The sequence below is a fragment of the Mus caroli genome, unplaced genomic scaffold, assembly GCF_978045245.1.
Source record: "Mus caroli unplaced genomic scaffold, Mus_caroli_1 scaffold_1, whole genome shotgun sequence".
NCBI lineage: Eukaryota > Metazoa > Chordata > Mammalia > Rodentia > Muridae > Mus > Mus caroli.
Window position 1 is genome coordinate 86,974,396 of NW_028227256.1, and position 144,179 is coordinate 87,118,574.

Here is a 144,179-nt window from a genome sequence, read left to right on the forward strand (position 1 = left end):
AAGTGTTAGAGTCTGAAGAAACCACCAGTGCTTAGACTTACATGGCCCATTAGATATGGCATCCCTCCTGTAAGCCACTGGGGGATTTCCTGGAAACATCCAGTTCTTGGGAACTCTGGCGAGTTTATTGTGTTTGCAAAGCTGATATAAATGAATGAGTAGCAATCTCAGGCCTCTGCAGAAAATGGATTGGGAACGTTTGTGGTTGTGGGGAGGGCAGATGACGTCCATGATAGCAAAGAAGCCCCTGGAATTTTTCTGTTGATCTTCATCCCGGCGAAGACCCTCGAACAGAATGTGTGCTTTGCACTTTAAAACCGAATTGGTTTGTGTGTCTGGAGAGAGGAAAGGCAGCTTTCAGGGAAGGAATAATTCCCACTGTCTCTCAGGCCTAAGGGACAAAGGAAGGCCATTTGCAATTTGAACAGAAACTCTGAAAGGATGTCTTTTAGACTCTGCGATTTGAGGGGCTCCTACACTCTCAGGCTGCCCCTCCATTTGCATTTTAACTGGCTTTTTTTTGGCAAGGCCATTGTGGACAGGAAAGCCTCTGCCCTTGTACACAGTGCCCGTGCAGCTGGCCTCCTGGTCGCATTGTGGGCAGGTGCTCCTGGGGGGACATCGGTCCTCTCAGGGCTCTCGTTTCAGTTGTTCTTGGTGTGTCCACATCCTCCTCTCCTTTGAAAGAACTGCACATTAGTTAGATCATGAAATAGGAAGCAGAACGCCCCACCATTCCCTGACTTAACTGAAGATTTATGTGGAAGTGAAATCAGGCATATCCATTTTGCAGGCATCTCCCAGAGAGAGCAAACTAAGGCATAAGAAAGCTTTGACCAACCCTGTAGGTCAGGCCCTGCAAACACCACCTAGTGAGGCATCCCTGATCCCAGGAGGGATTCTCCACAACAGTCTCCATGATGCTGAATCAGGGCCTGCCCACACGGTTCCATTTGCACAGAGCTGGAGGAAGAAGGCTCATCAGCATGCAGGCTCTTACCACAGAGGGATCCCACCTCACCGACAGAAGGCATGGTAAGAAACCATCTACACATATGAGGAGACATGATGAGTGTGGGCCACAGTGGAATGCAGCCTTCAGTCCCAGTGCTGGGGGAACAGCCAGGAGCAGAAGGAGACGCATTGACCAGCCTGAGCGAGTCAGCAAGCTCCAGCCCAATGTCTCCAAACCCAAAGTGGAAAGACACTGAAGGTTGACCTCTGGCCTTGATACCCTGCACACACTCAACCTGAACATACACACATACACATATGATCACATATACACATATTCACATGTATCTACATGCATGTACACACATGCATAGGCACATGCACACACATATAATATGCACACAATATACACACAAGTACACATATACATACATAGACACATAGATGCATTTGCACATATACACATAGACACATGTATAATATATAAATGTATGCACAATAGACACATACATATTGACACACATGAACATACATACTCATATACTTGTGTATACACACATACATATATAGACACGTACAAACTTAGATACACATATACATGCATATACATGGATAGACACATTATGTACACACATGCATCAACATATTTGAACACACACATGGACTCATACACAGACATGCACACATACATGTAGATACACACACACACACACAATACACACACACACACACCAGCAACCCCCCACACAGAAGCAATAGCTAGAGCTTAGAAAAGAGGCAGGAAGAGACTGCATGTCCTTTCAGTACCACCCTGAAACTGTCAAACAATCTGACAAGGTCATCTAAGACCCAAGTGAAGTGCTAAGAGAATTTTTTAAACTTGATTTAATAGAAGCAGTGTGGGGTCAGACCATGTAGATGAGTGATAAGTCGCAAAGCATTTCTGTCCGGTAGAAACGCTAATCAAGCACACATGTTACTAATTAACTGATTAGCTTTTGGTCCCAGGCCGTTGCTAACTTTGTTTCTGGCTGTCTGAGCGCGGCATTCTTTCCCCCACTGATCACACACTCCCCTCTTGTTTGAACTGACCTCCATTCTAGCTCCCTGCGAACAGGCTGAGCACATCTTCCAAACACACACACTGTATATTTATGAGTTCTGCTTTATAAAGCCTAGAAAATTCTACTCTGAAAGCCGTCTGGTAACAGTTTTAGAAAATAGTGGTTGTCTGTGGGCAAGATTTACAGCTACAGAGAAAGGTCCCTCGTATATATGCCAAGTGTCCTGTGATGTGGAAAATGGGGGTGGGGGGCATGGTATAACACCAGACCCCAGGATTTTGCAGCATTAGTGGTGATTGGCCGGCTATCCTCTCCTGGTGGAGCCTTCACAGCATGAATTCTCTATACCGTACCCCAAAGCACTTTCAGACAGCATTTCCATTCCTTCAACAGCGCTGAGGTCCTCTCATCCTCTCATCCTTCACGGGGTCACACATCCAGATCCCTGAGTTGTGTTCTTCTAGAAGCAAGACCAGACAATGAGAAGAGAGACAGCTCCCTTAGCGTCCCACTGCAGACACTGTCTGTATATAACAATCGGCTCAGAAAAAAAAGAAAAAAGAAAAATTGGCTTTTCTTCTTCCTGGAAAATGCGACTGGTTTGTAGTGGCAATCCTGAGCAGAGACTTCTGGGAAATACTTGCTCTAAAAAGCAGACTCTCTCTAGGCACTGAGGGCCTCGAGAACATTCCAGGCTCCTAGGTTTGTCAGTCACACAGCGTTACTGATAGGGCCATGGGAAGTCAAGGTGTTCATGGGTCAAGCGGAGCCTCCTAAATGCAAACTTCTTAAGTTCCCGCTGGAGATATCTGGAATGTTCTCTGTACAAAGTATTAGCTACTTCCCAGCTCATGGGTCTCATGCTAATGAAGGCTATCTTTCCCTCTTCACTACTTTAGAAGGAAGGGACGGGGCAGGACCCACCACCTCCCTGGAGATGGATGGTGACTCCAGCCAGCCTAGGTGTCGAGAGAGCCATTGCATAGTGAACTGCCTCTTTGACTGGCCAGTCTTTCCCAAACATGTCAACCCCACGTGCCAGGAAGTACCTAACTATCAAGAAACATCTTCCGATGAGGGAATTATGAATTTGGAAATTCTAGCTTAAATAGAGCATGCTTTCAGAGACTTGATGACTGATCAGTGCTACTTTATGGATTTATTATTAGATATGGAAGCTAAGGTGGGGAGAAGAGTCAGGGTGAGGGCAGAGAACCAGAGACCACTCTGGGGTGTAAGGCTGCACAAGGACACAGTGTGCTTGCTTTGTCAGGAGTGGGGGAGAGGAGAGGCAGCCTTGGGTGGGACGATGAAGGCAGAAAGGAAAGATACAAGAATTATCATTTATATAAAGAATTATTGTTTTTTTAAACAAACATCTCATGTACGTTTAGTTTCACATGAAGTTTTGCTATTTCTAGTTTTGTATGCTTACATGTCTATCACACTCATATTCACATACATGAATGCATGAATGCTCATATCTATACATACATCCAAGTTGCTTCTGCAATATTTGATGGCTTTCCCCTCTCTCTCTCTCTCTCTCTCTCTCTCTCTCAGACACACACACACACACACACACACACACACACTGACCCACACAAATGCACACAGAGCCTGCATAGCTTTGCAATGGTCCTTATGAAAGAGGCACTGAAGTCAATGCTCTTCAGACCACCCCATCCTTCAAAGATATCCAAAGATATCATGCACTTTAACTCCTGTCTTGGACATTCAGCCCACGGAAGGTACTGAAATGAAGATAAATTCACAAGTTGAATCCCAAAGCCTAAGCCTCCATCCAGGAGACTGGCCACAGCTTAGAACAGTGAATCAAGGAACACTTTCTTGGGTAGACCTAGAAACATGGAATCCATTAAGTCAGATGCAGCAAAGGTGTCTCTAAAGCCAAGTCAAATAGAATTTCCTCTCTCAGCATGAGAGCATCTTTATCTTTCTCCCTTTAAGGATCTCAGGGATGTTAAACAAAACACCACCCAGATGGCATCGACCTTATTTATAACTGCATAAAGAGCATTTTATAAGACTATGAATCTTAAGTGTACCTAGTCAGACCTTCTGCAAATTTGGCCTTTAAGAACTTTATGAAGAGGTTGGAGAGATGGCTTGCTGGTTAAGAGCACAAGACCTGAGTTCAGTTTCCTGCACTCATGTGGCTGACAAGTGTCTCCGACTCCAGCTTCAGGGGAACCTGGCGCCAAGGCACCTAGTGGCCTCATTGGGCACTGCAGTCAGGTGCACAGACACACATCATTTATTACAATTAGAAAGGAAATCTTTTAAAATCTTTTTGTTTTTAAAGCAGTGAAGAAAAGCAGCATAGAAACCTCATAGAAACTTCTGGAGTGTCTTTCCTCAGGTGTATCAGATTTGAGGTTGAGGAACAAGAAGATGCTGACCAAATATTTTTCTCAGAAGCACTAGAAATGGACTCCTTCCTGGCTCCAGGCTAGCAGCTGAGGAGCCTGGCTCTGCTCCTTCCTGTGTTTCCTATCTCCTTTTCCAGAGAATCCCACACCCCTGGATTACACCCCTGGCCAGGTCTCCATGGCTATTCTTTCGCGCACACTTTCCTTGACAGCAGGTAAATTTTCCAGAATATGAGCAGGAGTGTTGCTCTCTCCTTGGTCCTGCCAGTGGCCATAGGGGCAGGATGGACTGTTAGCCACCTTCAGAGCAACTGGCATTGTCCTCTTTGCCAGGGAGCTTGGAAGGAAGGTTGAAGAGACTTTAAGTTCTGGGAAAGGGATGTCCTGGCCAGTTTTGATGCCAACTTGACTAGGATTGAATCATGTGAGCAGAGAAAACCACAACTAAGAAACTGCCTGTATAAGATGAGCTGTAGGCAATCTTGTAGGGCCTTCTTTTAATTAGTGATCGATATGGGAGGGCACAGACCATTGTGGGTGGAATTACCCATGGGCTGGCGGTTCTGGGTGCTGCAGGAAAGCAAGTTGAGCAAACAATAAGGAGCAAGCTACTAAACCCACTTCTGTGGTCTCTGCTTCAGCTCATGCCTGCAGGTTCCCACAAACTTTGAATTCCTGCCTTGGCTTCCCTCAGTGTGATTGGGAAGCCTTTCCTTCCCAGGGTGCTTTTGGCCATGGCATTTTGCCACAGCGATAGTGATCTTATCTAAGACAAGAAGATAACCATGAAAGGTGTGATAGGTGGGAGGGTTGGTTCTTCCCAGGAGTCTACTCATTAGACTGCGTTGCAGGAAACCACATAGGAACAGGAAAAGGTTAAAGGTTTCTAGGGCCTCAGTGTCTGCCTGCTTAGGTAAGCCAGCACAGCAGAGGAGTAACAGGCAGTGGGTCGGAGCTTGAGACAATAGTAAAAGTTTGATAGAGTTGCCTTGGCCCTTTCAGGATATGGGAAGGAACAGGCAAAGGCCACACAGAAGAATGTGTAGGTGACTCTGGAGCACCAGCCAGGCCTGGAAACCTCCCAGTGCTATTTAGAAGGAGGAGCAACCATTGTGTTAGCTGGGAAGAGGCAACAGGAAGAGAAAGACAGGAGTGTTTAAGGATCACAGCTAGAATATGAGTCTTCTGATTACCTAAGATCCCGGCAGAAGAATGATGGCCAGAGAGAGAGGGAACATGAAAGTTGGGAAAAGACAGATGACCTGATCTCTTATAGCTTCTGCCATGTCTCAGAAACATGGAAAGAGAGTGAGAGGCAGAGAGAGCTGGAGTGAAAGTGGCTGTGGTCACATCCTAAGGACAAGATCAAGATACAGCCCTGACATAGAATGCTCAAAGAAAGAAGGTAGGCAGATATGTTGCTGAGTTGAGAATCCTGATACCTGCAGTCATCAGACCAAACCCAGCAGACAACGAGGTTGTCCCGAATAAAGATGGATGTTGGAGTCAGGGAAGAGACAACCATCCTGAAAGGACAGTTTCTGTAATCGTGGATGTTGGTTCCCTGGCTCAACAACTGCACCAGTTACTTGTCTAATTACTGTGACCAAATAGTCAGCCAGAAGTGAGGGAGCGAGGGTGTGAGGAGGGACTAACTGTGGCTTAAGGTTCAAAGGATACAGTCAGGCATGGCGGTTTAGCCGCAGGAGTGGCTCGCCACGTTGTATACACAGTCGGGGAGTGAGTACAGGTGAGTGCTGATTCATTTTTAGCCAAATTTATTTCTCTTTTATCTTCAGCTTGGGATTCCCAGCCATGGGATGGTGCCTGCCACACTTGAGGTGGGATTTCCCACCTCTTAACTCCATCTAAAAATTCTCTCACTACAGAAGTGTCTGGAAATTTGTCCCCTGGGTGATTCCAGGTCCTAATAAGTGGACAATGAATATTAACTACCACAGTGACTGGAAACAGGATGCGCAGAACCCAGGAACCAACAGGCCAAAATCCTCATCCTTCAGTGTTCATGGGGTCACCTCTGAAATCCAGGGGAGAAATGGCTCAGCAGTGAGCAAAGGCAGAGGGGACTTTGGAGCAGCAGCTGCCCTGTGAGTTCCTGGATCACTAACATGTGAAGAGAAGGGTAAGGGGTGGAGCTTGCAGCCATGACGCCAGTAGTCCTGCAGCATGTGAAGTGGGGCTTTCACCCCTGTGAGACTCATGGAGCCATGAGTAATGGAAAGTGTGTCTCAGCTGTCAAAATAAATGAATAAAATGTATTTTATGGGGTGTTATTTTTAGTTTTATATGGCCAGATGTTTCAGCCGTACACTGCCTTGTGTGCCTATATTTCCTAGACGAGTCACTGGCTCTATTTTTCTTACTGTAGGGAAATATGAAGTCTGTCATCCCTCTGTTATCCAGACACTGTCTTCCTACCTGGTAGGACCCTGGTAGGGAAAAGAGAGGAAAGGTGAGACATTGAACAATACAGATATCCCAAAGCCCCTGGTCTTTACCCACGGGGTCTTGCTCAGAATCTGCGTTTCAGTTAGGCAGAGCTTTAATGAAGTTCTGTTGTTTGGTTTGCTAATCCAGAACAGCACAGTCATGTCTGCTGCTAAACTCTGTAGGGCAGACAGGGAACCATTAATCAGGAGGATCAAGTCACAAAGGGCCAAGGAAAGAAACTCGAGAGGCTGCCATGTTACAGGCTCACCAGAAACAGCTGAGAAAGACACAGGATTGCTGGGAAATGAGGCAGCCAGGAATCTGCAGCCATTATTCCATTACAGCCTTGTAGAACACTAGAGCTCCGCTACAGTAAAACAGTCCATTTCCTCGGAATTGAGGGCCTCTGAGATGTGGTCCCCTAAGCCGTCACTCCCTCCCACCCCCCATCCTCAGGCAATCAGCTTTCTCCATACTCTTGGGTCCCTCCTACTATGTGCAGAGTTGGAGCATTCCTTTATAGCTGCCACCTTGCAATCTTCCCTCCCAGGTCAACTGTAAACCCCAAGAATCTTTTCTTGGGGGTGGGGAGAGAGAGAGAGAGAGAGAGAGAGAGAGAGAGAGAGAGAGAGAGAGAGACTAAGAATTGATATACGAAGAGATTTCAAGTCCAAGTAGCTCTCCAAGTAGCCATTTTCTGGTCAATAAATATTTGTTCGGTGAATTAATGATCTGGTTAGAAATGGGCTACCAAACCAGCCCAGCTCCTAGCCCCTCTCTGGACCAACTGTCCACTGGCAGCCACTGTGTTTAATATCTATCAGATACCTGAGGACATCTGGGGTGGGGGAATGGATTCCTAGTCTAGGCATAAGTAGACTCTTGGGATGAGGTTAGAGGCAACCCTGCCGTGCGCATGCAGACAGATCTGGGTGGCCCTCTCATCTCCTCATCCTTTGGTCTTTCCGTTGGGATCCTTTCCTTGCCTCCACTTACTAAGACTCTTTCTGGTGGAGATCAATGGCTCTCTGAACAGCTGCTGAACTGGGTCGATCACACACAGAGAGAATGCCCTGGTGAGTCCCCTGCGTGGTCCTCTTCAGTTGTTTTTCAGGTTCTGGCTTTAGAGGAGACACACAAAATCAGCCAGGTTTGGAGGCACATGTCCGAAATAGAGGCAAGAGGATCAGAAGTTCAAGGCCATCCTCAGCTACATAGCAAGTCAAGACCAGGTCAGGCTTGTCAAAACCCAAGCAAACACACACGTATGGAAGTTACTAAGTAAGTGCTTGCATGGTCTTTGACTGTGGCCCCTACCTAGCAGATCTGAGAGGAATGGACAGATTATCCTGTGGTTCATGAGTACTCTCTTCTCAGCCTCATTTTGGATGGCCATCTTTCCTCCTCAGTCAGAGCCATACATGTAACTGGTGGGACAGATGGGTCTATGGGGTGTGATGCTGTGTGGAAGTAGCTTACAGTCTTGGTGGAAGAGATGGGGAGGAGGCATCTGAGATTGCAATGAGTGATGGAAAGACTCTCATTCGTCTTCCAATCATTCCCTGGCGGCACAAATCTTAGCTTGGTATCTGCCACTTGCAAACTTCATGCTGAACAAAAAGACACCGAGGTTGACATTCTAGCCTGGGGTCTAGGGAGTCCCACAGTCTAAACATGCAGAAGGACAGGCATGTGCATGGGCAGTGAACCTGCAGTCTTTTTTTTCCCTGCATGGGTCACCCCATGAACAGTGGTTGCTTTTCTGAGTCAGGGGGACCAGAGAGAAGGAAGGTGAGGACAAGATGGCAGGATTGTGTAAGTTAGACATGCTGTAAGTGGTGACTCTCTGAACCATTCTGATCCTCTTGCCTCTCAGAATGACACAGATAGTCCCTGACTGCTAAGGGTTCATCATGGTGAGTAGAGTCATCTGCATACACACAGCTTTGTGGCTGAGGGTGACTTGATCTAGCCAGTCATCACAGAGCCACCTCCACCTGAGGAATACCGAGCAGGCTATGAGGGCCGTGAGAGAAGACCTAATAAATCATCTGGGAAATGTTCTGCAGGCTGGCTAGGACTGAAGAGAAAGCCTCTTTGACTTGAGCTCTTGTGGGGTATGAGGAAGGCTGTTTCTATTGATACATGTTTGGAAGCAGTAGCCCAAGTGTACAATGCCCAACAGGGCAGCCAGGAGCCACAGACTCCATGACTATTGAGAGTTCACTAAAGTCATAAACTGAAGGATATTCTCAGTCATTACTATACCACATAACCCCCAATTCTAGTGTGTTTGCTCCTGTATTGTAAAGCATAGAGATTGGCAATCAGTGAGGAAATACCAGCCCACCTCTGCCCTTAAGTAGACAGCCCTAAGGATGGGGGCTTTGTCACTCCCTAGGACTCTGCTTGTCTGAAGCTTTCTGGCTTCTCTAAGTCCTGACTATCCAGTGATTGAACTCAGGGGAGTAGGGGAGGTATCCAGGCTGGACATGGCTCCTCCTCTCCATGGCTTTTGTGGAAATGATCCTTGGAAGGTTCAAGCCAAGGTGTAGTTTGCCTTTGCTGCCCCTCTAAAGCTGCATGAGACAGAAGCAAGGCTTCACTGGAAGCCACTGGAACAGCTCCACCAACAGCTATCAAAACAGGTTGTGGTTGTATCCACCCAAGGATGGCATTATCACCCAGCACTGGTGGCTTGTCCTCTTTCTGGGATGGGTTCTTTTATTGCTGGTTGGAACTGTTCCTAGCAGGACCCTCCTTGCATCCTTCTGATGGTTGGTGCACGTATAATCTGAATCGCCATCCTTAAACAAATTCCAATCAAAAGTATCAGTTTTCAACATTTAATGCAATGTATTTTGGAGCTGAGATTGAACATTTAAAGATCTGGGCTACCTACCTGGCTAGGCGGCTTTGTACCAGGGTTGCAATTGCTGTTTCTAAGGCAGCTTTATAGACAGCAAAACACAGCAAGGGGTGCTTCCGTTCAAAGGCCAAATGGTCTCCCGTAATTGTGCTTTCGTTGTCAAATCTGTCATTTAGCCGTGCTCCATTTCGTTCGGATCATTCCCCAACCAATTCCCTTTTAAGTTGTGCGCTTCAGTTTCACCCATCATCCCATATGTGTTTCCTATCATGCCAATTACACAGGGCAACACAGCAGGTGTTTGTGCTGCCAGGGAATGATTGGAAGACGAATGAGAGTCTTTCCATCACTCATTGCAATCTCAGATGCCTCCTCTCCATCTCTTCCACCAAGACTGTAAGCTACTTCCACACAGCATCACACCCCATAGACCCATCTGTCCCACCAGTTACATGTATGGCTCTGACTGAGGAGGAAAGATGGCCATCCAAAATGAGGCTGAGAAGAGAGTACTCACGGACCACAGGATATTCTGTCCATTCCCCCCAGATTTGCCAGGTAGGGGCCACAGTCAAAGACCATGCAAACACTTACTGAGATGCATGTAGTGTGTTCAACTGTGTTCTTGGTGTACTGGTATGTGTGGCAGATAGATACTTGATAAGCCCAATCCTTCTTGTACATGTCTTGCTTCAGCCTTGGCGTCAGACAATTCTCAGGTGAAGTTTTGATTTCCCTTTATCATAAAATGACATTAGAACCAGGCTCCTGCTCCTGGAAGCGCTTGTAACCACCACAATGCTATTCCACAGAGGGAGTTCAGAACTACACATGCACATGGCTGTTGTGTAGACACATGTCAGTTCTCATTCCTAGTTGTATGTGTCTGTCTCCATAGCTTACATCTGAGTTCATAGTGCCATTTCCAGCTCTGACCCTGTATCGGTGGGTCATCTACACATCTTGCTCATTTCTATGTTTCCCCTCCAACAGTGGGTTTGAGGCCCCCATCATTTACCATTCACCAGCTTGATTACTGAATATTCGTATCTGTGTGTTGTAGCTTGAAAGTTCCCCTCAGTGTTGCAAACATGGTCACATGTAGTGGTATTTGGACAAAATCAGGAACAGAAGAGATCTTGACAATGGGCACGGTGATGGTACTAGTGGCTTTGTAAGAAGGGAGACCTGCTGGTCCCCGTCCCCTGGCTATGTCTCACCTGTGATGTTCGTGGTAAAGCACAGTGTGCAGTCCCTGCAGAGGATGAGCACTGAGCTCCCATGAGCTCTTGGAACTTCACAGCTTCCAGCATCATGAGCTAAACAAACCGCTGCTCTTTAAAATCATTACATCAGTGGCCTTCACTGGGACATCAGATGGAAATTCAGGTCACCTGAGGCAATGTCACCAGCCAGATCATAGTGCACATCACTTCTGACTTCTGTCCTTCAGACATGGTGTTCATAGTTTCGGTGTGGCTATGTGTGTCGGTTGAAGCCTGCATTGTGTACTAGGTTGCCCTGGTCAGTCTTGTTGAAGGCTGATTTGGGAGATTTTTGTTTTGGGGAGTTTTTTGTTTGTGTGTTTTCTCCTTCTTCTCCTCCTCCTCCTCTTCTTCCTCCTCCTCCCCTCCCTCACCCCTCCCCCTTCCCCTACCTACCCCATCTCCTTCTTCATCCTCATCCCCCTCCCCCTAATTTTCATCCTCCTCCTTCTTCTTCGAAGGCTGAATACAGGAATATGAGAACATGAAAACTTCAGACAAGGAGCAGGCTTTTAAGGTAACCGTGAAAATGAAAATATCTCAAAGTTGCATTTGCCTCGTAGAGCTAGCAGCACCCTTTACCCACTACCCATCCCCCATTCTACTGCATAGGAATCTTTTAGCATAACATCACCATGTCCTAACCAGCCATGCTTATAGACAAATGTGCCTCATTATTCATGTGGATGACATACTTCCATGTGGGTGAATCATGGCGTCTAATCATCATAGGCGCCGATAATAAACAGTCTGCTGGGCTATTTCAAACAGTCACATTGTCCCTGGCCGAAGCCATCTGCTCAGCACCAGGAACAGCTGAACTGAGTACAGCCACGGGGGCAATGTGTGATTCTTGCTCTTTTGTAGATTTGTTTGGGAAGAACTTTCCAGTGATTAATTAGCCACTTCCTCACGGATTTACCACATGCGGAATGGTTAGCACGTGGTCTATGGGAGGCTTGGCAAATCTCCCTCAACCCATCCCAGAAGGCCACCAGTAATGCAGACAGGAGGGGCTGGGGCAAGGCCAGGTGGACAGCTCTGAAGAATGCCTTGCTGTGCTGTTAAAGGAACATGCCCAGAATATGGTGAGCCCACCCAAGTTTGGGCAGGATTCACTCCCCACGCTGCTCTTTCAGATGGTGCTTACAGCACACATGCCCTCTTCCTCCCACTTGTGAGGGAAGGTATAGTGGTTTATATAGAATAGCTCCCATAGGTCCAAATGTTTGAATGTTTAGTGTCCAGTTAGGGGAACTATTTGGGAGGGATTAAGAGGCATGGCCTTGTTGGAAGAGGTGTGGCCTTCTTGGAGGAGGTGTGGCCTTGTTAGAGGAAGTGTGGCCTTGCTGGAGGAGATGTAACTTTGTTGGAGGAGTTGTGTCACTGAGAGTGGGCTTTGAGGTTTCAAAAGACCATGCCAAGGCCAGTCTTTTTCTTTGACTATGGATCAGAATGTAAGACTCTCAGCTACTGTTCCAGTGCCATTCCTGTCTGCTTCACACCATAATGATCATGGACTAAGACTCAAAAATGATATAACCAAGCCTCCAACTAAACGCTTTCTCTTATAAGAATTGCCTTGGTCATGGTGTCTTTTCATAGCAATAGAATAGTAACTGAGACAGAAATTGGTGCCAGGAGTGGGGTATTGCTGTGAAAGGCTTGGCCATTCTGTTTCTTAGAAGAATATGGAAGGCTTTAGGACTTTGTATTAGAAACCACTTGAATTTTGTAAGCAGGGTTTAGTGGGCCACACTAACAGAAGCATGGAAGATGGTAGTGCTGAGTATGATTTATACTGTAGAGTCCTGTGGCTCTTAAGAGATTCAAAAGGGAAAATATTAGCAGCTGGCATAGAGAACATTCTCATGATATTTTGGCAAAGAATGTGGCTGCTTGTCTAAAGACTCCCCGAGGCTAAATTGAAGAGCTTTGGACTGACATCATTGACGGGATTTTTAAGACACTAATATTGACGGTGTCAATAGGGAAATACAAAATGTACATCTTGAGGAGAAAGAGAGCACCAGGAAATGTAATACTGGGACTAATATGCTCAAGGAGATTAAAAAAGTTTAGAGACAAACCTGATTTAAAATGAAATACAGAATGGCGGTGCCCTCAGGGAAAGACCCCACCCAGCTAAGCTTCCAACCTGTGAAAAGGAATTAAAGAAAATCATTTTAAGCAGCAAAGAAAACTATCAACAGGAGAAGCTTATGCAAATGTAATTCAAGGAGAGGCCCAGGTTCCAGTCCGAACAAGCAGAAGAATTTGGCAGCTTCAGCTATGTGGTTCTGAATTTAGTTACAAAGGATACAGGAAAGAGGTTTTGGAATCTTTCTTCACTGTTAAGAAAAGCTGTTGAGGCCAGGCTTATGTTAGGGGCATCCCTGCCTGGAGGCCCAGAAAAGCCATTGCTTGCGGCTGTGAAGGTGTAGTCAGAATTGCATTGAGACCCATGATGCTAAAGATGTCCTTGGCATGGGATACCTGCCAGAGAGAGCTGCAAACAGCATGTGGAACTGGCCCCAAGAGAGAAAAGTGTGTCAACAAAGCTGGAGGGAGTGGGAGATTTAAAGAACGCATTGGCATCAGATACAGGGGTGCAGATCTTGAAGCTTGCCCTGCTAGTTTTCACTCTTGCTTTCATCTAGTATTTCCTCACTGTGCCTGTGGATCGGGATGTAAAACTCCCAGCCACTGTTCTGGTGCCATACCTGTCTGCTTCATACCATGATGATCATGGACTGACTCTCTAAAAGTGTAAGCAAGCCCCGCAACTGTATGTTTTCTTTTTTGAAGAGTTGCCTTGGTCATGGTGTCTCTTCACAGCAATCAAACAGTGACTAAGTCTGAAAGCTTGTGTGATTGTTTGAACAGGCTTATATATTTGAGTGTGTGCTCCTTAGGAAATGGCACTACTTGAGAGGCATTATGAGGTGTGGCCTTATTGGATGAAATATGTCACCTGGGGTGGGCTTTGAGGTTTCAGAAGCCCAGGGCAGGCCCAGTGGCTTTCTCTCCTCCTGCTGCCCCTAGATCCAGATGTAAAACTCTCAGATCCTGTGTCTGCCTGTGTGCCACCATGCTCCCTGCCATAAAGATATTGTACTAAACTTCCAAAACTATAAGCAAGCCCCCAGTAAAGTGTTTTCTTTTGACTTGGTTGACTTGGTTCATGAGGATCATAGCTTGTGATGACTATCAAAGTTCTCCCAGACATGAGGGTGACCCAGTTAGCTGAGTCACATACAAAACCCTGCTCTCCCTGTAGATCCCTAGCTTGGGTGAGGGTTAGCTCAATTTATCCCTTCCTTTAGAAAGGGAGAGGAGGGTTGCCAAGGTTACAGAGACCTGAGGAGGCTGGGATTGCTATATTTAACTTATGCTTAGTTCAATTAGCACTTCTATTGGGCTTCCACCCTACCCACACCCACACCCCCTCCCCCACCTCCACCCTACCCATGCCCCACCCCCTCAATGCCTAGGGCTACCCACCTCAACATCCTTTAAATCTCATGTCTGGTGCCACCTTCTCCAGGAGAGCAAAGTTGGCTGCACAGGGAGGACAGTTATATGTTCTAGTTTCATTTCTGTTGCTATGGTAAGATACTGCAACACAAAGCAACTTAGCAGAGAAATGGCATTGATTTCAGCCTATAATTCCAGGTTGAAGTCCTCCACTGTGGGGAAGTCAGGCAGCAGGAATTTATATGGCTAATCATATCCGCAGTTGAGAGCAGAGAGAAGTGAATCCAGCAGACTGGTCCTTAGCTAGCTTCCTCTGCTCTTGCCTTTTTCTCCATGCTTTTCAGCATAAAGCCGTGAAGTAGCATGCTTACTATCAGGCTGGGTCTTCCCAGAGCAGTTGAGTAATCAAGACAGTCCTCCACAGACATGCATACAGGCCAACCTGATCTAAACAATCCCTCATAGGTGATTGTAGGTTTTGTCAAATTGACAGTTAAACTAGGCTTCACGGGTGTCCGTCATTCTGCTCCCATGATGCACTCTGATTACCCAAAGCTGGTGTTAGTACACCATCTCAGGGAACTGGAAGCCTGTGGCTTGCCCTTGTGTAGTATTAATGGAATATGGGTGCAATGGGAACAGGAAGTGTGTGTGTGTGTGTGTGTGTGTGTGTGTGTGTTGTATAAGAAGGTAGATGCCTGTATACATGTGTACATGTATAGATGATACAAAATGTATACATATACATCAAGAATAACTTGTTTCACAACATTTTTTGTTTCAGTAACATTAAACTTCTTCTATTTTTGAAGCAATAGTTATTCTTTATGTATATGAATTGATGGTAGAGAATGAGTGTCTGGGATTGTATCATGGACATTTCCCATTGAAGGAGCCCAGCCAATGTCTGGCCTTTTAGCTATTTGGGTTGATGTTCAAATGTCTATCTAACTGGTCTGGGTTGAGTGTGTTCCATTCATATTATAACATACATTTAGAGATAGAAGATGATGGATACCCCAATAAAAAATTAGGATCCTATTGACCGGATGAGAGGGACCAGATACCGGGAACATGCAAGCACAGTCGTGCCCAACCAAATACAGCCAGGAAACCAAATACACACCCAGAGATCAAGGGCGTCTATAAATGCAATCACAGTCCTGTCTGTTGGGTGTCACAAACTTTGATTGACCACAAAATTTCCCTGGAGTCAGCTCTCATGGCAGGACGGAACAAGGCTGATGGATTTTGTTTATAGAAACCGACCCTTTGGTAATCTGGCAGCCACACGCCAGCTATTGTCTCACAGGATGTGAGATAAGACTCACACGCATCAGGAAAGGTGTGTCGGAACCAGCACGGTGTTCCAGCAAGGAACTAGATACAGGAAGCGTGAGGTTACTAACTCAAACTCCAAGTTCAGCAACTCCCTACCAAGCACAGCACTCTAACGCTCAGGGCAAGCCTTGAGCTGGACCCTCAAACAAGGCAAGAACTAGTGAGGACTTGCACATCAGCCTTGGGACAGTACTACCAGGATTTGTCTCCCTGTAGAGATCAGCTGATCTCTTTAGGCCTTGTTCATCCATCTTTGGCATGAGGCTAGTGGTTAGAGTAAAAATACTCCCTTCTCTAAAGCTGTACCCAAAAGTCCAGGGCAAGACAGTAAACAGGACATAACAGTGTGTGTGTGTGTGTGTGTGTGTGTGTGTGTGTGTGTGTGTGTGTGTGTTGATGGTGATGATGATGGTGGTGCTGTGATCTTTTTCCCTGTCAGAAATTCTTTCTTACCATGCCTCTATCCCATGTACTCAGTCCAGTGACTGAGTGGTAATGAGCACTCACTACATATCTTTTTTTTTTTTTTAAATGGACAGAGTTAACTCAGAGACTAAACCCTACTATCTCACGGGGTGTTGTGATGGTAAAGCTTGTGGTAGGATCTATGTCCATCTTCCCAGAGAATGGAAACACCCAGCCCAGGGGGCTGTGGGTCAGCTCTAGTACCAACCACTGAAAACTTCATGCCAGAGCCTTTGGGGGACATTCTCATTCAAACCAGTGCACACTCGAAGATCAAAAGAGGTAGAAAATTAACAAGACAAAGGTAGATCGGCTCAGTCATGTCAAAATATGGAATTTCCAAAAAAATGAACACCTCCCAAAGATAGCCCATTTGTTTGGAACAGTCTGTTGAATTGATCTCATTTCTACCTTTTATGTAAATAGTTTAGGATAAGAAAGTGTCTTTAAAGAAAACAATGATAAAACAGATTTTTCTCTCTGTATTTAATTAAAATGGGTACAATATAGTGGTTGCCTTTCCATTAACATAGTGTAGTTCATCAGTAAGTAGATGGTGCACCCGCCTGCCTGTCAACGGCTTCATTCATGACACTCAGTGCTGACCAGTTGTAGGGACAGTGACAAAGCAAAATTCCAGTTTTCATGAGGCTTTCAGCTATTCTATCATCAGGCTAGGAGACAGCTCCCGTGGGTCAGAGCATTTTGTGCACAGCGTGGGGAACTGAGTCTGGAGCCCCAACATCATCTGTGTAAGAGCCAGATGGAGTCCAGGGGCTCTCTGGCCAACCAGCATAGCTGCAAACAGTGAAAGAATGAGGAAGTGGGTGATAGATCAGGATAGATCAGAATAGATTAGGATAGACAGCCTCCTGTGGCCTCTGTCTGTGCAACGGGCACAATGTGCACACTTGCTTGCACTCACACAACACACACACTACCCAGTGTTTTATCACAATTCTGTATATTAAACCCAGAGCACTCTAAATGTCTAATAACATTTAGACAGTTTAATAAATTGATACGTCCATATACTAGAATATAAGGGAGGACATCTAAAACTATATTCTGATGGATTTAAGTGATACCATTAATTTAAAACACATGTTAAACTGTGCCACGTGCCTTGAAAATCTGTTTAAAGCAAACGTTCATAAGTATTTATAAAATATAGTATCAGACAGCATACACACAGGCAAAAGCCCTTCTTGTAAGCACATAAATAAAGATAATGATTACATTTAATTGCCCCCCCCAAAAAAAACAACCCCCCCAAAATATATAGTATCAGTACCATACCACACCAACAGGCTGCTGAGTTGGCTATCCTGGAGAAGAAAATCATGTGACTTACAGGGGCCTACTGGGTTCACTCTAGTTTAAACGCTAATGGGGAAACAAGGAAGAAGGCAGCAAGTTCTTAAGATGAACACTGAGAGCACTCAGTGATAAAGCAAAAACTAAGATTAATATTTAGCTATCACAAGAAGAATAAAGACAACAGGGAGGCGGTGGCCCTGCTGTCTGGCATGCCTCCAAGAGTGTTAAGGGACAAGGAAGCTGAGCCACCTGACTTGAGCTTTTTTACTGTCTGAACTTGAAGCTTTATGAGGTCACCCACAGTAGGCCCTTTTCTTTCTTCCAGAACCCTCCAAGACTGCTTTTATAAAAACCAAACTGGGTCCCCTCTATTGTCTTAGCGCCCTCATGGGGTCTCAGGGTGGAGATATGGAACGTGAGAACTTCCTGGCCCTCTGTAATTCCCTCTCCAGATACTTAGTGTCTCAATGACATGAGACAGACTTCAAGGTGATGTATTTTATAAAGCCAAGTATATGTTTTGTAGACCATGGTACATACAGTGGGAGGGGGTACCTCAGCAAGCCCATGCTGAGGCTTCCCCTGCCCCACGGAGATACCAGCCATATGCGGTTGAGGTTCTAATATAGAGTAGAGTTTATTAGGGGGCATGGGAAGGGGACTTGAGAAAGGAGGAGAGGCAGAGAAAGAGAAGAGAAGAGAGGAGGGTGGCTAGAAGAGAGAGAGAGAGAGAAGGGGAGGGGGAAGGGGTTCAGAGAAGGAAAAGGGGTTCAGAGATAGAAAAGGGGCAAAGACGAGAGAGAGAGAGAGAGAGAGAGAGACCCAACAGTCCCTTTTATAGCAAGCCAAGCCTACCTGGCTGTTGCCAGGTGACTGTTGGGTAGAGCATAGAATGCCAACACAGAGTTCATAATCTTAGAACAGGGGTGGCAAGCAGGACAGAAAGGTAGGGACACCTTTTCCTGACAGGAGCACACTGTCTGCATTGCTCCAGCCAGTGACTGTGTACTGTTCCCATCCCACAGAGAAAGCTGCATTTAAACATAGCTAGAATGTGCAGGCCCAGCTGGGAAGCTCAAAATGGGCAGTGACACCTGGTCTCAAGAGAGGCAGAGACCTTGAGAGGGAACTGGGCTGTCCCTGTCCACTTCAGACTCTTCCCCATTCTTCCTGCTCCTGTTCTGTCAAGGGCAGACTGGAGCCACATGAGGCTGGCAAAGGAAAGATGCTGTTTGCATTGGGACTCGGGCCTTCCCAGCTTGGCCTGCCTCTGATCCTCTTCCCTCCTAGTGACCTCTTTGAAAAACCCTGGCCCTTTTCAAGGTCTGGGAAAAATAGGCAAGGAGTGCGCACAGGGCCACCTCCTTTTGGGAGGCTTTTCCTCCCTTTCATGTGGTAAAGGATTCAGCTTGGGGGCCCCCATTGTGTAAACGCTTTAATTGCCTCTCTAATACAAACCAGAGCAGAAGCATCCATCCAAGAATGCTTGTTTGGATTCGTTACCAGTTTCAAAGGGGGACCAGGATCCCTCTCTTATCTGCTTTTGGATCAGCTGAAGGCTGCACTTGTTTAAAGAGGGTTTAGCAAAAGACACAGCGAATTAGCACTGTTCCCACCCTGGGCCTTGGAAGGCCATTTGCTCTAAAGATCACTGCTGCTGACTCTTAATGGGTGAGGAAATACAGACTTCTGGGAATGGCTCCTGGTCTGCAGCTGGTGGCCTGGAGGAGGTTGAGAAGAAGGGTCTTCCCACACTCCCTCTACCACCCAAAGTGGGAGAGAAAAAATGGAGCAAGGGAAACAGGCCATCTGCTCCACCCAAGATGGACCCGGTGCAGATAAAGTGTTGTGGGACTGGTAATCTTTATGCTGGAACCATGGACGAAGCTAAGCTTGAACAGGTACCACCACCATCTGAACACACACCACAGAAAGCCCATCTCTTGCACTGTGTGTGACAAGCCGAGTTTGAAGTTTCCCCCTTTAAACCAAGAAGTGTGTGTCTAATCCATAGTTTCCAAGTGTGCCTGAGACTACTTATCTTGAGGAAGAATCACAAGTGCCTGGAAGCAGCCAAGACTCCTTGGATCGTCTCACTCCAAACAAGACTACTCAAAGAACACACTCAGCTGTCGAGGTAGCTGTGGACTGAGCCTTGAGGCTACTATGGGTGAATGGTATCCCTGGCCAGGATCCTAGCCCTGCTTTTCTGTAACCCCACTGAGCCACTGATTTGGGGGCATCTTCAGTGTTTGCTTCCCTGAAGATGTAGTGGGAATGCTGTTGGTATCAGGATCTCCGAAACCCATGACATCACATAGGCGACAGCTTGACCTGCATACCTGTTGCCAAGGCAACAGTCACCATATTCCCAGAAACCACTTGACTCACCTCCCACCTTTACCTGTGGCTATGTCACCATCCATATATAAAGGAAGGCCCCTCTGATCTCTCTCTCCTCCTCCTCCTCTTCCTCCTCCTCCTCCTCCTCCTCCTCCTCCTTCTCTTTCTGCTGCCACCTTTCCCTCTTCTCTCTCAATAAGCCTCACGTGGAACTGTTTGGCCTGGTGTGGTCTTTCTGGAGCCGTGCAATGATCACAACAAACACCACAAACAGAAAGCCCTTGCCCTTGAGAGCTTTCTGCCCTCCCCATCCTTTTCTACCAGTTGGATGGGCGCTGCTCTTAAAGCAGGGAAAGCTAATTTGGAGGGCTAGAAAACAAAAGGCTTTCTTGGAATCTGGACCAACCGAGATATCCTTTCCACCATAGGAATTCCTGGAGACAATTATCCCAGTTAGAGGAATACCCACTGCTTTATTGGATGAGATGTTCCAGGGACATCTCCTTAAGAGAAAGTATGTCTAAAAATTCTCTCTCCTGTTCAGAGGGTTTGGTGTCTGTAACAAGATGTGCTAAGCACACATTTTGGCATGGAAATGGATCCAGAGTTCTCATACTCCAGAAAACCAAGACTAAGCCAGAAACCCTACAGTGGGTTCCCGGTTTTATCTTAAAACAACCTAAGAGTGTCTCTCCAGGACCAGGAATCAGAACTCCCAGTGTGCTCTGCCCTTGCTCTGTCCTCTGTTCGGAGGACTCAGAGCGGTGAAACCTTGGCTGATGGCAACTCAGCTCCATTCCCATCTCTGCGTGAGAGCTACAGTTATCTGCTGGCTCAGTCTCTCAGTCGGATGGTCCATAAAAATTCCAAGCTTGCCATTTCCTCCAAGATGAATGCCAATCGCCTCTTTGTTTGTCTACTGATGTAAACCATAAGATAGCTCTTAACTGAGGATTTCCGTAACTTAAAAATGTTTGCCGGAGATTTTAGCTTTAAAATGGATGTTCAGTGCATTAGAACATTAAAATGAGGTTTCTCCAACCCTAACCCTAACTGTAGATCTATCCCTGACAGCAAGCCAAGCCCACACTTATTTCCCTTGAACTTGGACTCTGGGCAGGGAACGCAGAACCTATCTATGCACGGTCCACTGACAATTTTACAAAGCATCATGGACTGTCTGTAGTCTGGCATGTCACCCTATGAAAATATGTCTCTAAATGAAAAACTAATGGTTTTGTTTTATTTTTATAGTGAATGGGTTGTAGAAAGCCAGGAGGAAATTCTGCCTTCCAGACTGCTTATTTTACTTGGGAAGGGAAAATGCCTCGCTAATGGTGTCCTTGAAGGCGACCTGAGCCAAGGAGAAGGAGCATTGCCAAGTTTAATGGGGTAAAAATTCCTAAGAGCAATACCAGCAAATTATTTTTGGGAGTAATGCCCACTACCACCGTAATTATTTATTAAGACTGGGAAGTCACCATCTTCAAGTCACAATGACAGAGAAAACAGAATCAAATGATCAGCACATGGTAAGCTGGGCAGCAAAGCACCCCTCCCGGACAGCAACAGTCACCAGTGCTTAGCGGCAGATTGCTTGACCTCAAAAGATGGAGATGTCAAAACCAACAGCATCTAAGTTCAGGGGCTGTAGCAGTGCATCGGTGCATTATCTATGAAGAATGATTTTCAAAAACTGCGGAAAGTAAATTAAAAGGTCCACATTCTCGAGGCAGTCACTTTGAGGGGAGAAAATATGTATAGCTGTGCAGAGGGATTAGCCAAAAGGGTTTTTATGAACTTGGCAAAAAACAATAATTTTGAAAAGTATCCAGAACAATTGGCTTGAACTTCTAAAAGACAATCTGAGACACAAGTATACCACAGACGACCGTTGTGGTCTTGTCTCACAGTTATTAAAGTGTGTTTTAAGAGTGACATTCATGGGTTTGTTAGATTGTTGGATAGGCGTCTGAGCGACACGTTGAACATAGGGCAGAGTGTGGAAGAGAAGGAGATTGCACACAGCACAGACAGCCCCATGTGCGACGTGACATGCCCAGAGCCACATTTAATAACAGGAAATATAATTAGACAAAATGGGTTTAATCACATGGTTGATTTAATGCCATATAACAAGGCAAACTGTCATCTGAATGTCATCATTTCAGTGTATGATTGACCAAAAAAAAAAAAATGTCACTGATGAGAGTTTTGGGTTTTGTATTCTGAGTTTTGTTTGTGGTGTATGGAAGGTTTTGACATCTGTACTATCTTCTTTCAGGTGTTCAGTGATAACAGTGACTAGGGGAAATTATGACTTCTGTGGTAGTCTGAATGAAAAAGGACCCCATAGGTTTATAGGGAGTGGCACTACTAGAAGGTGTGGCCTTGTTGGAGGAAGTATGTCACTGTGGGTGGGCTTTGAGGCCTCAGAAGCTCAAGCTAGACCCCAGTGTCACTCTCTCTTCCTGCTGTCTGCAGATCCAGATATAGAACTCTCAGATACCTCTCCAGCACCATGTCGGCCTGTGTGCCACTGTGCTTCCTGCCACAATGACAGTGGACTAATGGAGTAAACCTCTGAACTGTAAGCCAGCCCCCAATTAAATGCAGTGATGACAGCGTCTCTTTATAGCAACTAAAATCCTAAGAGAACCTTATAGTATACATCACAGGCTGGTGGATTTTGTGTGTTTTTACATCATTAAGAAGAAAAGTGTGCAAGGAGATTAGGTGAATGGTATGATGTCCCCATAGTCATTTGAAGATTCTAGAAGCCAATCACAATGAATCAAAATCACATTGTAAGCCATTAGATGCACTAAGGTCTAGACAAAGTAGATTATAAGTTAAACCCAAGTCAGAAAAGCCAACTGTCAAGAAGACTGGGTGACCCTGAGCAACCGGAGGCCTGAGATGTCAGATGTTATGAGCTGGGCTGCCTGTGTACTGTGCAAGTCCTAGGAAGGTGGTTTGACATCCATGGCCCAGGGCTCCAAAAACATAGACTGTCTCAAGAGTGATTCAGACAGCTGCCTGCATCAGGCAGCCCTGGTGGGGTGAGGCAGCATACAGAAGTTTCCAGGCAATGATCCATTTTGGAAGTCCAGAAGGGTGTTGACCAATGTTGGAGAATTTGTCCAAAGTGACCAGAGCCCTGCCAAGGAAACTCCACCCAGAACTGGAGCCATGCCCTGGGGAGGAGGCCACAGGGAGTCAGGCTGTCCTAAGAGCTACCAAGGTCTTGGGGGAGGTGCCAATCCTGGAAGAAGGGATGTTCTCAGGACCTCAGACACTCAGTCCAGACAGAGAACAAGGTGAAGGTGGATGCCTGAGGGAAACAGAAACTGAAACAGAGAATTGCCACAGCCTGCCCCTTGTGCCACCAGATTGCCTCAGGGAAGTCCTAACTCACTCTGCCTCTAGTTAGACTGGGGACACGGTTTAGAGGAGTAATGGAGGTTAAATTAGGCCATTGTGGTAAGCTCAACTGGAATTGTAAGACTCTGGGGAGCCTTAGCTTACTGGAGACTCCCTGAGTGAACCACATGAAGACAGGATCGATGCAAAAAACAAGAGGAATTTATTGTTCCAGTGCACTGGGGTCATCCCAGACCCGAAGGAAAGGCGGCAACCCTAAGCACCAGTTCAGTTTTATATGGGTTCTAGGGGCAGAACAGAGAACAACTAGGCACAATATGATTGGCGGAACAGTGCACCCTTTAAACTGATTGGTCTTCAGGGAATGAGGTGACAAGGACTTCCCTTGTCTGAAGGTGAGCAATGGTCAGTCCTGTGGAATGTATCCCCACCCACAGGTCAGGTCAGTCCCAGCCCTGTGGTCTGAGAAATGCTAATTAGCCTTTCCCTTCTGGAGGGGTGAGTTTTTCATAACCTTCCCAAAGTTCCTGAGCTGACCTTTTCAGAAGCAGAAATTGGGACACAAGTTCACATCATAATATGATATGAAGACACAAGCATGGCAGCCACCGACATGCCCAGGAGACAGGAGAATCAGCACCTGATCTCTGTCATCCAACCTCTGAACCCTGAAGGATATGCAGGATTAGTGTTTAAACTGCCTCATCTGTGGTGCTCTGTTGTGGCTACCCTAACACACCCTAACACTGGAGCAGAAACAGATTACCACGCCTTGGGGATCACCCCCAAGAATGCAGGAAGACTCAGCAGGAGCATAGCACCATGACACAAAGCCCTGTGAACTTCTTGGGCAAGAGTATCCTCATTTGAAGATCAAGAATCAGTGCTAATCCTTGCCTCGAAAGCCTGCAGCCAGTACCATACAGGGACAATGTGGAGTATGCCAGATCAAAGCTAGGGTGCTCAGCTGAATTCAAATTTTAAATAAGCAATCATTTTTAAGTACAGTTCCCAAATATTGCAGTGAACATACTTCTTTTGAAGAATTATGAAGGGGCCTGTGTTAAAATAAGCAGACATTCCGATAGTAAGAAAAGCATCTGCATTATCAGCTTTAACTAAAAGTTATGGATCAACTTTTCTCCTTGGTAGGAGGGCTTCCGGGCCAGCAAGACACATAGGTAGCATGAGTTTGATCACCTGAATTTAGTCCCTGGAACCCACATGATAGAAGTATGGAACTGTCTCCTATGGAATGTCCTTTGCCCCCTAGATGTACACTGTGGCTCATGTATACCTGCCCTTGAGCATGTGTGTGCTTGCACACACACACACACACATACACACACACACACACTAACAACAGCAATAATAATAACAATAACCACAACAAAACAAAGTCAATTATAACAGGGATTAAAGAAAACTTTCAAAATACCTAAAAGAGGAAGAGAGTATGGTTCAACCCGTACTGCTTGTGGTGCTTTGAGTGAGGATGTACCCACTATGGTCCTGTATTTGAACACCCGATCCTTAGCTGGCAGTGCTGTCTGGGGAGGTTTAGGAAGTAGGTCTTTGTTGAAGAAAGTATGTCACCAGAGGTGGATTTGAGAACTAAACAACTCTGGACACTTCCAATTCACTGCTTCTTGCTTAAGGCTCATGATGTGAGCTCCTAGCTTCCTGCTTCTGCTGCCATCTTTGCCTCTTGCTGCTACGCTCCCCACCATGTTGGACTCAGCCCCATGGAAGTGTAAGCCCAAATAAACTCCTTTCCTGTAAGTTTCTTTGGCCGTGGGGTTTCAGCTTAGCAACAAGAAATGACTAATGCATAGCTCTTCCTGGTCGGCCATCAGGTCACTAAGGTGTTCTTAGCTGTTGACCCAGTAAAATAACTGCTGGTTATTTTCATACAGAGCAATGATTTAACACATAAAGGTGGTAGAGGTAGAGGATAACAATAAACAGCTCACTATTCGGTCATGGCAATACACGAGAATGATTGGATCTGGACAGTGAGAGAGGATAGTGAAAGATACAAAGGTTTGATTCATACAATTTTGTTTAATCTACCTGTGTTGTTAGCTAATTATTCCTTTTACCATGACCAAGTGACAAGCTGTTCCATCTGTGTCCACAAGACAAAGATTGCAGACTACACAGTGCCCTGGAGGAATTCTGCCTGGCTTATTACATGGAGGGCAAGGGAGGAATGGAATCTAGGGACTTCAAACCTGTCCGTGGGATACATCCAGGAAACTCCTTTTCCGCACATGGCCTGAGTTCACAGGTCTGTAGCATTCATTCCTGGATGCCCAGGTACAGCAAAGCTCCAAATGCTTCTTTCCCCTCAAAGCTTCAGTGTACTTCTGGGGGAAATACTCCTGCTCAGTTAGATAGGCTTTGACATCCTCCTGGTGTGGCTCTCCAAAGTATCATGATCTAGAGCAGCGCTTCTCAACTTTCCTCATGCCTTGATCCTTTAATATCATTCCTCACGTTATGGTAACCCCCAGCTATAAAATTATTTTCATTACTACTTCACAGCTGTCATTTTGTTACTGTTATGAATTTTAATGTGAATATCTACTAGCCAAGATATCTGATATGTGGCCCCTGTGAAAGGATCATTTGACCTGCCAATTTGGGGATCATAACCCCCAGGTTGAAAACCCGTGGTCTAGATGGGTTTCAATGTGACAGAGTTAAGGTATCTTTGAGAGGAGAACCTGAGTCCTTGGAGACCCCACCCTCAAAGGGGTTAATGATGGTCTCCAAGGGCAAGTGGTGTCCCTCATTCAGGAAGGCTGAAAACTGCCAAGGAATACTCCAAGAGATCTTGTCTCCGTGGTACCATTTATAGTCCAAGCTGGACCTTCCTCTGGGGAAGAAAACCTCAGCACAGAACACCCCTGTGTGGGCCCAGCTGAGATGTCTCCATCTTGAAGCCTTGAAGATGTCATTTCTTTTTGTGGGTGCCCCTGGGGATGCTGGGATAGGATTTTCTTTGGAGACTTTTGCTTCAGTCAGGCCTACAACCTTGACACCTTTTCCCACCTGAAGAAGGGGCTGCACTGTAAGAACCATCACAGTCATTCTCACCCTGTGGGTGCAGTCTCATCAGGAGTCAAGCCACCCTTTCAAAGAAGTCACCTAAGACCATTGGAACTGTCATAACAACCCATGACAGTAGCAAAACTAGTTATGAAGATAGCGATGGAAATAATTTTATGGTTGTGGATCACCACCACATGAGGAATTGTATTAAAGGGTCACAGCATTAGGAAGGTTGAGAACCACTGGTCTAGGACTGCCTGGTTTTGTGTGTCAATTTGATACAAGCTGAAGTTATCACAGAGAAAAGAGCCTTCCTTGAGGAAATGCCTCCATGAGATTCAGCTCTAAGGCATTTTCTCAATTAGTGATCAAGGGTTGGAGTGTCTATTGTGGGTGATGCCATCCCTGGGGCTAGTAGTCTTGGGTTCTATAAGAAAGCAAGATGAGCAAGCCAGGGGAAGCAAGCAAGCCAGTAAGTAACATCCCTCCATAGCCTCTGCATCAGTTCCTGCTTTCTGACCTGCTTGAGTTCCAGTCCTGACTTCCTTTGGTGATGAACAGCAATGAGGAAGTGGAAGCTGAATAAACCCTTTCTTCCACAACTTGCTTCTTGGTCATATTGTGCAGCAATAGAAACCCTGACTAAGACAGCCATGTTCTATCTTCCTGTGTTATCACATGCACCTCCTCCATTCCCACCAGCATCTGTAGCTTGGGTGGGGTCCATTCTAGCGCACCCCTCACTCTGATGGCCCTTGCCACTTACACAGTCTTTGCCTTCTCATGTCCTCTGTGCCCTGGACTGCAGCCCACTCCCCATTGCTTCCTTAGCTCCTTGCCTCCTCCCACATGTGCCCTAGGCTTCGGTGGCACCATTCTTTCCACTTTTAGCCTTTATCATCTCTCAACCACATCACAGTCGGATTGGGAAGCAGGATGTCAGGGGAAGAAATCTGTGGGTCCTCTCTGGAACCAACAGAATAATATGTGAATCTGGACAGCAGTGTGAAAGGATGCCAGGGTGGGCGGGAGGCACACTCCACTTGGGGCATATTCATGTGTCTGCCTTGAGAGCCTAATGTGGTTCAAGCAGCTCATGTTCTGGGGGTTAAGTGGATGACTTAGCTGGGTGGCTGCCTCCCTAGGAGGAGACCCAGCCAAAGTGACTGGTGTTTACTCTCCAACAGGGTCAACAGATGTTATGCAACATCTACAGCTGGGAGAAGAGATTCCACACCCTGGAAAGTCGTGTGGCCCTATCAACATCAGGGGACAGGGTGAGGCACTTTCCCTCTGCGGTATGTACATGTGACACCGGGCCTTAGGAAGATGGAGATGTGGTCACTGGGTGCTTGAGATCATTTCATTATCAGCCACCCTGTGAGTGTCCTTTCCGGGAGGATGGTGACAGGCCTGCTCCTCCTCTCTGCTCCTGCTAAACACTTTTCCTAAAGGCTCTCACCATCTAGAGCCTTGACTCCTGATTCTGTATCACCACTCTCCCACTCCCTGGCTCTGCAGAAGGGGCCTGTCCTGAATTGGATTCAAAGTTAGTCCAAGGGCAAAGTCCTGAGGACGGGGAGTCAGCCAACTGGCTAAGGGTCTACCTTGTTCAAGTACAAGGAACAGAGGAACAGATCACCCTTCTGAGGCCAAGGCCCAGCCCTCAGGGATGAGTCACCTCCCTGTGTCTCCTACTGTGCCTGCCATTTATCTGGCCTGGGCCACACTGGGGTTATGAGGAAACTCTGGGGATAGAACTTGCTGGGCATACCAACTAAAAGGACATTCCAGCCACAGCCCCAAGTCAAAGAATGCCAGCACTCTACTTGCTCACCACGGACAGTGGGCATAGGTCTGTAAAATAAATGAGAATCTCACCTATTTAGGCATCAGCAGGCTCCTAAAGTCAGGCTGGGCTCCTCAAAGAAGGGTGTCCAGATTCAGGGAGCGTACCTGGAAGCCTGGGTCTTGACGTGCTCCAGCAAACCATGGGATTCCAGCCATTTAAATTGCTTCCATAATCAGATGGTGAGCTGCCACAGCTGGATCACCAGGGGTGTGCAGGCTCAGAGTTCTGGGTGTTACCTCTTTGTTCCCTTAAGTGGACAAGATGGCGAGCCAATGGCTGGGGTGGGGCAGATGCAGGGAGTCTGATTAAGAGCATACTACCCAGGACATATCTGCCTGACACACAAGTCAGACTTAGGGGACACACTCTCAGTGGGCTGGCAGCATGTGGAGAAAAATCATGAGCCATCTCAAATTACATAATAAGTACAGGGACCTTCTGAAAGTACATTATCACCCTAGCTGGGGGAGGGGGAGGGTAGGACAGGGCTGTGTATGAGCTCAAGGTCAGCCTGAGCTCCATAGTGAATCCAACAGCATCCCAAGCTTCGTAGTTAGATCTTGTCTCAAGATATAAGGGTTGGGAATGTGGCTCAAAGGGTAGAATAATTTCCTACATTGAACAAGGCCTTGGAGTAAATCCCCAGTACAGAAAAAGGGGGGGGAGGGGCAGGAGAAGGAGGAAATGGGGAAGAAGAGAGAAAGAAGAAGGTGGGAAGGAGGGAGGAAAGAACTGGGAAAACGCAACTTTTGTAAGATACTGGTAAAATTCCACCCAAGTTAGTGGAAGGAAAGAGTCACACTTTTTCCACACTTCCTGCATGGAAAGACAGGTCTAGGGAGCCCATTCCAAAAGCATGATAGAGGCATCTGTCTGAGGAGCCAATTAAGCATCCCTTGGTGCTTGGCTGTCTGCATCAGACTCAGAGCTCAGTTTTGCACAGACAACTGCTCCATCATCTAGTTGCCAGTGTTAAAAGTTGTAAAGTGCACCAGGTCCTGGAGCTGATCATCAGGAAGGAGACTGGAGTCCTGCTGATTAAGTCTGATGCCCTGCTGGCTCACCTCAGAGTCTGTTCCTGATGATTAGGAAGACAGAGTCCTACTCTCTGGGGGTGAGTATGGCTGCCATTGACAGCTAGTGGACAGATACCATGTGAGACAAATCCCCATATCTGGCAGACGAGACTCAGACCCAAGTGATAACGGAGGTTTCAGTTGGCAGACGCTCCGCATTTGCAGCGGCTTCCCACATCCGTCAGGATGCTGCTGCTGCTGCTTTGCTGGGCGATCTGAGTAAGGAGTGAGAAGGGTCAACTTGATACAAAGTCATGCAGCTATGATGTGCCCTGAAAGTGTCTTGTAAAATAAACATGTGGATAAGCCCATTTAAACAGACCTTTTATCATGTGTGAGACTATTGAAAGAGTCTGGAGTGGCCAGAGAGCCCGGACAGGAGGCCTGGCTGCAAGGCAGAGCTGCCCTGTGGGAGAATGCACCTTCCCTGTCTGGTCTCTGCCCCATGAGACTGTTAACCCTAAAATCATGATTACAGCTATGCCTGTGTGCTGGCTGATTCTCCCTTCCCGAGTGTTGTCTCATGTGTTATTTTCCTGAAATGTGTTTTGTTGTTGTTGTTGTTTTTAGGACACAGTGTGGGGAGAGGAGAAGCCAGAAGAGGATTACCAGATAGGAAAGAATTTGTGTGCATTTCAATATGAAAGCCTTTGATTGTGCTTTTGATGCAAAACTCCTTTCCATCCCTGCCAGCGCACTAACCAGCCTGGGAAGAGCTCAAGGAAGGTTGACAAAAGCCAGACCTGAGCAGCAAACATCTGCCTCCTGCCCTTTCTCTTCCCCAGATCCATGTTGTGATTCTCCATGAGGACAGGGGACTATGAAGACCCAGAGTCACAAGCAGAGCCAGAAACCTGATCACACCCTTGTCTCCTTTCTCAGTGTGGAGGTTCCTACTGAGCTGGTCTTGGCACTGCCATGGTCATGTTCACCATTGCCCACAAAGGACAAGGCATTTGACAAAGAAGGGGTGCTTCAGGCTGGGTGGCCCTGTTGTGGTTTGAAAGGAAAATGTCTTTCACAGGCTTATGTGTTTGAACACCTGGTCTCCAGCTAGTGGTACTATTTTGGAAGGTTCTAGAATCTTTAGGAAGTGGAGCCTTGCAGAGGATGTGAGCAAAACACTTCCTGTCTGCTCTGTCCTGACTTCTAACACAGCGTGACCACCTACCCCAAGCTCCTGATGTTATACTTTCCCTTCCATGATGGTATGTATACTGACTGGTTTTGTGTGTCAACTTGACATAAGCTAGAGTCATCAGAGAGGAAGGAGCCTCGGTTGAGGAAATGTCTCCAAGAGATCCAGCTGTAAGGCATTTTCTCAATTAGTGATCAGTAGGGGAGAGCCCAGCCCACTGTGGGTGGTGCTATCCCTTGGCTGGTGGTCCTGGGTTCTATAAGAAAGCAGGCAGAGCAAGCCAGTAAACAGCACCCCACCAGGACTTCTGCATTGGCTCTGGCATCCAGGATCCTGCCCTGTTTGAGTTCCCATCCTGTCCTTCAATAATGAACAACAATGTGGAAGTGTAAGTCAAATAAACACTTCTTTCTCAACTTGCTTTTTTGGTCCCGGTGTTTTTGTTGCAGCAAGAGAAACCTTAACTAAGACAATATGTCAATCCCTTAGAACTGTGAGCCCAATAAACCCTGCTCCCCCTCAGGGGGTGCTTGCCAGGTATTTGGTTATAGCAATAGGAGAAATAGCTAATAGAGACTCCATCTCTTCTCAACATTTCCCTTCATAAGGCTTTTCCTTATCCCTACCTTCCGCACTCCCTCAGCAGCAGTGGAGGTAGGTACAGGCCATTTCACTGCAGAACTGTAGGCCTTTTAGCACAAACTCTCTGGATATTATATTGCTGTCTTTCAGGCCAAGGTGGCTTTTCAAGCTCCCGAAACCCCTTCTGGTTTGATTTCACCACCATCTATCATGGAAAACTAAGCTTTTCTTTACATTCCAGGACCACTGGGGAGGCAGCTGCCTCTACCCGGCCTCTGCTCAGCTCCGCCTGCTAGAACATTCATCTCATACCCATCATGACTCCAAGCAGAGCATCCCTGGACTCTGCCCACAAAAGCCAGGCCCCTCCCTAGTGCTGACCTCTGGGCAGCTCCTCCAACCACATCTGTTCTCCATGTTTCCCCACTGTCTGCCTCGTGCCACTCCACCCCATATTAATCACTGCCTCCTCCAGCAAATAAAGCGTTCGGCTGAAATCGCCAACGTCCTCCCCATCATTCCATCTTAGTCACCAGCTTCACAGATGTCATGGACCTTCCATTTCTCTCCTTTGTGAGCTCAGGCACATGTGAGTACCCAAGTACACCATCTGACAGCATGACCGTTGTTCACTGACACCTGCTTGTCCCTGTACACTCTGAAGGTTTCCAAGGCGATGGGTGATTACGACCCTCTGGGCCCACTTCAGCAGCCTGCCTTATGTTATTTTAACAGGACTGTTCTTTATGGTATGGATGTGAATGGAAGAACCTGAAAGTTCTGAGGCTGCAGCCTTCCCCCTAGTCAGCAGTTTGAGGATGGTAAAGAGAAACTGTCCTTTTTAAACGTATGTGATTGAGAGATTTACTGTTGTGTGAATACAAACATCCACATACACGTGTATATTTTTATGTGCTCCTATGGTAGAAGTTCATATCTGTGTAGGAATATGTGTTAGTGTATGTGTATGTGTTGTTGTAGTTTGTGTGTGTGTGTGTGTGTGTGTGTGTTCTAGATGATGAGGCTATGCAAGGCAGCACAGACTAAACTATGCTGTGGCAACAAGTTAACCAAGAGATTACCACACCAGGGCTCATTTCTCATTCACATTGTGTCCCTATGTGGAGCTGTATGGTGTCTGTTTCACAGTTGCTCAGGGTTACAGACTGGTAGAGCTTTTGACATCTTATAATGACATTGTCTGGGAATAATGAGAGATCCCTGAAAATAAAGAATTAACCCAATTCCACAGCTCTGCTCAGAATAAAACTGATGCAGAATCTATCCCTCTTGGTATCATGAATACCTCTGCAGCTAAGTCTTGCCTTGGTTGGCGCTTCTCCAAAAAGAGAAAAAACAGCCCCGACCTCAGAACTAGTCAAACCCCTAGAAAGCTCCAGAGGCCTCATTACAACTAAGCCATAGTATTCGTTAACTAAACAATGAGAATGTGCCACTAGAGAGCTGTGAACCCTGAGATGGAGACAATGTGGAGTTTACCTTTCTTCTTTGGGTTGCTCAGTTTTGATGGGCAAGCCTAGGGCCTCACACTACTATGTACCCCTGGCTCCTGCCTCCACTGGACTCTCCAGGCAAAGGAGGCCGGTGTGACAGACCCCTCCTTCTCTTCAAGTACAACTCAGAGAGAACCCCAGCTGTTTCCGTCCAATCAAATACCACTCCCTACTCCTCGAAAAGCCAAAGCTGGGGGCTATAGTCCAGATTCTACTAAATATGCAGGGGCCTGAAGAAGATCAGGTCCCAGAGACCTAGCATCTCCAAATGTCAAATCTCAAAATTGCTTTGGGTAATGAACCATCTGCATAACACCCAAGTTCACATTCCACATCTGTGTTTCTCCCTGCCATTTCCCTCTGTTCCTCTCTCCCATCCTCCCCAATCTCTTGATCCCAGAATACCTCCTTGCATCTGATTCAGAAGGAAACTGTACTGGCTGGTTTTGTATGTCAACTTGACACAAGCTGGGGTTATCACAGAGAAGGGACCCTCAGTTGAGGAAATGCCTCCATGAGATCCAGCTGTAAGGCATTTTCTCAATTAGTGATGGATGAGGGAGGGCCCATTGTGGGTAGTGCCATCCCTGGGCTGGTAGTCCTGGGTTCTATAAGAAAGCAGGCTGAGCAAGCCAGGGGAAGCAAGCCAGTAACATCCCTCCATGGCCTCTGCATCAGCTCCTTCCTCCAAGTTCCTGCCCTGTGTGAGTTCCAGTCCTGACTTCCTTTGGTGATGAGCAGCAATGTGGGAAGTGTAAGCTGAACAAACCCTTTCCTCCCCAACTTGCTTCTTGGTCATGATGTTTTGTGCAGGAATAGAAACCCTGTCTAAGACAACAACCTTTCTGTATTGTGTCCTCTCCTGACTCACTAAGGGAACGCTGCTCTCTGGCCTCCGCCCTCTCAGTATTCACACAGAGATGAAGTCACTCAGAGCTGCCCACTCTGCACCCCTACCTATGTGTGAGGTGAAGGTGACTTCAGATTCACAGTGGTCTATCTTAACCTTGATCGAGGACTCAACATAGGAAGACTCTTGTCTTCCTTGGGACCACCATTTCTTATTCACTTCATCTCTCTGGGTTTCTCCACCCACTGATCACAACAAACTTTTGCAATCCAAAAAGCACTGGGAAGTCAGGTTCTCAGGGTGGGGGATGGGGTCGGGGAGGGGGAACGGTCAGAGTCCCACATCTGTGTCTTGGCCTATGTTGCTTCCTAAGGGCATCCTCCCTTGCTTGGTGCTTTGGGGAGAGGCATGAGGTATTGGAGAGTTATCTGAGGAATCCTGGGATGATCCTGGGCCCATCTCTTCTTTTCCCTCTGCCTCCTCTTCTCTGAGAAAACAGAAATGTGAAGAATATCAGCACTTCCAGGCTGCTAATCCTGATTAGCCAGGCAACAGACACTGGGGGAGGATGTGTTTAGAGAGTGTCTGGGTTGGAAAGGAGGTCTTCTGAGTTCCATGAGCTGCTTTGTCCCTCTCCAGCTTGCTGATCTTGGTCAGGTCCCCTCGTATCTCTAGACTTCTGTAATCATTTGGCCAACAAAGATGTTGAATGATTTAATCACTTCCAGAGTATCTGCATTGCATAACAACTGTTTCTCAGCAAGCTGTTCCTATTAGAAACTGGGGACTTTTTCATGACCATTTGGAGTCTTACTGGGGTTCCAGAAACTTCCCCTTCTGACTCTGGAGGCAGATTCCACTGTGGTCAGGCCATCCCTCTGCCTTTTGGCCATTGGACAAAATGCTGCAGCATTTGGGTTTTACTGCATCGTGGTTGCTCTGGGCTCATGTACACAAACAAGCTTATTGTTTTAGTCTTGGCTTTGGAGTTAGTCAAGAGTTTTAGAAAGGGCTAGATGAGAAGGACCACTGTTCAACACAGCCATATGTGTCCAGGTGTGTCTACCTTCACATCTGCACAGATAACTATGGACCACAACCAATGCCTCTTCTGCACAACTTCAGGAGGTTGTGTATCTTACATCTGAGTGGAAGTGGTTTCCAGGGCACCAGTTCCAGGATCTTTGCTCTAAACAAGTCTTAAAGAAGCACCCAGAGCCCGACAGAGGTGGTATACACCTTTAATCCCAGCACTTGGGAGGCAGAGGCAGGTAGATTTCTGAGTTTGAGGCCAGCCTGGTCTACAGAGTGAGTTCCAGGACAGCCAGGACTACACAGAGAAACCCTGTCTTGGGGAGGACAAAAAAAAAAAAAAAAAAAGCACTCAGAGGTTTTGGGATAGTCTCTTTTCAATAACACAGGAACTTTGAAAGAGATAAGCTTCCCAATAGGAGGTGTGAAGTGAGCTCTTAGAAGCAGGAAACTTGACATCCAGAGCCCCAGGAAGAAAGGGGAAAGTTTAGGTCCAGTTTTTTTTATGTGGAAGCATGTTGAAGAGATTTCTCCATTGGCAAACTGTCCCAGCTCCTGCTCTGGGGAGAGGCTGGTTACCTCTTTCCTCTCTTAGGGTTTTACTGCTGTGAACAGACACCATGACCAAGACAATTCTTACAAAAGACAACATTTAATTAGGGCTGGCTTATAGGTTCAGAGATTCAGTCTATTATCATCAAGACACAAACATGGCAGCATCCAGGCAGGCATGGTACAGGAAGATCTGAGAGTTCTACATCTTCATCTGAAGGCTGCTAGCAGAATACTGGCTTCCAGGTAGCTAGGATGAGGGTCTTAAAGCCCACACCCACAGTGCCACACCTACTCCAACAGGACCACACCTTCTAATAATGCCACTCCCTAGGTTGTGAATATACAAACCATAACACTTTCAACAGTAGATGGTTCTGGAGCCCAGAGATCAGATCTAGAGAAACCCACTCTGCAGATTTCATCACAATGCTGAGAAGTCCTCGGGTAATATCACTGGACTGTTTGTTCTTCTTGTATATAAAATTACTAAATAACATCACTTACAGGGGAACTTCCCTGGTAGAGATGTAGAACAGAGGAAGCATCCAAGACAACAGCGCTACCAACTGAGGGGTCGCATGTCCTTCTACAGTGTCCCCTGTTAATTTCACCGGCACGGAAAGTCTCCACTCAAATCTGTACAGGAACCATGCTGACAGAACCCAGAGGACACAGAGAAGTTGATTCCCTGTGATGTCCAAGGCTGCGCCTGAAACTCACCAGCTGGTCTTTGCCATTTCGGAGACCATCATTCCTGATGCAACTACACCACACAGAAGCCTGAGCAAGCAGTGAGCAAGCAGACCTCTGTGTAGAACCCAGGCCTCTAGCTCAGCCCAGGCCCGTGCTGCCCAGAGCCAGCGATGAGCATCGTCCACCAACAGGGAACAGAAGCACAGCCCCACAGGGTCAAGATCCACAAGGCAGTGACTGTGCAAATTCACTCATTTCATGCTGGCTGCCACTCAGCCAAAGATAAACCAAGCTTTGCAGAATAAATTTTAGAATTAAAGACTTTTAACCTTCCCACAAGATGAGTGTCTTTTACTACCTACATTCTTCCAAATGTTAATACTATCATGAAATTCCTAAACCAAATATTCTGGAAACATCAAAGGACACATGAATTTATTCTATTCTACATTTAAACTATCTTAATGTATGCTTAGTTCCCACTCTCATGGAGATCAAACTCTAGCTGTGTACACGCACAAACACACACACACAGAAACACACCACTGAATATTTACAAACTACATGATAGAGTAGAGGCTAGCCTCGTAGGTCCAATTTCTCTTTGATTCTGAAATTCTGGGCCAGAGGTTTAGTAAATATGGGCAGAGACCAAGGAAAAGCCTTGTAGAGTTCACTAGTTTCAAAGCACAAAAAAAAAAATTGACATAATTTTTCTAGTACAAGTTATTTTTTTTAAGATTTTATTTTTAATTATGTGTACATGTTTGTGTATAGGGGTATGCATTTGAGTTCCAGGAGAAGGTGTTCGAGCCCTTGGAGCTGGAGTTACAGGTAGTTGACAGCCACCCAAACTGGGTGGTGGGAACTGAACTCATGTCTTCTGCAAGAGAAGGGCACACACTCAATTGCCCTGTCATCTTTCCAGCCCCTTTCTGCTGTAACTTCTTCCTTGTGTGGTTGAGGAAACCCTGGCCACCTGCTATGTGCTGTTGGAGACCACAGCATCCCTTCTGACTCTTTTGTTCTAAGGTTATCAAATAGGTGTTCCATCTATTACAAACACGGTAACTGTGGTGGTTTGAATAGGAATGGCTACCATAGACTCATGTGTTTGAATGCTGGGCCATAAGGAGTGGCACTATGAGGAGGTGTGACCTTGTTGGAGGCAGGTGTCACTGTGAGGTGGGCTTTGAGGTCTCTAATGTTCAAGCTATGCCCAGTGTGGTACACAGTCTCCTTCTGCTGCCTGTGGATCAAGTTGTAGAACTCTCAGTTCCTATTCCAGCACATGTCTGCCTAGATGCTGCCATGTTTCCCACCATAATGATGGTAACTATAATTTCTTTCAAATATTATTTTTAATGGTGGTTCTTCAACATTTTCGCCTCCCTTGTAGCCCACCACCCAGCAAAGGTAGTAGAAAAGAAAGGATACAGGGGGAGGGAGAAGTGAACCAGTGGTTTAGAAAGGTTCTTTGGAGCAACTCCTGTTTGTGTTGTCCAGAAATAGGCAGTTCAGTTCACAGGTTAACAGGCAGCTGCAGCTCCATCCACTCAAAAACATTTCACAAATACACCAGCAGTCCAGTTCAGTAGAGTCAGGTTAATAACAGCAGTGACATGACCTAGCAAAGACAGCCAGGCCTCAGCCTACGCAGAAGGGACCAGCAGGAACACTAGAAGTTCTTGGCTGTGGCTCTCTCAGTGAAGACCTGAGACCGGCAAATGTTGCCCTAGTAAGCAAGCTCTATCTTTGTCATTCTGTGGAGTCCTATTTATAATCTCCAAACATCATGTATCCTCCACAGGTCTTGTCTCAACACATGCAAATCCCATCAGCCCGAGTCCGAGGAGTCCCGACAAATGGAGCTCAACTATGCAATGTAAGGTGGACGAATACATGTGTGTTGTTAGCAAAGAATCCTTCATCACGTGTCCTTTCATGTGTTTGCTCTAGCAGAGCATCCTCTCTCCTGTGTCTGCTTCAGTGAAATGCTCCCTCACCAGTCTGCCTTAGTCTTTCACCTGTGTCCACTTAAGGAACACTCCTTCATGTGTTTGTCCCAGCAAAACACCATCCAACACAGCTGACTCTTCAAAGAACCCTAAGGTTTCCACTTCGATGATAACAGACTAAACCTCTGCAACTGTAAGCCAGCCCCAGTTAAATATTTTCTTTTATAATAGTTGCCATGCTCCTGGTGTCTGTTCATAGCAATAAAACCCATGCTAAAATCGTAACCTTTCCAGAATAGAAGAAAGGAAAGCAAGGGGCAAGAAACAAAAGGAGGGGCTGGAGAAATGGCTCAGAGGTTAAGAGCACTAGCTGTTCTTCCAGAGGACCAGGTTTCAATTCTCAGCATCATATGGCAGGTCACAGCCGTCTGAAACTTCAGGACTAGGGGGTCTGATACTCTCTCTTGGTCTCTGTTGGTGCCAGCCACACAAACAGTGTGCAGACAGAATTACGCAGTTCAATTCACAGATTAGCAGGCACACACACATACACACACACACACACACACACACACACACACACACACACACGAGAGAGAGAGAGAGAGAGAGAGAGAGAGAGAGAGAGAGAGAGAGAGAGAGAGCAAAGGAAATACTAGCTGTAGTACTCTTATAGAGTGCCTTATAAATCTTCTTAGCCAGCTTTATACTGTGATCTTACTGTGGGCTACAAAGGATCCCACACACATTCCAATGAGGTTTCTGTGGGTAAGAGAGAGTCTTACAAAGGTGTTTGAGCAAGAAAGAGGGGTGTGTGTTTTGAGTCCATTTAACTTCCTTCACTGTAGTCATTGTTAGTTGGCTAAAAATACCTGTAAATAAAAAACATATATATATATACATATGGTGTCAGAGGGAGTAGAAGCACCTTCCTCCTCTTACACAAGTAAAGAGGGCAGAGAGGATGCACATCCATAGTTGCACAAAGCCTCACCACGTGCACACTCACCCTAGGCCTGCACACATACACGGCACTACATACATAGACATACCATTTGTGTCTGCCCCCCAAACTCGCATATACATAAAGTTGCTATTTAATGCTGGACATGGGTATTTGCTGCTGGCTCTCTGCATTAGTTCACTCAGTCTCCAACTCAGTTAAATGTGACTTCTTCTCTATTGAGGGCAGAGAGCCAAAAGTCATGCTACTTTCCCAGATCTTCTTACAGCTCAGATCCTGGCTATGATTTAATATGTGCCAATCAGAAGCTCCATTCAAGACTCTCATTCAGTGCCGAGTTCAGTGGAGAGATGGCAGGAGGAGGCTCTGCAGGCAGCAGAGAGTCTGACCGCTTCCCGGTGACATCAATGGTGACAACAATGGTGGCAGAGATGTGTCTGGGGGTTCACCAACAGTCCTTCCCTTTAGTTCCCCTAGAGGGTCTGTCATCTGTTGTAGTGATGCAAGGATCTCCTTTTCTGGACCTGACACAATGGCTCTGCTTACTGTCACCTGGCTTAACCGGTCACCTCCATCCATCACAGCCTCTCCTGGTTGCTGTATGCTTGATCTTGAACTAGAACGTGAGATCTCCAAGGTTTGACTTCTCAAACAATGTGAGAGCCTGACACGTCCCAGAGAGAGATCTTCTTGCCTCCACCCTCAACAAACTAGAGTTAGGGGCATGTGTTTGGGCATATGAGGCTCCATGTGTGGAGCAGGGGATTTGAAATCAAGTTTTCATTCTTGCATGGTAAGCACCCACTGGACCAGCTCCCCAGACTGGCCCCAAGTCTAGCCGTTAAGCCAGCTTCCCCTCTCACAGTACATACAGACAACAGTAGCCTGCCTCATTCTTCCGGTTTCTGTACTGGGAGTGAGCATCAGGCAGGAGAGATGAAATGAAGTGTCCATGTGGTTGCTGCTATTGAGATACAGCAGCTTACTTGTTGAAACACTTTTGGGGTCTGGAGATTCAGGTGTTCAAGGCTGCCTACTGTAAATACCTATACATTATTGTGGGGGGTACCAAGGGGGGCTGTCTAGAAGGTGAGTTGCGAATGGAGTTTGGAAGGAAATGGCTGCATTTCCAGAAAGGACCAGGAGACCCTCCAGCCTAGGCAGCTGAGGTCCTCCTCATACTGGGTATCAAGTCTACACAGAGTCACACACATGACTCTGTTGTTCACAGTATGGCTCACTTATCTAGCCAAAATGGAGACGAAAATGCTACAGGAATGTCTTTGTGCTACCTGGGCTTCCTCCCAGCTGAAGGCCAGACCCTTAGCAGGAGTAAGGAGACACCATCAATGTGTGGGAGTTCAGACCATTTGTACTGCACTTGCTAGGACCTGAGAACTGGAGCCACAGACAGAGTCCAGAGATGGGAGAACAGAGAACCATCGAGAACAGGATAGGCAGGAGCATCCATCACAAGGCATGAGAGTGACCAGAGGCACAAGGCAACATAAATTGGATGGATTGTGTTACTTTTTATTGATGGGTGCAAAGCACACAGAAATATATTTTTAAAAGTATACACATAGAAATATACAATAATAGTCATAGAGTGTTTGATGAGCGTCAATAGACTGAGCAAGCTCAAATATCAGTGTTGAAACCCAAGAAACAAGGTTCACAGAGCCCTGCTTTAGTCTGTCCCAGCATTTGCCTCCACAGTCCAGAACATCTTATAACACTGACAAGAATTTCAGAATTTTTTTTAAAAAACTTTTTTTTAAGTTATTTATTTTTAAATTGAGTGAATGGCTTTCACTATTTCTTTTGTTCAATACCACATCTGTGGTGTAGCTTATGTACGGCTAGGTACTATAACCAGCTGTTATGTTTGCTTTCTCTGTGTTAAGATCTGGGGTCAGTGAGATGGCTCAGCAGGTAAAGGTGCTTGCTGCCAAATGTGACAATCTGAGTTCAATCCCCAGGACCTACCCACATGATAGAAGGAGAGAACCAATCCTTGAATGTTGCCCTCTGGCCTCTTCATGTATGCCATGCTGCAGAGAGGAGAGAAAGAAGGAGAGTGAGAGAGAATAGAAAGTCAATAAAATATGGAAAGATGGAAAAGTTTCACTCAATGGTAGTATACTTGCCTAGGTAATACAAGGCCTGGATTGTACCCCTCCCCCCCCACACACACCCCTGAAATCAAATCAGGAATTCTGCTACATCTGTTTGACTCAGCAAGATGTTTGAGAGGACTGCCCTTCCCACACTGTTGGGCAGTGTGCCAGTCTTCACAAGTGGGAAAGCATGTGCCCAGGTGGGCTCTGGACTGGCCTGCCCACAGCAGGCAAGCCTTTTTCCTTAGTGTGGATTCTTAATGGGCCATGATAGATAGTCGTGCACGAGGTCCAGCCCGCTTCCTCTGCACTGAGGTAGCCATGGTTTCCTTGACCTTTGGGATTTCAGCTGTCAGAAGCAGCTTGTCAAACACTGCAAACATACCGTCAGGTTTCGATGGAGGTTCCTTTGATTCTGTAGATTTCTCTGAGCAGGACTGCCATCCTGGCAGGATTGGGTTTTCTATCAAAAACACCATCATGTCATCTCTCATCTTAGGTATAACTGAAATCTTAAAACAAAGATCTGATTTCTTGTAGCACATAGACATGCCTGCCCAAGTCCATTTATCATAGTGAAAAAATTTGTAGCGTCCATTATTTTGGGTATATTTCATTCAGACAAGGAGATGTGTGCTCCAGAACTCCCACTGGATATTAGCTGTGGTTGCCATGGCTGCCGCTGACATCATCACCATTGCCATGGACGTCACATCATCGTTATGGCTTCTGCCCTGTTGCTGTTTGGATTTTCTTCATCCAGATGATGGGGTTTGTGATCTCTTCCTAAGACTAGGGTGAGGGAAGTTTGTGAGCAACCTTCATCAACTAGGACGCCATCAAGGAAGTTCAGCGTCACTCTCATCTCTCACATCCCAGACTCCTTTCGGGAAAACAAGAAAGAATGATTTGGATAGAGATGTATAGATAGAGATATGGAAAGGTGCTCATCTCCAGGATAACACCCCTCCTAAGCCCCCATCGCTTCACTGTCCCCGGGACACACAACTCTGCCAATTAACCTCATGTGCGGATGAAGAAAACTCAGTGAGTTCAGAGAGCTAGTAAATCACAGAGCCTGGGGTTGTGAATCCCAGCTCCAAGTAGACGCATCTCTCTGGCACTTGGGAATGCTGTAAATCTTCACATTCAAACTGCCACTTTTCACGTTGTGGAAACCATCCCAGCAGCCCTGGGCCGGTGGGGAAAGGCTCTGGTCACAGAGGTAACAGTCCGGCAGGGCTTCCTCTGGCTCGCAGTTTGCTCTGCTTCCACCTGGCTCCGTGCTGTAAGCCAATCAGCTAGCTGCTAATCAGTTAGCTGCTAATCAGTTAGCCAATCAGCTAGCCGCTAAACTCAGCTCCCAGGGTGCTCTTCAGACACACAAATTCCAGCAGTTAATAGCAAAACTGTTAGACCAGATTAAATTTGCCAAAGTGACTTGGGCCTAGCTGAGAAAAATGGACCCCCCTTGAAATGATGCTTTGTCAGCCAAGAGTAACAAAAGCCTGGCTAGAAACCCTTTTGGTTAATTATTCAACAAGCAGAACACATGCTAGGGGGACTTGGCTGAGGCCTTGCGCCCACAGAGGGTGGAGGAGATGTGAACCCCGTTTAATTTATTTTTCATTCCTGTCCTCTGCCTTTCTTAGCTAACAAAATGGTCCTGTGGGGGGAATTCCCTGGTTTTGACATTGGGAATCTGCAGGACCTGTCTGGAAGGTGACTAATGACAGAAGAGGCCGTGAGCTGAAGAGTGTGGTCAAAGAGAGGAAAGGGAGTGGGACAGAAGTGAGATAAAGGAGGAATTATGGGAATGGGGATGAAGGGGAGGGGGCCGCAGACATGGGAGGCAACCTCATCTTTGCTTCCACTGCATTTTTCTTGCCAGAGGAAAAGGCAAGTGTGTGCTGTAAAAGATTTCATGTTTTTGGGAAGAATTGATTCTTTGAAAAACAAAACCGCCTGTGCTACAGTGGCTGAGGGTGACACACCCACCTCTGTTTTTCTAGAAGGTTCTATGGCATCCCAGGAGGAATGCAAACACACCCACACCCTCTTCTATTTTACCCTTTGTATCTATCTTTGCTTTTGAAGAAGCCAGATAAGTATGGCCCTTTATTCGGGAGAAAAGTGTCGGGTGGGAGATTTCCTTATGGCTTTCTACAAACACCTGGGCCACACCCCTAGGCCTCCTCTGTCAGCATCTGCTGGTTTAGCACTGCTCTGGGCTTTGTGTTTAGAGTGGTTCAGGCTTGGCCTTTGTGTAATCTCCACCACCACCCCCAGCCCTCAGGCAGAAAGCCCATCTCACACTGGGGGTGGGGGGAAGGGGTGGGGGGTGGGGGGTGGGGGTGGGGGTGGGGGTGGGAGTGGGAGTTCCAGGCAGGCAACTGCTTGCTCTGCACACACCTTTATGTTCTCTCTCTCTCTCTCTCTCTCTCCCCCTCTCCCTCTCCCCTCCTCACCTCCCTCCCTCCCTCTTCTTTCTCTCTTTATCTCTTTCCAAGACTACTTCTTCCAAGTCTTTCTTATGAAGAAATGCTTCTTCAGTCTGAATTTAAGGCATTTTACGACACAGTGGACCTTTCTCCTAAATGTCACATCATTGACTTGTCAGGGGCAGAGATACCCATACACCCCTTGCTCTCTGTTAATCCTCACCCTTATGGCATTAATTTAGCACTTTCACGAATCCCCATTCTACCTCCTTCCACCAGCACTGCTTAACAATATCCCAGCTACCCCTCCATTCACTTACCACATCTATCCACTGGTGTCTGTCCAGGCTCTTGAATACAAAGACTGCCAATAGTGAGGGAGTAGGAGTCCTGGGTTCTGAATGCTGTAGGCCTGTCCTGGTATGGTGTAAACTTCATCTCCTGGGGAGGGGAGTGAGAGGCTGAACTGGCTTTCTCTGTGCACAGGCTACCTGACCACTAGGATGAGAGAAGCCACAGGAACAGCTGCAAAGAGCACTCCTCCATCTTAGAGACAAGACAACCAAAGCTAGACAACACACCCTCGCTATTTATTTCCATCATGGTCCCTACAGAAAGCAGGAGTGGAGGCTGATGAGAGGAAAGATGACTTTCTGTAGTTCGAGGAAGGTGAGAAGTGGGAATTCCCCACCTCCACCCCAGTAAGCTTGCCACTCCCGTGGGAACGTTTTGCTGGGTTTCTGATCCTGTGCTAGTGGGGGAAGCAGAGTCCTGCTGTAACTGCCTCTCTCTGGAATGAAGTTTAAGAATACCTCAGTAGGCTGGGCGGGAGACCCCATGCACAAGTGGCAGTGCCGGGTCAGGACAGAGCAGGGGCTAGCCACAGTGATGGATCCCAAGAAGACTGACAAGTAAGAAGTGCTCTCATCTCCATACTGCCGAGGCTGCAGAGCTGAGAGGCTAGGTCACTCAATGGACCCCGAGTGGCCAGCAGCCTGGCATTCTCCTGCTGTCTCCGCCTCAGACACAGAAATGATACACTTCTCCAAACGCCTGTGTCAAAAAGCATCTCATCCTAAAGGGTCCCAAGGATCCTGGGAATACAGAAGCAGACTCTGGGCTGTAAGGAGGCCAAACCTGCTTTGGTGCTCAATTGCTCTGGGCCTTGAGTGGCCCCAAGGCTTGACCCGTCCAGCAGGTCCAGTTATTCGAGGGTCACGAGGGGACCTCCTCCTAAGAACCAAATGGGGTGGGGGGGGTAGAGAGAGCCTTGTACGAATAACAACACGGAAACCGTTCTGGAATGTATCAAAGCCCCCGATTCAATTGAAAAAGGTCCAAGGCTTAAATGCACAAGCAAAAGGGGAAGTACAGTTACTTATCAGTGGGAGGGGTAGGGCAATACAAGCAAAAGGAGAAGTACTTATGGGAGGGGGGCAATAGAAATTCTTTCTTTTGGCAGGTACACCGGGAAACAGGAACTTGGTATCAGGGTGTGGTCAGGACATCGGCAATGGCTTAGGGCTGGAACATTCTTGGAATTGGTGTTGGTGGCCCACTTTTGACCCCCTTTTCTTCTCGGGGGGAGAGGCCCAATTCAGAGATCAAGAGTTGTCTTAATAGCTCCCAACAAAGGCTCTTCCACAGGAGAAGCCTGAGTTCCCCAGCCAGAAACTGGTGCTCTATGACCCTGGGCAGTAGCTGGATGCTTAAAGCTTCATCACATGTAATAACTCACAGGAGGAGCTGGGGTGATGGCTCAGCTGGGATAGTGCTTCCAGGATAATTGTGAGGACCTGCTTTCCTCTGAACCATCCATGGGAAAAGCTGGGCGAGGAGGCAGTTTCTTATAATCCCAGCATGAGGGAGGCACAGGTAGGAGGCTCCCTAGGACTCTGTGGCCAGCCAGCTTAGCTTCATTGTTGAAGTGAGCAGGGGTCCTAGTGAGAAGCTCCAGTTCAAAATCCAAGGTAGAGTGTGGCTGACAGATGGTGCCGTGGTTAAAAGTGCTGGTTGGGCAAGTTTGAGGACCTGAGCTTGAAAAAAAAATGTTGATTGTGGTTGCATGTGCTCTTGGAGATAGAGACAGGGGAATTTCTGGGGTTTGTTGACCTCTGGCCTATAGACACACACATACATACACACACACTCACACAGGCACACACACACCCCAACAAACCAACAAAACCAATATATCCGGCTCCCAAGAAACAACACTCAAGGATGAATTCTGGCTTCCACATACATACTCACATACATATGTGTGCACATATCCTTCCCACCCAAACATATATACACAAACATACATATAAATAAATGAATGAAGAAATATAGGAGCCAACCCTTCTGCAAGGAAATGTGTCTTTGGTGTCCACCTGCCAAGTAAATTCTAAACCACTGGGCTGCCTACAGGCTCAAGGGTATGAGTCAGATGCCCCATAACACGACAACCTCCATTTTACTCTCTGAGATGCCTTATAACTGAACTTTTGTAAACCCCCATGCTAGAGGTAACAGTGGTGAGTGTTCAAGCTGGATTGCCAAACCCTGCCTGTGTCTCTTACTCATGGGATTGTGGTCAGGGTGTCAATAGCCATCCGAAGGGGTAAGGGTCTTTATAATCCACCATAAGGTTCAATACTTCCATCTGCAGAAAAGCCAGGCTCAGGCCTCACCCAAGGAAGGCTTAGAAAGGGCACTTGGGCATTTTATTAAGCAGGTGTGTTTAAACTGGTTCTCCTTAAAAATATGCTGGGGCTTTTCTTTTAATAGAGAAATGTCACCCAGCTTAAATCAGTGAAGACACACCCGACACCATTCTTCTCTGTTTTGAAAGGACTTTTCATACAATCAGGTGGTTTGTTACACAACCGAACTGCCCGAACTGCCCGTCACCTCCCTCTGGGTTTCCATGGGTGTATGTTTCTTTTTAATTCTAGAGATGAGACATCTGTTCTCCGCTCTTGCTCTGGGACAGTAGCTCTTCTCCATGACCCAAACTATCCCCAGCTGTGTGTCCTTTGGAACGGAGAGCATGACCCTCTCTCTGCATGGACCACTCCGCACCCAGGAGGCATCATTCCGAACTCCGTCCAGGATGGAGCCTTCCAGCCCTTCATCATCTGAAAACTATGTGCAGGGCAGCAAGACTGTACTCATGACCCAGGGTGACCACGTACTCTCTCCTCCTCAGAACCTGATTTTTGGAGAAGCAGCCAGGGTGCACAGAGGAAGGCGATCACCATGGTGCCCCCAAAGCTCCAGCAGCCATGTGCTAATAATGCAAGAAGCCGAAGGAGATTGAGGGGGAGACTTGGCTCAGAGACTGGAAACAGAAATGATAAGCGAAGTGATGCTTAATTAAAAGCACATTTGTAAAAAGATCAGGCCTGGCCAAAAAAAAAAAAAAATGACAACGATAGCTAAACTTTTAAAATCAAGTCACTCTCTCCTGAGATTTCTTCCAGAGCCAGGCTGGATTCAGGACTCTGGGTTTTGTCTTCCAGGAGAGTCTGCAGATCTGGGGAGGCATGGGGGGCAGGCAGTGAGGGGGAGGTAAACTAAGTGACAAAGTGCTAGCTCCTGGGGCGTCTGCAAAGGGCAGGGCTTCTCCAAGCATGACCCTAGATATGAAAGGCCATGGCAGGAATGAGGCAAAGCTCAAACATGCCTCACCTACGTGCCAGCCACAATCCCAGGGCAGACACCGCAAACACACAGGAATGGCTTCCCAAGGATGGAGTTCCCGAAACAAAAACCTGAACTCCAAATCATGAATGTCCTGGGAAAATGGATCACTCTGTAAAGTGCCTGCCTTGCAAGCACAAGGACATGAGTGTAGACCCCAGAACTCACAAACTCACATACAAAAAAAAAAAAGCCCTAGCCTGTGCTTATATCGATACTGGGATGCAGAAACAGATGGATCCCTTAGACCCACCAAGCAGCTTAGCCTACTCCTAGCTCAACGAGAGACCCTGTCTCAAAAAAAGAGCCGGGCGTGGTGGTGCACGCCTTTAATCCCAGCACTCGGGAGGCAGAGGCAGGCGGATTTCTGAGTTCGAGGCCAGCCTGGTCTACAAAGTGAGCTCCAGGACAGCCAGAGCTATAAAAGAGAAACCCTGTCTCGAAAAACCAAAAAAAAAAAAAAAAAAAAGAAAGGTGAATGATATCCAAGGAATGACACCAGAGGTACTCCTATGAATAACACACACAGGAGTCTACACACACATGCACAGGCATATACTCACACACACATATTCACACACACAGAGACATACATGCACACATGCACACATACACTTGCTCATGCACACACACGTATGCAGAGAAAAGCAGATTCCCAGGAGTAGTCTGAGATGCATCTTCATCTTTGGAAAATATTATTTTAAATCTCAGAAAACAGACCTGCAACTCACAGGGGAAATTACAGGAAGGTGCATTTTTCAACTACAAAACCTTCCAAGAACAAGGCTGTAGGACAGGAGATGGAGACGGCCTCTCTACCCTACTCCCTGGACTCCCAGCCCCTCTCCTGGAATGATTTACACAGGGAGACTCAATGGTCACAGGCAGAGCTACCACATTCACATCTGCCTGTGAATGAAGACTGCTTGCAGATGTGTCCACATTGCTGTTCAGGAAATGTTTATTGGTCAGAGGCTCAGAGGACACTTGTCCCTGTGTATATTGCCACTTAGTTGTCCCCTCTGTGACAGGAGAGTCCTCTACACGAAGCAGAAGCATCTCAAGTCTTCACCACTCTTTGAGAGCCCTACACTTCCCAGTGAATCACTGCTATCCAAGTATGCGGACAGCGTGCTTGCTGCTGGCGCCAAGAGGCACAGTGTATCTTCAATAAAAGTGGTATTTGCCGTTGGTAAAACCTAGATTATTTTTGCTCTTAGAGAAATTGATTTCCTAGAACATGATTAATTATGTCTGCAAAACAGAAAATCCATCAAAGACAAAGTGGTTTTCCTTTCAGAAAACACTAAAAAAAAATCTCTACCATGTCATTGCATAAATATGATGTGCTATTAATAGGCATCTTGTCTCCTTATACTGGGTTCATGTTCCGGGGAAGTGGGGACTTGCTTCGAGACTAGGGAAATGTTTTGTTCTCTTCTCTGGTTCCTGAGAATCTAAGCAAAAGTTCTGCCTGTACTTACTCTAATGAGGGTCATTGTGTGGGGGAAACAAGGAACGAGACCCCAACTTCCAGTGTGAAAGGGACTTTTTCAGTGAGTCTGTGCTACCTTCAAGGGAGGTCTAGAATCCCACTACCTCCCAACTAACCCACTTCCTATACCCTCACCCAGCAGGCCCAGGATGCCACCTTGCTCCAGCCATGACTGTGCACACTGGCCCCCTCTAGGACTGTGTAAGAAAGCCTTTCCAGAGGCAGCCCTGGGAGTGTTACCTTCTGGCTGGGATTTCTCAATCCATCTCCCTTCCTTTCTAGAAGGTCACTCTAATCAGACAGCCAGAGTGATCCTGTAAAAACCAGTGAGATCACAGGCTGTGTGGCTCAATCCTTGCAAAAGCCTCCCATCTCAACCATAGTTAAAAACAGAGTTCTTAGCCCCATCCTAGGCAGGAACTCCTTTTCTCTCTCTGGCTGCCCCAGCCAGACTGTACTGGCTTTCTGTTTTCAGAACAACCACTGGACCATCATATTGTTGCTGGCTTCTCAAATGGGGACTTTCTCCCGTGAGGGTATCTTCATACAGGCTCTTCTGTGTTGCAGGATTTTCCCTGTCCAATTACATTAGTGCAGAGGAGGCCTGTGATTGGACAGGGAAAAGGGAGGTGGAGCTAAGAGTTGCAGGGACAGAAAGGTTATCAGAGGAGAGGGAGAGAAGAATGGCGGCTGACATGATGATTGTGTGAGGTTTGAATAATTGGGATAAAGATTTTATCATTATCAATTGGCTCTGAAATTATTATATGGGCATCTTGTAAATTGTGATATTATTGATACATAAATCTGGTTGGTTAATTAAGCTTTAAGTCTTAATTCTACTAGGTAATTTGGTGTTAAGAAGGCTGACTGTGGTATGACAGCAAGAGGAACTGGGTGGGGGGGGCTGCCAGAGAGTTGGCCCTGTAGGAGCCCTGTGGTCTGGCGTGGCTGGAGAGTTGGAGGGTTAGCAGGAGCACAGGAGCATGGTCCAGCCCCATGGAGAGTTGGCATGTTCATTTTTTAATACTTCCTACAACACTTCTGTGCTTTTATAAATCTTCAAGGCAAATGTTACTTTCCTGCAGAACTTTCCCAAATGCTGATGTTGGAGTTCTCGCAGCTTCTTCACACTTCCTGCACCTGTGTCGGCTTCCGGCTTCCATAACACTCATTACTCCCAACACACCACATAGCTTCCCTTACAGCAAGCCACGTTTCTTACAGTGGAGGCACATCTGTTTAACCCTCTATATAAGCCCTACTTTTTATTCTGAGCCTGACACAGAGTAATCTTCAAAGTGCATTTGAATGACTAAATGAATGGTTGTTTGCTTGAGTGGTCTAAAAGCAAAGATAGGGAGGTAAAATAGATATAGATTGGTAAACAGACGACTGAGAAGGTTTTTGAGTAGGTGGTGGATGGAAGAATGGATGAATGGGTGGATAGGTTGGTAGGGGAATACATGAATAGACGGATGACTGGATGGATAAATGGATAGATAGATCACTGGGTAGATGTGCGGATGAATGGATGTGTGGATGGATGAATGGATGGATGGATGGATGGATGGATGATTGGATGATGAAAGCCTAGATTAATGAGTGAATGGGTATATGAATGTGTGAGAGAGTAGATAGATGGGTGGATGGGTAAATTAATAAATAATGGTTGGGTAGGGGGCTGGAGAGATGGCTCAGGTCTTCCAAAGGTCCTGTGTTCAATTCCCAGCAGCCACATGGTGGCTCACAACCATCTGTAATAGGATCTGATGCTCATCTGGTGTGTCTAAAAGCAGCTACAGTGTACTCATATACTATAATAAACAATTTTTTTAAAAAAAATAATGGTTGGGTAGATTTAGTAGACTAAGGGATGGAAGGGTGGGTGGGTGATAGGTAGCTCAATCCCCTCCTCCTACATATAGAAAGCATGGTTGGCTTCAGGAGTGCCTAACTCAAGAGCATTGGGACCACCAAAGGAGACTGCGATTCAGTCGGTTTGGATTGGAGCCCAGGAATCTCAGTGTAATAAGCTCCCCGGGGTTTATTTTGTACAGGGAAGATTGAGTCAAGGGATGTCAGAAAGGTCTGTAACAGGCTTTCTATCAGCCTGAGCACCTGGAAGAACGCTCCACCTCCTGCAAAGTAAACACTCAGGAGAACATTCTCTAGGAACAAGGATTGAGAAAGATGGCCGCCAGAAACACACCAGAAGGTCCTTTGGGCTTCTTCCCAGTGTCCCTACCATGGTCTGAATCCTCCCTGTAGAAGAGATCAACAGAGCATGCACCTTCCCTTGTCCTCCTTCCACAGTGGAGCTCACTGGCTTTCTTGCCTCCAGGTTGGGGACAGAGGAGAGGCTAGAGCAGCCCAGACTCTGCCCAGGTGATCAAACTTCCTGTCCGTCACAGGTTAGAATCATCAGGCATCACACTTGACCTTTACCTGGTTGCTTTCGAGGGCTTGCATGATTTTGCAGCACCCCTTCAGGAGCCAGCTGTGTTCTGCCTGTTTCTTTAAATGATGCTGGCTCTCCTTCACAGCCTGTGGTGAGTAACTGTCCCCTAGCACAGCCACACAGCTTTGTGACGATCATCGTACACACAAATATCTAGCTGTTTTCAACACTGGGTCCTTTAATGAATGGGGATTCATGCAGGTTCTGCATGCAAAAAAGACTGAGGGCTGGGGGTGGGGAAAGTATAGAAAAGAAAAAGGGATGAAGGAAGCTCCTTAAATCAACACAACCAAGATAGATAGAGTTGAATACAAAGTCCTGGGCTTGTATGTCTGAGAGGTCACATGCCATTTAGGAAAATACTACTGTTGTTTTTTGAATTAAAAAGTTGTCAAAACACTTTCTCAGTATTTATATTTTTACCCATAGATTAGCGCTGTTCTCAACCTTGGTCAGGGATGCATCTTTTTGCAGTGGGCAAGACTTTTTTTTTTTTTTGCAGAGACTCATATTTGGTCCAAGTGGTAAGAATGAGTTGTCTTGAGTGTTTCATCTCTAAGCGGGACATGTATCACCCCCTCCAGGGCTGGGGAATACAGAGAAAGAGGGGCAGAGAGCAGCTAAGAGCCAGAAGAGGGGGAGGAGGGGGGAGGGGGAGGAGAAGGGGGAGGAGGGAAGGGGAGGAGGGAAGGGGAGGAGGGGGAGAGCTATGTGAGCTATTTCCTCTGGACACAACATGGCCACTGCACTCATGAACTCACAGCTGTGGCTACTTGCAAGCCCAACAGCACCCAAGATGCCAGAATGACTTACCACAAGTCCGGATCCCTGCCTGAGGAGCTATTGGTGACAGGTGGCCACTGAAGGACACAGAATAATTTTTCTTCAGTGGTGTAGCACACTGGGAAGATGCCCACCCTGGAAAAAGCCATGGGAAAATGAAATGTGAGCTAGGGTGAGACTCCACTGTCAGTGTGCTTGGATGGCGCACACGAGGCCTTGAACTCCATTTCCCTCACCCAGTCACATTTACGGGCTCTGGGTCTTGTATTCGTGCAGAAGGTCCTGAAGTTCAAGGGTCATGCTCAGTTGTGTAATGAGTTCAAAGCCAGTCTGGGCTGCATTAAAACAAAACAAAATAATCCAAAAACAAAATGGGTTGCATTGAAAGGATATGGGATCACGTGGTGGGGATTTTATCCGATGTTTCCTGTGTGAAAGTTATAAGCACAAATGGGTGTAGATCATAAAACGCTGATGTCTTTGTTTGAAAGGACTGGTGTAAGTCCTTGGTTCTTTCCATTCATAGGTAAATTCTTGAACCACCTCACCTACCCAAGAGTCAAGGCAGTGTGACCTTCCCAGCAACGTCTCCTGTCCTCCAGGAAACGCTTATCCAGCAGACTTTCAGAGGATTGGAGCTGAACAGGATGGTTGCATTCCTTCTTTCTGGCTGGCTTCTTTGTCCTGCAGGGACGTGCTTCCTCCAGCAAACTCCTTTGCCAAGACCATGCCCACATTTTAAATACTTTGGAAGGAGATACAAGTTCATGCTTGCTTTTATACAGCCCGAGGTTTCGTCGTTTAACAGAAGTACTTAACATTTATGTTATTGTATTAGCTGATATTAGGGGGTCTTCATTTCGGCTCAGTTGTGATTTCTGTTTACATTTCCCTTGTGTTCCTGGCTTAGTCCCCTTCCTTGGCTGGGAGCCTCGCTTGCTGTCTTTTCAGTGGTGTGGCTTAAGTGCCCACACGCCCACGGCAACATTCCTAAGAGCAGCCCCTTACTCTCCCCCAACCCCCTCCCCCACGACCACTCCTCCATCCCCCCACTCCCCACCCTGCAGACAAATGTGCACTGGAGCACACAGAATGGAAAACAACCACAGAGCTTGTTGGCGCATTTTCTTTAGCTCCACCCCCTTTCCAAAATCTCCTTGAAGTGGGAGGTGGGGTGGGCTAGGGGGTGTGGTGGGGGTGGAGAGGGGTGGGGGATGGGAGGGATTTGCAGCGCAGGTGCTTGACATTTTCTCTTCAGCATCTTCTTATTCATGCATTGAATTTTCAGTTTGCTGCCTCCCACATCTCTTTTTTTAATTAGATATTTTCTTTATATACATTTCAAATGCTATCCCGAAAGTTCCCTATACCCTCCCCGCACCCTGCTCCCCGACTCACCCACTCCCACTTCTTGGCCCTGGCATTCCCCTGTACTGGGGCATATAAAGTTTGCAAGACCAAGGGCCTCTCTTCCCAGTGATGGCCAACTAGGCCATCTTCTGATACATATGCAGCTAGAGACACGAGCTCTGGGGGTACTGGTTAGTTCATAATGTTGTTCCACCTATAGGGTTGCAGACCCCTTCAGCTCCTTGGGTACTTTCTCTAGCTCCTCCATTGGGGGCCCTGTGATCCATCTTATAGATGACTGTGAGCATCCACTTCTGTGTTTGCCAGGCACACGTCTTAATCTTTACTCAGTTCACCAGAGATCATCACTGCTTGTAGGGAAAAGGGGCCTTCTAGTCCTGAGACCATCCCTTGTCCCTAGGAAGGATGTGACTTGGAAGATGTTGAAGACCAGGATGGCCTGTTTCCTGTCACTGGACGGCCAAGACTGGTGCTTCTTGCAGCAAAGGCCTGTTTTGTTGGTTTGTGCTTGCTGGCTTCTTGTGTCACTGGACTTCTGACACTTTCACAACGGTGTCTTGCTATGTGTTTCTCCATGTGATGTCCAACATGGAGTCATTCCCGTCTGGCCTTTTGATTATAAGACTGAATTAACACTCAGAAGAGAATCTCATGTTAACTGCTCCCCTCTCAAAAATGGGGAAGCAGCCGGGCATGGTGGCGCACGCCTTTAATCCCAGCACTCGGGAGGCAGAGGCAGGCGGATTTCTGAGTTCGAGGCCAGCCTGGTCTACAAAGTGAGTTCCAGGACAGCCAGAGATATACAGAGAAACCCTGTCTCAAAAAAAATGGGGGAGCATTGAGATAGCCCAGGAGCAAGGTTCACATGCACATGGACCAGAGTTCAGTCTCCAGAATCCAAGTAAAAAGTCCAGGTGTGGTTGTGGTGATTTGAATACGCTTGGCCCAGGGAGTGGCACTATTTGGAGGTGTGGCCTTGGAATAAGAGTGGCCTTTTTGGAGGATGCATGTCACTGTGGGTGTGGGCTTTAAGACCCTTGTCCTACCTGCCTGGAAGCCAGTGCTATGTTTTCCTTCTGAACAAGATATTGAGCTCTCAGCTCCTCCTGCACGATGCTTGCCTGGATGCTGCCATGCTCCTGGCTTGATGATAATGGACTGAACCTCTGAACCTGTAAGCCAGCCCCAATTAAAGGGTCTTATAAGGGTTGCCTTGGTGCCTGTTCACAGCAATAAAACCCTAACATAGACAGTGGTGGTCCATGCCCATAGTTTCAATGCTGGGAAGGTGAGACAGGCAGATCCCTGGGGCTCAATGACAACCCAGTCTCACCTACTTGGTGAGCTCCAGGACAGTAAGGGCACAATCTCAAAAGACAAAGTGGACACACATACATACACTGACACATACACATTCTCTCTCTCTCTCTCTCTCTCTCTCTCTCTCTCTCTCTCTCTCTCTCACACACACACACACACACACACACACACACACACACACACACTAGCACATACACAGACACATGCAAATAAATAAAAGCTAGAAAGCATGGTTTTTGGCTTACATAGTTTCTTTGTTCAATGGGAGCCCTTGCCCTCAGATCTCACTGAGACTGGAAGTGTGATTTTAGACTACAGTACAGCTGGGAGGGTGTATGTTCACACAGAATCCATCTTGAACCCACAGGCCAAGCTGATGTTTCATGAAGTCCTGTTTTCTGACTGTCTAAGGGAAGACTGTCAGTTCCCACACTCTTTACAAACTCTTTAGTGGGGAACCATAGAGACAGGGGGGTTATGAAATATATGCCTTCTCAGCATCCAGCAGGTGCTCAGGCGCAAGTGTACAGGAGCTGCAGGAACAAGCTGCTGGACCCTTGCTGGCAGCATGGCCAGCTTTGTACCCCACCTCAGAGGGAATAGGCCCTAATAAGGACCCTTGACTACTTGCTAATTGTGTCCCCAGATAGGAGCATGTCTTAAGGGGTTCACAATTCCTAGCACCTTGCTTCCTCATGCTGGAACCTTTCTGTCTGTGCTTCTCAGAGCAGGTACAGATGGTCCTGTCTGGGAAAGGGTGGCCTTCAAATTTATCAGTGTACACTGTTGTAGAAAATATTTAAATCCCGGCCCAGGGTTTCTACCCCACCTTTGGTTATTGATTTTCCAGATGAAAGACACACTCACAGTTTTTATATTTGCAATAAGCTTTAAGCAGCACAAAAACTGGGCAGATATCTACCCTCCATGCTATTAGAATCTGCTTTCCTACTGATAACCCGAGTTATTACTTACTATGTTTCATCCCAGCTGCTCTTAGCTCCAATTGGGCAGCACTCAGGGCCACACTCTCCTGACTCTTAACCCATGGCTGCTTCTCCTTCCTCCTCTCTTGCACCTTTTCTCCCTTGTGGTCCTCCTCTGCCCCCAATCCCACCCCCACCCCCCAAACCCAGGAAACCTCAACCCCACCTTTGTCTCTTCTGCTCAGCTATTGGCATTTTTTGTTCACCAACCAGAATTAACTTGTGGGCAGAGTCACAGAGACTGTGCAGACTCCAGGTCTGGGGGACCTGTACTTAGAAGTACAATAGACAGTAAAAGACAAAACTTCAACAGTGCCCAAATGCTGCTTTGGGTATTGGGAATCTTGCTGTGATCCGCCCCCCTCCTCCACCTCCACCAAATGCCACAGAGACCTCCTAAGGGCACAATCAATACCCTAAGGTTCATGACCCTTGTTTTCACTGTGTCTGTTCCCTAACCTGTGTTGGGAATGTGCCCTGTACTAGTCTGCCAGGAAACACTCACATTAGCCCAAAGCAGAGCAAGGACCTCTGATCTAGAAGGGTAATCCTCGGATGTTTCCTTAGACACAGCAATTCATGCTCTTTGTAGTTTTAATCACAGACAGTATCCCATAACATCAGCTAATTTTAAATTAGGAGCATTTTGTGCCTTGAACACCCTTAAGGGTGGAAACAAACATCTGTACTTCTTATTCCCTGTGAATCTTCCTCAGTCACGGAAACTGAAGCATAGCACCGGTTTGTCCAGGGGAACTATCTGAAGTTAAGAGTATATGTCGTGTTTTCAAGACAGATATTTGAATGTAATATTTTATGTTTCATTTAGAGAGCTTTGAAAGGTCTTGACTCACATCCATGGAATGACTTCTCTGGACAGCTTTCTGGTGTCTCTGAGGAAGGAAGGATTTGGCAGAGGGGCGAGCAAGGCACAGGCTCAGCAGAGGAAGTTGGGGTGTCCATAACACCCCATCTGCAAATCCTTGCCTTTTCCACTGCACACGCGTGCAAAGCCACCCCACAAGCTAAGGAAGAGCAAGGGAACCACTCGGCACCTTATGCAGAAATGTGTTTTTGTTTTCGGTCAATTTCCCAAGTAAATTATGATCATGTCTTAGGCCTGTATTGGTGGAATGCCTGCTCATTATTGAGTACATTTGAAAGCTGTACGAAAACCCAAATGTTGAGAATTAAAATGACGAGGAAAAAATGTTAGTCAAGCCAGAACTTGTTTGTGCTGTTTCGATGAGTCCACTTGGATTTTGATCCTCCTGAGATCCCAGTCTATGGTGCCTGCTTTGAGAGGTGGCACCAAGTCACAACTTCTGGAGGCAGGATGGGTCTCATCCACACAGTGCATTGGCTATCCCCGATAAGTTGTGATCAAAGTCTCTCTCAGCCAGGAATTCCATCTCGCACGGGTGTGTCCCCATCTCACCACTCAGGACACAGGAGCCAAGAACACACGTGGTTCTGAAACCTTACTGTTGCTATTTGGATTCTTTTTAAAACATCTTCAGAGAGGTCACTAAACAGACACTGAGCAGTGAGAGCGCCTTTAGACCTTATTATTGCTTATCGTACCCAGATGTTGAGAATTTCAAACATCCCAGGGGACTCATACTGATGTCAGATACCAGAACCTTATTCTTCCTTGCAGATATTATGTCTGAATTATTCTCATTAAAAATAAGACATTTGCATGAGCAACTGGTACATGTATCGCAGCTCGTAAGGCAGCCTTGCTCAGCAAGGGCTTGGGATAGAATTGGAATCCAGGGCAAGGCCTTGGCTACTGTAAGAATTTCCACTCATAAAATAACAGCAAGCGCTTGCTGTGTGCTTCACAATGTTATACTCTCTCCTATTTGGAAAGGAAAGCAGTGACATGTGCCTCTGGGAAGAAATACCTCACACTAGCAAACACGCAGGGACCTGATTTTAAAGAAATGGTTGCTTTTAATGAAAAGGAAAGCAAGACTAAGGGAACATGGAGTGTGAGCACATTACTAAACTTCCAGTCAGGGCCAGGAGGCTGTTGTCACAGCAGAGGAGGCTTTGGTTGTTGGCCACTGGAGACACATGTCGGCAAAACATATGGAGGAGGAGGAAGGGGGATGGTGAGCTACAGTTTGCTGGGAAAATTAGCTCTGTTAGTACCACTGGATGTAAAATGAATTAAAAATTCTAGCTAGACTGTATAAAATATACACAGTCCAGGCACTTTTATTTATAATCTGTCAGCCTAGATTCTGCAGGTTTTGAGCTATTCTAACTTCCATCCCAGTCATCTGTCCCTTGTTACTTGATGCCTCTCCTGGCCACATGCTCATGGTCCATCTCCTCTCATGGCACCTCCTCCCTTGGTCTCTCTTCTTCTTCTTCTTCTTCTTCTTCTTCTTCTTCTTCTTCTTCTTCTTCTTCTTCTTCTTCTTCTTCTTCTTCTTCTTCTTCTTCTTCTTCTTCTTCTTCTTCTTTCTTGTCTCTATCTGTGACCCCTAGCCATGTAACCAAAATCCCGCCTACTTCTATCCACTGCCCAATCACAGGATTTAGCCTTTCATTGACCAGTTAACATGGGGAAGCGAGGTTACATAGCATCACTTGGTGTACATGAGGATTTCCTTTTCTTTCCACCTGATATTGGAGGCCAGTATTTAGCATTTGAATACACAGCGGCATCAGACCAACCCTACAACTAGATATTAAACTAAATTATAAAGCAAATGGTGGACATGACCTGTGACAGATTTGAAAGGACAGTGGATTCAGCAACACAGCAGAGTAGGAGTTCAGCATGTCAAACGTCAGCTCTCCTTTGGGGGACACAGAAGGTTAAGGAAGGGTGTTAAATGATACGTAAAAACCACAGAGAAAATATACATAGAAATAAACTCAGGGATGGTGAAGTGTCTCACCAGGTAAAAGTGCCTGCTACAAGGCCTGAAGACCTGAGTTCCACACCAGGATCCCCATCATAGAAGGAGAGAACCAATTCCTGCATGTTTTCCACAGCTTGCACAGACAGACAGACAAACATGCAGAGACTTACACACACAGAGACAGATACACACATACAAATACATAGTCACATACACAAATATACACAGAGACATATACAAACATACACAGAAACACGGACATACAGATAATCACAAGATACAGACACACACACATACACATACACACAGAGACACCAAAAAAAGTACAGAGACACACAGACATACAGACATAAACACACACACACATACACACAACACACAAGCAAATTCTAGCTACAAAAGAATACACAGGAACCTGCTATTGAAAGGAAGAAAATGGGGTTGAATGTGCAGGTCCGCACACTGACATTCTAGGGAAGTCACCTTTCTGTCCTTTGGTGTCTCCTGTGCTGGAAGCTTGGTACCAAGGGCGCCTTAAAGACTGATGGTGCCAGGCTCCTTACTCTACTCCTCCTTAGAGACAGCAGGCATATTTTATATTCATGATTTTTGCCTTTTTTTCTACAGTCCATAAAACCTGCACTCTTCCCTTTGTGGGTGTCTTTTTAAATTCTACAAAGAGAAGAAAATACAACCTTAGCTTTTCCAGAAAAGAACAGTGTTCTCTACGCAGCAATAAAAAGTCTAGAAGATTGCAGAGAAAGAAAGACAAGTGCATAGACGACATAGGGCAGAGTGGACCCAGCAAAATGTGTTATTAACACATCTCTACAAAAGGAGAAGAAAGGTTGGCCGTAAATAAGGCCAGTATAGGCTGGTTGAAATTTGAGGAAACCATAACTCACAGCCACACTCTCTAAAATAACCCCTAAACAAAGAAGCTGCCTAATCTATAAATGATTTGTAGAGAAAATTGGAACAAGACAGCCTGCCTTTGAAGAAATGATAAATAATATAATTGTTTTTCCAAAACGTAAGGAGACAAAACAAATGGATAGTCTGTGTCAATGTTTTCTTTTACCTCTCAATTAAAGTGAGATGACTTAGACTTTAATGTAGAGATAACAGGCAAGGCAAAATATTTACATGAATGTGGCCACAGCAGTGACTGTCCCTGATGATGCCCTTTGACAGTGCTCACACATATCTGAAAGGACTCCAGGAGTCAAGGCTGAGAACAAAAACATACAAATAAGACCGGACTCAAAGGAACATGAAATATGATAAAAGTAACACAAACAGAATGTGGAATAAGATCAGACCCAAAGAACTAACCCCAAAGCATATGCGAATATTCTCAGCTTAAATGAGACAAATCATTTAAATAGCAACATCTGTTATTACTGGAGTTAGGGGGAAATGACTAACAGGCAGGAATGAGTGTATGAAGGGGACAAGGCTGTGTGTGCAGTGTGTGGGATACAGAGCTATGTGTGCACAGTGCAGGGGACAGAGCTGTGTTTGTGGTGTGTGGGGACAGAACTGTGTGTCAGGGTGCAGGGGACAGAGCTGTGTGTGTGGTGTGTGGGTGAGAGGTGTATGAAGTGCCCAGGTGACACCAATGTGTGTGCTATGTGAAAGTAACACAGATGTGTGTGCAGTTCTCAGGTGACAAAGCTGTGAGCAGTGTTCAGGTGCAGGCACTCCTTTAATCCCAGCGGGAGGCAGAGGCAGGCGGATTTCTGAGTTCAAGGCCAGCCTGGTCTACAAAGTGAGTTCCAGGACAGCCAGGGCTATACAGAGAAACCCTGTCTCGAAAAACCAACCAACCAAACAAACAAAAATAAAAAGGACTGTCTCCTCATACAGACCTTCCAAATATTGCTGTGCTATAACAACCACATGTCTGACTCTCGTTTCCCTACTCCTAGAAGTTGATCTACAAAGAAAATGGTTCAAGAATAATTAAATGGCATGGGGGATGTAGCTCAGTGATGGTGTCAGCCTGAGACAGACATGAGGCCCTGCCTCAATCTCCTGCACTTGAAAAGTATGATAAAGAATCAAAGACATAAGCCACATCACAAAGGAAAAATGAGAACAGAAGTGGGTGAGTAAGCCTTGCTCCAGTGGGATGGAGACACACGATCCTTAAATAGAACAGCTGAACACCATGCACAACTGCTCAGCAGGCGTGTGTGTGGATGAGATGAACCAAATGCCAGGTAACACCACTGTCATCATACAGAGACAAGTTAAATCCTCATCCCTTGGCCATGTGGTACGTGTGTGTGTGTGTGTGTGTGTTTGCACATGTGCATGCATGAGCACATGAGGGAACAGTGATCACGACTGATAAGATTGCCAGATCTCATTTAAGTAAACGAACAGTAAAGTGTCCACTGAAGTGGAAGTTTCTGGTTTCTCTAAAACCTCAGTTGTGTCGTGTGATGTTTTTCTTGAGGCTGTCTTGTGAGAGAGCACATGATGTTTTTCAGGAAGCTATCTTGAGAGAGAACATGTAATGTATTGCAGGAAAACAGACACTTGAGAGGGTAGGTGATGTTAGAAAGAAGACAAATTGAACCCTACAGATGGTGAGAGGATGCTTTTGCATGGGGCGGGCTGGCTGGGCTCCGCTGGGTTCCACTGGTCCCCACTGGGCTCCACTGGACTCCACTGGGCTACGTTGTGTTCCCCTGGGCCCCACTGGACTCCACTGGGCTCCACTGGGCTCCACTGGGCTCTACTGGGCTCCACTGGACTCTACTGGGCTTGTCTAGACTGCACCAGGCTTCTCTAACTTTGCTGGTCCTCACTTTGTAGAGATAAATGTGCCAAAGAACTTCTCATGGTATTCCGGCTAATTCTGGTTACTTGTGCTGAATTGTACTGATCGGGCCAAGCCTTACAGTTTCTCCTGGATATTGCCACCTCTACTGATTCATGTCTGGGGTTTGCTATTGGACTGGACTAATTGTATCTTTACAGTGAAAAGCAGAATTGCTCCAAGGAGCTACTTCTCAACTGGCCCATGACCCCTTTTTCTTATCAACCTTCTTAGTCCCCTACCTCAGAGAACTAGAAGGAAGGTTGAAACTCAAGAATCCTAAATAAAGTGGGTTTCAAAAGATCAAAGTCTCTAGTCCACATTTTACTTTGAAGATCTCTACTGCCAGTGAGGGTCTGCTGGACCCTGCCTCTTAAATGTTGAAAGCAGAGTGCAGACACCCATTCCTACCCAGAGACCCTGAGTCTCAGCAGCCAGTCCAAAAATGTAAACTTCAAGGAGCTCCCCGGGAACTTCACATGAAAACCGGAATCTTACATCGGCTTAAGAGTTTTCTTTGCGCTCACTTTAGTCAAGACCTACACCAAGCAGACTCATTTTCCACTTGCAGGGAAAAAGTTCCTGTGTCTTTAGTCTTCCAAACATAAGCCCTTGGAGCCAAGATCCACTGGAGACATGTATTTGTATAACATCGTTAAGAGTAAGATGTGGGCAGACCGCACAGTCCTTAGTGGTCCCCTGCCTTGATGAGGCTGCCTCCTTTACAGATGAGTCTTCAGGATCACATCCTTTACGCCCCAAATAAGAGCTTTCAGCACAGGGGCATTTTAATATATGAAGACACCATTCATTAATATCAACAGCCAGGGCCATGAGTACATGTGTAAGGAAATAGTATTTGGTCTTGTTTTCTAATAAAGTTTCCTCCTCCTCCTCCTCTTCCTCCTCCTCCTGCTCCTTTTCCTCTCCCTCCTCCCCCTCCTCCTCCTCCTCCTCTTCCTCCTCTTCCTCCTCTTTCTCCTAAGCCAAGGCCATGAGTACATGTTTAAGGAAATATATTTGAGCTTGAGTTTTCTATTTAAGTTTCTTTTTCTTTTCCTTCCCCTTCCCCTCCTTTCCCCTTCCCCTTTCTTCCCCTTCTTTCCCTTCCCCTTCCCCTCCTCCTCCTCTTCTTCCTCCCCCTCATTCTTCCCAAGTACAGTTTTTGACATGATATGATGATATGACTTCCTCTTTCAATGCCCACTTAAGAGGATTCCATTACATAACTGAATAATCTCATGCAGGATCATACGAAAGTCTAAGATTCCCTAAACTATGCCCTTAGAATGTGCCCACATGTGGTGTACTAAACACCATGGAATTTTGCATCTATCTGTTTTGTTCTTTTGGTGTTGTTATGTGGAGCATATGTGGATTTTGGAAACTGACCAATAAGAAAGAATGCTTCGCAGGGGGAGGGGGGATGTCAAAGGTTCGATCTGAACACCCTGGCAATGAAGAAGCTTCCATAACAGTTCTAAAGACCGTGACCAAGGAGGAAAGACACCACGGGGCAGAATACATTGTTATGTGACGGTGATCACCTACCGGATGCTTCTCCATGCATGGGAAACTCATGATGAATTACTGCAGAAGAGACTCGGTCCAGGGCCCTAGAGGATGAATGACGCAAGCTGAAGGTTAAGTGCGTTTTAAGGAGGGATGAGGACAATAAACAACAGGCCATTTCTGGTTTTGCTGCAGCTTGCTTTATCTAAAGAGGTGGGAGATGCTTGTGCATTGTGTCATACAGCGAGCTAAATTCTCCTTACCTCCACTATGGTCTCTTCAAGAGATTTATTTTATTTTAGAACTAAGTGTTAAAATTACGTTGTCGGGGCTACAATTAGTGAAGATTCAGGGCGGAGTGAAAGATGAAAGATTCCAAGGAAAAGAGGAGATAAAAATTAACATTTAACCCTTGATTTGAAAAGATAGAGTAAGGCACTGGAAGGGGCTCAGTGGTTAAGAGCATTTGTGACTCTTACAGTATGAACTAAGTTTCTAACATTCACCTAGGGTGGCTCACAACTGTTTGTAACTCCAGCTCCAGGGGATCTAACCACCTCTTCTGGACTCTGTGGGAACCCACACAAGTATGCACATATCCATATACAAAGACACATACATACAGTCTTAGTTAATTTTCTAATGACCAAGGTAATTATAAAATAAATCATTTAATTTGGGGCTCATTGTTTGCCTTAGTTAGGGTTTGATTACTGTGAGGAGACACTATGACCATGGCAAGCCTTGTGAAGAAAACCTTTAATTGGGGCTGGCTTACAGTTTCAGAAGTTTATCACATCGTCATCATGGTGGAAAACATGCCAGCGTGTAGGCAGACATGCTGTAGCCAAGAGTTCTACATCTTGATCTACAGGCAGCAGAAGTTCACATTGGGTGTAACTTGAACATATATAACCTCAAAGCCCACCCTTAGTCACATACTTCCTCCAATTAAGGCCACACTTACTCAAACAAGGCCACACCTCCTAATAGTGCCACTCTCTATGGGCCAAGCATTCACACACATAAGTCTATAGGGGCTATATCTACTCAAACCACCACATTTTACTCCCTAGCCCAGGTAGGCTTGTAGCCATAACATAATTCAAAGTGCGTTTACTCCAACTTTAAAATTCCCCATAGTCTATCACAGTCTCAACAATGTTTAAAAGTCTCAAAGTCCCAAGACTTTTCTGAGATTCGGGGAAATGTCTTTACTGTAATTCCCTATAAAATCATCAGGTCACATACTTCCACTGTATAATGGCATAGGATATGCATTACCATTTCAAAGTGTAGGGAAGGAAGCATAGTGAGGAAACACTGAATCAGGACCAAAAACCATCTGGGCAAACTCAAGCTCTGCATCTCCATTTCTGATGTCAAAATGCTCTCCAGATCTCCAACTCCTTTAGTTTCCTTCTCCTGTGCTGGTTCCACTCCCTGTTAGCAGCTTTCCTTGGCATGTGTCCCACAGCTCTGGCATCTCTAACACTTTGAGTCCCCAAGGCTTCACCTTCGCAGCTTCATGTAATGGCTTCTCTAGACTTTCATGCAGGGACACCCCTGACACAGCCCTGGCCTCAAAAGCTTTCTTTCCTAAGCCATGGAGGGAAATGCCACAGCCCCTTTCTTCTGTCCTTGATTCTAAAGTCAGAACCATGTAGCTGAAATGGTCAAGTACTGTTGCTTGCAGGGGCTGGAACATGGTCCCCTCATTCAATTGCATCATTACCAGCTTTCTATTTTCCATGGCTTCTTTCACCACCTAAGCTTGGTTGCCCTGAAACTTACTTTGTAGACTGCCCTTGAACTCAGATCTGCATGCCTCTGTCTCCTCAGGGCATGTATTAAAGGTATGTGCCACCATGCCTGGACCTTTAATTCCTTCTCACAAGATGGAAACTTAGTTGGGTGGGATCTTGCCCCAAGGCTACCACTCCCTTAATTTTATTTAATATCCCTAATTTGTTTATCTCTTTGAACACAGGATTTGGCCCCATTCTACTTCCTAGTATCCCTTTGAATCCTTGAACTTTATATTTGAATCCTGGAATTTCATATTATTCCTTACACAGCTGCTCCATTCCATCCAAATGTTCTTCTAAGAGTAAACCACAGGCTCTTCAGGCCGGACCAGCACCAGGGTAGCTAGAACACATGGTCGGCTGACACCCGCCAGCTACCCACAACCCCCGCCACAGGATTTTGAGACTGCTGGTGAGTGGAACACAGCTTCTGCTCCAGTCCAATCATGCAGGACCTGAGACTGCTTTGGTTGGGAAGGCAGAAATCCGGCCTGAATAGGGCCACAAGCCTCTCCGGTCAGAAAAGCGCCGGGGTAGCTAGGGCGCAGGGTCAGCTGACACTCGCCAGCTACCCACAACACCCGCCACAGGATCTTAAGACTTCTGGTGAGTGGAACACAGCTTCTGCTCCAATCCAATTGCGCGCGGGACCTGAGACTGCATTAGTTAGGGAAGCAGAAAACCGGCCTGAGTAGGACCACAGGCCTCTTCCGGCCAGACCAGCACCGGGGTAGCTAGAGCTCAGGGTCGGCTGACACCCGCCAGCTACCCACGACCCCCGCCACACGATTTTGAGACTGCTGGTGAGTGGAACACAGCTTCTGCTCCAATCTTTAAACAGTGACAACGACAACAACTAACCCCAGAGATTACCAGATGGCGAAAGGTAAACGTAATAATCTTACTAACAGAAACCAAGACTACTTACCATCATCAGAATCCAACACTCCCACTTCGCCCAGTCCAGGGCACCCCAACACACCGGAAAAGCTAGACACGGATCTAAAAGCATATCTCATGATGATGGTAGAGGACTTCAAGAAGGACTTTAATAACACACTTAAAGAAATACAAAGGAACACTGGTAAACAGGTAGAAGACGGTAAAGAGGAAGCACAAAAATCCCCTAAAGAATTGCAGGAGAACACTGCTAAAGAGTTACAAATCCTTAAAGAAAAACAGGATAACATAATCAAACAGGTAGAAGTCCTTACAGAAAAACAGGAAAACACATCCAAACAGATGATGGAAATGAACAAAACCATACTAGACCTAAAAAGGGAAGTAGACACAATAAAGAAAACCCAAAATGAGGCAACACTGGAGATAGAAACCTTAGGAAAGAAATCTGAACCATAGATACGAGCATCAGCAACAGAATACAAGAGATGGAAGAGAGAATCTCAGGTGCAGAAGATTCCATAGAGAACATCGGCACAACAATCAAGGAAAATGTAAAATGCAAAAAGATCCTAACTCAAAACATCCAAGAAATACAGGACACAATGAGAAGACCAAACCTACGGATAATAGGAGTGGATGAGAATGAAGATTTTCAGCTCAAAGGACCAGCAAACATCTTCAACAAAATTATAGAAGAAAACTTCCCAAATCTAAAGAAAGAGATGCCCATGAACATACAAGAAGCCTACAGAACTCCAAATAGACTGGGCCAGAAAAGAAATACCTCCCGACACATAATAATCAGAACAACAAATGCTCTAAATAAAGATAGAATACTAAAAGCAGTAAGAGAAAAAGGCCAAGTAACATATGAAGGCAAGCCTATCAGAATTACACCAGATTTCTCACCAGAGACTATGAAAGCCAGAAGATCCTGGACGGATGTTATACAGACACTAAAAGAACACAAACTCCAGCCCAGGCTACTATACCCAGCCAAACTCTCAATTAACATAGATGGAGAAACCAAAGTATTCCATGACAAAACCAAATTCACACATTATCTCTCCACGAATCCAGCCCTTCAAAGGATAATAACAGAAAAAAACCAATGCAAGGACAGGAACCACGCCCTAGAAACAACAAGAAGGTAATCCCTCAACAAACCTAAAAGAAGACAGCCACAAGAACAGAATGCCAACTTTAACAACAAAAATAACAGGAAACAACAATTACTTTTCCTTAATATCTCTTAATATCAATGGACTCAACTCCCCAATAAAAAGACATAGACTAAAAAACTGGCTACACAAACAAGACCCAACATTTTGCTGCTTACAGGAAACTCATCTCAGAGAAAAAGATAGACACTACCTCAGAATGAAAGGCTGGAAAACAATTTTTGAAGCAAATGGTATGAAGAAACAAGCTGGAGTAGCCATTCTAATATCTGATAAGATTGACTTCCAACCCAAAGTCATTAAAAAAGACAGAGGGACACTTCATACTCATCAAAGGTAAAATCTTCCAAGAAGAACTATCAATCCTGAATATCTATGCTCCAAATACAAAGGCAGCCACATTCATTAAAGAAACTTTAGTAAATCTCAAAGCACACATTGCACCTCATACAATAATAGTGGGAGACTTCAACACACCACTTTCACCAATGGACAAATCATGGAAACAGAAACTAAACAGGGACACAGTGAAACTAACAGAAATTATGAATTAAATGGATCTGGCAGATATCTACAGAACATTCTATCCTAAAACAAAAGGATATACCTTCTTTTCAGCACCTCATGGTACCTTCTCCAAAATTGACCACATAATTGGTCACAAACAGGCCTCAACAGATACAAAAATATTGAAATTGTCCCATGCATCCTATCAGATAACCATGGACTAAGGCTGATCTTCAATAACAAAATAAATAATAGAAAGCCAACCTTCACGTGGAAACTGAACAACACTCTTCTCAATGATACCTTGGTCAAGGAAGGAATAAAGAAAGAAATTAAGGACTTTTTAGAGTTCAATGAAAATGAAGCCACAACATACCCAAACTTATGGGACGCAATGAAAGCATTTCTAAGAGGAAAACTCATAGCTCTGAGTGCCTCCAAAAGGAAACTAGAGAGAGCACACATTAGCAGCTTGACAACATACCTAAAAGCACTAGAACAAAAGGAAGCAAATTCACCCAAGAGGAGTAGACGGCAAGAAATAATCAAACTCAGGGGCGAAATCAACCAAGTGGAAACAAGAAGAACTATTCAAAGAATCAACCAATCAAGGAGCTGGTTCTTTGAGAAAATCAACAAGATAGATAAACCCTTAGCCAGACTCACTAGAGGGCAAAGGGAAAGCATCCTAATTAACAAAATCAGAAATGAAAAAGGAGACATAACAACAGATCCTGAAGACATCCAAAACACCATCAGATCCTTCCACCAAAGGCTGTACTCAACAAAACTGGAGAACCTGGATGAAATGGAGAAGTTCCTAGACAGATACCAGGTACCAAAGTTGAATCAAGATCAGGTTAATGATCTAAACAGCCCTATATCCCCCAAAGAAATAGAAGCAGTCATTAATAGTCTCCCAACTAAAAAAAGCCCAGGACCAGATGGGTTTAGTGCAGAGTTCTATCAGACCTTCAAAGAAGATCTAATCCCAGTTCTTCACAAACTATTCCACAAAATAGAAACAGAAGGTACTCTACCCAACTCATTCTATGAAGCCACAATTACTCTGATACCTAAACCACAAAAAGACCCAACAAAGATAGAAAACTTCAGACCAATATCCCTTATGAATATTGATGCAAAAATCCTCAATAAAGTTCTTGCTAACCGAATCCAAGAACACATCAAAACAATCATCCATCCTGACCAAGTAGGTTTCATCCCAGGGATGCAGGGATGGTTCAATATATGGAAATCCATCAACGTAATCCAGTATATAAACAAACTCAAAGACAAAAACCACATGGTCATCTCGTTAGATGCGGAAAAAGCATTTGACAAGATCCAACACCCATTCATGATAAAAGTCTTGGAAAGATCAGGAATTCAAGGCCCATACCTAAACATGATAAAAGCAATCTACAGCAAACCAGTAGCCAACATCAAAGTAAATGGTGAGAAGCTTGAAGCAATCCCTCTAAAATCAGGGACTAGACAAGGCTGTCCACTTTCTCCATACCTATTCAACATTGTACTTGAAGTCCTAGCCAGAGCAATTCGACAACAAAAGGAGATCAAAGGGATACAAATTGGAAAAGATGAAGTCAAAATATCACTTTTTGAAGATGATATGATAGTATATCTAAGTGACCCTAAAAATTCCACCAGAGAACTCCTAAGCCTGATAAATAGCTTCGGTGAAGTAGCTGGATATAAAATTAACTCAAACAAATCAATGGCTTTTCTCTACACAAAGAATAAACAGGCTGAGAAAGAAATTAGGGAAACAACACCCTTCTCAATAGTCACAAATAATATAAAATATCTTGGCGTGACTCTAACTAAGGAAGTGAAAGATCTGTATAATAAAAACTTCAAGTCTCTGAAGAAAGAAATTATAGAAGATCTCAGAAGATGGAAAGATCTCCCATGCTCATGGATTGGCAGGATCAACATTGTAAAAATGGCTATCTTGTCAAAAGCAATCTACAGATTCAATGCAATCCCCATCAAAATTCCAAATCAATTCTTCAACGAATTAGAAAGTGCAATCTGCAAATTCATCTGGAATAACAAAAAACCTAGGATAGCAAAAACTCTTCTCAAGGATAAAAGAACCTCTGGTGGAATCACCATGCCGGACCTAAAGCTTTACTACAGAGCAATTGTGATAAAAACTGCATGGTACTGGTATAGTGACAGACAAATAGACCAATGGAATAGAATTGAAGACCCAGAAATGAACCCACACACCTCCGGTCACTTGATCTTCGACAAGGGAGCTAAAAACATCCAGTGGAAGAAAGACAGCATTTTCAACAAATGGTGCTGGCACAACTGGTTGTTAACATGTAGAAGAATGCGAATCGATCCATTCCTATCTCCTTGTACTAAGGTCAAGTCTAAGTGGATCAAGGAACTTCACATAAAACCAGAGACACTGAAACTTATAGAGGAGAAAGTGGGGAAAAGCCTTGAAGATATGGGCACAGGGGAAAAATTCCTGAATAGAACAGTAATGGCTTGTGCTGTAAGATCGAGAATTGACAAGTGGGACCTCATGAAACTGCAAAGCTTCTGCAAGGCTAAAGACACCATCAATAAGACAAAAAAACCACCAACAGATTGGGAAAGGATCTTCACCTATCCTAAATCAGATAAGGGACTAATATCCAATATATATAAAGAACTCAAGAAGGTGGACTCCAGAAAGTCAAATAACCCCATTAAAAAATGGGGCTCAGAACTGAACAAAGAATTCTCACCTGAGGAATACCGAATGGCAGAGAAACACCTGAAAAAATGTTCAACATCCTTAATCATCAGGGAAATGCAAATCAAAACAACCCTGAGATTCCACCTCACACCAGTCAGAATGGCTAAGATCAAAAATTCAGGTGACAGCAGATGCTGGCGAGGATGTGGAGAAAGAGAACACTCCTCCATTGTTGGTGGGATTGCAAGCTTGTACAACCACTCTGAAAATCAGTTTGGCGGTTCCTCAGAAAATTGGACATAGTACTACTGGAGGATCCAGCAATACCTCTCCTGGGCATATATCCAGAAGATGTCCCAACCGGTAAAAAGGACACATGCTCCACTATGTTCATAGCAGCCCTATTTATAATAGCCAGAAGCTGGAAAGAACCCAGATGTCCCTCAACAGAGGAATGGATACAGAAATTATGGTACATTTACACAATGGAGTACTACTCAGCTATTAAAAAGAATGAATTTATGAAATTCCTAGCCAAATGGATGGACCTGGAGGGCATCATCTTGAGTGAAGTAACACAATCACAAAAGAACTCACACAATATGTATTCACTGATAAGTGGATATTAGCCAAAACTTAGGATACCCAAGATATGAGATACAATTTGCTAAACGCATGAAACTCAAGAAGAATGAAGACCAAAGTGTGGACACTGTGCCCCTTCTTAGAATTGGGAACAAAACACCCAGGGAAGGAGTTACAGAGACAAAGTTCGTAGCTGTGATGAAAGGATGGACCATTTAGAGACTGCCGTATCCAGGGATCCATCCCATAAGCAGCTTCTAAACGCTGACACCATTGCATACACTAGCAAGATTTTGCTGAAAGGACCCAAATATAGCTGTCTCTTGTGAGACGATGCCGGGGCCTAGCAAACACAGGAGTGGATGTTCACAGTCAGCTATTGGATGTATCACAGGGCTCCCAATGGAGAAGCTAGAGAAAGTACCCAAGGAGCTAAAGGGATCTGCAACCCTATTGTTGGAACAACATGATGTACTAACCAGAACCCTGGAGCTCTTGTCTCTAGCTGCATATGTATCGAAAGATGGCCTAGTCGGCCATCACTGGAAAGAGAGGCCCATTGGACTTGCAAACTTTATATGCCCCAATATAGGGGAATGCCAGGGCCAAAAGAATGGGAATGGGTGGGTAGGGAAGTGGGGGGCGCTATGGGGGACTTTTGGGATAGCATTGGAAATGTAACTGAGGAAAATATATAATAAAAATATTAAAAATTAAAAAAATATTTTAAAAAATATTAAAAAAAAAAGTAAAGTGTTCCTTGAACTCAGAGACTGTGGCAGCATACACACGCACAGGTTAAAACCAGAGGGGGGTCCTGGGACAGAGAGAAGGCTCCTACCCTAACCAAGACACTATCTGCAATTGATAGCTACTGGCAAAGGAAAAAAAAATCAGTTTTCTCCAATGGAGTCTCTCTGGTTATAGCAACCACACCTTGAGGTTGGCCCAATGCCCAAGAGTAGTTGGTCAACACAAAACCAACTCAATGTTATTTTTGAAAACTTCTTGTCTTAATTTACTTTGCTTGGGCATTAAAAAAAAAAAAAACTGGTCTTGTTTATTTTAGTTTTGTTTGGTTATGTTTGTTTTTGTTTGTTTGTTTATTTTTAACTATAAAGTTGGGTGAGTGGAAAGGAAGAATCTACGAGGAATTGGGGGAAAATGTGGTCAAAATCCATTGTTTGAAAAAGACTTTTTCAATTAAAAAATGCTTTAAAAAGTAAAAAAAAAAAAAAAAAAAAAAAAAAAAAAAAAAAGAGTAAACCACAGGACAGAATATAAGTTGTTTTGAGATTTCCTTTGCCAATGCAATTAATCCAAATCTCTTCACTTTTGACTCAGTTAGGCTATTTGGACAAAGGGCATAAAGCAGCCACATGGGTAACATATTAAAACCTGTCTCCTCTGAAATCTCTTGAGCCAGTGCTCCTCACATCCCCCCAGTCTAAATGACCCTCAGCACCACTGTCTTCCATGTTCTTACTAGGATGGCCTATTAAGCCCCACTTAAAGCATTCAACTGCTTTTGTAACCCAAAGTTTCAGAATCCACATTCCTCCAAACAAAAGCTTTGTCAAGTCTATCACAGCAATACCCCACTCCTGGTACTAACTTCTGTCTTAGTAAGGGTTTTACTGCTGTGAAGGGACACCATTACTAAGACAACACTTACAAAGAAAAACATTTAATTGGAGCAGACTTACAGTTTCAGAGGTTCAGTCCATTGTCATCATAGCAGGAAGCATGGCAGTGCACAGGTAGACATGGTGCTGGAGGAGTCGAGTTCTAGATCTTTATCTGCAAGCAGCAGATAGAGACTGTGTTTCACACTGGGCATAGCTTGAGCATATATAACCACAAAGCCACCCCCAGTAACACACTTCCTCTAACAAGACAACATCTCCTAATAGTGCCACTCCCTATGGGCCAAGCACTCACACACATGAGTTTATGGGGGCCAAACCTATTCAAACCATCACACAGTTGCAGATGGAGTAGAGTATAAGGACCATGATGGTGGGGAACATGAAGGCAGGTATGCATGGAGCTGGAACAGTAGCTGAGAGTTCATATCACAAGCCATGAATAGGAAGCAAAATGATATAACTGAGAATGATGTGGGCTTTTGAACCCTCAAAACCCATCCACAGTGAAATACTTAATTCAACAGGGCTACATCTTCTAATCCTTCCCAAAGGGTTCCACCAACTGGAGACCAAATACTCAAATATATGACTTATATGGAGGCTATTCTCCTTCAAATTACCACATATACACATCATTAAAAATAAGATAAATCTCTTAAAGAGGAGGTGAGGATAAGGGAGAGGGATTTAGCCTGCAGTGGGACACAATGGGCAAGTGGCTTCCATCTCAAGCCTTGATGGCCACATATAACTTTGTAGTAACCCCACTCTGGCTGTCCACTCACTCAGCTTGGTTGGGGTATGCCACCCAGAAAGCAAGGATTAGAGTGTGTTTATAAGACTAGGCTCTGCTCGCATGTGACCTCTATGTGCTCACTAGGATAACCATGTTCACATTCTATGGAAAGTCATGACTAGAGTCAGTGGGCCCAGTCATCCTGGCTGAAGAACTTGTATATGGGCTCCAGGCAACATCCAAAGGGCTGTCTACAGGATGACTCTTCTAGATCAAGCAGAGGCAAACATCAACCTTGCCTTCTAATAGTTCTAAAATCTGTTTTCATGGTGATGACCCCATTATAGATGAGCCACCATATGGTTGCTGGGAGTTGAACTCAGGACCTCTGGAACAGCAGTCAGTGCTCTCAACCTGTGAGCCATCTCTCCAGCCCCATCTTCTTCTTAATCTTAGAGGGTTGATTACTTAGGGTTTCCCCTGCTGCATGGACAGGTACATACAATATGTATGCATGCACACAAGGTCAAGGACATGGGCATAGCAGTATATGCATATGTACAGACGATATGAGTATATTATGGCAGAGTATTGGAAGAATTTAATGGCACTACTGTGGATTCTGAAAAGTCCCTCAACAGGTACCTGCCTCCTGGAAAGACGGGAATCAGGCTCAGCTCATGGCTGAAGGCCCCAGGAACAGAGAGATAATTAGACAAGTAGCACTCATTATGAAACTGGGACCTGGGAACCAGTTAGTCCCATGAAAGGCATTATAGGAAGAGCTGCACGTGCTGGAATCTGAGGTCAGGAGAAGCTGGGTTTCTAATGATCAAGATTCTAATGTGTCCCCATTCCCATGTTTCTCCATTCTATCCAGACCCCATGGGACAGAACTCTCCTTAGAGGTCGAGGGTAGAGTTTCCCATGTTCACTTGCTGATTAAAATGCCAATTGCTCACAAACACTCCCAGAATTCTTTGCCAGCTCCCTCAACATAGCCATCTAGGTTTGGAACTGACCATGATAGAGTAGTCCCTTGCCAAAAGCTCTCTTCCCTTCAGCCACATCTCCTACTGTGCCCCCATCTATCCCTGTTCATTTGTGGCTCTTGCCTCCTGGCCATTATGCTCCAGTAGCATGAAGACTTTGTATTTTCTGTTGCACTCTCTCAAGATTGGGGAAGTGATGTGACCAGCTGCTCCAAGCTCCTGCTGCCTCAATTGCCCACTGTGACAGGCTGTACTTTGAACCGTGAGCTAAAATAAATTCTTTCCTCCTTAATTGCGTTTTTCTGAGGCTTTTATTACAGTCTTGAGGAGGGCGGAGATTGAAAAAGATCCTATCATCTAGAATTTGGCTCAATAGCGCCTACTATATAAGTGGTTTGGTGTGATTTCTGTCTCAGGTGAGAGGAAAAAGTGTCAGAAAGGTCCCACCACTCCCTTGATACTATGTTACAAACTCTAAGACTCAGTGTGAACTTGATACTTACTGATCCCAAGCTCCTCTCATGGCATAACCCAGTAGATAGGATGATGGCAGCACCCAGACCTCCACCCTTCCTGCAACCTGAGGCTCACCCAGCTCCAACACAGCTGTCAGCCCAGGCAGGAGACACGGTGGGGCAGTCAAGGCCCTCTCATTCTGCATTCTACTGGCTACTATGTAAAGGCAGCTGTGTCCACAACTGCTCTTCTGACAGAGACAGTGGGAGAATGGGCTCATTTCCTTTGTCTCCTCAAACCCCTCTAGCCTTTCATTTCATCTTCTAAAGGAGAGTTTCTACCTCAGAGGAGACCATTAAAGACCCCGTTGCTCCCAGGGTCAGCAGCTGGCGAAAGGCCTGTCTTTGTGGGTCCCGTACTCAGACTCCTGTTAGAAGCAGAGTCCATCCTTGCTCCCGAGGCACCGAGGCTGTGATTAATGGGCTGCCACCCTGATAGATGGTAAACATAATGGAGCTTGAAGGAAATTAATGGTATTTTGAATCTTTAATAATGGTACATAAGTACCTAAAAGAGACATCTCCATCACAATGTGACTCTTCTAAAAGCCGGTGGCGCTTTGCTGACAATGGAGGGAATGCTTTGGGTGGGTGTGTGTGGGTTAAGGGTTGGAAGGAAACGTGGCAAATAAAAATGATTACGTTTGTCGGGATGGGGAGACTGTGGGCATAGCTTTTTAGTTGCGTTTCCTTAAATAATGTCAGGGCAGTTTGTGTGCAAGGAATTCTTCTTCTTCTTCTTTTTCTTTTTTTAATGGAATACAAAATTGAATTTCGTTCTCTTTAAAATGTCCGCATGTTTTTCACAGGAATGTAAAGATTGGGTTAATTTATGCCCTTTCCCCTACCTCCAGCAACAAAGGATCCCCTATTCCACCCCGCAAGTGTAAGCTACATGCAGGGCCATTGTGATGGAGGTGCTGTCCGTTAAGAGTTTGGGAAAATGCACACTCACCCCAGGAGGAAGGGTCAGAGGGTAGGAGGAGAGCGAGTTCAGGGACAATGTCTCATTGTGGTACCCAGAGTTGAGCGAAATCTTGTACAACTTCAGAAAAATTCTAAGCGGCATTTGTAGGGCAGACGCTGAGTTAGAGGCTGCAGCAGACAGGCCTGGTGACAAGCTCAGAGTGACAACTCTCTGAGGCTCCTCTGAGGCTTTCCCACGTGGCAGCATTTGCAGTCTAGAAAGGCATCCTGACCTGCGGCAAATGTCCACTGAGTTCCCCCCCCCTTCCCCACATCCTCAAGTGTTCTGCCACCAATTACATAGGACTCTTACATGAAATTATCAGCAGACGTCCTGTGACACATGGCAACTGGCCTCACGAGGGGTCTCTAATTTCCATGCTTCTTCCCGGTGCCTCAAGTTGGATGCTTGAGCACTGAAATCTCAGAAGCTTCTATGGAGGAATTTCAGAATCAAACCCAGAGACTTCCCGGTACTGAGTTCCCAAGTTGTTCCCATGTCAGAAGCTAATGATGTCACTATCTGATATACTAATAGCTTCTTGAGAGGAATTGAGAGCACACGTCACGGTAAGAGGCTTGCCTCTGAAACTGACCGCAAGTCAAGGCTTTGGGGGCCTGTTTGTTCCCTTCTGACCTCTATTCATTTGAGAAAGGTGGGATTTTATTTTATTTTATTTTATTTCATTTTAAGATAGGATCAGGCTGCCCTTGAACTCACAATGTAGCAGGGGATATCTTTGAACTTCTGAACTTCCTGTTGCAGTTACAGGCTTATGCTACTGTGTCTTGGTTAATACAGACCTGGGAATGAAGCTCAGGATATTCTATGTGCTAAACAAACATCCTCCCAACGGAGCCCTCACCTAAGAAATTTTTATGTGACCCAGGCAGATGCCTATACAAAGCAAACATTTGCTGGTAATTCGTTATACATAAATTTAAAGTAATTATTTGGTACACATACAAATGTGCATACTGTTGAAATGGGTGTGCTTACTTGCTGTCACATACAGAACTAAATGCCGACTGAATCTGAGGGACTGCGGAACACAGAGAATCATCAACATTTTTCAGAGTTGGCCATAGGTTTGATTTTATAATTGTGAATGCTAAAAGCATAACTACATAGCACAGTATGACAGAAGTATGTCTGAGCCGTGTCAGAAGTTGCTAGAAATTCTGGCTTAATCTCATGTCAAAACTCATTGGTCAATTCCTCATGAACCTCAAAGCAGCAACGCAAACAGTAGTGCTCAAAATTAAATATTCTAATCAATGGTTCTCAACCTTCCTAATGCTGCAACCCTTTAACATAGTTCCTCAGGTTGTGGTGACCCCCAACCATAAACCCATTCTTCTTGCTACTTCATGAGTGTAATTTTGCTACTGTTATGAATCATAATGTAAATATCTGACATGCTGCATGTCTGATATGCGGCCCCAAAGGGATTGCCATTCCCAGGTTGAAAACCACTGTAAATCTAACACAACACAACCCAGAGTTACACTGATCTGATACATGCTGAGGAAAGGCAGAGGGAGATAATGACTCTCTCTTTTCCATAATGAAACCATTATGTCTCTACAAAAGCAGAAAAGTTCGCACAGTGACGGTGCTGTGGTTCATGGTATACAGTAGTCTCTGGAGCAACAGGAAAGCACACTCAGCAAGTAGTTGAGGGGGATGTGGGTTCAGAACCAAGCTTCCTGGGAAGCTGCGCGATGCAACCCACGCATGCGCAGTGGAAAACACCTCGGGCTCCTTCCACACTTGATTTTGAACTAATCTTGGTTCAGAAACTTCCTAAGCGTCACCAGACATTTTCCATCATTGAAAAGGAACTCTGGGGCCCAGGAGAATCTGCAAGATTGTGATACATAAAGAGGGGAGTGCATATTAACTAGAGACTATACTAAGTTGTGGGCGAGGAGAAGAGAGAGTAGGAGTCTGAGGAGAACATCAGAGAATCCATTGTTGCCAAACTTGGAGGCCTTTGTCATTGCTAATCCAGTGGATTCCTCTACCTCACCTCCTTAAGCTCTGTTCATTCTGTGCAGCCTTTGTCCAGAACGCTGGGACACACTGATGCAGGGAATGCCAGATGCGGCTGCGTCATTTGCCATACTGAGCTGCGGCGCTTGTCACCTTCCTCAATGTTGTTCAGCAAGTGTCTGAAAGAGCAACTTGGAAGAAGGAAAGATGTGTATTGTCCACCATTTCAGAGGGATCAGCCTTTGTGGTGTTGGAGTAAATATTTAAACTCAATCAGGGGTTTCTACCCGACCTTTGTTCAGTTCCCAGATAGAAGACACACAACTTTTATATTTATGATAAGCCTTATGCAGTAGAGCTGGGCAGATTTCTACCTTCTAAGCTATTAGGCTCTACTTCCCTAACCATAAACCCGAGTTATAACTTGCCTTGTTCCATCTGGGTCCCTCTCCAATTGGCTAGCCCTCATGGCCACGTTTTCACGATTCCTACCCCATGGCATCTTCTCCTCTTTTCACCTTCTTTTTCCCTCTCTTGTGGTCCTCCCTCCAATCCCAAGCCTGGGAACTGAAACTATGCCTATCTTACTTCTGTCCAGCTGTAGGCTGTGGGCATCTTTATTGACCAGCTAGGGACAACTTGGAGGGCAAGGATACATAGGATCTCTTCATCCCTGAGGTAACCTGGGGCAGCATTTAGCTTTGCAACACATAGCAACAGACCAAACCTCAATAGTCTTAAATTAAAGAGCAAGGTTTTGTATAACAAAGGCTGGTAAACGTGAGGATTCAGTTGTAGGCAACAGACCAAACCTCAATACCTGGCATGGCTAAAGCTCAGAGTATGGAGGCCAGGACTCGCAGCAGAGAAAGAAGTAGCAGAAACATCTCCCAAGAACACTGATTTCTGAAGCAGGTAGGCAACTTCCAGGTGTCCTTTCAGCTAGTGTCGATGGGGGCTTTTCCTTGACTCTTCTGACAGCCACAAAGGAAATTACAAGACATAATTATTCTCAAAGAGGTCAGGCTACGCCTTGCAGCTTGCTGCAGAACTTGCAATGTAATCACCCATGTGATAGTGATTTTGAAAGCACGTGGGGTGGCCCTCCCGGGTTTGTCCCCTATTCAACAGAACCCATAAATACAGGGGAAGTTTAAGTCAAGAGATGACAGGTGCTTTGAGGGAGCTACAGCTACTGAGTGGGACTCTGCCATGTTCAGCAGCATGGAGTTTTCGAGCTGTTCTCGACGTCTTAAATGGGTGGATCTGGCTGGGGCAGCTGGGAAATCGCTGGCCTGCTTGAGGAGTCTCCACAGAAAGTCAAGCTCCCAGTTCCACACGAAGCCCCTCTCCACCCCGCTCCCCCTTTACCAACATGGGGAACAAGAAGATTTTTCACACAGGTCTTCGTTTACTGTAGAAATTGATGCCATTCCCAGAAGAAAAGGTGCAGGCCGAAGGGCAAAGGAGAAAATATTTAACCCGGAGCTTGCCCAGAGGGAGGCCCTGCCTGAGAACCCAGGGGCATAAGAAGGCTTTCCCCGACCCAGGGGCATAAGGCTGGAAATCTTGTCTCCGTCGCCATGGAGATTTATATTCCTTCACGAATAGCATTACTCCACAGATGTTAGAAAGAAAGTAATGCTCAGTTGGTTGAAGGGCCAGATAACACTACACTGACATCTAGGTCTCTGCCCTTCACTGATAGATGGGAAGGGACTTTGTAAGTATACTCATTGCTCCACCCCTCATCAGAGAAGTTTCTCTTCGCAGTAGATCACAATTCACACAGAGACCTATAACTGGTCAGGTGTAGAGAATGAGCAGAGTCTACAGAAAGCTCATCCCTGAATAGGAGGGTGTCTATATCATATTTCTCCTTCTCTCGAGGCTCCAGGATCATCGTGGAAGAGATGGGGGAGAATACAAGAGGCAGAAGCTGTGGATGGCAATGTCAAACTGTGCTTTCTGGACACACGGGGGCAGCTGTTCACAGTTTGACAACACACAGAAGACCTGTGTGAGCCCACGACACACTGACTCTCAGCAAGGAGAGAGGAGCTGGGCACGAAGCCCCACCCCTAGCTGAAGAGCCACTGGCACTGACAGTTATAAGAAGAGTCCGGTTACTTTAAGGCCCGCCCCCAGTGGAAGATCACGTACTAAGTGTATACAGTCAGCAACAATTGGACCTGACGGGTTCCAAAAAAAAAGAAAAACGACACAGAGTTGATGATGTCGGGAAGGGAGAGTCTGGGAAGGTTTGTGGGACAGGGATGGATCTGATCATGTATGAAATCCTCAAAGAATTATCAAGAATGAGAGAAGAAAGTAAAGCCCCATTCTCTCATGCACAGCTTTTAACTGATCCCACCAGGATGCTGGAGCCAGGAAAGGATTCAGTGGAGGGACCATCAGTCATTTCCCCAGGGCAAGTGGACCTCTTACTCTGTGGCTGACCATCAGACAGCTAAGACTCCACACTGGGCATTGGCAGCACTTGCTTAACTAAGAGCTACCCAGCCTCTCAATCTCCAGCCACAAACAGCCAGTGAGCTGAGAAAGTGCTGCCGTATCCTTTACCAGCAGCCCAGCCACTGAGAACCCCGGGGCTTTATGTGTTCATCTTTTGTTCTGAATTTAGCTCATTGGTCTCTGGTATCCCCTTACTAATGTGCTGACCACTGCACACAGACCTTGTTCAGTTGCCCATGGCTGATTCGTATCGGTCCGTCAGACTCCATTTGGGCCACATCCTTCCCCGCCAGTTCAGAACCGGCCAAGCCTAAGGAGCATCATGCAACAAATCCAAAGGAAGGCCCATCAGCAGAGTTGAGCTTTCGCCATGTGGAGCCAGGTGCCCAATGCAGCTAAGCCGGTCCTCAGCTGTGTCTCAGCTGATCCCAGCTCCAGCCCCCAGTGCCTGCTGAGCAAGAGCTCAAGTAACCAGAAGAATGCCAGAATGGGAGACTCAGACATGAGAGGGGAAAGGAATATTGTGGCTACATGAAGATGGTTTAAAAGAAGGGTGTGAATCCAGCGGGGGGCTTATAAGTAAGGAAAAGAAAGGGGTCAATTATAATATACAATTAGGTAATAAATTACTTGCCTAAAATATACAACAGCAGGGACAACCTCATCACTATTGAGCTCTGATTGAGCTAGATGCTGAGTCTGGAAGGATGGCTTTAAGACAGCATTTGAGCCAGGTCTTAAATATGGACAGGAAGTCTAAAAAGCTGTGGTGTGCTGCTGTCCTCTGCCCAAGCCAGTGACAGACATCACCAGTTGATCACCTAGCATCCCACATCACTCACTATTATTAACTGCTCCAGGTACTCTGTGAGGCCGTGGACACAGACCTAAGACTAGGAATTCTCTGTAGCTTGCTCTTGGGACTCAAGCAGACCTAACTGTGATTTCAATGCTGTTAGACTCTCCTGTTCTGTCCTGGTTCGCAGCCGTACACTTGCATTTTGCCAAAAGTCCTCTTTTGAAGCCTAACATATTCTTATTTGTCAAAGTTTTTCTATTACCCAAGCGACAGGAGGTTCTCAAAGGGGTGACACAAGAGAGTGTACCACACATGGGATAAATAACACACTTCTAAGGACGGCCTGAACTTCATAGGCATCTGTGTCGCTGTAGGCAGCAGTCGTGAGATTGCTGTCCCCTTGTGTGATGTCCTGTTATAAGCTTCAGGGTGGAGGAGGTCTGCTCGTTCATGGTGGGTTTGCTCCCCCACAATGCCCTGCAGTGGCCTCCTCGGCTTGTGCCTGTGCCCTTGTGCCCAACTAGTTCTGAGAGTTTCAAAGCTGCAAAACTTAGCAATCTTTTCCACTGGGCCAGCAGTGTGCAGGATGGAGCTTCAGGTTCCCTTGGACATCTGGATTTTCTAACTAAAGGCTCTTGTAAGAAAATGACAAGCACCAGGTAATCTGCACTGTGCGCTTTGCCTGCGTCACCTCAGTTAAGCATCGTAGAAACCCATTTGCACATATTTTAATTTAGTTTGCATAGTGATTTTCTTATTTGATATGTATGGATATTTGACTGTGTGTACTCCGTGTGCTGCTGGTGCCTGTGGCGGCTAGGAGAGGGCGTTAGATCCCCTGGAACTGGAGTTAGAGATGTTTGTGAACCATCATACAGAGGCTGAGATTCGAACCTGAGTCCCCTGAAAGAACAGCCTGTGTTCTTAATCACAGAGCCATCTCTCCAGTCCCCATAAGAGCACATTGTAAGATGCAAAGACTGGGGCCAGGAGAGGTTCACCTCACTGGCCTGGAGCAATAGTTATTAAAGTGGAAAGTGGGTGTGACCATAGCTGACGCCATTTTTTTTCTAAGTGACCCTCCTTCCTTATGTTGATGACATACACAACAATGGATTGGTCTGAAATAATTATGCCTGCGCATGTTTTTAAACTCAGAGGTTGCCTTATACATCAGCAACTGCTCCTTTCTGTGAAATGAGGGGTAACGATCTTTCCATTTGGCAGGGTGCAAAGTCAGTCAGACAGAATCACATCATCTCCCTCAAGCCTGGCCCAGAAAGGCAACCTCATGAGAGAGAGGGAGGGAGGGGGGGGGGGAGGGAGGGAAGGAGGGAGGAGCGAGAGAGCAAGAGACAGAGACAGAGACAGAGACAGAGACAGAGACAGAGACAGAATGCAAGCCCCCTCCTTGCCACCTTCCTCCCCAGTACCGCTATCTCTTTCCTGATGTTTTTTCATTGCCTGGCCCAGTTGGGACTTTCTCCAGATGTTCTTAATTTTGGTGATTTTTCCATTGCCTGTGAGCCCTTCAGTACTGTAAATATTTGACTTCAATCTTCTCCATGCTCACAGGACTTTATGTGGTCACTTCAAACACGGGTGCAGAATTGTCTCTGTTCCTTGGGGTTGCTCTGCGAACTAAGAGCCTGGTAGTTGATATCTTGCTGGCTCCAAGTGCCTGTTCCCCACCACCACCCCTGAGACTTTGAACTCTAAAGGATCACAGAATTATTCATGCCGTGCATGTATACAGAGTGTCCTTAGCCCAGATAGAGGTGCCTCTTGGGTGTAAATTTTTCTCTGCTATCAATAACTGTTCCTCCATTTGGAGATATCCAGTTGCCATTTTTAATCAGTGTGTTTGGTGTGTGGATGTGCATGTGTGTGCATGCGTGGTGTGTGCATATCCATCTTTAAAAGCTCTATGCCCACTGTCTTCAGGGGCACTGCACCAACACTGAGAGTATTTGGCACACAATTCTTGCACACATGAAACACCATAGACTACGGTAGACTCTCCCGGTTCTGCAACTGCTTCTGCCCTGCCCTTCCTGTGGCCTCTGCGGCCAGGCCTCCCCTGGACATCCCTCTTCTCACTCAGCTCTGCCTCCCTTTGGGTCATTTTAAATTAATGTGTACTAATACTCTTGTTACTGTTGCTATGTCATGTTAATCAGCAATAAATCAATTTTGTGTCATCTCAGAACAAATCCATAGAGTGACTCTGACATTTAAAAAAACAATTCATTCATTTGAAGTCTCACAGTCCTACATTTTATGACTTGGGAGCTATACAAAATAACTAAATTCTTTTAAAATTAGATGCATTTATTTTATCTGTATGATTACTTTACCTGCATATATGTATGTATACCACATGCTGCATGCCTGGTGCCCACAGAGGTCAGAAAGAGGGCATAAACTGACTCCCCTGTAACTGGAATTATAGATGTTTCTGGGCTGCCATGTAGGTGCTGGTAACCAAACCAAGTCCTCTGCAAGAGCGGCAAGTGCTCCTGCCCTCTGAGCCATCTCTCACGAAATACTAAAGCCTGTCCTTGCTCCTTCTAAGAAAGCAAATGTTTGATTTTGCTGTGACATTTTATAATGCAAAGACCCATTGTTCTCTATTGCATTCAAAGGTAGAAAGAATCCTGGAACTTAATCATCAGCAGATGTGGAACATCATATGGGCATCTGGTCCACCGTACCAGTGGGGGAATTTTGTTGATAATGCTGTCTAACTTTTTTTTTAATGGCTAGATGTTGATAAATAACACATTAAAATGGCTCACATAATGGATTTTTAACAACTTCCTTGGGAAATATTTCTGTGTCGCCATAAGATTTTTCTGCTCTGAAGCCCTTCCTGCCACCCACTCTATATTTCCCCTTGACATATTTGATGGCTCAATAAAGTGCCGGTTTCCTGAAGTACCATATATCTTCAGCAAGAGATCCAGATAAAGGGCTGTAACATTTTGAAACCAGAAAGGATCCAATGAGTCGAAGTCTGGACTGAATACAGACCAGTATCCTTTCAAATAAAGTTATATTTGTTTATTGAATGTAAAGTATTCTTAACCCATTTTTAGTAGAAAGGATTCCTTTTGTAAAAAAAAATGTCAAGTATAAACTTTTTTAAAAGATCTTTTTTAAAAATTGCTTATGTGTACATGTGTTGGGGGGGGATAGAGTTTGTGTGTGAAAGGTGTCCCTGGAGACCATAAAGGGCATTACATGTGCAGCTGGGCTCTCACCAGCCATTGTGAGCTCCCACGTGGATGCTGGCAACTGAACGCAGTGAGAACTCCGAACCACCAAACCATCTATATGGCCCAAGCATGAACTTTTCTTATATTTAGCTGTGTGGTGTTTTTGTTAGAAATAGTCTTGTCTGTGGCTTATCCAAGTCCTCTGGGTACTGGCCACCCGTGAGCATCCATGTTGAGGTTGAGGGGAGAGCTGCCCCTAGGTGTCCCTGAATTCAGGACAGCCCTGGGTTCAGTCTTCCCGTCCTGTCTCTGCCATCCCTCTGCTGCTCATGGTGCTTCTGCCCCAAGCCTCGTCTGCTGCCACACCAGGAGCTCTGCTGGCTGCTGCCTACCCCTGCTTCTTGCCTCCCTCTTCCTCTCTTCACCTCTTCCCTCTCCTCCCCTCCCCTCCATCAGGGCTTACATTGTCTGCTTCTGTGCTGCTGCTCAGTTTCTATCCAGAAGAAGAGGTTGGGAGCTGGGGGAAGGGGTGGGGGTCCCAGAAGAGCAATTCTCTAGTTCAACCTTCGCAGGGCACACAGTTGTTCCTGGGTCAGAGAAGATTCGAGGCCATCTCCAGGCAAGCCCTGCCTTACATTCACTCAGTCACAGTGATTCTTCTCTCACAGGCCACTCTGTCCCTCCTCTAGGCCTGGATTTCACTCCCCTCAGCCTACTCTGTTCCTAGGTCAGGTTCACGTCCACAACTCTGGGTTCTGCCATGTGCTCCTGAGCCCCATCCAATAAAGAATATGGTTGTGATGGCTCTGGTGCCCCCAGATATAGCACAAGTACCTGGATGAGTGTGTCTGCCTCAAACTAGTCACGCACACATATTCACATGCTCACACACACACACACACTCACACAGCACACACACATGTATACACACACACTCACACACACTACACACACATGCTCACACATTCACACACACCACATACATGTTCACACACTACATACACACACACACACCACACGCACACACACACACACCACACACACGCGCGCGCACACACACATTGGGAACTAGAGAGCATAACCCCAGTGTGAGTGGTATTGGTTTTGTTTTTTTACATTTCAAAGCTCTCTTAATTTTCCCACCACCACACACTAACCTCCTCCGAGATGTCAGTTATTATGCATGAGATGAAGTGGCATTGAAAGAGCTTGGCCATAAAAAGTGGAGAAGAAAAAACTCTGAGCATAATCAGAGAGTAGACTTGGTACCCGCCAGAGTGATGAAGGCTCACCAAGGTAACTGGTGAGAGACACAATACAAACACTGGAAACACAGATGTGCCAGGCTCACCTCTGTGGAATCCTCAACATCCACGCCCCCCTGCACAGTTGTGTCTTCTTTGGAGGCCTGGATTCCATATCATTTCTTGATCCACCCACCCACCATGAGCGATCCCCGTCTACCAGCTCAGTTCTGAGCCACACAGCAGGTGTCATTCCCCCAGTCACCATGGTCACGAAAGAAGATCCCACTAGAATAAAATTCTAGAACATTTTTTCTTGGTGTTTGCAGGAAGATCACCCCCCTACAGCATGCATTTAAGGAATTACATAGACAAATTGCAATGACAACCATCCTGCATTGGGAAGCAGCCAGCCTTGGTAAAACAAAGAGACAGACAGAAACAAATCGGAGATAGTTTGTAACCTGAAGCCATTGGTTGACTAAGCCACCTACCACCTAAGGCGCAGACTAACGTGTCTGAGTCAGCTCAGAGCTGAGAAAGGAAAGGTTGGAGACAAGAAGCAGGCTGTGAGGGTGACGATTCCTGTGAAATGTGACTGGCCAAGCCCAGTCATAGTTACCAAGATCAGCTTGAACTGAGGATGGGGTATGTGCTTGGAAGATGGACCTTGGCATTGTCAAGATGTAACAAACTATCTCACAAACTCAAAAAAAACGTACAGGTTGGCCCATGAGCTGCAAGTCATTGGAGGTGGTTCCGATCATCTCCGCTTTGCTTGACTGCCCTCAGGATATGGACCACAAGTTTGTTCAAATAAGGAAGACACATCAGGCATTTTCCCATCCTTGTGACAGCAGAGGTGGCAGAAGGCAACCCCACCCCTGTCACACATTACAGCTTGATGTGTATAATGTTGTGTAATGTTCTGATGTTAGACTCTAAGTCCACATGCAAATTCACATGCAGCAGCTGGGACTCTGCCTCTCATTCAAAGTTATTTTGCAAAGGGTGTGGGGGGGAGGGGCGTGAAAAATGAATCTTCCATAGGATGTCATTCTGATTTACCCTCTGGGAGCTCTTAGCGTAGCTCCAAAATATGAGTAGGGAGACAGAGGATGTCAGTGGTTCTAGAGCAGGTGGACTTGTGAGGGGATAGAAAAAGAACTCAAGAGGCTCCGCAGTTAAGAGCATCCCCTGCTTGCGGAGAGTCCCAGACTCTGGTCTTAGCTTCCAAAACATAACTAACAATCCCCTGAAATTTCAGTTCCAGGAAGTGTGGTGCCCTCTACTGGACTCCTTGGGTACTGCATGCACATGGTACATAGACATTTGTGCAGGCAAACATTCATGCACATAAAATGAAGTAAATAAGTCTTTTTTTTTTTTTTTTGTAAGATTCCATGTCCTTGAGCACCAGTTACAGGCCAGGACTCCCACTAGGGCAAGCAGGAGAACTGAAGAAAAAAAATATAACAAACCTGCTCTTTGAAGCTTCCGGAATGGTGAGAAAAAATAGAGATGAACAAATAGTGGAATACTGAGAATTTTAATTAACAAGCCGTCCTGTAAGAAGATAAAGGAGAGGAGAGGCGTGGGCACGCAGGGAGTTGGGTTGACATTTCAGGGTCAGGGGCTCCAGAAAGCCTGTGTGAATTAAGACACACACACACACACACACACACACACACACATATGCACACGCACCGGAAGTCAGGGAGAAAGACAAGCAAATGCCTAAGGGAACAGTGCTCCATGCAGAGGGAAAACCATGCACAGAGGGTGCATTGGTATGTTTGAAATGCAGTGAACAGGAGACATTGGCCCCATCAGAGTGAAGAAGTTGGGGGCAGCTGTAAGAAGAGACAACATTACAACCTTGCCTGTCATAATGAGGCCAGGGTGTCTCAACTCCATGTGACATTGAAGGGTCAGAAGACTGGCAGGGTCTGAGGAAACACAATCAGTTGGCTCCCTCAGGAGACGGTGGCAGTCCTGGGGGAAGGGGCCATGGAACAAGGTCAGGCCTCACGAAGAAGCTGCTCTAAGGAGTCAGGCGCACTGGAGGAGGCTTGTCATGGGGGACTGGCAATGTGGGCGGCAAGGACACGACCTGATTCCAGAGCCAGTGTGATTTACTAATCAGTTTCATATGAGGCATAAGAAGTGGAGGGGGATGAACAACACCCCACCTCCACACTTCCCAACTCCCCGCCGCACTTGGCTTGAGGAGAAGGTTCCCTGTAACTGGAGGAAGAACAGGCTTGGTGGAACCACAGGGACTGGGCTAGACATGGTGACATCTCTGAAGAGGCACCAGGATAAACAGATGCATGGTGCTGAGATCCAGGAGAAGGCCTGGCCAGATAGACACTCCCCAGGGTCAGGATGTGGATTCCGTTTAAAGCCAGGAGACAGCTGTGGCCCCTTGCAGTGGGTGAGGATGGAGAAGAGACAAGTCTCAGGACCTCCAAGATTTAAAGGTCAGAAAGATGAAGAGGAGCCTCCAATGTATAAAGAGAGTAGCCACATGGTAGAGTCCAGCCAGTACTGATGGACCCAAAAATTGTCTCTACGGGACAAAAAAAAAGTTTGTTTCCCCCAAACTTGTACAATAATGCAAAAGTCACATTTCTCCAACAGGAACCAGACCTTAGGCTGAGTTTGCCTCTTCCCAGGTACACACCATGAAGTCTGAGTCCCTTTAGAGATCCTACTCATTGTGGCCAGAACAGCACCCAGAGGACCTTGGATCACCATGTCTATCTAGACTACTCGGTAGGTCAGGAATATCAATGCACTTTTGACCCATGGTCCTTCCGGTCTGTGGAAGAGTTTATCAGGACAAGACTCCATTGTAAGCTAGGAGCCTCTGCAGAAGGAGGGTAGAAGGCACATCAGAGAAGAGGGAGGGTACCAAGCTGGGCCAAACATTGACTAAATGTTCAAGTGGGGTTAGGACAGATGTTCTCCTTTGAGTGTAGTGAGGAGGAAGCCCCACGACCTTGAACTTAGTAGTTAGAAAATCTGTTACCTTCCAATGGTATCAGAGTGTGCCAGAGTCAAAGGTGGAAGAGGTCATACAAGAAATGGATGGAGCAGTGGACTTAGAGACCTTGGGGATATTTGGCAGGGAACTCACAGCTGTCATCTGCTCTAACACATTATGTATTTCAAATGAGGGGGGAGGACCACAAAGGCAATCGGCAGTGTCCAACACCAAACAAAGCCAGAAAAGTGTATGTGGGGGAAGGGAAAGGCGGGGAGTTTAGGGGCTAGTAATAGGCTGATGGGAAGGAAGCTGGGATGAGAGATCCAGTATCCTACCACCATTAGATGAAACCCAGACACTGGGCAGAAGAGCTCATTTGGCTGAAGGAAAGCATCACTTTCTATGCCCACAGGAAGATGGGAGAGTAGATAGTAGAGAGCCCTGCTATTTACTAGGATGTACTGTAGGAGAGGGCATCCAGGAGCAAGGTGGGAAAAAAATCAGTGAGCCATGTGTAGGAATCTCGAGCCCCATTAGCAGTGGAGACTGAGGAAAGGGCACACTCCCTGATCATGTGGGGAAGAGTCAAGCAACAAGAACTTGAGGGCACAACTTTTAAGATGCAGTTTCTAATCAAAGGACTGACAGTACTGTAGCCCTAGAGTGGGAACATGCTCTGCTCTGAGCCCACATTCAGTCCTGTCCCCAGGCTGGCCCCAGGGTGTCAGAAAAGAGAGACTGCTGGAAGAGTTGACTGCACCCAACCGTGTGACTTCAGGACTTGTCTTCACTTACAAGGAAAAATGGCGCCTCCCTGGGCAGGTATGCACCTTGGAGAGGAAGGCTACTTAATAGGCAGAGGCCAGCATTGGAGAAAGCATCTGAGTCCACCTCGTGGCTAGGGGGTGGCATAAAGGAAGACCATAAAGCATGCTACAGAGGAGTCGTCAGCATCAGCTCTGGGAATGTCTGTAGTGAAAACCACAGTGCACCCTGGCTGATCTCTACAGACCTCTCTGTACTGGCTGGTTTTGTGTCAACTTGACACAAGCTGGAGTTATCACAGAGAAAGGAGCTTCAGTTGAGGAAAGGCCTCCATGAGATCCAGCTGTAAGGCATTTTCTCAATTAGTGATTAAGGGGGAAAGGCCCCTGGTGGGTGGGACCATCTCTGGGCTGGTAGACTTGGGTTCTATAAGAGAGCAGGCTGAGCAAGCCAGGGGAAGCAAGCCAGTAATGAACATCCCTCCATGGCCTCTGCATCAGCTCCTGCTTCCTGACCTGCTTGAGTTTCAGTCCTGACTTCCTTAAGTGATGAACAGCAATGTGGAAATATAAGCTGAATAAACCCTTTCCTCCCCAACTTGTTTCTTGGTCATGATGTTTGTGCAGGGATAGAAACCCTGACTAAGACACTCTCTCTACCTTACATATCCCTGTCTGACCTTACTGTGATCACAGAAGGCCCTTTATGGAGGGAAAGTTGAAGACCCACAGAGGTGCACTAGTCATGCCCAAAGCCACATCACTGCTTGCAGAAGATCCAGGAAGGACAGACAGGTCTCTACCTGGACCAACAGGAGTTAGATGAGCCCCAGCCTAGAGAGCATTAGGGTCGCTTTTTATGGCACATGAAATCTCTAGGTGGGTTCCCTTGCCATTCTCAATGTTTCTTTCCCATATGGCCCTTCCAGAAAGGGTTGTTGATGCTCCTCACATCATTTGGAGGTTTCTCACCTCTACATGTCTTCCAACTCCCCCATTATCAAAGGAAGGTTTTCCCCCAAAGATTGCCAGAAAGGATGCTTTGCAAACAGATTTGAGCTTCCTCGCTGCCCTGGGAATGTGCTCAGCCCGGGATGTGGAGGTCCCTGCAGCGTGGGCTCTTTGGTTTTCTGAGATGGTTGCTACCTTCATTACTGTCTGCACAGGGCATTTTGACAAGGTTAGACTCCAGCACACAGCTTTGTGGATCTTTTCTACTCAGGTTCTTTCAGAGACTTATTACATGTCAGCTCAGGGCCATGAAGCTGGGACTGTTGGACAAAGAGGCACGTGGGTAGTTTAACTTTTCTGTATTCAAACAAGAACACAAAAGTCCCCAGGGAAGCAGCTGGGGCTGAACCCGTGCCAGACACTAATTGTCTCCCTGGCAGTGGCAAGCAGCCCCATGCAGATAAAACCAGGCCCAGAGCCTTCAGGGACACAGACCCCCTTAAAAACATCGATATGGAATCTCCCTCCAGGAAAACACACATATATGGGAACTTTGAAATGTAATTTCTGAATACTAAGAACTCCCTGTACTTTGCATAACAAGCCCCAACTTAGAGTTCTATTGCTGTGAAGAGACACTGTGACCAGGCCAACTCTTATAAGGACAACATTTAACTGGGGCTGGCTTACATTTTCAGAGGTCCAGACCATTATCATCATGGCAGGAAGCATGGCAACATCCAGGCAGGCATGGAGTTGAAAGAACCAAGAGTTCTACATCTCAGTCAGAAGGAGACTTTGTCACAATGGCCAGACTTGAGCATGTATAAAAGACCTTACAGTCCCACCTCCTCAGTGACACACTTCCTCTAACAAGGCTTCTCCAATAAGGCCACACCTCCTAATAGTGCCACTTCCCATGGGTCAAGCATATTCAAACCACCACAAGCCCTTAAAGGCTATTGCTTGTAAACAAATTCAAGAGCGTGGAAGGAAAGTAGGGCTTTGGGGTTTGGCTCAGTTGGTAAGTGCTTGGCTGTGAAAGCCAGAGGATATATGCTTGGATCCTGAGAATCCACAGAAAAAGCCGAGCATCAGAGCTATGCTAGCTAAATTCATGTCAACTGGACACAAGCTAGAGTCAAGAGAAACTCAATTAATAAAATTCTTTATACCCTCAGTGAGGTGTAGTTACCAGGCCTCATCAAAAAGCCCTCTCTTCACAGCAAATGCAGACCATCACAGAAAACCACACTTGGACAGTGCAGGGATCATGGATTGTTAGAAGCTCAGCCCCAGTGGATCCATCTATTTCACAGCTCCTGCATCTATGGCTCAGGAATACCAGGAAAGGGAGTGGAGCTGATATACTAGAAAGCAGGAAAGGGAGACTGGAGCTGATATACTAGAAAACAATCTGCTGTGAAAGTCTTCCTAGGAATGGCTGCATTAGCAAGAGCAGAACAAACACAATATCAATGGACATGTTAGTGCAGAAGCAGGAAATTTTCACAAATTCCCACCTCTAGACAAAGAACTATAGGCAGCCAATGGTGACAGAGAAGACAAACAGCCTCTCCCAGAGATGAGATCCCTTAGGTTGTCCAATGCAGAGTGTTCATGATTGAAACCATATACATGCCACTAGCAAAAACAAACTCAGCAGGACATGTGTGTGCATGTATTTGCACACACATATATACATGTGTGCACATCTATAACATATAATAAAAGAAAAGAGGCTATCAACTTAAGAGTGGGGGCCTGGGAGGAGATCAAAGGAGAATAGCAGGGAGGAGCTAGAGGAAAAAAGGGAAGAGGTAATTGATGTTATGCTATCTCAACTAAAATATGTTTTTAAAAGTCAAAGTTGGAAGAAGGTGAGTAAGTAGGGGTGTATCTTGGAGGATGAGGAGTAGGGGGTGAGTATGACCCAAGTACAATGTATACGTGTATAAAATTCCTAACGAGTTAATTAAAATATTATACCAAAAACAAATTAAAGAAAGAGAAATCTGAAGAGAAGAGAAATAGAAAATGTCTCCTCCAGACTGGCCCATGGGCAAGCCTATAGGCATTTCCTGTATTGATGATTGGTGTGGGAGGGCATAGACCACTGTGCTTGGCACCACCCCTGGGCAGGTGTTCCTGAGGTACATATGAAAGCCGACTGAGCAAGCCAAGGAAGAGCAAACCAATAAGCACCATTCCCTCAAGGTATTGACCAGTCCCTGCATTGAGTTCCCTCAGTGATGGACAGGGTTGGGATGGGTGAGCCAAATAAACCCTTTCCTCTTCAAATTGATTTTGGTTATAATGTTTATCCCAGCAACAGAAAAGTAACCAAAGCAACAGTATAGCCTCTAATCCTGGAACTGTTGAAGCAGAGACAAGAGGATTCCTTGAAGCTTAGTAGCAAACTCAGTTTCATTGCATTGATGAGCTACAGAGGTCAGTGAGAGACCCGTCTCCCAAAAAAAAAAAAAAGTGTAGAGTGATTGAGTAAGACACCTGGTGTTGATCTCCAACTTACACATGCACACACGTACACACGCACACACGCACACACGCACACACACACACAGACAGACAGAGACACAGACACACAGACACACGGACACGGACATGGACACAGACACAGACACACAGACACACGGACACGGACATGGACATGGACACAGACACAGACACAGTGAGAAACAGAGAAACAGGGAGACAGATACAGTGAGAGAGGGTTAAAACTCTCCCCTTGCAACTGACCCAGCATCAACTGCCTGCTCTTGGAGCCCATTCCTGCCTCCTGCAAAGATTTTGACAGCAGCCTGAACCTCAGCATCTCCCACCCCACCTACCCTCTCTTCCTCCCTAAAGGAAAGCTCCCCTAGCCTCATCATGCCTGGCTCCAATACTCAGCCTGAACATCTGAACTCCAGATGATGGCCCTTTGCTGCAGGAGCATCCTTCTGTTCTTTGCATTTATAGATATCACAGGCGTGATGTATCTATTATACCTCAACAGAGCTATTTTCAATGTATTTATCATATTGGCAGAGCTGGGGCTGTTGGAGAATAGGAGAGTGGGATGTAGGATAGAGTGGGAAGAAGGAAGTAGCTTTAGATAACCCTGGAACCTTGCTACCACCTCAGTGCCTTTGCATGAGATGCTTGCTCTTCTTGACCCACTCCTCCCTTGTAGAGACTGTGGCTGACTCTTTCACTCCCTGCATTGTCCTTGGTGCAGCCTCTCAGAATCGCTCCCTGCAGCCGACTGTGCTGAAATGGCCCTCTCTTCCCTTGGCCACATTTTCACCATTCCTCATGGCACATGCTAGATAGGATCTTTTTGCTTACTGTCTGTTTCCTCTATACTAGATCCACTAGAAAACTCAGACTCTGGGATGCAGGGGCTTATGTGTAGCATGGATGTATGTAACAATGTGTCCCAAATACTTGGTAAATGAATGAAAGAATAAGTCAGCCATACAGTCCTTCCTCTTCCCACATCTAGGGAGTTCTCCTCCGATGACTCCAAGGGACAGGCTTTTTCTTCCCAGTGATGCCTGCAATAAATAACTACTCTTGTGGAAGTCAGATAGAAGCATTTGCTGGCCACACCTCCCTCTGTATAACTATAGCCCCTAAACCAAGGTAAAATTATCAGATCTAAATCCCTTGTGTGAGCTTCTCTCCAAAACACCTCCACTCAGCTATGACTCAACATCCTGACTTCAGCTCCAATTAAAGCCCAAAGCAAGCAAAGGTAAGTCCAGTTCTCAGTACCCTGCTACAGGCTGAAAACGTAGCTGTGGCCAGTTTCCTGTCTGGCTCACATACTATGTAATTACCATTTTAAATGGCAACTTTAACTATATTGAGGCATAGCGACAGCTGAAAACTCAAGGGCAGTGTTTGCTTCTTTTAACATATTGTTATGATGGAGGGGAGATATGCAACAGCAGCAGCAGAATTCTACTTTGGATGGAGCCAAATAGGCTGTGATATTCCCTACCAGGAGCAATGGTTGTTGATCTGTGAGTGGCAGGACCTGTGGGACATTCAGAGCTCTGTTCTTTTAAGATGCCTCATAAGCACTGTGAGCTCCAAGTACAATCTACATTCTAAGGACCCATGCTTGCCTTCCATTTAAGTACATCCCTGTTCTGACTTCATGTCTATTACGGTGAACACATATCTTGGGGAAAAAAGCAATTTAGAGAAGTGGTTTATTTGCGTTTCAGTTCCAGTTTATACTTTATTATTGAGTAGAAGGCAAGGCAAGGATTCAAGTAGCTAAGCACATCACAGCTCAGTCAGGAGCAGAGAAAAAATAAGTGCATGCTTGCCTGCGGCTTGTTGGTTTGCTGTCACGTAGCTTTCACTACTCTTATGTAGTTTGGGAATCCCTGTTTAGGGAATAATGCCACCCACAGTGGAGTGGGCCTTCCTACATCAATTATCAAGACAATTCTCACAGATATGCCCCAGGCCAACCTGATAGAGACAACCCTTCATTGAAATGCTAAGTGATTCTAGGCTGTGGCAAGTTGACAGTTAAAACAACCATCATAGTCCTCCTGAGTATCTGGGCTCAAGTGATAACTACATAGGATGTGTTTTTCTGTGTTAGGTAAAGGGCTTCTGCATAGGAGTTTTTGGTTTAATCAATTAAATGTAGACTAACAGTTCCCTCATCTTTAGTCTTTGGGGAACACATATGTTTCAGGTGAGACATTTCTCATCAGTGGCTTACAAAGACTCCTAGCCCACCATGCAGCGGGACCTTACTGTGGAGATTACCTCCCACACAGTCCCATCTGTTGGCCTTTTGCCTGGATAGGAAGGTGTCCTGGGACTCTGAAGCCCAGGAACCACACAGCTCTGAAGTGGAGTAGTGTCCCAAGGGAAGGGTATCCTGAGACAAAGGAGCCCAGGGACCACATACATAGCTCTAAGAGGAAGCCTCCCCAGCAGAGAGAGGTGTTGCAGCTCCAGGGAAAGAGTATCCCCTGCTGAGCTGAGGAACTCAGGAGCCACAGCTCAGCTCCTTCTCTTTGCTTCCGACTTCCTGTCTTCTCTCAATGAGTCATACCACACAGCAAATCTCATGAAATAGATTTATTGAAGGGTTCAGGGTGTGGAGGGAGGAATCCAGGAGTTGCTGCCTATACTCCCAGGAGGGAGCAGACAGCAAGGAATTGGACAAAGGGCAGTGCTTGTATAGGGGTTCTTGCAGGGGTTGGGGGAGTTGGGGTGGTGGTGGAGCTTTCTAGGGTGAAGTTTTCCGGGGTGAGGACTGGTGGGATTTTAAGTCGTGAACTTGGGGAAACTCGGAGATTGGTGGGATTTCCTGCCCCAACATTGGTGGGCTTTCATGCTCAGAGAATGGTAAGTTTCTGCGGAAAATTCAGGGCGTGGTGGCTTTTGTTCAGATTTTTTTACTTAAAATTAGCATAATCTGGGGAGGGTCCTGATGAGGGGCTGGAGATGACCTTTGTGACAGTTACAGAGGCTGGAAACCACCAGTTATGACAGAGAGGTATGGAGGAGGGGCCTGGGGCTGGTACTCCTCAGGCTGGGGGCGGCCACTTTCCTGCCCTGAGAGTTTACAAAGTTTACAAAGTATACAAAAGTTTACAAAGTTTACAAAAGGAGTCCTCCAGGGCAGGGGAAGCCTTTCCTGCCACTTGAGTGGGGCGAATATCCAACATCATTTATCTCCCAGTTAAACCCCACCATGAGCTGAACCAAACATTGTGGAGCAAGTCTCTAATCTCAGCAATTGGCAGGCTGAGGCAGGGAAACTGAATTCAAGGTCCAGACTAGACTACACAGAGACTTTGTTTCAAACAGACAAACAAACAAACAAAAAGCTTCCTGCCTGAATTTTGGAAGGCAAAGGCATTCATTCAACCCACAATGAGAGGTTTCATGGTTTAATAGAGATGGGTCAGGTAGCATGGAGAGTATCACAAGAACTTAAAACTTGGTCCTAAGCAGCCTGAATTCCACTCACTAATGATGATTCCCTAAGGAGGTCAAGAAGAGCCAGCTGGCTCTATTGCTTGGAAAGAAACCCGAGGAAGGTACCTGGCCACCCAGAGGAACAGGGAACTGGGTGCTTTCTCTCTGGCTTTGTTGTTGTTGCTGCTTTGGGGTTTTGCTCCTTTTAATTACTAAGCCAAGTGAATAAAAAGAGAAGAACCTGGAATTCTGACATTGCTGAGATTCTGGGACCCTGCACAGCTCAGCTCCAGGGGTGGCCTCTAAGCACACTGTCATTGTCTCCATCTCTTCCACTGCTCTGGTGCCTTCTACAAAACACAGGGGACTCTGCCCAGGAGAGGAGCCAAGCCTGCAGGAGCAGGTCTTGTTCCAGGGTTCCCTAATTTGGGTCTTTTCCAGGAGGAATCCAGTGCTTTGTGCAATTGAGCCTTTAATAATTATTCAAAGTTGATGGCGATTTTTGTGCATTCGCCAAGGTCATTGAACCCTTGGGATCCCTCGGCTTTAAGCGATCACTCATTTACAGCTAGGCGTAGTCGGAGCATGAAGATGCTGTTTTCTCTCTGCCTGTTCTGGTTTGCTGAAGTATTTCTGTTAATAATTTTTAAGTAATGTATTCTTAAGGAACTGGATTTATGGGGGGATCAAAACAGAGTCATTCGTGTCAGCACTAAGGAAAAATAAACACAGAGGCAGATCCTGGATCTTCCGCATGGCTGCCTGGGAGTAACAACTGCACAGACTCTGCCAGGAGCCCAGTCCTGTTCATTGATCAGCACAGCCTCACACACAGGCCCCTCCACTGGGGCCTTTGCGTAACAACTGTCTGAGGCCCCTCAGGCTGACGTCACCTTGTTATTAAGGCTTGCAGCCAAGGACTGTGGTCTCAGGACAGCTTACATGAGCCTCCTTGGTTCAGCCTCCGAGTGTCTATTTGCCCATAGTGGAGCTGCCATGTGCCTTGCCATTGCAGAACTGAAGTGTCTCATCACAGATCTTCTCCTGACAGAAAGTCAGCATCACAGCACGTTAGGCCAGTGGTTCTCAACCGGTGAGTTGCAGCCCCTTGGGTTGAATGACCCTTTCATGGGGGTTGCCTAAGACCATCAGAAAACAGATATTTACATTATGATGCATAACAGTGGCAAAATTACACTGATGAAGTAGCAATGAAAACAATTGTATGGTTGGAGGTCACCACAGCACGAGGAACTGTATTAAAGGGTATTAAGCAGCACTAAGAAGGATGAGGACCTATGTTTTAGAACACCACTGTGCGTCTCTCTTTGGCAGATTCTGATGTCCTGATTTTAAGATGTGCACACAAGGTTTCATACGTGTGCTTTGTCCCCCATGCAAGCTCAGGATGACACACACCCAAAGCTGTACCCTGACTGAGCCATGCTCTGAGGAAGAGGCAGTCTGCCGATCTGTGGAAACTTTACTGAGTCAATTTACTGAGTCTTTACTTCACGGGGCCCACACCACCAAATCCCAGCAGCTGCTTGCCAGAGTGGGAGGCTGTGTTGACTGACTGTGTCTGGTAGACACCCCATCCCCTAAGAGTTTAGTAGCCCTATTTCCATTCTGCAGATGGGAAAATCAAGGGTTAGAGTGCTTAAATAAGGCATTCAGAACTGCTTGACTGGTTTAAAAATATAAAAAAGCCAGGATGAAGGTTCCTCCTAGTCTGAATACAAAGCCAAGCACTGAATACCACACATTTCCAAGATTCCCTTCAGATCCCAACCCCTGTGCTGTTCAGATACCTCACAGAGAGTGGCCTGGTATGTGTATGGAACCTAGGTATATCTTCTTATTTTGAAATCTTCCCAAGATTGTCCCTAATGCCCAGTGCAATGTGAATGCTGTGTGCAGCTCTTTAGACTTTTTTGCTATCTTGGCCTGGAGTTGGTTGGCTTTACAAACGCAGGGAACACAGCTATGGAGGGCTGATCACATGGACCTAGTTTGCTCTTTCAGCTACTTGGAACCGGCCGAGCAGACCATTAGGGACAGAGCAGAGCCTCTGTATTGAGCTCACACTTTTCACTGGATCATCAGAGGGCTCTCAAGGCTGCAAAGCTGATTCTCACAGTCCCCTGGACACTGACTGGGGTACTCACTGGAGTACAGCGACCCCTCCACTCAGTGGGGCATTGGCCTCTCCTTTGAAGGTCCTTATGAAACCTGAGAAAGAAATTAGAGAACCCCCCATCCCCCAACATTGAACCTAGGGCTGCCTGACCACCTGTCTCGTGACTTTCCTGGAGAGACATAAACATGGCTATACATCTCCCATAGAACACGGGACACAGACCGGAACAATGATTCCAACAAGTCTATCTGGTGAAGCAATGGATGGCTGGGATTCCTTACAAGCGCATGAGTGACTTTGGAAGCTGCACCACTGAAAAGTCTGTTCTCGCCCACCCAGGGTGAGTGATGACTCACAAAACTGTGTCTTTGGAGTTCCATGTGCAGGTTGCAGGCAGCTCCACCAAGGAGTCTTTTCTCACCCAGCGGTTGCTTACTGCCTATAGAATGCTGGGAAGGGTCTTCATGGGTCTGTAGCCTTCATGTGAATTCCATGTACCTCTCCTTTCCCCTCCAGTGATTTGGCAGGAAGTGGCTACACAACACCCTCACAATTCTAATTTTTGAATGCGTTCTGAGCTCTTGGGCCTCCTTGGTAATTTACCATGGAAAAAGACAAAGCAAAACAAAATGGCTGACCTGCAGGAATGATATCCTTCCTCCATGGCTTGTTCTGTGGCCCGAGGGTGGGGCTGAGGAGATATTTCCACCCCCACTCTCATCACACCTTTGGGAGTCTCTCTTTCAGTCCTCAGCAATCACCAAACACCATGTAAGGGACTCCAGGTACATACCTTCCCTGGCATCAAAGAACCGAGCATAGATGCCCTCTATCCAGGGCTCAGACTCTGGTGTGATTCCGATTCAGCAGGGCTGTGACACAGGCTAGGCAATTGTTGATTGACAGCTTAGCTGAGCTTTAAAGCCAGCGTGTTTGACCAGGTGAAAAGTTACTCACTCTAGGCTCCCAAGGCACTTCCTTAAGTCTACCCAAGGGAAGCCCTGCGCTAGGACACCTACCGCCGCCATCTGTATGGTTGTGGTTCTACGTGCTTCTCCCTCTATTTTGGTGAGAGAGGAAGAATCAAAGAACAGGTTTTGGAGCACTCAGATGGAGAACAATAGTGTGTCAAAGGGAGCAGTGTTATGTGGAAGTGTTGTAGGCGTGTCTCTTTGGGGGAGGTTATGTTTAGGGAACTTTATGAAAATGATGAGCCTTTTTTCATTAATGGATAAGAAACTCCTCAGATAGGTAATCTTCACCTTAGCTTAGACATGATGTGAAACACACACAATCAGAACTTGGTGTGATGTCTCATTGTGTACCAATTTATGCACCCGAGAGCCAAATTAATTTCAAAATACATTTAAAAATAAAATGAGAAACTGATACATGGTCATCATAGCTTAAGAGGTTTTGACAGAATGGAGAAAGAACAGAGACTTTCTGAGGCTGCTGTGTCGGTATTAGAGCTTTGTTTCTTTGTTATCGACAGTCTCATACAGTGTGATCACACACACACCCTTCCCCGCCCACTTCCTCTCCCTCTTTCGCTTCCCAGCCAGGCCTCGCGGTACCTACAGGAAGTTGGAGGACCCAATCTTAGGCAGATATCCATTGCCTCTTCGTGCTCATGGTTGGAATGTTCGTGTCATATCCAGATGGCAGAATTTCATGGCATTCCCCCCTCTCTTGCTCTTGTATTCCTTCTGCTCCTCTTCCTGACATTGCCTAGGCCTTGAGGGAGAGTGACATAGAAATCCAGTTAGGACTGGGCACTTAGAATCACTATTCTCAACCAGATGAGTCTGCATTTGCCAACATCTTCTATGAAAAGCCGCCTCTGAACCAGCCCGAGAACTGCACTTATCTATGAGTAAAGACATATATATTTAGATGGTATTTTCCATCTAGGGAAACCATGGTAGCAGGTCCCTTCTTGAGCCCATGACCTCTCCAGCCTAGGCCTTCTGACCCAGTTTACTAAACTGTGGTGGTTTGAATGAGGACAGCCCTCATAGGCTAATTTACTTGATAGAACTGTTTGGGAAGGATTAGGAGGTGTGGCCTTGCTGGAGGAGGTGTGTCGGTGTGTCTGAGGTTTCAAGGTCCTATTCCTAGTTAGTTCTCCCCACCTCACCTCATGCTTGGGGTTCAAACCTCAACTCTTAGTTACTACTCCAGTACTATGCCTGCTTGCCTACTACCATAATGGTCATGGACTCACCCTTGGAAAGGGTGCACAAGACTCCAACTAAGCACTTTCTTTTACAGGTTGCTTGGGTTATGGTACCCCTCCACAGCCATAGAAAGGTAACTGGGACAAGAACTAATGGCAAGTTTGCACAGAGCATGCAGCCCTGGTGACGCTTCATGTTTGTGGAGCAGATAGCCGTGATCAACCCAGCACTCCTACCTCAGATCCCTGAGGTTGCCCTTCCTTCCTGGCCAGACTTTCCACCTGGGACCTCAGGAGAAAGTGCTCCAACTAGAACCTTATCCATACAAAGTTCTCTTCGTTCCCCACCCACGTCTGCTTTAGAACCCTTGTTCTTATGGACGTGGGAAGTATCTTATCCAGACACAGCCACAAAGGTCAATAGTCACCGTAGTTCTTCCCAGGTACTGAGGGAGGCCCCCTTTGGCTCTGGTCCTGCAGGCCCATCCCTGCTGCTGTGGGTCTGGTCTGGAGCACCCAGATTAGAAGATGGGGTCTCAGTGGGGCCCAGTGGAGCCACTCGGAAAACTCCAGCATTTCTCAGGCAGGAAGAACAGCCAGAGTATGGATAAAGTCTTGCCACATAACACTTTTATACCCAACACCAGACCCTAACTTCCTGATAGGAATCACTTAGATTAGTGACTACCTGTCGTGTGCTGCTCTCTGAAGATGACCTGACCATCTTGTTACATCCTAAGAGAGGTTTAAAGCTTCATCTTATTTTGGACTTATTAAATTAAACACTTATAGAAAGCCCCTCTGGGGTCATTTGAATAAGAATAGCCCCATAGGCCCATAGGGAGTGGCACAGTTAGGCGTTGTGGCCTTGTGGGACTGGGTGTGTTACAGAAGGTGGCCTTTGGAACTCAAGCCAGGCCCAGTGTCACTCCCTCTTCCTGCTGCCTGCTGATCCAGATGTAGGACTCTCAGCTCCTCTCTTGCACCAGTCTGCCTGCACACCATGCTTTCTACCATGATGATAATGAACTAAACCTCTGAATTGTGAGCCAGCACCAATTAAAGACTTTCTTTTATAAGGGTTGCCTTGGTCATGGTGTCTATTCACGGCAATGAAATTCTTAGACACCATCTTTTTAAAAAATAACATTAAATACTGTGGTTAAGAGTTACAAGTCTGTTGTTGTTGCGATGGACACCTACTTCCTTTGAAATCACAGAACCTCATGAAAAATGTTATTTTTCAGCTTTGGAACACCATGAGGGCTCTGCCCTTTCAACTTACTTGACTTTTTTTTTTCTTTAAAGAAGATAATCCTCTAAATTCCTACATCTGGCTAATTCTTTCATCTCAATGTTACTTAGATACAAACTTGCACAAAGCTAGCTCTAAACCCCACTTCTTCATGAACGCTGTGCATTTATGATGGTAATACAAATTTTCTTTCTGACCTTAAAATGGATGCAATTCAGGCCAGTATCTGTTGGATATGACAGATGGCATTATTTTCCCAAAACGAAATTGCTAGTTCTGACTTTAGAGAGCATGTTGGCGGCTGTTCGTTTCTTGACATTGACCCAAATACATTTCCTCGTGAACTTGATGGACTGTTGTCTGCGTTGCTGTTTTTACCAGTGTCATTATTTGCCCCTTTTTTGTTGCTGTTTTTTTACGAATTTCCCAAGTTATTTTTAACTGCCAATCCATTATGATGACAGGCGAACCATATTTAAAATGTGTTCCAAATGCAATAACGAAAAATAAAAGTATGCCATTTAGCGAGAATGTATCTTGGACCTATCTCCTGCTACATTTACTGCTAACCGACTCCTGCAATTGGTTATATGTGATGTCTGTGAGGTTGGGAGCCAGCAGAAGCTTCCTTCAGAGAGGGAGGTCTAGGCTGACAGCTGAGCCACTTGGTCCTCTTGTCCCCCAGCCCTGAGGCACTGGAAGTTCCTCTATGCTGGGTTCCTTAGAAGTTGTATCATCTGAACAAATAATTATTTCATTTGACCTTGAGTTAACATGAGATAGGCCTCTGTTTTCAGGAAAGTGAATAAAAATGTTGAGTCTTCTCGATTCTTTGAAATTAATCTTTAATCACTGAGTGGCCCAGCAAGAACTTCTAGCCTGCAATGGCATTTTATAAATGACCACAGCTAAAGAGACATCTCATCATGGCTGGTTAAACAATTCACTTTGAGCCAAGGACAAAGGGTCCTGCCATGGTGACAGGTGACATCAGACTATTTTTCCAGGTCACAGGGCACTGACAAAGTGTGAGGCATTGATATAAGCCCGGAAACACAGCCAAGTGCTTTCCCAGGTAATCCAAGTGTGTGTGTGCTAACTGTGAAAAATGATCATCCAAACAGGAAAAAATGCAAAATATTCATGGAGGATTTGCATGGATGGATATAGAATCACCAAAAAATTTACTTGTTAAGCTAATTAACACGCCCTTCCTCATCCTGAGTTGGCCTCAGGGGACACTCTGCCTGCCTTCACATAGTGGTCTCCTCTGTGTCCACAGTCCTCCCTTCCCACAGCATTACCTGTTACCCTGGGCTAGGACACATCTTTCTCTATTATGACTACATCTTAACTTGAGGGCATCTGCAAAGATCCTATTTCTAAATAAGGCCACTATCTTAGTCTGTTGGTGCCATTAGAACAAAACCACCCTGAGACTGGATAGTTCATAAAATTCAAAGACTTATTTCCTAAAGGTCTGGGACCCAGGAAATCTAAAGCCAAGGAGCCGGCAGGACCAGTGTACACAAGGACCTCTCGAAACTGCCACTCTGTAGCTGATGGCATAGCAGAAAGTATGGAGAGGGTGGGGGGCGAATACCCTCTGTGGGATGACAGCTAAGCACACAGACCCTGCAGCCCACAGCCCTGGCTTTGGTGCTTCCTAACCCCTCAAGATGTGAGTCCTGTTGCCGCAAACCCTGCCATGCAATAGACTACACCTTCTTTAAATGTTTTGTTTCTGTGTGAGTGTGCATCTCCTTGGTACACTCCAAGGATAGGGTGCTCTTGGAGGCCAGAAAAGGGAATCAGGTCCCCTGGCACTGGAGTTACAACAGGTGGTTGATCTAGGAATGGAGCTCGGGTCCTCTGAAAGAGCAGCATGTGGCCCTAACTATTGCGCCATCTCTCTAGCCCCAGACAACACCAACAAGAACATGAGCCAAAATAGACAGCTCATCCCACACCTAGCTTCTGATCAAATATTTTTCACAGCAACAAGAAAGCTATCAAAATGAGATAGCGTGGTGGCCAAGTGCTCAGGACTTTGCAGCCCACGGACCTGGCTTTGATGGCGACTTCACTACTGAACACAAACCTGCTTTTCTTTAAGAGTCTGCTTTCTCATATATATACTAGAAATAACACCCCCCTCCCCCATCCATGTTCTCCATGCCTGCATGCAGACATTGGTGAATTTTCAGACCCTAACTGATCAAGCACTTCACTTCAGGAGTAGGGTAGTGCTTAGCCCTCAGTTCCAAGCAAGAACCCACATCTGCAGTCTGAGGGTCCACCACATCCCTGAGATCCTTCATCACATACAGTCACTAGCAAGCTGGTGTGATAACTTTCAGTGTCCTTCTTGATCTTCCAGGAGCCACAGGATGCAGGAACATCTGTAGCCCCTACTCCAGATTGGAAGCGAATGTCCTATTGACTGAGTCCTGCCTGTTTGAGGGCTCCCAAGCTACACAAACTCATTCTCAAAGCACATGTGTAGTCACAACCTAGGTGGGGAGGGCAGGGAGAACACAGCCCAGAGATGTGGCCTTGGTTGACAAGAAAATGAGGTGACAAAGGGACAGATGTCAAACCCTTTGAATAATCCACACACACACCTCCCATGCTGATGTTCATGCTTAAAGGCTGTCTAGAGGCACGGGCAGGGGGTCCCAGACAGAGGCGCTCATCCTCTGACCAATAGTCTCTCTTTACAAGTTAACCATTCATCTAATCGTGCCCCATAGTCACCTGCAATACAATTGCATTTCTTTTAAATATTGCCTTTACTAATGAAGGAGCCAGCTTGTGCCATTGTCTCTGTGGAGCTAGTGTGTACCGTACACTGGTTTAAACGAGTACACTAATGCTCAGCAAGCTCTGACCCCTGGGCTGTCTCAGTCATGAACCTGCAGCTGGCCTGTTTCCATGGAGACTCAGTGCTTCCCAGCAGCAACCCTCAGTGACACCGCAGAGGTGGCTAGAGATGCCCCAGTGAGTGCACACCAATGCCACCATCTCCTTTTATCTCCCAGCTCTGTGTGATGAATCAGATAACAGTGACTTAAATATATCTTCTCACCATCGTGCCTCCGAACACCATGGGGATGTTCCCATTCTCATACCTGTAAACAGCTGGGCTACGGTCTGATGACCTAATGGCTTTGACATTTGTCACTTGCCTTTTAACTTCCCTTTCTTGTACAACATGCAGAAAACACAGCCTTTGCCAAGACAGCACCGCAACACACCCAAAGGGACTTGGTGACACTTACCTGCTTCAGGTTGCATGGCTGGCCATCCTCCATTCTTCCCTGTTAGCAGCAGAACTAAGAAAGGACACTACAGAGGGATCTGTGATGCTAAGGATGTGATGCAGGAGTGAAGACAATACCAGCGAGCGAGTCCTTTCTCAAAAAGGAAGGGAGTGACATACAGCTGGCTGTGGGGAGAAGCCTGGCCTCACCCTGCGTGCTGAGATTTGGTGTCTACACTATGACAAAGTCTCAGGGTACCCAAAGGTCACTTGCCTTTTCCTGGTGTGCTCTCAAGCCTTCACAGGACATGAAAGACAATCAGCTATGACAGGAAAAGCTTTAAGCCCTATGCTAGCAACTGGCTTTTTAAAGAGAAACAATCAAAAAGATTTTTGACTCAGTAGGCTTCCCCAAAGAAATTTGACAGTATGATGTTTAGACTTTCTTTCTTTAGTCTTTCTTTCATTAGTCTTTCTTTCTTCCTTTCTGTCACCCCCTGCCCTGCAACACTCATTATTTGAATCTTGATTGTGAGAACCCAAGCAAGAAAGCATACATAGCCTGTGCAGTTCGTATACAGAAAGCTCACAGCACAAGCCTGGGGAGCTCTGGGAAGAGCAGCTCCTTCCTGGAAGCTGTCACCACGATCTGTCTCACTCATTTTTTCAATCGCTGAACTCACATTAAAGGAAATAAGAGAGTCCAGGTAGGGATGGGACCTCATGGCTGACCAGTCCTCATTCTCAGCTTCGTCTCTGCCCTGCCCACATTCACCAGGTCTGTACCGAGCTAAAGGGATGCATAGGGTGAAGAGGCAATGAGTTGAGGAAAATGTTCATACTGACCAGGAACTCCTATGGCTGCCAGTTCCATGTAAAAGTCTTAAAAGCACGAAGAGGAGCATTCAAATACGGCAAGCAGGGGCTGGAGAGATGGCTCAGCAGTTAAGATCACTGACTGCTCACCAGAGGTTCTGAGTTCAATTCCCAGCAACCACATGGTGGCTGACAACCATCTGTAACGGGGATCTGCAGCATTCTTTTGGTGTGTCTGAAGAGGGTGACTGTGTACTCACATACATAAAATAAATCTTAACCCTTTGGTTAACTACCACACTACCAACTTGAGCAGGTGTGGTCCTCACCGCCTACCCAAGTCATAACAACACAAGTGAGCTGGGCTTCATTTTCTCTCTGTTCTGTTTAGTCCGACACACTTTAGAGTTTCCTGAAAGGCCAGTATTTAAAGGTTCAATCAGAAAAAAGCGAAAACAAAAACAAAAAGACAAAAAAAAAGCATTGTTTCATTTCTCTGGTCATTTGTTCTGTGTAAAACAATAAATGTTCAAAGATGTCAAATGATACCTATGTTGCTAAAGTTTGCCTCAAAAGTTAATGACTAGGGGCATTGCCTGCTATGGTTTGATATGACAAGTCCTCCCCAAAGGCCATTCTGTTGGTCACTAGCTAATAGTGCTGTTCGCCAATGAATTAATCTACTGTTGATTTTACAAGTGAATGGGCTATTCACAGATGGGTCCTATATGGATGAACTAAACTGTGGTGTGCTTTTGAAGGGAATATCATATCCACAGATAAACATTCTTCCTCCCTCCCCACCTTCTCTCAGTCCTGTCTTGCAGTGAGCAGCTTTGTTCCACTTCACGTGCTCCCCCACCCCCACCCCACTCCCACCCCCACCCTATGATGTTCTGACTTCCCTCCAGCCCACAGCAATGGGACCAACCAAAGACCGAAACCTCAGAGTCCAGGGGGCAAAGCAAACCTTTCTGCCTTGAAGTTGTTTTCCTCATGCATTTTGTCACCTGAACAAAAGCGAGCACACTGGCCCGTGCTACAATCTCTGTACTGGTTTGTGAAATCCATAATGAGATCTCTAAAAAGAAATCTTCTGAGGCAAACAAGCAGGTGGAGCCTGAGAGGGGCTGTTTGTGTGAGGAGGAGGTGTCGTTCTAGGATTCCATCAAAGTATCATGGAATGGGTAAAGAAAGCTCCCCGAAAGAAATCAGGGAGGCTTTTACAAAAAGACATACAGTTAAGCTAAGTGTAGACCTTCATCATAACTTTGATAACAAGATAATTCTCTAGAATATTCCACCCTTTGTAGAAGACTCTCCATTAAGAATCACACTTGAGTCAACCAATCTCCCAGGCAAGCAGTTCCAGGCATTACCAGAAGGCAGGGCCAGTGGGTGGAGGATACTCAGTCACCCTGTGCCCAACAAGAATGACAGCAAGCCCTAGGCTTTCATGTCCTGTAGGAAGACCGCCATGGAGACAGGTGGTGTTTGGTTTATATGAAATTGTCTTGCAAATGTTCTTGATATTCAGCTACCTGTGCAGGAAAGGACTGGGGCCTGTGACTATAACCAAAGCTAGGACAGCACTGCTCATGTTGACTGCTCCACATGACACTGCCTGAAGTGTCCACCTGTTAGGAGATAAAACGCCAACAAAAGCTGGAGACTTAAAATGTCATTTGAGAAGTTACAAAGTTACCTTTACCACGATGTCTTGGGGAAGTTTAGAAAGCCTCTGTGATCCGCTCACTGACAGAAGTGCAATCACACTTGGGTCAGAGCAGGAGGGGAGGGAGAGAGATGGGAAAGAAAGAGACCCTCAGACCCTCAATTGAAAAGATGCTGTGGAAATCAAGACAGGGGTCCCCTGGGACTTCCCAGGCCAGGTTCCTGTGGGTCGCTGATAATGACACATGGGAATGGGCCACACTGATGGAGACCGATTTCGGGTCCCAGAGAAGCTTTGTGTCATCAATATAGGTGTCACTCACCCAGGGTTTTCCAAGAACATCTGGAAAGTGAATGCAGATATCCTGACAACTTAAAAACATGTTTGTTTTGTTGTTGCTGCTGCTGCTATTGCTATTGTTGTTACAGGGTGGGAGTCGATTTCCTGTTCATGTCCTAGCTGCCTTAACTCTTGCTAAATCCACATTCAGTGCTTCAGTTCCCTATGCCCTCTGAAGTCCCCTACCCACTGAAGCTAATCTTTACAAAGAAAGACTGTACCTGTGAGATTTCTGGTGGGGATGAGGACTCCTGGAGGCTTCTCCAGAGATGCTCTAATGAATAACTTTTCTATCAGTTTTCTGGGCCCTAAGGCAACACCAGAGGCTGCAGTTAAAAGTAGTGGCTGCGTTAACCTTGAGGGTAAAGTTGCAACGTAAGGTCGCATTCAGAGTACTGTGTGGTTGTCACTAGCTGTTGATAGCAAATTTACAGTAAGAAGTACAAACAAAAAGCAGAATGAAGGGGACTTGAAAATCCTGCAGCTTGCCCAGGAAAGGAAAGCCTGCATAGTTGGGACCATGGTAAGGTTGACTGCCAAAGAGTCTAGCTCCATTAAAGCAAGCGAACAAACAAAACAACAAAAAAGGTTACACGAGGGCAATAGCAAAGAATTGAGCCTTATCCTCATACAAAGGATTTGAATTCACCTGCAAAAGGACCTCATAGCCTCGCCTGTAGATACCTGATCCTCTTCAAGTCTGCCAACCTCTGCCAAACTCAGCAAAAACAAACAACTGCATAATTTTGTATATAACAAAAGATGTTGGTATACTGCACATGGCTGTCTCAGAGGACAGATGCAGAATAGACAGCACAGAGAAAAAGACTTTTTTTTTTTACAGATAAATATATACTTTGGTCAGTAGCATACAAACACATAGCATCACCAGGCGCTTTGTAATGCTTCAAAGCATTTTGCTTTTAGTTGTGTATGTGTGTGTGTGTGTGTGTGTGTGTGTGTGTGAGAGAGAGAGAGAGAGAGAGAGAGAGAGAGAATGCACACACATGAGTGCAGTGCTTGCAAAGGCTGGGGGAGGGCTTCTGGTACCCTGGTACCCTGGTGCTGGAGTTACAGGTGGTCATGAGCCACTTGTACCAGGCACTAGGAACTCAACTCGAGTCAGTCCTCTGTGAAAGCAAGGGCCCTCACCCACTGTGCCATCTCAGTGGACTGACTCTCCTCTCAATGAACTCGGCTGACTATGGACTGGAATCATCAGCCAAGAAGAACATCCCCTCGTTTTAAATTGTTCTCCTGGGTATTTGTCATATCCATCAAAGCCTGGCTACATATTTTCAATATTCTTGTTTGTTGGTTGGTTTGTTGTTGTTTTTAGTTCTTTGGGGTTTTTTCTTGTTGTTGGAACCCTGACTACTCAGACTGATGCTTATTATACTTTAAGGATTGTGCTGAGGTTGTTCGGTGACCTCTGATCAATGTCCTGCAGGCTCTGCAGCGTGACAACCTAGCTGGGGGAAGAGCATTACTCTTGTCAGCCCGAGGTGGGCTCCCAGGCCCATCACAGTAGTACTTAAGGCTGTCTTTCCCTGATTGAAGAGCTCCTTAAATGCGTGTGGCAATAAGTATCAAGATCAACTCTCAAGGCTGTCCCTGCACACATCTCCAGATTCGACTCTGTGCAGATCTTCCTCATCAGCACTCAGTTCACAGCCAGATGACTTCAGATGCAGATGTCTGCCGTTTGAGAATGGGTCTAACTTAAGTTGCCAGGCTCCAACAACCGTGCTTTTCTTGTTCTGAATCCAAGCTCTGCTGTGCCCGCTGCATTTTGCAGCATGGAAATTCTCTGAAGAAAAGAAGAGTAAGCCACAAGAGGTCTCCTTGTTGTTTCTTGGCTGTCTCAGAAGGATCACTGCTTTGAGAGTTAGTGCTTGGTATCTTGGAAAGCACTAAGATATTCTATCTGTTTGGGTTGTTTCCTGAAAGAGCAAGTGTTTTTGATATAGCCATGTATCACTGTGCTAATAAACTAGATGGTTAACCAAGCTTGCACACAGTGATGAGGATTTTGAAACTTAACACCAAATGGAGTATTATCAGATCTGAGGCAGATCAAATTCTATCTCAAACCACATGCACAGTTGGAAAACATGCAAAGGTGTCTAGTATATCAGTAGTGTAGACAAAGGTATAAAAACAACACACAGAAAAACCTCAATGGATGGGAGATGGGAATATGTCTGGGAAGAGAAGTTTAGGGGAACAGAACAGGGAGTCTCAACCAGGGCCCTTGAACTTCCTTTGCACTGACTTATCCATGAACAATACTTAGAGCCAAGGACTGGCTAAAAGAACCCCCAATAATACCAATTTTCCACATTTCCAAATTATTTCCTAATTTAACCCCCTGTCATTTAGGTTATTAGCAGTTTCCTAGGTAAAGAAGGCAGATCTGACTGTGCCTTGGGGCTCATGGCCGGCTCATCATCCTCTGCTCATATTTGCATAATTAAACAGCTCACCGAAAGTGCTTTCTTGGGGAAAAGAAGATGCTGCAGGAAGGGACTATCAAGACAATATGATTCTGAGGAGGCAAATCATTTCGGTGGCCACTGGAGACACATCTTAAAATGTAGGCAGATTTTAAAAATTATACCCACAAAGTGATTTTTAAAATGATGTTTTGGAAACTGTGGATTCAGACTAACTAGCATGTGCAAGCTATTGCCCATGGTTGTACATCTGGGAAGATGAACCTATGTATGCATACACACATACTTACATGTGTGTACATGTGTGTATGCATGTATGTATGTGTATAAGTGCTCATGTGTGTATGTGCACGTATGCTTTTCATGTTTGAGGATAACGGGAATGAATAGCTCAGACTCTCAGGAGGATTTGAAGTTATAAAACGAGATTCAGCGCAGTTAACATGTCATGGCTCTTACTCAATGGTCTTGTTGGGACAAAGCAGGGCTAGACCACAACTGCATGAGTAAGTGTGAAGTTGTGAATGACTCGAGTGTCAAGTTCTATTGTTTTGGAAGAGGCCAGTCTGGAGAACAAACATTCAGTTACATTCGAATCTTGGACATATAGGGAGTCAGTTTTGTATACCTATGCCTCATGTTATTTAGTACATCCTTATACAAAAATGTATTTGTAGGGCTAGAGAGATGGCTCAGCAGCTAAGACTGTATACTGCTCTTCCGTAGAACCTGAGTTCTGTTCCCAGTACCCTCATAAGTCAGCCCACAACCTTCTGTAACTTCAGCTCCAGGGAATCTGACATCCTTTTCTGGCCCCTGAGGGCACCTACACGCAAGTGCACATACCTACACATAGGCACACAGAATTAAAAGGAAAATTTAACCATTTAAATGTACGTATATAACCATCATGGGGCGGGGGTGGTTAGGAATGTGAATCAGTAGCAAGAACTGGTGTCTAAAACTCAGCAGCTGGGGCTGAACACAAAGAGGAAAGCTATGGCAACACATGACTCTAAATTCTAATACCGCTTCCCTTGACCCCAAGTGTCATGAATATGAAGGAAAGGAAAATCTGAAAATGAAAGTGAGGGGGCAAAGTAGCTAAGGAGCTAATGTATAAACCTTGGAATGCTTCTAGAAAAGATCAAGGGCAAAGAGACCCCACTGATGTCAGCAAAGAAAGCCAGAGAAGGAGCTGAGCCTGTGGGTTTTCACTCAAGAATTCCTGATAATGCGTCACGGGCCTAATTGAAGTCTGGAACTAATTAAAGGCAGTAACTTGCTTGGTCTCAAAATCTAATCAGAACTAAAAATACAAGGCATGACTTTTGAAGGAGAGAGCTTTGATTGGTGTCTCTCCCAATCCAGCTGTGGAATAGGAAAAGGAAAATCAAATAGGAAGGACTAGAGGACAATGCTGTTATCCATAATCCCAGGGCTTTCGGGAGAGTGGACCAGTGGAGGGGTGGATGCCTTTCTTGTAGGAGACTGCAGAGACTGGATTGTGTATAACTGGATACCGGATTGCTGGCAGGCTGGGCTCACCTTGGGCATAACAGAGCTTTTGTGAGTGTTCTTTGCTCTTTCTTTTCTCTTCTTTCTTTTCTCTCTCATCCATTTTCTTCTCTTCTCTTTCCCTCTCTTCTCTCCTTCATCTCTCCTCTTTCTTCCCATTTTCTCCTCTCCCCTTCTCTTTCCTCTCTCCTCTGATAACTTGGAAATGGCCCACTCCATGAATTCAACCTGAATACATCTGTGTCTCCCTTGTTAGGGAGCATTCAAGTATTTGAGTTCCCTCTCTTTACCATCAAAACCCAGGATTTGGGTGCCAGGGGCCTCAGACATCCAAGCTATTAGAAAGTTTTTCTGGCGCGCATGAGTTTTGTATGGAAGTTAAAGACAAACCACAATCAGTTTTAGACATTGGCACTGAGGTTACACAACTCTCCCATAGAATCAACGGTTAAAAATAGCTATTTCAAAGGCTCAGTTCAATGATTTGAATGTTGAATTAACAATGGCCAGTGTATCAATTACTTTTCTAATATGATAATACCCTGTGACCAAAAGCAGATTAACGGAAAAAAAGCTTAATTCTAGTTTACGGTGACAGAGGGAAAGGACACCATGGTGAGGAAGGCACAGGCTAGAGGCAGGAACCGGAAGCTGGATCACCATGTTTTCATCCACACACGGAAACAGAAAGAACAGGAAGTGACCTGAGGCTGTAAAACCCCAAAGCCCGCCCCCAGTGACGCACTTCCTCCAGCAAAGCTACCCCTTCCTCAAATGGAGACATTTCTTATTGAAAGCACCACTGGTGGGCTAGCACCTGGAGTGTTGCAGATCTGTGCTTTTTCAGGTAAAAGTGTGGGGTCCACTTGCAGTAGAATGCTCAGATTTTTACACTTTTAACTCTAACCCTTCTTGGTCACATAGCCCTAAAGCCAACGATGCTGCCAAAGGAAGCCCCCAAGGCTTCCTTCTCACATGGACACCAGGCAGGAGCTGCTGAGCTGTTGCTGTGACACAGTCTTTGGAAACCAGATGTGCGTGCATCTACTCTGCAGCCAGGCTTGCGACACCTCTGGCCTCTGTGACTGCTGGAGCCTGTAGCTACTGCAAGGGACCAATCAATTTTCACATTTCATTGTCATTAATTCTGAATTAAAATGGGTATCCAGGACTCAGTGATAGCATTCTTGTCTAGCATCCCTGAGGCGGTGGTTCCACCCCTAGGACCAGGAAAACCTAAAACCAGACACTGAACTCAGTTCAGTTACTACAAAACAGAAATATAAGCTTTCAAGTATAACATTCAAATACAGAGTGAGTGTTTTCTGTGAACTTTTTAATATGTTTGAAAATAGACTGTAAGTGTATTATAAAAGGTTTCAAATACTTAGATCAAAGTGCAGATTATATTAGTCAGACTTCATTAATACTGCCTCCATGGTGTAATGAAAATTTGGGATAGGACAGTAAGATACAGTCTTTAAACACAGAACGGACCCATAGACATTTCACTGCTGAATTTCCCGAGGTCTATACTGCTCACTTGGCTTAGAGACCCTTTGTCCTTGAGGTTTCTCAGACCTTATCACCGTTTTATTCCTGCTCGGGGTGGGGTCGGTTGTTCCAGGCAGAACAGAACCTGAGGAGCAGGGGTTGATACATGAGCCATTCTGTGTGGTATGTGGGAACCAAAGAGAAGAGGAGGAAGCCAGGGTCGGAAGAGGTCCCCATGGCTGGCTGGCTAGGGCTGGGTGGAAACCATGTCTCAGTGGTGTGAGGTCTTCCAGCCTGCGAACATATGTGTAGGGACATGCTGTGAGTCCGAGCATTCCATTGGACACAGCCGAGAGCATTTGTTAATAATCTGCAACTTTGCATCCTCAAACAGGAGTTTAATTGAAGTCCCTTCTCCCATCCGACCCAAAAGCTAGCTGCCCAACAATATTAGGTAATGTATAGGAACGAATCTGGCCCAGCGTGTTCTTCGTATGGCTTATGCCACGGGATTCTCACGGCTGTGTGTGGAACTCAGTCCCCTGCCAATGTCCACTTTCACCTTTCTAGAAATAATGGAAGCAGCTGGCCTATGCAGAGCTCACAAGTGACTGTCAGTGTGAGGCTGGACACTAATGAAGCTGTGCAAAGCTATCCCATTAAGCAGCAAAGTCACACAGGGAAAGAACTGGTTCTTATTACAGGAGCCAGGAGCAAGGCTGGAATGGAAGGGGACAGAGCTAATGTGGCCAACCAATGCTTGCTTCTGCCAAGACCCCCTCCGACTGTCAGAAAAGAAAGGACCCACAAACCTTAGAGATGAAATAATCCATTTTTTAAAAAAAAAATCCAGACAACTGGCAGGAGATTGTATTATATCCCCGATGAGCAGTTAGCAGATGAAGGCCTTTGTTTATAGAACCTTCTGGAATCCAAGGGTAGGCGAAGAATTTATTCACTTTGGTCACATTCCTGCAGATCTACTTAATGCTTGGGATTATGGGTCCGTGGACACTGTTTAGTTAGTGGTGATGGCTAGGTGTCCAAGTGCCTGCCTAGGGCTTTGGAGTAGAACATAGCAGAGTGAGCACACTAGCTTGCTCCCCAGCCTGGCAGCCGGCAGAGGGCAAGCGTTGTGAGAGATCTGGCCAGCAGAACAGGATTGCCCCAGCTTTGACTGGAGGGAGGATGCCTGACTTTGACGTAAAAGAATAGAAGTTAATTACTCTCCCCCAAGATGAGCCACCAAGGGCTGTGAGCTCAGGCAAGCAGGGGCCACCTCTGGGTTCTCAGTGCTTTCTAGTACTTTCTAGTTCTGCAGACAAGAGCCAAATCTGGATCCCTGCCAGCTCTCTACCTAAGTCAGCCCCAGAGGCCTTGAGAAGAGCAGAGAGGCACTAGAACCCTGCCTAGGGATGGGGCTCCCTCCTGTACCCTGACACAGCAGGAGCTGCACCTCAACACAGCCTACCATGGATCAGTGAACCGGCCTGTTCCCTGTTGATGGCAAGCAGGGGTCAGCAGGACAACCAAACCACCCCCAGATGTGTGGAGAGGGTTTTAAAGGTGGGAATCTACAATTATCTATTTTAAAGTAGGGAGTATGCGATGGTTTGAATGAAAATGGTCCCCATAGGCTCATAGTCATTAGCACTATTAGGACGTGTGGCCTTGATGTGGAAGTGTGTCACTGGGGAAGTGGGCTTTGAGGCTTCAGAAGCTCAAGCCAGGCCCAGTGTCACTCTCTCTTCCTGCTGCCTGCCAATCCAGATGTAGAACTCTCAGCTCCTTCTCCAGCACCATGTCTGCCTGTCTGCCTGCTGCCATGCTTCCTGCCATGATGACAATGGACTAAACCTCAGAACTGTAAGCCAGCCCTAGTTCAAGATTTCCCTTTACAAGAGTTGCCGTGGTCATGGTGTCTCTTCACAGCAATAGAAACTGTACCTAAGACAGCATGAGTAAAGGTAAAGGGCTTGCCTACACTGAGCACGAGGCCCCAGGCTTGATAATCAGCAGTGGCAGCACCACCACCAGAACAAGAGTAGCTGACTTGAATACAAGAACCAAAACCGAAGGTCACTCTCCACACAGGGCACAGGGCACTGCTAGCTGGGCCTGCGCTCACTCTTTTCTCTGCCTGCAGAGACAAGCTTGCCGTTTGCTGTTCAGAGCAGCCCTTCCTGCCATCCAGGGTCTCTCGGCCTTGTTTCATAAATACATAACACTCATTTCCAGACCCATTCAAAGTTGCCTCTCCATTGCCTGGGTTGGAAGCAGGCTTCATATTAAATACATTTTCCTCTAGATGTGAGCAGAATCCCTGGCTACAAGAATTCCTTCTCAGTTCTTCCCATGGTTCCCCTTTCCCTCATGGTTGCCTTTATCCAAGACAGCAGAGCTGTGTTTTCCCTGAGCAGTAGCTTGTGATCTGTTTAACATCTGCATCTATCCAGGGGACTCCTCACTGTCACGCTGCTCTACCCAGTGAGTGAGGAGCCCAGTCACCTGCAGATTCCCCTTATATGGTGGCTCGGGCCGGGCCCTCCACCACACTTATCTCCCTTAGTTCTCCAGACTCAGATTTGCCTCAGCAGGAGGCCCCTTCCATGCTCACCAACTTGTTCTGCCTTGTCCCTCAGCGACATATTTTAAAATGTCATTATTACATATTTGAGCATCGTGGCATCTACTTCCTAGGAAGACCCAGGACAAACCCCTGCTTTCTGTTCCCCTGAGGACTTCCTTTTGCCAATCTGTTTCACAGAGTACGGTCTCACCCAATTTCTGCCTCTCATGATTTCTGGGTGCTTTGAATTATTACTGTGTTTGATGTACCACAATCCCTAGGCTGCCCGGATGTGAGTTGTCAAGGTCAAGAAACAGAGATGACTAACCAACCCGAAAAATTTTTATTGGGGACGAATTGCAAAGCTGGAACTGTCATGGAGGACAGACAGAGGCCAAGGAGGTCTCTTAGAAGTTCAGAAACAAAGAGACATTGGAGTCTTATTAAACGAAGAAGTCCAGAGTGAAGGCTTGGGGCTGGTGAGTCCTGGTGGGCCAAGAGCTTGTTATCATACCACGCTGGTCTAAAGGTCAGGCCTCGCAGCTCCAGTGGGCATTGCTAAAAGAAAGGCCGTCTTCTTAAAGACAAAGCAGGCTGTCGCACTGGGCCGGCCATGCAGGGTGGTTCCTGAACAATCTTCCACAGCCTGCACTGCTTCTCTCCGCAGCCCAGCGGCTCCACTCCACTTCAGATGCCGTGACTGGAGAGCTGTGTGCTCCAGTCACAGACCACTGCCTTTCCTCATCTGCATGGCGGCTCCTGCAGCTGATGCACAGGGATCCATTTGCTGACTACACTCTGTGTTTGGGAGCCTGAGCCTCGTGGCCAAGGTGCCAAGGAGAAGAGAGGGAACTGAGGGACACAGGACACGTGAAGAGGTCAGAATGCAGATGTCCCCAGCCCACTAAGTTGCTTGTGGGCTCTGCACTTATGGTACAGACCAGGGACCAGAGGTAGTCAAAACAACAGTAACAACCACCACCTCCAACAACAACAACAACGGTAACACTCCCATGGAAACAGAGCTAGTGTGGTGCTCCGTGCTGTGTGCTGTGGGGCGAGCTGATTATGAGTCAGACAGAGCAAACTACTCACGTTCAAGTCACCTGCTCTTTTCCTGAACCACTATTGCATAGAGAGTTCAATTTCTACCTAAGACTGGGGAAATCCCTAACTATAATGCTGTTAGGGCGGTGGCAATCTCCTGCAGGCATTTGCCCTGTTATCGCCATTTACCACTAATACACAAAACATGTAGAAACACGAACAATTTAGTTCTCTTTCTTTCTAACTCAGGGACAGTTTGACAGTGAAATGAAGTCTCAATTTTGAGGCCAGTTCTGTGTCACGCACTAGAATGTGGTCCCGATCCCACTGCAGTGGGGACACAGAGGACAGACAGTTCAGACAGTGATGGAACAAGAGCAGTGGCCATGCTCAGAGCTGGGCCTCTTCACAGTCCTGTAGGTCCTGCTGGCTCTGACCTGTGCAAGGTGATGCATGATGTCTCTGGCCCTTCGTACTCTGTCCTACCAAAGACTACCTGCCCCTCAGGTCCTACGTTGGTGTCATTGAAGTCCTGTGGTGAAAGGAGGAATCATGGGTAAGGCGGGGTCTCGAGGAATCATGGGTAAGGCGGGGTCTCCCTGTACTATCCTGCTTTGCCCACTGAGGTGAGAGACCAGGATGTTGTTAGTGTGAGATGGGCCCAGGTCTTCAGAGCAGATCCTCTCCTCTCCATGCATTGTAGAGCCAAGTAGCTCAGACATAGACTCTCGCTGTGCCAGAGGCGCTCAGTGTGGGAAATTCTAGAAATACACACAGGGGGCAAAGGTGGCACACTGGGCCCTGGAAAGTCACTGTGATTCTTATTGTCTGAAGCCTTGTTACCTGTCTTGGTGAGACAGTCAGGGACCATGGATGGGATGGTGGCCAGCAGCATACACATACGCAGTGGGTGTCTAGAAAGGGAGTAACTCTTGCATGAAACCAAACTCCTCCATGTCCCTGTAGTTTGAGGACTATAACACTGTCACAGGATGACCTGAAGTGCCACAACCTGACTCTCACCCTCTTCTACTGCCCTAAGGAAGAGCTGGGGTCATGTAAGGCAGTGTGTGTGTGTGTACTCATGCATGTGTGTGCATACACATATGTGTGTGTGTGTGTGTGTGTGCATGTGGGTGTATATGTAAGTTTGCATGTGTGTGTGCACATGTGTTAGTTGATAGCCTGCGTGTGAGTGCATATATGTGAATGTATATGCATCTCTATGGCTGTACACACTCCTTGTCTGAAGGTCACTTTTAAAGACGCCAACTCTTCAGTCTCAGCTGAACTAGGAATCATACCAATCAAACTACAAAGTTTAGGGTGAGTCTAACCGCCTTTGTCTGCCTTGTTTTTGCAAATCCAGAATTAGTCACCAGTTTTTCCGTGGCCGAGCTGTGCCTGGTCAGAGACTTTGTGATGAGCGCCACCTTGTGGTGCCTTTTGTATTTCCCAGGAAGTAATGGTCTGAGGCTGCTAGTAAAACCCATTACCAAACTCCAGCTCTGCAGCCTCTAAACCCACCCTACTCTGCCATTCCAACCTTAGGGGCCAGGCCCATCCCAGAGCCACCCAATTCCCAAGCAAAGCTGTTATGAGTTTACAGACAGCATTTCAAACTCTACGCTGAAGTAAACCTCTTTTTTTGTGTGATAATGAGCCCGCCCCCAGTATTTTGTTCTACCATCAGAAAGCGAACAAAAGCAGAAGAGGAAAGCCCTGTGCCTCTTGATTAAACTGCCTCCAGGAAATCCCACAAGACTATGCAAAAGGTAAACAGGGCTGGTTGCCCTTCCTCATCATCCAAGTCACACAGTGAATCCCTATCCTCCAGGGCAACCCTCAGAAAAGGATGCTTCGGACAAGTTCAGAGACTGCTCCGGATATTTAATGGGAAAGCCCAAGTAAACTCACAGAAAGGTTGAAGGTTTGAGGTTTGAGCTAGAGGCACCATCCAGCCTTCTGCTTGCAGGTGGACACTAGCTTCATCTACCCCCTACTTATCTCTCCCGTCCTGCCGAGCTCCTATTGAGAACAACCCATTGTGATCTTCCTACTAAAAGCTCTAAGTCACAAGCTAGGGGCAGCATGTGCTGGAGCACAGGACAGAGGACACTTGGAGCACTAGTTGGCTTCCCCTGTCTGTATCTCTCTAAGTATCCTTTATCCCTCTGTCCATAAACTCACAGTAACAGCTTTGCTAAGGAATTAAACTGGGTACCATGGTCCATGGAAATGCATGTTTTCCATAAGTCCTTCCATCCCTCCAACCTCCAGCACTCTGGGAGCCCATTCTGGGAGTGTTTGTGGCTGCAGCAATGACAGGAGAGTGTTGTTGATTCTCACATTCCAGGATTTTACCTGGAGAGCATCAAGGCAACTTTAAAAATGTTTTCACATTAAAACCAGGGTGGGAGTTAAGGACAGAGAGAATCTGATTCGTCGCATGGTCGTGGGGAACTTGGAGAGTATCTAGCCCTCTTCCCTGGCTCCTGGTCCATACACACAGGACAAGCACCTTCCTACTTTCCTTTCTGGTTTGATCAAAGTATGGGCTCACATAGTCCTGCCTGGCCTTGAACTCACTAAGTAGCTGAGGACGAACTAGTGCCCAGGATCCTTCTGCCTTTCCTTTTCCTGTGTCACACACACCCAGATTACACAGACACCCTCTTGAAGAAATGTGGAGAAAATGTCATATTTCAATCTTACCTTTTTAACTTTTTTTTTCCACAAATGGAGCAGAGCTCCTGCTCTTCTGTGCCTAGTGTGTGCTTTGAGGGTCTGTCTGTCCAGGCCTTTGTCTATGTTCCTAATGGGTTTTAGGTCTTTTCACCTCCATTTTTCCTATCAAACTGTATGTGTGTTCCCATTCTTTTATCTGTTTCCTGTTTTTCTTCTCTTTGGTTAAGAAGGACCCTGGTTCTCTTTGTCGAAGTGGCAGTGGCTGGGGAGGCAGCTTCGTAGTCGAGAGCACTGACTGCTCTTGTAGGGGCCCCATGTCCGATTTGCAAATGCCACATGGTAGTTCACAATGATACATCTGTGACTCCCGGTTCAGAGGATCTGATGTCCTCTTCTGTCCTCTATGGCCATTGCATACATGTGGTGTACACAGAGACATGCAGGCAAGACACTCACACACATAACAAACAAAATACGTTTTAACAGTCAGGGCTGTAGTCGCATGGGCTTACATCTGTGACCTCAGCTCTATCCCCATGATCTACATGTCTGTTTTTATTCTGTGTCAGCCAGCACCAAGGTGCTTTTATCACTACAGCTCTGTAGCATAGCTAAGCTCAGGAATAGCAATACCCTCCACAGCCTTCTTTGTGCTCAGGTTGCTTTGGTTGCCTTGATCTTTTGCACTTCCTTATACAATTTTAGTTTTTTCCCCCATGTCTGTGAAGAAAGGAGCTGGAAACTCGATTGGGATTGCACTGGATCCGTAGGTTGCATTTGGCAGGATGGTCCCTGCCAGCAAGATCCGTTCTTTCCATCCACGTGCATGCCAGGCCTTTGCATGTGGCTCCCTCAACTTCTCTCTCCAGTTCAGTGTAGACTCCTTTCATCCCCCTGGCTAGCTGTGTGCCCAGACACTTTATCCTATTTTAATTTGTGAATGGGATCATTTCAGTGTTTATCACTGGCCCATGGGACACCTACTGATTTTTGTGTGTGTGTATTTTTGTAACCTGCCACTTTGCTGGGAAGTACTTATCAGTTCTGTGCATTTCTGGGTGGAGTCTTTTGTGCTTAGACTCCTGCCTGCTCTCCTTGCTCTGCATAGCGCCCTCTGCTGGACAGTTTTATGAAGTGTTAACACAGGGTGGGAGGAGCTTGGCTTGGGAACCGTCCTGACAGTTTTCCTGCACTAAGCCTTTCTGGACTTTCCCTAGCTGTTTCCCTGGGACCTCTTTCTGGACAAGGGTTGGTAGCCCATGTGAAGGAAATTTTATGCAAAGCCCAGTTGCTGAGTCCACAGTGTGACCAGGACTGTGTGGTTATACCAGAGCTCTACCCTAGTTCCCACCTTCTAGAGAAGGACTCCTGGCTGGCTCTGCTGCCTCCTTCTGAAGCCCAGTAGATGATTCAGATCCCTCTGTTTTTATTTTTGTCCTCCCTCATTTCTTACAAACACACACACACAGCACACATGCATACACACACACACAGACACAGCACGCACGCACACACACACAGGGCAGTTAGTGTCACCCACTCCACATTTAGGAATTATTGGAACACGAATGAAATCAGCTCTGTCTCTGACACACTTCACAACCATGTTTCACCAACTTATCTTGAAACCTGCCACGGTTCAGACGGTGCACAGGTCTGGTTTTGTGAGTCTAACCTTATCAGCCTTTCCTTTCCTGATGTCTGGATTTGGGCTCACGATGGAATGTGGCTCTTATAGAAGTGCTGGGTGCAGTTTTCCCCTAGTGTCTGCACACCTTCACTTCTCCCACTGGCTGGTGTGTTGCTGTGTGTGCTGTGAGCCGTTTAACAATCCAGTGCTGTTTCTTGAAGGTCACTGCATCATCATTTGAAATGTCACTTCCACTACATTCTGACTCTCGTAGGGCCCCGGGTCCATTCTGGACTCTTTAATCTGTTCAGTGATCTCTCTAGTCAGGTAACTATATATGTTTGCAGCTAGGCATCATGGCCCATGCCTGCAATCCTAGCACTCCGGAAGCAGAAGGGTTGCTATGTGTTAAAGGCCAGCCTGGACTATATAGTAAGTTCTAAGCCAGCCTGGGCTACCATGTAAAATGACCCCCCCTCCTCAATCTCAAAACAAAAACAAAAACCACAACAAAAATGAAAACACAAACACAAACAAAACAAAAATAAAAGAAACAAAAAAGAAAGAAAAACGAATTCTCCAAGCATCCATTATGAAATAGTAAAAGACGCAGAGAGGCTTCACAGAGCAGTTCACTATGCCTCACCTCTCTCTCACCCAGCTGGAGACACTGAGTTCTCCTACTTGCTGGAACTCATTCATGAGACCTTCCCACAGTTCCGCCAACAGCAACACTGCTGACTTGGACTAACGGATGCAGAGACAGCACAAGATGTTGGGAGCCTTAAACTCACAAGATCATGCTGGCAATAAACAGCCTGAAGGCACTTTGGGTGACTTGAGTCCAGGTAGTTCTACCTTTGTGAATACAAGAAGGACCAGAATCTTAGAGGTCAGAGTCAGGATGAATAGAAATCTATGCCCAGCCTTCATTCTTCTGGATGCTCCTGACTTTGTCCCCACTACAAATCAGAGAGGCAGTGAGCCAGGAACTGCTGCGCTTGCCACCTCCCTGTTGTGAAGAGGAGACCTTGTCTGTCTTGCTGGGGTGAAAGATGGCGAGCCTGGAAAGAGCCCAGTTTCCCCATTTACTCCCAGATCGGATCATCTGCCTTAAACTGTAAGCTCCTTGGGACAGAAACTGGCCTCTGATCACTAGGAAGTGGCCTCCCCAACTCTGAGACTGAGGGACCCTCAACGGAGAAGTTTCCTAAGCTCCGCCCCCTTCCCTCTTGCCTGGGAATTCCATTTGCTCCCTGGTGCCCACACTTAGCCTTCCACCCAGTGTGCACTGCATTTGAGCCATCGCAATTGTGGTGGACAGAGAGGGAAGCTGAAACAGACAAAAGTCCGTGTCTGTCGAAAGCGGTGTTCCAATTTTCTATTTGAAAAGTAACTGCAAGGAATGGACTGTCCTGAGCTGAGAAAAAGAACAAAAAACAAAACAAAACAAACCCAACCAAAACAACCAAAACCTAGAGACTAGGAAACAGTCCTACACTAAGTTAAAGTCCGCAGTGGTGGCAGAGCGCCCTCTGCTGGGCAGCCTGGGATCAACCTGAGGTACCCAAGCTTGGTTTCTGCTTGTCTGTTCCCCTCTCTCTGCTTTAGAGGAGATAAACCTGCAAATGACTCCTGGAGAATTGTGTTCTTTCCAAAATAGTTAATATGATATATGACATACGTCTCATTACCAGAGGTTTAAAAGATTTGGCTTAAAGTCCTGTGTGAATAAGGATGTGGACTTGTGACCTCGAAGCCCTCAAGGCAGCCTTCCAGGGCGTGTTAGCTGTTAGTTCTAGAGATGAGATGAGTAAGGGACTTTCCTCCACTCAAGTGGTCACACCAGGATTCCCAGGTCTGAGCTCTCAAGTGTACTGGTGTCAAGTGCCTGGAAAAAAGTTCTCCTGACCATGTAGTAAACTTGAGTTTTATTTCTAGAAATCTGACTTTTGATTTTTGTAATGGCTTCTGTACTGTAGCTTCTTATTCCAGTTTGTTTCTAGGAAAGTTTAACTTATCCCTTTGGAAGAGTTTATTGATTGTATAATATTTGTAACAAGCTGGGCTGGACGCTGAGGAGCCAGAGAGTTGACAGGAGGCTCCCACTCCCCAGACGGTGACTGGTGGCTGTAATGGAAGGCTTCATCGAGACACTCAGAGCCAACTCATTTGGATCTGCTGCCACAGATCTAGCTTGAGAGTCACTGTGTCACAGTAAGGCTTGGGCATGAAGTGTGCTGGAAGGGGCCTGGGGTGGAGCAAGAAGAAAGCAGGAGAGAAACGGGCACAGAAGAGGACTTTCACAGGGCACAAACAAACTCGACTCACCTCTGGAAATGCTTTCAGAAGACTGAGACCCTGACCCAGTACTCAGAGTGTGACAACTCAAGAAATCTGTGGACGAAAGTCTGGTGACAACTTTCACTCTGGCATAGAGATGGTGGCAGGTTATACTGCAATACCAACCCTATTCTTTGATAGGAGTTAGCACACATTCTCTGTGGAGAAAAGCTCTGAATTGATTCCCTAGCTGCTCAGAAAAGGAGACTGGGATTCATTGGTGATGTCAGCTGTGGCTGGTGTCTGAGGAAGGGGCAGGATCCAGTCTGAACTTGCCTTCATTGGTCCCAAGACAACTGCATGTGTGCAACCTCCCTCTCCTTCTAAAAACTAGGACTCGAGGAAATGCAGAGGGAGAAGATTCCAGAGCAATAGATATGCTGCCAGAGCCCTCAGCTATAGGCATCCTGGGTGCTTCTGTAGGCTTGGATGAATGAAGACAGGCATCTGCATAAAACCATGGAGAAGCCAGGCAAGACAAAGAATATGCCCCACAAGCAGACATGGGCATCCTGGAGGTTGGCACATGTAAAGTAGGGAGCAAGGACTACTGGAGACACATCAGCCCAGGCTCCCTGTCCAGCCCCCAGAAGACACCAGTGACAACAACAGCTCTAGCCAGGCACGAACCCAGGGTAGAAGAACACAGCGAGTCAAATCCTCTTCACTGGGACCTAAGGAGTGTACTCTGCACATCCTTTTGTGAAGTGTGCTCTAAATCAGAATTTCGATGGTGCTAAAAAACCTTATTACATCCTGCTGGTGCAAGCCAAAGGCTAACATGCATGCATCTAGAGAGGGCTAGGCTCTATTGAAGAGCCTAGAAAAGGCAAGGCTCTATTGTCAAGGACCAAATAAGAGGACATCTGGTCAGCAAGTCAGCAAGATTTACCAAGGACATGTTTGTTAAGAGCTCACAGCAAAAAAGTTTACAGAATTAAAATCAACTAGAAACAGAAATTGCAATGAATCAACCATCTTCCCAGATTCTGTTAGCAAACAGCCAAGAAGTCTTTAGTCTTGTCCTTGGATAGATTCCTGTACTATCATTAGGATTGCCATCTTTAAACAGACTGGGTATTCTTCTTTTCTCAACTAGATGCCCGTGATGGCTTGAATAGGTATTCATTTATGAGTTTGAATGCTTGGCCCACAGGGAGTGGCACCTACTAGGAGACATGGCCTTGTTGGAGGAAGAGTGTCACTGTTGGCGCCACAAGCTGGATTCAGTTGGTCCCTCAACCCAGGGGAGAAATCAGGGTCCCAGTACTCAGGTGGGCAAGGAATCAGCGAGTGATAAACAGACACAAACACAAGAGAGTGTTGGATCTGAATGTAATTTCTCAAAGCAAGCATCAGACTTATATTAAAGAAGAAAACAAGGAAATTAGGTGATACATCAGCCAAGGTACAATGAAGTCATCTGATGCATAATGACACAAAACAGAGAAGTGCATGCATAAAGACTGGCAGGAACCAGGCAGTGGTTACAGCTGAGATAAAAGTGGTCCTATCTAAAGTCAGCTATTCTAGGAGCCAGGTGAGGATTTTGCATGCTAGTCACAATTCTAGTCTATTGTATAACCCATCATCAGGGGTCCCTTGGTAAGTGCCTAACTATGCTATTCCTCTGAGCCTTGTGAAAACTTGTACCAGGGGGGTTCCGCTCTTGCTAACCTTTTCATGAATAATGCAATACTGTAGTTCCTCCTTAAACCACAATCCACCTTCTTCCTAGACCATTGTAAATTCCTGCATATGTGAGTGACTCGGCTATTATTTTAAGTATCCATAGGGAACCTCCATTTATCAGAGGAACTCACCAATTTTCTTCTAATATGTAATGTAGTCTGCCATATCTGACTGTAATGAGAATTCTAAGTTTACTTTGTAGAACTCGCCCTGAGATTTCTACTCTTATCCAGTAAGCTGCAATGCCTGATTTCTTTTGCTATCTCTCTTTCAACACTGGAGGCATTTTGTCTGAATAAGTCAAATCATTCCTTGGGGGCATCTATAATAAAACAATACTGAAGGAAAGCACACAAGACCCTCCACAGACTATCGCAGGGACAAATCTAAAACACATCTGTTACGGGATTCCAAGGCCTCCAGGAGACCAGTTTCCATGAAACTTTTTGCCTTAGGACTGTGGCCAAGCTTTTGGACTTGTCACACAGACTCCACTGGAGTGGGTGTGACATGTTGGGATACTCAAGCTATGCCCAATGTGCTCTGCTGCCTTTGGATCAAGATATAGAATTCTCCCCAGCTTCTCTTCTCTAGCATCATGTCTGCCTGCATGCCACCATGTTTCCCGCCATGACAATAATGGACTATACCTCTGAACTATAAGCCAGCCCCAATTACATGCTTCCTTTCATAAGAGTTGCCATGGTCATGGCATCTCTTCACGGCAATAAGACCTTAACTAAGACAATGCCATTTGTTTATGCATTTAACTCATGCACATATTTATTTGTGGCTGGTGGCTCTTTCTAGAACCACTACTACAGTGTACAATAATAACAAGCGGCAGCCACTGATTTTACTGATGATCAAAGAAAGTCGTTAGCCTTCACAATTACAACTGTGTTGTCTCCATGGGCTCTGTCTATGAACTTAAGGATGTCAGCCTTTTGTCCGTAGTCCACTGAGTGCTTAATTATGAAGAGAAGCTGGATTTTTATCTACCATCTTCTTCAATTGTTTATTTAATCCAGTTTTGCAGTAATCTTTACTATTTCTGTACACACACATGCACACGTGTATATGTAATTTATTCTGCATCTACAAGAGTAAATGCATATTTTATTCAGTTGATACTGTGTATTGCATGATTTGGTTTTGGGGTGTTTGATTTATTTTGCATAAATCTCAGGTGTGGTACAAAGCCCTGCTGAATCAATTTTACTTATATTTCTGAGCATATCTGCATTTGGCATCTATATTCATAAAAACCTATTTGCAGCCTGCCTGCGCACTGTCTCTGTGGGTGCCCAGGGGGCTCTGCGGTGCCTGGGGGGCTCTGTGGGTACCCGGGTGGCTCTTGCCTTGTTGAATGACTCAGAAAGGCCCATGAGCTTCTGTTTCCGAGGAAAGTTCTGAGGGAAGGGATTTGAGTTGTTTTCTAGATATTTGGTTGAAGTAGGTCTTTGCTACTTTGTGGGTTATTCTCTTTCCTATCCTTTATCCCCCATCCAGTTTCACCTCCTATTACTAGATAGAAGAAAGAGAAGAATAGAGGAGAGAAAGGGGGAAGTGAGGGGGAGAGAGAAGTCCCTGAATCTAATTTCTTTTCTTTTGTTTCTTCTTTGAACATGACTACTAACAACTACAACCAACTCGGCTAACAATGAAGAACAACCAACACCATGTATTGGGGTGCTAACATTTATATACTCCCTGAAAAGTTCCCAGAATTCCAAATGACACACAATTGCAGAAACTATCTGCAGCTGGCAAAACCCGGCATCTGCTAGAGCGTGAGGCAAATCACAGTCAGCTGCTGCGACGTCGCCCAAATCCCCACACCTGGGATTAAAAGGAAAACACTTCCTTATTATATTTCTGTGCTTTTAAAGAAACCAAAATTCCAGAATCCTCAATACATTTGGAAGAATCAACTAGCAGTGCACACACACATACACTGGGCCTTCTCTCTCTCTCTCTCTCTCACACACACACACACACACACACACACACACACTGGGCTTTCTCTGTGTTTCTCCCAGCTGTATCACACACACACACACGGCTTTCTCTCACAAATCCAAGCGTTTCACTGGCTTTCAGGTGTTTCTCCCAGCTGTATTAGTTTGAAGCTTTGTGTCCTGGCTTGCTTGCCTCATTTGCTGGCATTCAGTTTCTTAGCAGTTCCTTTAAACTACGGTTTGTTCAGTCAGGTCAGCTTCAAAGTCCTTCACCCATTTAGTTGGTTCTTTCTCTTTTTATAGTTCAGTCCGCCAACTTACTGATTTTGTTGCGCTTTCAAAAGATACACCCTCGCCTTTCCTTGATTTTCTCTACCATATTTAATGCTTAGTTTCAGCCACAGGCCTTCTTGTTTCGGTTCTTATTGCTTGTGGTGGTTTGGATGAGAACTGCCTCCACAGGCTCGCCATGTTTGAATGTTTAGTCAGCAGTGAGTGGACCTATGTGGGAAGGATTAGAGCTTTGACCTTGTTGGAGAAGGCATGCCACTGGGGGTGGGTTCTGAGGTTTCAAAGTTCCAAGTGAGGCCAAGACTGACTCTCTCTCTCTCTCTCTCTCTCTCTCTCTCTCTCTCTCTCTCTCTCTGCCTGCTGTCTGCAGGTCAGGATGTAAAGCGCCCAGCTACTGCTCCAGCACTGTCAACCTCCCACCATCACGAACATGGACTAGCCCTATAAAACTGTAAGGGATCCCAATCTAATGCTTTCTCTTAAGAGTTGGCTTTGCCATGGTGCCTCTTCACAGCATTAGAACAGTAACTGGGCCTTCCCCTTCCTTTGTCAGTATCCTGTGCAGCAGCTCTGAATGATGCCTGACCTCCCTGCCCGATGGGACTCATTTTCATGGAAACTCAGTATCTGCTGGCAGCTTTTCATCTCCCTGCTCCTACAGGAGGGGTCCCTGTCAGGAACAAATGTCTATGTGCCATCTGCAAGGGCTTCGTGCTAGGGTGTCAGCCTCCAGTCACCTCAGTTTTCCTGCTGGATGACACAGTTGCCCCACAAGCAAGCCAAGAAGGGATGCTGGAAAGCCTCAAGATCCTCCCCCTCTCTCCTTTGTCCAGTGAAAAAGAACTGGGGGAGGAAGGAGCTTCCAAACTCTCATATTTACCTGAAAGGCTGTCTATTAGGTTTAGAATTGCATCCAACCTTCCTGAGGAGATACCGATCCACTTGTTTGAGAGGTGATAGGAAAGAAGACTCCTAATTCTTCACACACACACACACACACACACACACACACACACACACACACAGAGTTCATGGCTCCAATGCCAGTCATCTTGCCATGTTTTAATGGAGTTTTTTCAATAGATTTTTCTTCTTGGCTCTATCCCTTTAAGATCATTTCCTTGAACTGAGTCTCCTTAGAACCAGTTGTCATTATAAATGATCATTTCACTGAGGACAGTTCCAGAGGTGCCTCCTGCTCCCCTCCCAGAAGCAGACCACCCCCTGAACAGTGTAGGGTGGTCGTGACGTCACACTCTGACTAGTTCTGGGGTGTGTCTCCTACAGTTGTCCAGCATCCTGCTAACACTCCCATAAATGGTTCTTTCCACATATTGTCCTCAGACTCCCAGCCCAGGCATCCCCTGCTTCCTGTTGTCATGACAGGATGGAGTCATCTGAGGACAGAAGAGCTGTGGCAGAGAGCCAGCCACTTGCTGACTGTTCCTTCTGCCTTCCTTGGAGATCACACCTGGCACATGGCATCAGGAACAGATGAGGTAACTCTGGTCCTGAAGCAAATAGAGATCTGTCATGGTATGGGAGCCTGTGGAAGATCTCTTCTTCCAGGGTCTTATGCATTTTCAATCACTCCAGAATGGAGCAGAATGGAGCAGATTTTTGAAATAGATCGAGTGGTAAAAAGTGCAGAGCTCTGAATCAGCTACCCTGATAAGGTTTCTAGCCTTCTAGTGACCACACCTCCCCGTGAGAAGAGCTGGAGGAAGTAGAGATGGCTCTGTACATGGAAGACTTGGGGGCCATGGCTACCATCCAGACCTGCATCCTCAGGGGCCCACACTTTTTTAATAGCCTCAACCAGACTGGGAGATCATCACCACATACTGACCTTTTAAATCCTGGTCCTCAGCTTTATGTACATGATCTCTCAATGACATAATCAGAGCCCACTTCTTCTTTGCAGCTGTAGATAGAGCCCTGCTACTTTATCTCTTCGCATCCCTCTGGTTATGGTAGCCATGTGCTCCCCTAGCTGATGCTGTGTGTTAGTGTGCCTCCCATCTCGATGATAAAAAGCTCAGATAAGCATCTCATAATGAGAGAAGGCATATTTGGATGCATAGTCCTTTTGGCCTCTGGAAGCATATGCTCATGGTATCTTGTGATGGAGCAATGTAACTCCCCTCATGGCCAGGAGTGAAACAGAGAAAGGGGGAAGGGGTTGTTGTCTCACTATCCTCTTCAAAGAAATGCTCCCAGTGACTCCAAGATCCCACCACCAGTTCCCACCTCCTAAAGCTTCCAACAGCCCCCAAGAGTGCGAAAGTGGGACCTAAACGAACACATGAACTCTCTGGTGGATTTTTAAAGATCAGAATTATAATGTAATGGCAATTCCTTAAGGAATTGGAAAATATTTAACTCTTTTAAAAAATCTTTATACCTTATTTAAAAATATTTATTATTATTGAGTGTGTGTGTGTGTGTGTGTGTGTGTGCAGGTGCGCCAGCACTCTTGGAGTTCAGAGGTGGTGGATTCCAGAGATGGCGTTACAGGCAGTTGCTCTCTGAGCTTCCTGAAGTGGGTGGTAGGAACCAAACTCAGGTCCTTTTCAAGAGAACCATGGCCTTTACTGCCAAGGCATCTCTCCATCCCCTAATCTTTATAACCAGAACTTTAAACATAATTATTTCTAAACAGGTATCTCCATTATACTAAAATCATCAGCATTGGCTGTTACTGTCTTCAAGTGTTTAATATGTTTATCTAAAATGTGGGCTTTACCAGTGATGAACATTAAGAAAACAGAGCACACACAAGTTGACGGAAATCTGTCATGTCTACTGCCTTTCCATATAGCATTCAGTACACCAGTGTTATAGGCAAATATGGGGTCTGGTGGGCACTCCCAGAGATTTCTAGGTTCTTAAGTCCCTAAAAAAAGGATATAGACAGAGACATGTGGATAGGAACAGAAGAAGAGAGAGTTCAGTAAGGCAAAGATGCACTTCTGAGAGATGAAGTGGGGCAGAGCTGGAGAAAGGTCAAAGGCTCAGTGTGCATTAACCATAGACTGGAACACTTATACAGTGCATACATTCTGTTTGCCAGGACTCTGTTGTATGTCAACCTTGTGGGGAAGGGGGTTTCCAGGCTCCTTGCTTTTATATGCCAGTGTTGACTTCCATACTCCAAGCATAAAACTTCCTGGGGGGAAAAATGGCACAGGGTCAGCAGGCCTCCAAATCACTGGAGGGAAGTGAGTCACAGCATAATTGAGTAAGCAATGTGTACACAGTTCCAAGGAGGGAGCAGCCCATAGAGTTACAATATTCCAAATGGCTTCACTCAACAGTCAGAAGGCTATTAGGTCAGACACACGTGGGCAAGGGCTAGCTGTCAAGGCAACAGAAGATAGGCCAGGATAAAGTACCATTATACTCAGAACCTGCAACCTTCCAACCTCTTCCCAACCCCTGAAACTTTAATCAGTCAGTCAATTAGTCTGTAAGGGGACTTTATGAGAACTTTTGTTCACATGCGTTTGAGCAGGAGAACAAAAAGGTATGGTGTGTGCTTCAAAGAGAAGACGTTGGGCAGGGAATAGTGAAGGAGGACTTGCTTATCAGGAGACCAGGAAAGGTCAGGCACACCACTTGCCCAGGTTAGAGAGACTTCAATCACCTCACCTCGTGTGTGTGTGTGTGTGTGTGTGTGTGTGTGTGTGTGTGTGATGTACACAGGTACACAGGTACACAGGTACACAGGTGGTAACACTGTGCTGGTCTGCTGAGCCTGAGGCAGGCAGAGAGAGAAATAAGAGCTAGGTTTTCCAAAAGTTCAAGGCCAGCCTGGGCTCTTAGTAAGGCCTTGTCTCCCGGGGAAGTAAAAGGAGACCTGGGGGCACAGCTCAGTGCTAAAACTATGCACGAGGCCTGTGTTCCAGTCTCCAGTTCTGCCAGAGAAGACAGCAGAGGGGCAGGTGCTGGTGTCTGGACCATTGTTTCCTGCGTCTGAGCACTGATTAGGGTCTGGCTGGGTGTTTTTACCTCTCCTGCCCAGAACTGAAATTCAGGCACCCAGATTTGCAAAGTAGCAAGGAAACTTTATGCAAAAGCAAAGCCATACTACAGATCAGAAAGAAATATGCTGTCAAGAGTGACAGCTGGCCACATGAGCCAGCATACTCTAGAGCCCCAATTACTGTTTGGGGCTTTTAGGAGCTTCGAGAGGAGTCATATTGCTAAGGAGCACTGCATTCTGTTTTGATTGAAATTTTTTGCCGGACAGTGGTGGCACATGCCTTTAATCCCAGCACTTGGGAGGCAGAGGCAGGCGGGTTACTGAGTACAAGGCCAGCCTGGTCTACAGAGTGAGTTCCAGGACAGCCAGGGCTATACAGAGAAACCCTGTCTCGAAAAAAAACAAAACAAAACAAAAAACCAAAAAACAAAAAAAACCCAAAAACCAAAACAAAACACACATACACAAAACAAACAAACAAAAACAAAAAAACAAATTTAGTTATGTTACCTCCCTTTTCTATTGTGCATGTCTCAATATGTAAAATTATTGAATTTTATTAAATAATTTTATTATTAAAATGTATTTGATTTCAATCAAAAGCGTTCACAAGCACGCACAGGCAGAAGACAGTAAATAGGAGTTTCTCTCAGCAAATTCACTTAGGAGACATGGCTTCAATTCAGGCTAGATCAGACCTCTTGGCCTCATACTGCACCTAACTGGATTATCACTGAATAGAATCTGTTCGATGGTCCGCAGAGAGAGAAGAAACTTACCCCATTACTTGGAGAGGGTTTGTCTGCATGCAGTTCCATGCAGGTTGTGGACAGGGGTCCTGGTTTGCTGAAAATTGCTAGGTGGTTTTTAATTTAATTTAATTTTATTTTTCAGAAAAAGGTGTGTGTGTGTGTGTGTGTGTGTGTGTGTGCGTGCGCGCGTGCGCATAGTAGGTGTAGGTGAGAGTCTCAGGCTGCTAAGTGATTTGTTAGAAGAGGGGTGTGTGCGTAACCCAAACCAAGAAGTTTCAGGTTTGGAGTTTCTTCGACTTGTATGTAACACCTTAGCTTAGAAGAAGTACAGTTCAGCGTTCTCAAAACACGTGGAGGTCCAACGGTTTTACTGTTCTCCCACGGCAACTTTGGTTGTGAAAAATGCAGTCCCGTTATCACTTTCCCGTGCGGAGAATCCGAGCCGCAGCCGAGCCCTTCCGGATCGCAGTGTTCTGACTCAGAAAGCCGGTTCGTCCAAGCCTGGGGCGGGTCCTCCAGAGCACCGAGACGGTGGGGCAGAGCGCTCGCCGCCCTTGTCCTCCGCTACGGCGTCGCTCGGGAAGTGACGACACGCTCGCCCATGCGTACTGAGAGGCAGCTCCTTTACGTCATCGCGGGCGCGACGCCCCGAGGGCCAGCTTGTGCTTTGGTCTGGCCGAGGTGGTGGCGGCGAGAGCGGCCGGGAAGATGCCAGTGGCGGTGATGGCGGACAACGCCTTCAGTTTCAGAAAGCTGTTGGATCAGTGCGAGAACCAGGAGCTCGAGGTAGCGCCTCAGGGTGGGGCGGTCGGGTGGGCGCCGTTTCCAGGGTAACGGGCCGGGCCGCGGCCTGCGGGGCGCAGTCCGGGTTCATCAAGAGATGCTGCTTCCATTTGTAACGTTAAGAAGTTCGCTAAATAGGCTGGGCGCAGTGGCACAGGAATCCGGTGGGCACACGTCAGGCGGAGGCGGGAGGATTGCCGGCGAATTCGAAGCGAGCTTGAACTATGAAAACCCAAAAATTAAAAAAAAAAATTAAAAAAAAGAAAGAAAGATAAAAGAAAAAGGAAAAAAAAAAGGAGGGCGGGGCTCACGCTCTAAAGGAGACAGCAGCAGCTTGCGGATGAGCCTTTAGCAGACCTTGCTGAATGAATAAAGATTGAAGAGACAGGCCTCTATAACTACCTTTTGGTAGTCTTCTGTCTTAAGCTTACTTAAGCTTTTAAAATAACGGCCAGAAAAATAGTGCATTAAGAACCTGTTGGAAGTAGTCCCCCCCCCCTTTTTTTTAATTTGAGACCTTCCGAGGTAATGTCACTTACATATTTGTGACTATGGAAAGAAACTGATACCCAGCTGGAGATAAATGACAGCTCACAACAGATCTAAATTCAGGTTTTAACCTTTGATACTTACCTAAGCATTTTTCTGCATCTATAGTAGTGCTGGAAAACTTACTTTTTAAGTTTTAATTTTCTCTTTTCTGAAAGTGTATTAGGCAGTGAGGTTTCCCCCTCTCTTTTCCCTCTGTAGGCTCCTGGAGGAATTGCCACGCCGCCAGTGTACGGTCAGCTTCTAGCTTTGTACCTGCTCCAGAACGACATGTAAGTGGCGCCTGTTATATCTGTTTCCCTTTGTCATAATTAAGAATATATAAGCTCGATTTTTTTTTTTTTGGTCGTGTAGGTTTTACATACACCTAAAAACATGGTAAGTTCTTGTGAGAAATTAGCATCAAGAACCAGTGGAGTCTAAAAAAAAATCATTTTTTTTTCTTTTTACTTATATTTACTCAGAAACTGGGTGGTGGTGGTGGTGGTGCACACCTTTAATCCCCCCCACTTGGGAGCCAGAGGCAGGCAGATCTCTGAGTTTGAGGTCAGTGTGGTCTACAGGTCCAGCTCCAGTACAGCCAGGGATACAGAGAGAAACCCTATCTAAAACAAACAAACAAACAAACAAATAAAACCAAAGCAAATGTATATGTACTCAGTAGGAGCAAAGAAGCTGGGACTGGGAGGGATCACTGGGAGAGCCAAGGGAGGTAGACATGTTTGAATTAGTCTTCCTGGGTGGGAGGCAGGAGCTTGAGAGGGCTAGAGAATAGAGGCCTGGTGCAGTTCCAAACCTACTGTGATATTTTTACAGAAACTACACTGAGTTTCTTCATTATACATATAATCGTGTGTCTTATGATTGCTCCAGCCCCTTAGGCTTTGTACTCACTAGGAGAAGGGCTCCAGATTATAACAGTACAGTGTATGCATGTATTTTGAGGGATACTCAAAGCCTTGAAATGGACACATTGTTTGTATCTGAGTGGTTCTGTGTAATTCTGTGGTTTGAATATGTTGCTATGGTTTAGGATCTGAATTGTTAGTTTAAAAAGAATTCATCAAAAAAAATTTTTTTTAATTAACCTGAAAAAAAGTTATTTCATGTCCTTCTTTTTTTTTTTTTTTTTGGAAATTGCTTTTCCTCAACAAATTCATATAAAACTGAGTTGTGCCATGGCCTGTTTTGGTGTTTCGGCCTGTCATTTTATGTATTGACTGAGATGACTTGTTTGTAACTGATCTTTGTGTAAATCAGGAATAATGCAAGATATCTGTGGAAGAGGATACCACCTGCTATAAAGTCTGTAAGTAATCCTGCTGCTTTTAGAATACTGGCATTTACTTAAATGACAGCCTACAAGTCCTCTTTCTTCCCCATATATATCACAGGAACCGTTGTTAAGTGAAGGTTAAAGTTCCAAACCATCTGTTTCCCTAATGGAATGGTTCATGTGCTGATGGTCTCACAAGGCCTGCCATGCTGATGTGAACTGGCCAGTTCGGTACAGAGGGGGCTGAGGGGCTGAGGCATTTCAGCAGACTACTTGATTTGCTGTAATGATAGCTATTTGTAAACTGGCATTGTTTACACAGATATTCACTGCATTAAGATCACTGTTTTAATTAGATGTCTTACTTGGGATGAAGATGAAATAAATGAAATAACCTGTGAAAAGTGTCTTGCCAGGTAGAAGGAAGTAAGACTTATTTCACTTGCTTCCTTTTCCATTCTGTTTGTAAGAATGGAGCCGGAGACAGGAGGTGCAGGCGATAAGAATGAAACAGCTCAGCTGATAAGAGTGGGAGCCGTGCAAGTAGGCTCTAATTGACAGGACCTTGTTAATCAGCTTTCTGCTAGTTTTCTTCCATGGAGAAGTGCTAGCGTCTTAAATTTAAACAGCAGTGCCTACAATAATTGATCCCAAGTCTTCATTCTGAAATATATTTTACTTTCTCATGCTTTCATTTGTAGTTGCAATAAAAACATTAATTATAGAAATTGTTAATATAACTGCTCACAGCATTTTAGAATCAGGCAGATCCAACCTTTGGACATTGCAGAACAATGTTATCATCTGCAGAGTTCATAGTCTAGAACTGGGCATGCAAGTTACTGAAAAGGAAGGTTTCCCAGTTTATACCTGCTCTTAGCCCTGCGGCCTGCAGGCTGAATGGAGACACCTCTTAGAAAAGTAATTTCATCTCCTAAAATGAATGAGTAGAGTATATTTTAATGATACAGCTAACAAATTTCGTCATTTCTGATATTTTTAAAGATATGATCATTATTAATTACAGTGAATGCTTTCAAAGACAACAATTTTTATTGCAGGCAAATTCTGAACTTGGGGGAATTTGGTCAGTTGGACAGCGAATCTGGCAAAGAGATTTCCCTGGGATCTATACGACCATCAACGCCCACCAGTGGTCAGAGACTGTGCAGCCGATCATGGAAGCCCTTAGAGGTAGTGTCTCCTTGTAGTTAAGTCATGTTGCATTAAGGCTGTCCTTGGAGCGTGTACTGATAAAGTGCACAGCTCTGATCTGGGGCCTCCCTTTGAGACTTGAGCTAGATCTCAGCTGATTGTGATTCTTCATCTCAGTACTGGGCATTCTGGGGAATAGACCAGGAGCAGAGGGTGTTACTGTGGATTCCAGGTCGCAGTTAGCTCATTGGCAGTATCTTTTATCCTCTTCATCATTACTTTTGTGGTAACAGAAAGTTTGTGACAGTCTCTCTGTGTAGTCCATACTGTCCTGTCCTTTTTCGGTTACTGGTGTGTTTCACATGTGGCCTTGTGAAGTGTTCTTTGCTGCTAACATGAAACCAGGCAATAATCGAAAGGTCGTGGTTTCTGCAGGTCAAGACTTTTTGTCTGTGTATTTGAAAGTAGCAACTAGACTTTGGACTTTGTCAACCTTGGTCTTTGATAGCTGTTATGTCCCCTCTATACATCTTGTAAAAGGAACTGTCACAGAGCCTTGAGGCTCAGTTGTGTAAGGTTAGAGGCTGGCATGGTGTGGCCCTGACACATGATAGCTCTGCCCCTGCCGCCTTCCTTTCTCATGTTGCCATGCTTTGGGTCTTTCTGGGTCACTCGGGTTCTTTTTATTGTTCAGGGGATCCAATCCAGGCAAGCAGCATTGTATCCTCTGGGAGTGGACTCACTGACATTTCTGAGCCACCCAGCATGGGAGGTAGGAAACAGATTCCAGTCCTGTAAGAGCAGAATGCATACACACTCTTTGTGGGCCCACCACACAGATCATACAGTGAGCTCTTAGTTGTTCTTCCTGTCACCTCGTTTCTGTAGTGAACACTTTCCTTTAGTGGGTATTCCGTAAGTTAGTGGGCAGGTCCTTCTCAGCATGGTAAGGACATGGGTGTGCCAGGCAGCAGAGGGTAAGGATTGCTGGGGAGCTGCACCAATCAGCTCTTAGCAGCAGTACCTGGACCAGCATTCAACACAACAGTATACACAACAAAACAGAGACAGCTGCTGTGAGTAAACACGAGCAGGATTTCAGGGTAGGTGGGGTGAGAAGGGGGAGTATGGAATGAGGCCATGTGAATGCCCTGAAGCAGCCTGAAAGCTAGTCTAGGAAACATCACTGGGGGAGTCACCAGAACGTAGGATTGACAGATTGGCTTCAGCCTGGTAACTATGTGGTGAACACGCAAGCTGCCTTCTCCAGGTTGGACTACAAGCTCATTGGCAGGATTTGGGTAGGAGCTCCTAACTCATCCAGCAAGTGTTCTTAAGTGTATTTTATTTTTTCTAGTACCACCTTGCACCTATGAAATTAAGAGCTGCTTCCAGCCTGCTGGAGCTTGGTCTCTGGAGCCAGGCTTTTGAATTTTCATTCTGGTGCATCCACCTGCTGGCCTTCATTTGCTTGTTAAAAGACAAAATTGAAGGGTCACGTGTAAGCACTGGCCATGCCTGCCTGACACACTGTTCTGTTCTGTGCGTACAGATTTTCTTGAGACTGAACTGGTTCCGACTCCTAAATGGTACATGCATCTTTTTCTCTGTAAAATGCCACATGGGAATGGCATCTTAGAACAGGTTGAAATTGTTCAGAGTTTGAAGTTTTGCTTCCCAGTGTATGATTAACTTGCTAGTTAAGAAAAAGCACAGCCTCGACTCTTGAAGGTCCCACAGCATCCCCAAACAGCACCACTAGCTGGGGACCAAAAGTTAAGACCTGTTGGGGCAGAGTGTATTCAAACGATAGCAACTTGAGTTCTGTGTGGCCAGTCAGTTCTACTAGGAAATCCGACATCTTGGCTGAAGAGCCTGGTGTGGGAGAGCTGTTACAGAAAGCCAGAAAGGGCTGGCAAAGCACTGAGGAGTCCTTGCTCCAGCAGCCACTCCTCACACAGAGCCTGAGGGGTGGGCTGCGCCTGGAGAACAGGACTGATTACAAAGCTGTGGAGGGATGGCAGCTAGAGCAAGTTGGGGAGCAAGGGTGTGGCTGCTGATTGTCACTAGAATGCAGACTGTCAGCATCCACTGTCAGCCTGCTTCTGCCTGTTAGACCTCTCCTGCCTCTCCACAACCTGCTGCTCTTCTCCTCCATTCACGTTTGGGTCCTGTCTGTTCTCTACTCCAAAAATCTGACCAAAATATTTGAATAAGACTGATTTTAGATGGTGTGAGGTTTGGTGCATGCTCTGTGCTGCCTGCGTGTTCCTGCCACTGCTGCCTTGCTTTTTCACTGAATGCCTATCTGTCATAGGGAAGTCCCTGCACCTCTGAGACATTCTAAAGGTCGACTGGAGGTTGGTAAACTCAAGCAAGGGGCAGTGGTGGCATCAGGCTCAGTGGGAAATGAGGGAATGAAACATAGTGTCAGTGTGTTATTCATGTGTGTGACTGCACACACCATGGTGTGCATGCAGGGGTCGGAGGGTTCTCTCCTTCCATCTTTACATGAGCACTGGGGACAAACTCAGGCTTCCAGGCTTGGTTGGTAGCAGGCACCTTTACAGAGCCATTGTATCTGCAGTGTTTGAGACCTGTGAGAAAGCCTATGGCTGAGGGCATGCCCCATTTTGGTTCCAGCAGTGCTGTCAGTAAGACCATGTTCACAGGGATACTGCAAGGGCCGTGCTTCAGACAATGAAACAGTGGGGCCCAGAGCTCAAGAGTGGAATGTGTTCAGCCCTCAACTGTGGACTATAAAATCTGAATATTTCTTACTCCGGTTGGCAGCCTTCTGGAGGAGCCCTTGTATTACCAAAAGGACACCGACCAGGAAGACTGGCTGTGTTGGATGGGGCAGTTGTCTCATTCAGGAATTTTCTTAATGTAGGTGTATGAGCGTAGGGAAATGCAGAAGGCTGTTTGCAGGGAGCGCTCTTGTGCTGGGGGCTGGCAGCACCTTCTCTTGAGAGTCAGACCTTCAGGCTGGGGTGTTTAGAATGCACACTTGGAAGATAGGAGCAGGTGCTAGGGTAAGGTGTGTGCACCTGCCCCGAGGGAGTCCTTTATTGGAGACCCTCCAGAGAAGACAGCGGCCGTGTCCCTTTTTATTTCCCTTCTTCTAGTGTTTGCAAGGGAAATAAAGCAAAGGAAAATTAAAGGGCTCATACCTTAAATTCATGAATGTTTGCTTTCCTGTGACTGGAGTCTTGTAGGTGTTGTTTTCTATGTCTGTAGCTTTTGTCCCTGCACAATCTGATGTGAGAAATATGTGCTGTCGTAGGGGTCCCTCATACCTTCTGGGCATGCAGGTGGGTCTGCTTGGGTGGGTCTAGTCTTGCCTGTAAACAAAACCTGGATGACTGAGCTGTGTTTAAGAGTCCTGTTCTCTTCCTTCCTGTTGCCAATCCTCCCCTTTCACAATAGATGCAACGAGGAGACGTGCCTTTGCCCTGGTCTCTCAAGCTTATACCTCCATCATCGCAGATGATTTTGCAGCGTTTGTCGGACTTCCTGTGGAAGAGGCTGTGAAAGGTACTTGGAGCTTGCTGGTTACTATAGGGACAGAAATCCTATAAGCCATAGGTTCACTCTGGCTCTGGAACTCTAGAACAAGAATTATTTTGCACTTTAGGTGATGGGTTTATTTAGGAAGTGATAAAAAGCACATCTCACATCGTACCTCTATGTAGCACCTGTAATCACGCCCAGGAGCATGCCTGTAGCAGCTGTGTAGAATCTGCACAGCTACTTAAGAAAGCATTTCTCAACTGTCCAAGTTATCCAGGTTAAGAAACCCTTACCACTCAAAACTTTACAAAGTCCCATGCCTGCTGAGACTCTTAACCCAGCGGTAGAACACTGCATGTGCTTGCTTACATTGTTTTATGGTGATTGACATTTTTGATTCTCCAACCCCAAGAGTGTCGATTCTTATTCTTAAGTTTCCACGGGGACAGCAGGTGCTGGAGGTTTATGGGTGGCAGTGTTCTATTTTGTGGGCAGTTGGTTTGGGGATGGGGCATTAAACCCAGGGGCTCCTGCATGCACCTGCTGTCATTATTACTAAGAGAATGCCGTGAGGGCCATCACAGAACTTTCTCGTGTCTGTGTGGAATTAGACTACTCAGGTACTGCTACCAAAGACCACGCATGTCAGGGACTGCATCGGCCTCAGAGAGGCTTTTGGTATATTTCCGAATATCTAAACTAAGTTCCCTGTAGTAACCGTCTAGTAAATGCACAGCACCTGGCCTGAGCCTGGTGAGAGAGAGGCAGGGCTGGGTCATGCAGCCGCTGCTTGTGCCCTTCTCCCATCTCTGTGAACTCTGCACTTTCAGGCGTGTTGGAACAAGGATGGCAGGCCGACTCCACCACAAGAATGGTTCTTCCCAGGAAGCCAGGTAGGTGGGACCTCAGACACATGACATGGAAGCAGTGGACAGTTGACATGAGAGCAGAGTGACATTTGAAGGTCACCTACGTGAAACCCCTGTGACTGACTAGATCAGTCGCTTGGCTCTCCTTTCAGGTCAGTCCCCTGCCCTGCCCCTTCAGCTCACCCTCAGGAGACCAGCCGTGTTCATTCCTGTGTATGCTCCTTCCTCCTATGTACAGGAGTGTCCTTTCTGCAGTCTTCAGAGCCAGATGTTCTGCCCTTATCACCATCCTCCTGCATCAACCCTACTTCCCTTCCCTTGCTCTGGGCATCTGCTGTCTAGACAGATGTCAGTGCTCAGCCCCACAGTTGTAGATTATAAGGAAGACTGAACAGCTAAAGTGTTTAAAGAGGGACACATTCATATCTCCATTCAAGAACCAAGTGTTTGTTGTGGGGGTGAGGCGTTACGGCCTTGACATGGCTTCTCATGCTTGTATGTAACTGTCTTTTTCTTTTTTTGTTTAGCCTCAGGAGCCCTGGATGTCTCCTTGAACAGGTTTATCCCCTTATCAGGTACATGTTTTCTTGTGGACATTTTAAGTGTTGCATTGTTTGCTGATCTATCCTGTAATGTGTAGTGATACGCATGGCTACAAGAAGGGAACTGTTGGCTCCCCTGCAGCTTAGCTGGAGTGGTGGCTCCTGATGTCTAGCCACAGAGCCTGCCTGTCCTCCTTTGAAGGTCTCTGGGTTCTGGACTGTATTCTGAGGGCCTCCTCAGCCTGGTGTGCCCAATCCAGCATTAGTGCAGTATTCTGGTTGGACCAGGCAAATGAGATGCACTTTAGAACTGTTCGTTACTCAAGTCCTCCAAGTAGGGGCTGTCCAGACAGAGCTGGGATCTGAAGAGATGCTGACAGACATTATTGAGTCTTTACATAGCCTGCTGCAGCATCAGCAGCTGTCCCGACCATGTCTATCTGACACAACCAGCCTGCTAAAATGGAGACTTCATGCCTGCTGTTGAGAACTGTCCAGGCCTCTGGCAGGCATGATTTTTGTGTAAAATTAGGTGCACTAAGAAATTTAAAGACCTCCACAGGCTGGTGGCCAGGGGATGCTCTTCTAACGCGTCTATCCCTCTTTGTCATGCAGAGCCTGCCCCGGTTCCGCCAATCCCCAACGAGCAGCAGCTCGCCCGGCTCACCGATTATGTGGCTTTCCTGGAAAACTGATCGACCACTCTGAGTTCAAGTTCCACCTTCAGTCCCTGTCACTGGCAAACAGACATGGAGTTTTATTCTGAGTTCAGAACAGGGTGAGCGCCTCTGTGTCCTTTGGGTGTGATAAAATGCACATAGAAGATGAAGCGCATTGTACAGTTTTCTCCTCAGACACTTTTGAATGTCCTTGGAGCAGTTTTCATTTGTATTGATCACTTTGGTTGGAGCCATCAGTATTACACATCGAGTTTCTGTCAAGGACTGGACTCTGAACACAAGCTGTCCTGCTTCAAGTAGCAGAGGGTGCTGTGGCATACACCACGCTCCTGTGTGCCGCTGGCCTCTAGCTGAAGTGATGTGCTTGGGATTTGAGGAGGACTGTCCCCGGTGGTGCCCTCCCCACATTGTCACTCACGCTCTGGAGAGTGTGCTCTTCCTCCCATCCCAGAACAAGGAAGCAGTGATGTAGCATCAGAAAGCTGCGTGGTGGCAGACCGTCCCCTGGAGGGGAGCTTGTCAATGCTCCATTTGTTTTCCCAGTGTGTGCAAGCATCCATTGCGTGAGACAGACAGTCTGCAGTGAGAACTCAACTTAGGTGTTCTTGGGAAACTCCAAGTTCTGATGCCTCCTTAGAGAAGAAGGAGGGAGCGGAGTGCAGTGTGTGCTGTGCTGAAGGAGCTCCTGGCCTAAGAGATGGACTGCAGCCCTCCTGCCTGCTGCGCATCCACATCCTGAGGAGAAATGCCGAATGCATCTATTTTTGTTCTTGTATGGCAGCCCTTGAAGATTTGAGGTGGTTAATGTATCTTCAGGTTAAAACAGCCCTAGTTCATTTATTCTGCATTTGTTCAATAAATATTTAATTGAATTCGTAAACTGTTTCATCTAAAGCTGGCTCTAGAAATTTCATATCTTGGTCTTAACTGTGGGTACATTATAAGTTTGTCCTTTTCTCAAAAATACTTCAAGTTTAAAAACTTTTCTCCTTTTTATTTTTTGGGAATTTTATACATGCCTATAACCTGTTTAGATCAAACTCACCCTCCTTTTCCTCTGACCCCTCGCCTAGAATTTCTTAATTAAAAAGAAACTGTCTCACCTCTGACTTTGTAGTGGGTTACCTAATTCCTGTTTTCATTGACTTATTGGCACTTTTAAAAATCATTTGGAAATATTTTTAAATTGGCCTTTTACTTAATCCTGGGAAATGCTGTTAAAATGTAACAGTTGAGAAAAGCCTTCAGAAGTCAAAGTGTTGAGAATAAGGGTAGTAAAGCCAGCAGTGTTGCTACCAGGTACACAGTACACAGTTTTGTGGATGGCTCCTGTTTCTAATAGCGCATTGGGATGGACCCAGCTGTGTCCTGTCAGGGTTGGTGATGTAGTTTGTGAGTAACTGAGCTAGGAATGGAGTGAGGTGATCCCGTGCTGAGGAGCATGGTGTGAATGTGAGGATAACGAGGCAGAGGGCTTTCAGCTGCACGTGCCCTTGCCTGTGTGGCAAGGCCCTGAACTACATGGGAAAGAGTTGTGTCAGGAGACTTGATAAGACTGTATTGCCAGTGGTTTAATAGTACCTGGGGCTGGAAGTGTAGTCTGGGCTCCACAGGAAGGACATGGCAGCCCCATCTTTCTATCTCGGTCTCCTCAGCACACAGAGCTTCTCTCCCAGGCGCAGACAGATCCCACTTCACATCTGTGGCTCTTGGTGGACATCTCCTATATTTGGTCCCACCATCTCCTATATTCTGGAGTCTCCATTGTAACTGAGGCTTCCCCTTCACAGCTATAGGTGGTGGCTTCTCAGGGCCTCTTCACATCTACCACAGGGTACCTGACCTCAGCTGTTCTTCATGACTTCCCTCAGTCTTTGCTCTTTACATTCAAAACCAGGATCTTACAGATGACACGATACTGCCAGGGTCTGCTGCTGGTTTGAGAGATTGCCTCCTTGGACTATAGCTGATAAGCTGTGCTGACTGAGAAAACACTTCTCTTGCTCCAGGGAAGTGCTGGAGGCTTCTCTGCCATGATGCTGATCTCTGACAGTTACAGCTGCTGCTTCAGCACCAGCCCATCATCACCTCTCTCAAAATTGCCTCTACCAACAAACCAGTCAGTTTTCTTTAGGTTCAACTCCATTTACGCTCTCGGGATACAAGCAGAATGAAGCCAGAGTCTTGGCCAGAATACCACACAGATGGCCACCAGCCCAGTTACTGATGGACGCTGTGTTTCCCATTGAGACCTTGTAAGCCAGACCTCTGCTGTTCATGTTTCTGGCACTATTACCATTCCACAGCTCCACAGAGCTATTGAGCCCTGTGTCCAGCATTCCACCATTTCCCCAATCCAACAGGACATACACCCCCACAGACTTCCCTTGAAAAAAGGCCCTTAAAAGCCATGTGGTCAGGTCACAGCAACACCTCTACCTTCCTCAGTACCAAGTTCCACCCTCGCTTTATTCTATTGGTCGGGACACCTTAGGGGAGAAAAGGTCTATGTTAGCTCACAATTCCAAGTTAGAATTTGTTGTTAGAGGGCAGTTGAGGTAGGAACGTGAAACAGTCAAGAAACCACAGTCAAGAGGGAGAGAATGAGTTAGTGGAAGCTTACTATTGAGCTGGCTTTCTGTACCCATACAGTCCAGGGCCCAAAGCCAGGGAATGGTGCCACCCATTTCCAGGTGGGTCTTCCCACATAAGTAAGGCTATCAAGACAGTCCCGCACAGGCCAGCCTGATCTCAACAATTGAGACTTTCCCATGTGATTCTCATTCGTGTTGACAACACTAACCATAGGAAGATTAGTGTGTCCTTCTGAAATAAAAGACCAATAGCAAAGATGGCGCTGAGTACTCGAAGCCTCTGCTCCGGGGTTGAAACACCTAAAGGCCGACTACCTTGGAACCTTCACAAGTATTCCAAGCAGCTGAGCCCAGCAGTTTTAAAGTTGCTGGCCCTAAGGCAGTATGGTTGCAAGAGCTACAGCCAAGAGAAATTCACAAAGATGACCCATTTGCTGGTCTTAGGCTATCCCTCACTGGACAGCCTCGAAACTTGTGGGACTGTGGCCCCTTCAGGAGGATGGGGGACAGAATAGGAACTTCTGGAAAGGGACAACCTACAAAGTGGTCCTACAGGACACCCCATGTTAAAGCCTGCTCTAAGAGCCCATTTCCCTGGAGTTCTATGCTGGGTGGGGTGGCAGTGTGACTGTAAGCCAGAGGTAGAACTTAGAAAAACTCCAAGTGGACATCGGGTCAGC

General features: G+C 46.1%; 1 protein-coding gene and 2 long non-coding RNA genes across 4 annotated transcripts; 1 reads left to right on the forward strand and 2 right to left on the reverse strand.

Moving 5' to 3' along the window:
• Positions 1-40,906: 40,906 nt before the first annotated feature.
• On the reverse strand, positions 40,907-51,704 carry LOC115032165 (uncharacterized). The gene is made up of 3 exons (XR_003837822.2): positions 51,615-51,704; positions 43,479-43,599; positions 40,907-41,600 (listed from the first exon to the last, which is right to left on the reverse strand). It is a non-coding gene; the product is annotated as an uncharacterized LOC115032165 (long non-coding RNA).
• A 20,200-nt stretch (positions 51,705-71,904) lies between these two features.
• Positions 71,905-104,410, reverse strand: LOC115029733 (uncharacterized). Of its 2 annotated transcripts, none has more exons than XR_003835297.2 (3): positions 104,302-104,410; positions 99,168-99,323; positions 71,905-71,988 (listed from the first exon to the last, which is right to left on the reverse strand). It is a non-coding gene; the product is annotated as an uncharacterized LOC115029733 (long non-coding RNA). The 2 variants fall into 2 exon arrangements; XR_015048478.1 differs by lacking the exon at positions 71,905-71,988 and adding an exon at positions 96,411-96,585.
• Positions 104,411-132,170: 27,760 nt separating this feature from the next.
• Positions 132,171-141,785, forward strand: Cops8 (COP9 signalosome subunit 8). The gene is made up of 8 exons (XM_021157953.2): positions 132,171-132,324; positions 133,072-133,142; positions 134,131-134,179; positions 135,208-135,340; positions 138,731-138,838; positions 139,645-139,707; positions 140,211-140,258; positions 140,841-141,785. Exons 1-8 carry the CDS (start codon positions 132,247-132,249, stop codon positions 140,918-140,920), a joined length of 630 nt encoding a protein of 209 aa, XP_021013612.1. The 5' UTR covers positions 132,171-132,246; the 3' UTR covers positions 140,921-141,785.
• Positions 141,786-144,179: the final 2,394 nt, after the last annotated feature.

What these genes read in the sequence shown, in the direction of transcription:
- Cops8 (XM_021157953.2), top strand. Translation starts at nt 132,247, where the DNA reads ATGCCAGTGGCGGTGATGGCGGACAACGCCTTCAGTTTCAGAAAGCTG. An exon ending in GATCATGGAAGCCCTTAGAG is followed by an intron (nt 135,341 to 138,730) that starts GTAGTGTCTCCT and finishes CTTTCACAATAG; the next exon opens with ATGCAACGAGGAGACGTGCC. An exon ending in TGTGGAAGAGGCTGTGAAAG is followed by an intron (nt 138,839 to 139,644) that starts GTACTTGGAGCT and finishes CTGCACTTTCAG; the next exon opens with GCGTGTTGGAACAAGGATGG.